Genomic DNA, 144,179 nt, shown 5'->3' on the forward strand with positions numbered 1-144,179 from the left:
TATTATTAAATACACTAGTGTTGTGCCCAATGAAATATCATCGCATGGGTGTTGGCATATTAAGTTATTAAATTAAAATAAATGTGTCAGTTCTGTTTTTGATCCGCACGTGGTCGATTTTTTTTCAAATATCTTTTGAATATATTTGCCTCTTTAAAAATGTTTTTTTTTAGTATAATTTCATTCTAAAAGCTATTTCAAAGTACTGCTGGGCTCGTCACTGTAATAATTTCTTTGGTACTCAATATTTTACATATTAAACTATATAACGCTAGAAAAATTAGCCGTGGGTTGCCAGGGGTTTCCAAGTTTAGAGCGTTTGAAACTTTGAAGTTAAAAATAGTTTTAAATGTAAAGTTTTTTCTTTTTGATGATTTTTCTTTTCTTTTTGTTTTAGGCACATCTAGTGCTTCAGGCGCTAAAGTAGTGACTCGAAAATATCTGTATTACCAGATACAAATGCAAAATTTACCAACTCTCAGTGAAAAACTGAATTATTATGAGAATCATCTCTTGAACCGTTATGGAAATAACGAAAATGCTAAAAAGTGTTTGAAACGAAGATTTTCTAATGTGAAATCTCAAATAAAACAAAGATGGTTGAAAGCTAACAAGCACGAAGATGATTTCTTAAAACATAACAAATCGTGGTTAGAAGTAACGTTTGAAATTCCTATGCAACCACCTTCTCCACAAGGTCGACCACCTAAACCTTTTGGAGAATTAAGTGAGCGAAGTAAGAGAAGGAAAACTGAAGAAGTCCGTGCCACTTTAAATGACGAAGTCATTGTTCACGCTGCAAAATTGGTTTTGCAAACTAGTGGACGCAGAGACGCCTCGAAAGTTCTAAAGAACATCACGAATTCACCAACACGAGCTAGTAAATATATAAGAGCCTATGCCAAAGTGAATGAAAATGACGGAATACATCAATTGACGGCTCAACAAGCACTCCAGATGTTCGTAGAAGCAGATCTTACCAGAGGGCAGTATGAAATAATAAGAGCAACAAACCCAAAACTTTACCCGTGCTACGATCTTTTGTTAAACGCAAAACGAGAATGCTACCCGCCAAAAGAATCCCTAAGGATTACGGCTACCTGCGCAGAGAGCAACATTCAATGCTTAATGGACTTGACAGTATCGCGATTGTCAATATTCTTAGAAGAGGTGCTAATTACACTGAGCGAAGAAGAAAGGAAATCCCTAACTATAATATGTAAATGGGGTTGTGACGGCTCGCAACAATCAAAGTTTAAACAATGTTTTGAGAATGAGACTGACTCTGATGGAAACATTTTTATGAGTTCTTTTGTACCTTTGCGTATTGTTTTTGGTAATAAAGGCAATAAAACAGTTTGGCAAAATCCAACACCTTCATCTTCGCGATTTTGTCGTCCTATCCGATTTCGGTATTTGAAAGAAACTACAGATGTAACGAAAGAAGAGATCAGTTATGTACAAGAGTCTGTAAAGTCGCTGAAGAACACCAATGTCACATTACAGGACAAGGAATTTATATTTGGGCACAAACTAAAAATGACAATGGTGGATGGAAAGGTGTGTAATGCTGCCACAGACACAAAATCAACCTCCCAGTGCTACATCTGTGGGGCTACATCAAACAGTTTCAACGATTTGAGCAATAAAAATGATGTTAGCCCTCAAGCTCTTGAATTTGGTTTGTCTGTATTACACGCCAGAATTCGGCTATTTGAAAGTGTAATCCACCTAGCGTATAAATTGCCTGTTAAAAAATACAGAGAGAGGAAAACTGAAGAAGAAAAGGCCTTGGAAGCAAAAAGGAAATCAGAAATCCAAGAGAGGTTTCGCAATGAAACTGGACTTTTAATTGATATGCCAAAAGCCAACTTTGGCAATACAAATGATGGAAATACAAGCAGGAGATTCTTCGAACAGCCTGAACTAGCTTCAGAGATTACAGGAATAAGCTTGGAGTTGATTAAACGATTCAAAGTAATTTTAGAGACAATTTCCAGTGGTCATGAAATTAACGTAGAAAAATATGACCAATATGCGTTTGACACTGCGAAATTGTACGTGGAGCTATATGGATGGCATCCAATGACTCCCACTTTGCATAAAATACTGATGCATGGAGGACAAATAATACGGAATTCATTGCTTCCTATTGGCCAACTCTCAGAAGAGGCAGCAGAAGCCCGGAATAAACATTTTCGGACATATCGGCTGAACTTTGCCAGAAAGTTTTCTAGAGAGGAATGTAATTTAGATATATACAATAGACTCTTATTGAGTTCCGATCCCCTCATCAGCAGCATGCGACAAATAAAGAAACCGTCACGCAGAGCTTTTATGCAAGAGACCATAGAACTTTTGATGCCGGCTGAACCAAACACTGAGCCAATGGAGTGCTCTGAAGATGAAAATAATATATATATATATATATATATAATAATACATAATAATACATTTAATAATATAATAATACATAATATATAATAATACATTTACTGCTATAACATGCAAAATGTATTACTTTGTGTTTATTACCTTTGTATTTTAAATTTTGTTTTTGTACTTGTCCTATAAGTTGCTCATTTTCAGTAGATATGCTATGTAATGTGTAGGTATAGATGAAATAAAGATTTGTTTTTATAGAAATGACATTTTTTTTAATATTTCTTGTATTTGGAACCAAAATAAGTCAAAAAATGTTTTTGGCCGCCTAAATCGTCGATATCTACGTATGTGCATCGTAAAATTCATTTTTAAATTTTGAAATGGAGTCTTCTTTGTTTGCTATATTATAGCAAAAGTTTGGTCGAAGTCACTCATTTTTCACGACTCCGACTCCGGCCAAAACAGCGCGACTCCACGACTCCGACTCCGACTCCACAGCCCTGGTAAAATCTCATAAATTGTACAAATATAATATCAGAAAAAAAATGATTTTAAAATAACTCACTTTCGTATATTACTTTATTCGATCGAGAACAATTGAAGCGATAAATTCGGATCCGCGATATTTTATTATTGCTCGATATATATGTACATATTTATAAGTCAATTTATTAGGATGGAAGTTAAATTTTGCACTAGAAAGACCGTGAAACGTTTTTTATCAATATAAACTTTTGATATAAAAGTTTGCATAAAATTGAAAAAAAAGTAAAAGAAAAACTATGAAAAGCATTCAATTACAATATAAGTATAAGTATAATTCACGCTTTAATTATCATTGCACTATTAGGATTTGTAGTTTGAGGACACTATTGTCTGCAGAATTGAATTTTACATGACCAAATTTTAAATTTAAGTAACTTTTACAGAAATTCAACAATAACTGTGTACTACTTATAAATATATTGTGCATAGTACATAAACTATCGAACGATATATTATTGTGTAATCATCCATTTTTCAGTTTGATATTAAAAACTGGGATATGGATTTTGACGAAATTTCTCATAAAAAATCCATAGGAATGGGTCAATATTTGGAAAACACTCAATTGGGTGCTACAATTTCAAATTTAACCCTTTAAAATAACAAAAAAATAATTACAAAATAACAACTAATCAGAAAAATATTCAAATCTTTTCAAACCATGATGAAAAAATTTTCAAACCACGATGAAACTCAAAATTACCACTACGAAAGGGAAACAAAGGACTCTAGCATGCATTAGAAATTGACATTTGAACATAAAAAATAAATAATTTTTGTTTTCTTTGACATAAGAAATTTAAATTAATGTCATTTGTGAATAGCGGCCTTTGATCGGCGTATTTTTTAGTAATAAGTAGGGCATGTTTTTAAAAAGGTTTAAACTCTTAAAGTAAATTCAGTTTTTGTTTTCAAATATTATTATTCAAATAATATTATTATTTATTATTATTGGACTTATTTACTATTATTTACTTATTATAATTATTATTATTATTATTTATTATTATTATTATTTATTATCAGTAATATTTATATATTTACTTGTGTATTTATTTATTTATTTTTTGTTTACTGTTTTTCAATACTTTTTTTACTATCTATATATTATTTATATGGGCGTTGGGGATTGCACTATTCTCCTCATCGTCTGGAATAAAAGCTATTATTATTATTATTATTATTATTAAATACAACAAAAAATATAATTTTTTCCTATTTGACGAATTCTTAAAAACTTATTGTACCTCTATTTTTTTCGTTGATACAGATGGTTTTATTTGTTTTTATTTGATTGAATACGTATTAAAAAAAAAAACAAAAAAAAAAGTAATTGACTAACATACCACTTTTAACTTGGACATTATTAGCAATTAACTGTGAAATTTCGATATTTTTAAAAAAAATCTTTAAAAATTAAATTGAAAAAAAACATTAGACTTTATATTGAGGTATGGTGGCTCAAAATGTTCTAAACGATATGAGCTATCAACCCTTTAAGGCTTTAAGGAGAGCTTTTCTTATTTCCAAAATTGGTCTCCTCCCTAAAAAAAGTTCAGATTTATTGTATTCCCAGGACCCGAGTTAGTTTTCAACGGTCCTGCCTACTGAACATATATTTACTGATTAAATCTAGCAAAAATTCAAACCGAATAAACACAATAGTCAGGATTCGCAGAAAGCCTCTTTCACGCTTCGAGCTTATCGAGCAACAACGTGCGAGGGGAAACTTTCGATTCGAATACGTTGCGGTTCCAGGGGATTAGAACTTGCAACCAAAAATGCATATACATATGTAGTTGCAGTGCACAACCGAATGCAAATATTTGCAGCAGAGCTCGTCGTTCGACTAAAAACAATACGTTTGTGGGATTCGTTGCGCCAGCAGCTTGCAGAAACCGAAACGCAATCTAGCAAACCGCAACGGGGCGGCTTGCACCTGGCAAAATCCCGCCCATCGTGTACAAACACATGTATGTATATAATATATCTGGATACAGTGGCAGCGATGGTGGTCGTTGTGCAAACATTGGCGTTTGTTACGCAACACATCGGCAAATAGTCATCATGTACCTGAAAGACTTAACAAGCCGATGCGGTGTCGTTGTCAAGGGAGATATAGTGCGTGTACTTTAATTTAGTTTAGTGATCTGCGATTTCAAGTAATACAGCATCTTTATATTAAACTTAAATGTAAATGTCAGTGTTTATAAAGACATGAAAATTAAAACAGGCGAACAAGCGCGTCAATTCCTGAGGTGACCAATGCAGGCACTGACCGCACCTAGTGCCGATTACCCCGATAAAGTAGTTAATTCATTAAGCCGTAGTCGCTAGCGTGTGTTAATTCTTAAACATTACATATATTCTTGTTAATGAAACTTTTCGGCTAGATCTATGAATCCCATTAAATAACCTCTGTAAAAAAAGTCTTACTTCAAAAAGTTTGAAAATGTTGTACGAGTATCCAGTATGTAGATTCCGAAATGGAAATGTGAATCAAACATAACTAATATAAAACATACTAACATTAAATCTTTAAATATTTTATGATTTCCCATCGTTTTCCGGGTGGATGAGAGTTGGAATTTTTTTTCCAAAGGGCTCCAATTCTTTTAAAAGCTCTTTACTACGCTTTATTACACTTTATTAATCAACAGGCCGAGAATTTATCTAGGAAAATTAAATAAATAAATTACTATTATAAAATATTTTCATTGCTATAGAAGGCTGTAGAGTGGATTCAAAATCTACCAACTCCCACTTTATTTCATGATTCGATTCCAACTCCGATCTGATTTTAGTAAGAACAAATTTTCTTGCCAACGTAACAAAATAATAACAGCGATTTCCAAAATATCAAAAAATTAAAGGATTAAAAAATTGACATGTAACCCAATTTATTAAATTATTAGTAATTAAATAAAAAAAAGTACATCCATAGTGTTTGTGTGTGTAGTAATTTCATACAGAAACAAATCAATTTAATAAAAAAACGTATGTGATGGAGGGAACAATCGATTTTGGTCATCAAAATATGTAAGTGCAGTTTAACGATTTTATTTATAACGAGCATTATTTAAATTCCTTTGTAAGGAAATTATAAAATTTTATCAATTTTAATAATTAATTAATTTATTTATTAATGGATTTACTTCAATAAAATTTGAGACTATTTGACGCATACTGTAATACTATTAATTGTAGAAAATAATAAAAAAAGAGCCGACTTCTACTGCGACCCCGCTTGAAATGTTTCGACTCCACAGCCATGGAATTATCTATGATGATATACGTACATATAGTAAATAATTATTTATATTTAGGTCAAATAATTGACATGTCTGGTAGTAAAAATGAAGAGATAAAGAGACGTATGAAATTAGGGTGGAGTGCATTTGGACGGATGAATGCTGTTTTTAAATCAAAAATGCCACTCTGCCTGAAGAAAAGGATCTTTGATCAATGCGTTTTGCCAGTGATGACGTATGGATGTGAAACTTGGACACTGAACGCCAAGATGCAAAATAAAATCCAATGCACTCAAAGAAGTATGGAACGCTGTATGCTTGGCATAACGAGGAAAGACAGGAAGCGGAACACGTGGGTGAGAAATATGACAAGGGTAGTGGACATAGTGGATAGAGTGAAGAGATTGAAATGGCAATGGGCGGGTCACGTAGCTAGGAGGATGGACGAAAGGTGGACAAAAGAAGTGCTTGAATGGTACCCGAGAGAAGGCAAAAGAGTAAAAGGAAGACCGCAAGGAAGATGGGTGAACGAAATTAGGAAAATGTGCGGAATGAGATGGATGAGTGTTGCGCAAAACAGAGACGAGTGGAAGCGTGTTGGAGAGGCCTTCATCCAGCAGTGGATGGCGAATGGCTGTAAATGATGATGATGATGTGATAAGGTCTTGAGAAAAAAATACGGCAAAATATAAGTGACAATTGCTAATTTTGTTTGATTAACTACTAATATACCATTGACACTTTTTACAATTTTTTTTTAATTATTTTTCAACATCAATTTTGCGAGAAATAAATCGACAGCAAAAATATTTAAATTGAGTTTCAAAGAATATGTATGTACATATTTACTTTCGAAATGAATTATTAAGTCTTACAAATTCTTTTTCTCTGTGAAGAAGACGCTTCCTTTTATTATAGCGTCGATCTTTTTACTTCGTTCGTTAAAACTTTATCGTGAACTTTGATTAGTTGGACTGTTACTTTTATACTGGTATCTAATTAAAATTTTGCAAGTACTTTCATTATATTTCTTTGTCTCGAGATAAATACGTCGAATATTTCCATTTGCTTATATAAAATTTCACTAGACATTCGAGCATCCATCAGTGCTTTAAAGCGACAGAATCGTTAAACATATAAGACGTGAAGCATTCCATTGAGATGCAGATTCATTCTTTTACGTCATGCATTTTTAACACCGCACATTATTCATCCCCGTTCGCATAGTGCAACGTCTCAGGCATTATTTTTCAAACCACGTTATGATTTGTCTCCGTCTAGTGAGTTAATCTTTTTCTCAATTTAATTTCCGTGAATGCTATTTCCAAATAAAATACAAACGATTTTCCACACATATGTACATATGTATGTACGTGCATGTGGGGAAAATCGACGTAGCTTTTGAACGTTTCGCGTTTGTTTAACCTCGTTCTGCTGACTGGTGCTCTCTATCTCCGTTCGCTTCCAAATGAGTAGGATTGAGAAGAAGCAGGGGGAGATTGAATTGAATCTATGATGGAAGAAACAATCGAATTCTGTTACGATGCTAGTTTTGTTTTCTTTTAAAAAAAATGGACTTGATTTTATTGGTGAACGTACAGAGCAATGTATTTTATTGGATACGATTTCAATCACGCAGATGTTCTTTTTGTATTATATATTCTGATATATGTAGTATTTTCTTATCAAATGACATAAAAGTCCCGGGGGACACCTAATCAGAATGCAAAGCTCACCTTCGACCCTCTCAAATGCAGAGAAAAGCTGCAGTGATTCACGACCGTTAGAGCGAGCTCTGGAGAGTAGCTCAAAGCTCAATTTTCCTGAAAAGCTTCAAAGTGTAATGTTTAGAAGGAGAAGTTCCAATTTAAATTTCTTTTTACGCAATTTTTCATTCACGTGGATCGCGTGTTTAATTGAAAGCTCGCAAGGCGTTCGGCCGTACTGGGAAAAGCGCTCTTTCAGCCAACGGATGTTTGCCACTACCCTTTTCAGCGTATTTTTCTCACTTATTTCCATTTCCTGTAGGTCTCTTGGACCGTGAAAGAGATTTTTGCCTCACTTCCAAGGCGAAGACCAGCCGCGCGGCTGTATAATATGAAAACATCCCCCAGGAAACCTTACTCTGCGCTTGGTCTAACTCGGAGTACGCATTTCGCATACGTTATTTTATACACATAATAGGTATATGTACATACATATATGTAAACAGAAAGAAAAACTCACGGCTTACTCGATAAATACAATATATGTATTTATTTATATCTACTTTTATGTAGCAGGCCATAGAAAAAAATTATATACATAAATCAAATAAAACGCGTAAATGAGGTGTAATTTCTCTTTTTTTTATATTATAAAATAAATATTAAATATATAAAATATAAAAGATATTCACAATAACTGTTTGATTAGACAATACCTATACAATATTTGATTATTATATGTACATGTGGGTTTGGTGCATCCGCTCTAAAATCGCCAGATTAACAGAATGGCAGCTTTAAACGTAATTCTCGTTTTCTCGAATGATAGATTGCACATCAGATGACGAGTAACCTTTCGATGTGCACAGATGCTATTATTAAAATTGAGTTGGATCTTTCTGGCGAGTATAATAAGGCAAGATTCGGAACTTATCGAATCTTGCCTTATTAAACTGGCCTGAAAGATCCAACTCAATTTTAATAATTACCATTTTAATAATTGTATCTGTGCACATCGAAAAGTTACCCGTCATCTGATCTGCAATCTATCATTCGAGAAGATGAGAATTGGATTTAAAGCAGCCGTCCGTTAATCTGTCGTTCAATTTGTCTGGTGATTTTAGAGCGGATGCACTGCATCCGTACATGTATAGTAAAATTTGATTTAATGAGATTCACTACAGCTAAAAGATTCATGAATTGAAATACCATAGATTCATTTATGTTAAAAAAATATATTAGTGTCCGGATGAAATGATTTTCTCCATGTAGTTTTCAATGAGTAGATTAAAAAAATAAAGTAAATGTGAAAATCGAATCTAGGATATTTCCTTGCATGACCATTTTATTGCAGGAACAACTCACCGACGAATTTCATGCAAACATTTTTTATCCACCATATTGATCTTTAGTTTTTATGTTGACTGTACTTTTTGAAATGTATGTATGTATATATATTGAAACAGTTATTCAAATACAATGTAGCAATATTTTTTAGAATCATAAATATGTTAATACATTTAGTTGAAAACCTTCTAACTTTATTTTATCAACAAAATAAATTATACATACATTTTGTTCGAAAAATTGAATTGCCGTATAATATAATTAAAAAAAAATAGTTGCATGAAATTTTTCAGCGAGTAGATGGTCGTGCGATGAAATGTCCTACGTATAGAATATATTTTCTCCTTAATTTTTTTTTTAAGTTTCTTAGGGAAGCTTTATGGAAAACTAAAAGACATCAAATAACCATACAAATGAGTAAACTATATATCAAGGAGAAAGAATGATAAAAGAAAATTTAGAAATAGATCTTCATAAATTGCTATATGTATGTATGTACTAAGGATTCTAATACCGATACTGCTGAATACTTTTTGCCCAAATTTCGATCCTTGGTACTACCGGTAGTACAAAATAGACTACCAGTAGTACCGAAATGTACTACTGGTAGTGTATCATTTCAATTTTATGCTGGTTGATTTTTTTTTTAATTTATAATTTAGTCATTGTTTTGAATTGGCTGTATGCGATTGATCGAAGAATGAATCAATACTTTTTCATCCTTTATAACGAGTCATCCTTATTGATCTGATATTCAAAAGAGTCGCTATGAGTATCATAAATTTCGAATAAAAAATAATGTACGTATGTTGAAAATATCGTACTTGGATATAAATTTTATTGTATAATATTTATTGTTTCCGATACTACCGATAGAAAGAAAGGTCTTTTTTTGTAATCTTTAATGTATAAATGATTTGTAACGTCGGGTTTATTCAAATACATAAATATATTAAACTGATTTAATTTTTTAGAGCGTAAAAAATCAAAATTAGAATTGAATTTATTGCAAAGTACTCTCAATTCAAAGCAGGCTGTTTTATGAAATCGCGTTTGTATAAAATTTTACTGAATTAAATCAGAAAACAAGCTAAAATTTCAACGTACATATGTATATTATATAATCTATTTTTGATTAAATCATATATTATTATTATTATTAATATTATTATTATTATGGTTTATCCATGGAATGCTGATATTGATCGATTTTCAGACAACTTTTTAGGATTGACTCTCTTCGTAAATTGATGTTCTTTCTATTGGACTCTTTTTGTTATCCTTATCTTAAATTATCCTTCATACTTTGTACGAAAATCATTTTGCATAGATAACCTGAAATTTATTACACCGTGATGGATTGTGCATGTGTGTAAAATTCACACGTACCTACTTTCTATCTAGTCATTTATTTATCATGCATTTTACACGTCGTAAAGTGGGTTAGTTATGCAAATTTGTCGCATGCACTTTCCACGAAAAGCACCCACTTAAATAAGGTTTCTGAATAGAGAGGCCGCATTGCAGATAAGAAGTGTTATTCGAACAAGATTTATGGACGACGTTTCGCAGTAGACAAAAGGTATTCCATACTACATATTATATAATACATTCATGAGGAAAAGGAGACCCCATAGTTTTGAACCCCTCCAACAAAGAACTACCTCCTATCTTAACATCTTTATTGCCGTACATAAACGTAATTAAATTTTATATAAAGGAAAATAATTTGTATGCATTTTTTTTATTATTTCTGGTATGTTTCGTTCAACAGGTTGTCTTTAAATCGTCTCTGCGGACATTAATCTTCCTCGGGATGAAGCTTACTAGATGTGTTCGATCGTTAGAACCGATGCCACATATCAAATGGCGATTTCGATGGTGTTCAATTAACCCTAGTGATATCCATAGCCATGAATTCCGCAGATTCTAAGCATAAGTGATTCTTGGTACACTAACAGTATATATATGTATGTATGTATATAACAATAACGGAAGCGATATCGTTCTCGATATAATCAGAGTAGTACTTGGTAAACGATTCAATTACCACGCGATACCTTACTAATATATAGCTGCTTAATCTAATAGCTGAATAGATGTAATTTTTTAATGGATGACGCGCAGATCCGATACCCAAGAGGCTTCTCCTTGAGAGTATAATTATAATTCCGCCGCTGAAACAATGCGATCTTATCGATGGGAAATTCAATTATCGTCTCCAAAGTAGAATCTCGCGAAATAAAGTATAAAAAAGAGGGTCCAAACTTGAAATGGAAGAAGGGCGGACTTTGGGAAAAATCAAACTGCAGTTTAATTAAAGTTAAATTGTAGGTGGGCAAAACGGAAGCTCCTTTGCAGGAGACAAAAAATAAAATGGCGCTCGAGAGAATCTTGAGGGCTCTTAGGCGAGTTTCAAAGACCCATTTCCAGTTTTTTTTAACGCGCTTTAAATGTTAATTCGATTTTTTTTATCGCAACTCCAGATCTCATATTATTGTTATTAAGGCGAGATTTCAACACGATGGTGATTATTATCCGCGTTAGAGAAAATTGCCAACGAGTGGCGAGCGCGAAAAATTTCTATAATTAACGTCGATTTTCCATATAATCGATTCGACGCGCCCCAATCTTTAGAATCTTTAATTATAATTGCGATTTTTATAAATATGGAAATAATTGGCACAATCATTTTTCATCGAAAAATGAAAAATTGTATTGCATTGAGCAATTGAAACGCTTAAAAAAAATTACATACTAATTATATGTATATATTTATCAGAATTTTAAAGTTTCTTAATTGGCATATATATTAAATTACTTTATATTTAGGATGTGAGGTATTCAATATCAATTATTCACGATCTATGGCATAATATTTAATGCATGCGAAGCATAGGTGTTTTTATATAGGTACATATATCATACAATATATGTACATATAACGGTAAAGATAATTAAATGGCAATTGCGGGTCACGTGGTTAGAAGAATGGACGATAGATGGACGCAATTAGTGCTCGAATGATACCCGAGATAATGTTGCCAAGGTGCAAGGAAGGCTGCAGGGGAGATGGGGGATGAAATCAGAAAAATATATGGATGAAAAATATATACATAGTACATATGTAAAAAATACATATGTAAATTTTTGACTCGTTTTTGTCATTTATGTATTCATGTGCATATGTGCATATGTATGTAGCTTAAAATGTGCTATTATCTGAGTAAAATTTCACCAGGTTTTTTCTCATTATGCGCATCGCTCGTTCGAATGAACCAAATCGGAAAAATATATTACGAGTAATATCCCACAATGTTATATATTTAATATGAAGTGGATCGATTTCATTTTTGTGCGACCCGATCGCCTTCAATCATTATACCTCGTTATGTTTGAGGATATTGTTGACCATCCTCATATAGACACATGAGATGAGGTCCGTAATAGGCTATTACACCGGTGGATCACGAAGATAAAATATTTAAAAAAAAAGAAAAAATATATATCGAATCTGTCATGCTTGAGTGTGTGTATGTATGTATTTATATAGATACATATGTACGTCTTCGATGATTATCTGGTTCGAAATAATTGTTCTACGACATTTTCACGGATTCTTGTCAGACAATTTATTCTTCCGACGAGAAGAATCAATGTTAATATTGACCGAAACTCGTGGCAAAATTTCCCATTAAATTTAATGGGAGATTTTGCGGCGCGATTTTAATTCTATAGCGGAATTTAATTTAGCCGTATTTAAAGGTGACCTATGCTTTATTTTCTCTAGACAGTATTGACGTCAAAACTTAGTTACTATAGGGAATATTGTTGACTGGCGTGAGCTTCGGCATAAAATTAAGCTAATTGTTTTTGTTAAGCCTCTCCTCTCGAATAGTTTTGTAGATACTCGTAGTTGTGATTAATCCAGACTCCGTTTGAAGTTTTAGTTTGACAAATTTCATCCATAAAACAATGTTTAAAGCACTAGCTGTGGAATGTATTTTTGACTAAATCAGTTGTAAATATTAACTTCAATCAATAAAACCTTATTATTAAAAAACTTTTTTTTTTCACTACAGTTTTTTAAATTAATAGGTACTAAAAATACTTTAATACTCATAAAAGAGGGTTATTAAGAATTACTGATTTGGACATTGGAATAGGATCCTTCTTAATAAATAAGGACTTTCAATTATATAATTCAAAATATTAAATAAATAAAGTAAATCATACAGAACACACTCTATTATCCGTGCTGATATTGGGGAGGAAGGGCACGGATAATCCGAATAATCAAATTTTGACTTGGTTTCGAATATAATATCATATTTACAACACAAATTTTTGTTTCATCATTTTAATACTCATTATTTATTAAGAAAAACGCTCATAGTTAAGCAGATAAGTGGCCGTTAATAGTTAGTGCTAGTGTTGTACCGTTTTATAACTAATTTAACCACTGGTATCTTCTTCACTTGTAGTGTCACTCTCATTTTCTTCCTATTGAGAAACAAAAGAAAAGATATCTGCATCATCCATGCATTTAAAACCTGGATCGCTTAAATGATGATTGAGCCATTCCTCGATGTTTGTCTTATCCACGTTTTCAAAACATTTAAAATTTTCCAATAATCCACATATTTCAGATACATATATCATTTGCTTTATTCTCTTCAGAATCCACTAAATCTGTTTCCATGTCAGGAAGAATCTTTCTCCATGATCAAACAAGTGTTACTGGTTTTACTTTTGACCAAGATTGTATTATTTCGTTTATAGCATCTAATATCGTCATTTTTTTCCAGAAATTGATCAGGCTGTCAACTTACTCAACAAGAGTTTTTAGAAGACTTTGACGATAAAGACGTTTTATTGATGATATAACACCTTGGTCCATGGGCTGAATCAAAGATGTCACATTAGGGAGCAAAAATTTTGTAACCATAAGTCCGTCGTTTTTTTTCAATATGCTTTCGTTTGGATGCGAAGGCGCATTATCTAATAACAATACTGCTTTCTATGACAATCTCTTATGTTGCACCTCTGAAACCTATTTGTTTTTGAACCAATCTTCAAAAATCTCCTTGTCCCTTTCTGACTATAATAATCGACGGAAAGATTTTTCATTTCAGTTCCCTTAAAAGATCATTTCATGAGTTCATGATGCGTTTCCGCAACACATGACAGGTATCCTTTCTTTGGACGATTTATGTCCAGGAGCGGACTTTTCGCTCATTGAATTTTCTCTCATCGCGTTTTTGTCGGCAAGCACTTTCATTAAAGGCCCGTTTCATCTGCATTATAGATTTAATCGGGTTACAAATTTTCTCTTTGCAAATATTCTCGAAATTTTGTTTATATATAGTTTTACCATATTAAAACAATTAAATATAAATATTAAATTAAGTATATTTAAAAGGTATTTAAAAAATAAAATTGAACATAGAACCGACACATTTCTTTTTATTTATTTATTTATTTATTTACATATATACCAGGAAGGCCTTACCGGTAAATCCCAATGCGCCTTCCTGACCAATAACAAATACAAATGCAGCATTTTTATTACAAGTCGTTGAATTGCGAGACACTGAAAAACTTGCAAATTAACGAGACATCTATGAATTGTACATACATTTTATTGTACATCAATCAAACTTCAAATAGTGGTGACATAGTAGGTAGGAAGGATTTTTAGCCAATTTTTTTTCCGGGAACCGTTTCAACAATGAAATCAGAGAAAATTAGCAAACTTTGATAGAAAACGATCAACCCGGAGTCACAATTCCAGGTCTGACCAACAGCATACTCTGAAAAATTCATTTTCATTCAGGGATTGAACCTGGCACCTTCTTGACGCTAAGCAGAAGCTTAACGACCGAGCAATGCTGCTGGCTTTTAATTTTTTATTATTTAATAACTTAATATGCTAACACCCATGCGATGATATTTCATCGGGTACAATACGTATTATATATATGTAGGTATATTCACTTATCTGAGATGAGCATTATTGAAATTCGAGTAGTTTAGTACTTGGCAGTGGTTGTAAATTTCACAAACGAAGTGACTACGAACAAAAGCTCGTTTTGTATACACATACATACATATTATAGATATTTGTAGTACGCAGCGGAACATTTTTCAGCGAACAACGCGACACATCCTTTGTGTACTCTACACGTGTTAGTCAAAGGGGAAATTGTTCAGACAAAATTTTCCACCACCGAAGGGTGTATATAACGCACATACACACACACACACACATACTTTTGATGTATGTGGGTCAAATAGGTAAACATCCCGCATGCCTTCGGTCTATTGTTCTTGTCAGAGTGCAAGCTTTTAAAGGGTTTTCAAACGGCGCGCACTCTCAAAAGCAAATAAAAACCTATTTCGTACCAAGCAGTTTCCACGTTTGTCTGTCGGCGTGGAAAAAGTAGGGGTTTTCCGTGGACGGCGTCGAAAAATATATTTACCGTCGGGGTATAAATATCTATTGACGAAATTGAGTTTGAAAAAATAAAGGTTCATAGTACGACGCCACTCATTTGTTATAGAGCTTATAAAAACTTAACCGATTTAATGCCGTCTAAAGCCAGAACAGAGCCATAAAGAAAATAAAGTACAGTTAAAAAAGGTCTCGACCGAAATTAATGATCTAAAAGATAAGGAAATTCAATGCTGTGGGATCGACATTGGAAAAAGTAGTTAAAGCTCAACAAGACGCTTTTTCTTATAAAACCTTTTATACTGATATACATACATATATATAATCAACATTGTATACTTTACACCAGATTTCAATTAAATATACCCATTTATTATCAATTCAAATAGTATTAAATCCAAGGTGTTTTAATTATTTTTGAAATTGCATTTAAATGTTTTAAATATAATATTTTATGGCTCAATCTGGCTATTGTAAAACAAAAGCGTATTGTAAAACTTCTAACTTGAATTTGACACATTTATTTCATTAAAACTTTGAAAACTTTTAATGCATATAATACTTCAGTTAAGTTTTACTAAACATTTATAATAAGATAATAAAAAACCAAATTAAAGTGGACTATTTCTATTAGACTATTACAAAAAATATCTATTACATAAAAATGTACATTCACACTATAATATAAGTATGTATGGAACGCTATCTGCTCGGCATAACAAGGAGATATAGAATACGGAATAAGGCGCAGACACACTGAATCGTACGGCACGGCATATTTAGGCTAATTGCAGTGATGGGAGTATCCTAATATCATTGTTAATTCGTAAAATCTTATTATTTCAAGAAGTTTTTCGTACATTTCTTTAAATTTAATTTTCTATTTCTCAGAAAATTTGATGATTCGATGAATTCGATAATGTCTCTATGATTGTACTGTTCGACAAATGACGACTTTTTTTGTGGTTCAGATACAATATATGACTTTTCTTATAGATCTATGTCCAGTAAACACGAATCTGGTAATAAAAAATGTTGATTGGCTCAAGATTCGGAGATACATATATGTGTTTTTTAAATCGCGCGATTTTTCTATATCTTGGTGTTGTTCGGTAGATGTCTCAAAATCCGTCAATTTTCTGTTAAAAACGAATATTGGAATCTATAGTCGGGTATTTTATCTTTCATTTGTAGTACTTTTCAGCTTTCAAATCTCTCTGAGTAGTCGTCTCAGATTTTGACCAGACTCAGACATCGACCGAACAACACGAAGATATATATGTAGAAAAATCGCGCGATTTAAAAAACACATATTGTACATATCTCCGAATCTCGAGCCAATCAACATTTTTTTATTACCAGATTCGTGCTTACTGGACATAGATCTATAAGAAAAGTCATATCTCGTCTCTGAACCATTTTTCGTGTTGAACAGTGTAATTATGTATTTATATATATAATTTAGTGTTTCTTGATATGTATAAATACATTCGTCACTTCGGAGCGATCTTTAAGACGAGTGTACATGATTGAATAAATCTACATACAATGTATATAAAATTGAATGTCTTTGTTTGTTTGTTTGTTTGTTTGTCTGTCTGTATAGGCTCCTAAACAACTCAACCGATTACGATGGAACTTTCAGAATTTATTGTATGCGTGTCCGGGAAGCTTATTGTGAAAAAAAAAACCTTTTAATAATAATATTCGTAATTACGATTTTACCGACGCGAAAGTTTGAAGCGCCATTGTGTAGTCAAGCAAATTTGTTCGTTGTTAACCACGTTTCCAGATGGTTTTTGACGACACGACTTTGAAGAGTTGAACTCTAACCACTTGAAACGGGAACGGGAACGGGAATTCAACGGGAACGAAAATGCAACGGGAACGCGAACGGGAACGGGAACGGGAATTGCATGCGTTATTGTGGCATTGCAACGCATGCAGGGTTAAACTTGTAAATAAATAAAAAAAATCGTAACATCACATACAATAGAAATTCTAGCGAAACTGCCACGTTTCTTTATAAGTGAGCTGATGAGCAATAAATATACATATGTAATATGTAATTACACAATGTTACGTATAATCAAACATTATTAAAGCGTTTTCAATATGATTATTATTATTATATAAATTTGATCACAAATCAAAATCGAGCTTTGCCAGGCAATAATTCCGCGAATTGTTTTTCACCAAGCAAGCGCACACACAAACTCTCCACAAATACAAATACGATGTGATTAAAATTGAAACATGCGATAAATTACGAATAGCGAGCTCGAATTAACAGCTAAACACGGTTTCAATTAATAAAACAATACGAAGTGTGTGTGCCTTGCGCCCAAATTACCGGAGCGGTTTGTAATAACATCAACACGAGGCGAGCGATAACGCGAGATTAAGATTAATGTTTGGCTACGAATCAAAGAACAACACGACCCACTATTAATTATTCATGTTCGGTGAGCGATTTTGCGGAAGCACTTTTCACGAACGAAGAAAATACGGAAACGGAAGTCGAACGATTAACTCGAGGAAAACGCTGCGAGCTTCGAAAGCTTCATATTTTATGGAATGATGTCTGTTATTTTTAAATTATTCCACTTATACATACACGGTCCATTTTCAACAACAAAATATATCTAAATTTTGTTTTAACTAACGACCTACAATGTTTGCGATCAATTTGTAGTTATTTAAAACAATTATCCAGTTTGTTTTATACGTAAACCTCATCATCCATTATATTAATGCGTGCCAACCTGATCATTCATACATGCTTTTTTATTAATAGTTCCTACACTCGGTCCCTCTTGAAATTTTTCATCTTTCAAGCTTTCATAATATCTCATCTTTCACCCTTTACATTGTTTCGTCTTTCTTTCATCGTAATAATCATCTTCGTCGTCGTCTTCTTCGTCTTCGTCGTACTCGTCGTCCTTGTTGTCCTCATCATTTTATTTGTCGTTTTCTTCTTATTCATCATCTTTTTCATCGTCTTTATGTTTTCTTCATTATCTTCATCGTCTTCGTCTTCGTAGAACTCCTCGCCCTCGTTTTTTTCATCACCTTCTTCATCGCCCTGTTTTTTATCGTCTTCTTCAATTCATCATATATTTAATTCATCATATGTTATAGCCAGCAGCATAACTCGGTCGGTAAGCTTCTGCTTAGCGTCAAGAAGGTGCCAGGTTCAATCCCTGAATGAAAATGAATTTTCCAGAGTATGCTGTTGGTCAGACCTGGATTTGTGACTCCAGGTTGATCGTTTCCTATCTGATTTCATTGTTGAAACGGTTCCCGGAAAAAAAATTGGCTAAAAATCCTTCCTCCCTACTATGTCACCACTATTTGAAGTTTGATTGATGTACAATAAATTTTATGTACAATTCATAGATGTCTCGTTAATTTGCGAGTTTTTCAGTGTCTCGCAATTCAACGACTTATAATAAAAATTCTGCATTTGTATTTGTAATTGGCCAGAAAGGCGCATTAGGATTTACCTGTAAGACCTTCCTGGTATATATGTAAATAAATAATTACATAAATACATATTTCATCGTCTTCTTTGTTTTCTTCACCGTCTTCACTGTCTTCATTGTCTTCATCTTCTTCACCATCCTCATCGTCTTTGATGTTTTCATCGTCTTCTTCATCTTCATTGTCTACATCTTTGATTATGTTATTTTACAAATATTTAATTATAAAAGTCGGAGGGTTTTATTAATAAATACTTCTAATATGGTTATTAAAATTTTCATTCGTACATTGTACACGTGTACACGTACACGTACATTGTACACGTGCATTCGGCATTAAATCACCATTTATTTATGTGTAATTACAGAATTGAACTTCATATGCCTAAATACCAACCGACTGTTGAAATAAATTAATCATTTAATTACAGTTACTAACCATTCAAATATTGATGAATCAATTTGCATACATATGCATGTATGTAAAAAAGCTCTATAGATGGTTTGTCTACTAACCGCAATTTACCTTTTGGGTAACATGTACATATGTATACTCATATTTCATTTAATTTGCTTTACAAAAGAATGTCTGATTGCGACTTTATTTAAAATTAAACTTTCGATGAAATAAAAGTGACTGATGAATTAGTGCGTTGTTTGATCTTAGAAATTTCTTATTCAGTTTAAATATTATATTATATTATGTATATCTGCAGATATGTATGTAGGTACATTCGACTGATTGGAGTTTATGTATAGGTCAATCCGAAAGTGTCCAAAAATAAACCCAAACCCACGTGATATGTATAAACCATGTATATACGTATGTACAATGTAGATTAAATCTTATCGCTCTGTTATGAGAGAGGGGTTGCTTTTAGATGCATCACATTGTATTCTATAGAAGTGTGGGCCGTTCTACTCAAATCTTACACGGATCTTTTGTGAAATTGTGAGCAAAACTTTGACGTGAATTTCGACTCAAGTGAATTACCATGGTATTAGATTATATAGGTAGATCAACGGTTGCCAAAGTTTACATGATAATTCACTCTATCTCCCTTTCTCTCTGTCTGTGAGTTTCCTTCGCGGAAACGACGAGCCCTTCATTACAATTTAAACGAAAGATCAAATTCAATTCCAAAAGGGGGTCTATTAGCTTTGTCTTGAGAATTTATGAAGTCGACGAAATTCGAGAAGTACGCTTTTCTTTTTTAAACTACCATTTTCAGTGTTTAAAGACAACCTCCCTCTTTTTATTACTCAACGTCTTGAATCTCTTCTGGAAAGGTATGTTTATATTATGTATATATAATACGACAAAATACGAGTGTATGTAAATTCACCGGGACATTTGGTCTGTAATATAAATTTATTATCAACGACACGTTGTAGCACTTTACGTTGAAGAAACCTACTTTCAAGCCAAGCTCCAATATTACATACATATACATACGTAATATGTATATGTATGTACATAATTACATAAACAGATTTAATCTTAATACATAGAAAATCGATACATATGTACATATATATAAAAGTAACGAGAACATTCTGATATTTCAAAATACATATTCATGTATTCAGATAAAAACAACATTAATCTTGTAAGTAAATGTGTCGTATAAGTACCTGCTATAAATAAATAAGCTGTCGCTTTGAGCATAAATTTGCATTTTTTATTGCCTTAAATTTCCATATTTTAACTACTTATAAACCTCAATTCGGCAAACAAACGTTTTTACATATCGTTTAGCAAATCTCTGGAATGAATCTTGACTTTTCACTCTTTTTTTTCCCTCATTCCAGTCTAATGATATTTTAAGCATACTGAACGATTTTAAAGCATGCACGTAATAGCAAAAGATTTTCGTATATTATACATACATTGTATATGTCGTAAATGCCACATACACATATGTACGTATGTATGGATGTACATATGTATGTATAACCAAAACTCAGTATATTTTTTGAAATTCATTGCTATCTTTCAACTCTTGAACAATGATTACTTTCTTCTTCAATTCTAATTTATCCACAGGAAGAAATCAGAAACCATCATACCAAAGTCATACTATATAATATATGTATATCGTCATAATCTCGAACGACTTGCGTGAATCTTCCAATCGAATTCCAATCTTCATCTACTCAGTTTTACCACATCTTATTGGTGCCAAACTATTTAAAAATTCCCGAATTTTAATTTCAAAATAATTGATTCGCCTGACGTGGATCATCTGAATGACTGTCTTCAAAATAGCAGTTTATGTCAATGGGTAGAGTGTGCTACTCTGACTGAGATGTCCGAATCCAAACTCCATATTATACCTCAATCCAAAATATATATGTATCAACGACAACTTCAGTAATAATTCTGATCTTCATAAATTTGTTTGATTTCATTTTTGAAATGGTTCTTCACAAATTGATTCACTCGCCTAACCTGGGTAATGATTTATACTATTATTATTCTGAAAAATACAATAAAAAAAACGATTACTTACAGAACTTACATAAGTTATTGTGGCAAAAATTACTTTGTAGCATGATCTTGTATATTATAGTTGACTTTTATAATTTGCAAATTGCCTACTTATTTCTACCCGACCCTATGTACATATAAATCTATGTTTTATTTAATGTCCAAGTGTTCATTTAGTTCATTCATGGACATTGCTAATTTGTTCATACATGAACTATTAGTTTTAGATTAAGTGCTAACAGTCAAATTTTATCTTCAAATAGACTCATCAGGTGTCGCATGAAACTTTAAGCTGTCAAAACATTTAAGCTGTCAAAATATTTGAGATCAAAACGTCAAAAATGTCAAAATTCTGTGGAAAAACCACATTGCAACGTTGCTATAATTTCCGTTTCCACTAAAATATTGGAAACTAGGGAGGTCATACACACTGTCATGTTCCAAAACGCAGTTTATATATTTTTTAAATTACTTGGTTTCACAAACCAAGATTTCATTATTATCATAAAAACGTTACATTTATGTTATTAGTAGATATATTCGAAAACTGCAGATTTAATCATGGAACGATGATGAATTTAAAATTAGATACGTAGAACTTTGTTTCACTAATTAACTTTGGTTCACTTTGTTCTGCTGCTGTGCTGACCGTCACTTTCGGGGTCGATATTAATGACTACCACTATCGGAATCTCGATAGTGATGACTGCCACTCTCGGAGTCAATGGTGATGGCTAACTTATGTGATCAAATCGTGATCTACATAAATGATTTTTATCTTTTGGGTTGGGCAAAGTCCGGCATTATTGGGTTGGGCAAAGTACGGCACTTCTGTCTTATCTGACTATCCCTTTACAGGAATTTTAATGGACTTATTACTCACGTATACGAATGTGAGAAAGTGAATTCAATTATTGTGGGAACTACATTGATAAGCGAGGTAAATAACAATACATAAAGGATGGAACAAACGTTTTACAAGATTTGGTCAGATTATTCATGGTCAGATTGGTTCATGCGTGAACAAACCAGTATTTTAATTTTATTTTATTTTATTTTTTACATACATATTTTTACATACATATATACAAATATACCAGGAAGGCTTAACAGGTAAACCCCAAATGCGCCTTCCTGGTCCACATAATTATTACATAGATACATGTAAATCTAAACAATATCTGACATCTATGGTCAGATATTACAAACATCGTATTAATACGATAAATAACGATGAATAACTTTCATGTAACAATACGAATTTTATATTCGATAAACAACCACAGAGACATCTATGGTGAGCAATATGGCGAAACCGAAGATATAACAATAACTAAAGATTCGCAACAGAAAATTGGGAAGGAAACGCCAATTTTACAGGAATCGTTTCAATGAAAATCAGAAAAATTGGAAAATTCTGATAAGAAACGATCGACCTTGACAAACCAAGGTCTGGCCAATAGCGAGACTTAGCGGGAATCAAACTCGTAACATCAAGTACGAGATAATTCATCATTCACCACTAGACCACGCTACTGGTATGTTCATGAATGATCGAAATGTACACTTGGACTGTAAGCATAGAATATAACTGATTTCTAGAGGGATACACATCATCTATGTATGGAGATCGCTCCCATATTCTCATGAAGTTAGGAATATCGCAAGCAATAAATCAAGCCGTGCGTTACATCAGCCTCCTTCACACACATATATACATACACACATGTACGCTTAAGATCCTCGAACCGTTTATTTGTCGATCGATTTGCAAGAAGTCCTTAACCGTATCGCCATCCGATATGCATTACGCGGTCCCTCGGCCCGTGGAGCTGAGATCCCCGGGGCGCCGTTGCCGAACAATAAGCCGTTTCTTACGTAGGACGGGGGGTTGGGGGAGGCTGGTGTGGTCCCAGTGGGGTGACCATGTACAGTCTGCAATAAAATCGTCCCGCATTAAAGATTATTCCACATCCCATTGAGTCTAATAAAAAGGTGGGTTGGGGATATCCACGGCCGAAACGTGCCCGGGCCCGTTTCCAAATCGTGATTGCGTCTTATCGGAGCCCACTCACCCACCCACTGCCTCCCCCACCGTCACTTGATATATCGTTATTGAATCCGTAGGATAGGCGAGCGCTCCGAATTGGTCGCGCATTATAGGCGCTGTTTAATAAATTTCGATACCGAGTCGGTACGAGTGGTATTTGTCGAAAATGTGCTGTATATGAGGTTTTATTGATGTGTTAGGGGTGGGTTTTTTACTAGGTTGTTTTTGCGGGGGTGTGCTGGCGCGATTTCGATTTATGACATGTAATAGTCAAATACATCTGTGTATTTACTTACTCATTAAAAGCCGGTCACCATTCACAATTGGATGAAAGATATTCCATGACGCATCCATTTGTCTCTGTCCTGAATAGCATTCGTCCACCTAATCCAATGAATTTTGCTTACTTGATCCACCTACCTCACATATCTACATACTTTTGGGTATATATCGAGTATACTTCTGCTGTCCATATTTCGTCCATTCTCTCAGCCACATATGTAGGTACATAATCCACCGCCAATGCGTTCATTTATATGTAGTTCATTCGTACATGCGTTCAATTATAAAACTATTTACAACGAGTTTACTTTTTAAGTTTTTAGATTAATTCCGATCTAATAAATGTATGTGTGTCAACTTAAATTAACTTGTTTGAAAAAATACTCTTCAAACTTCTAAAGTCATCAAATTATAGCGTACTTGTATAGCTTAAGCCTTCAAAAAACTTTTAATATAAAATTACATTAAAATAAATATAGCTATTCTCGCAAAGATGCATAATAAATATGATAATAGTACAAACATATGTAAAACGTTAAGAATTTATTTATATGACTAAATATAAAAGCTTAGGTGTACATATTATACTAAATTTAAATCATATCCATACTCCTTAAGCTTTTATATACGTTTTGTATAATATTTTTAATATTTTATTTAAGTGTCCTCTATTCATACAAACTATCGAAAAAAACACACAATACATTTTATAATTCATTTAATGATAGTAAAACTGCTTTCCACTAAAAGCTTTGGATAAATAATAAGTATTTTATAACATTAAACAAAAAAAGAAAATTTATCATGTTTCATAAGTAGAGACACGTATTTTAAGCATCTATTTTTGTCAATTGTAGCATATTCATTTCGGATTTTAGCGTTTTAGATCATTAAAAATGTTTAATTCTGGCATCTATTTTTATTAGACTTAAATTACAAATAATGCGCAATTTCGATTTATTTTTACAAAATTTAAATGCACATACCTACATACATACATACAATTTAAAAATTACACAATAATTAAATAATAGAAAATTGCAAAAATGTTTTGTAATTGAAATATAGGATGAAAAATAAATAAATACAAAAAACATGAATTAAAATTTATTAAAACTAAACATGGAGCATGTATCCACAGTTTCTTATTTAAGATTTGTGCGACTCTTCATATTAAATTTTCGTTGCCATCAATAATAATGTTATACTTTTCTAATAGGATCCTTATAATAGGATCTTTATAATAGGATCCTTTTATAATAGGATCCTTCTATATTATTATACTTAATTATCGTTTAAAAAATAGTCTCATATCCTTCCAAACGATATTTTTTTTCATAAAAACCGAAATGTTGAATTTCGAGCCTGCCACATATGGATTGAATTGTTCACCCAATCTTTGGAAGTATAAATTTTGTGATTTTAGCATATATTCGCCAATATTTGCGATTTTAGCATACATACATATATTGGCATATTTTATGAATTTCGTTCTCATATTTTATATGAGCATTTATTAGAATCAGCAAAATGCTAAAAACACGTGTCTCTACTCACAAGCAAAGTTAAACAAACATATTTTAAAATGTTATTAAACAATTTATTCTTTCCTAAATTCGTACGAACATATGTATGTACCTATATGCGAAAATTTAATAAACTTTGAAAAACAATTTTCAACCAAGGCTGTTTTAATTATTATGCTCTATTAAATTTCATGTAAAGCATAAGAAAAACTCATCGTTGCGTGATATGCGTATAATACATCGTCGGTACAAAATTCTGTTTATTTGTTTGTTTGAAATGTATGCAAAAAACAAAGTACATACGAGGCTGACGCATTATTTATTTTCCTATTCAAATTCGATTCACATTTGCATGTTTTTGTGACGCTCAGAACGTTACCGAAGTACATTCACTTTGTAGGCACACTCACCGTTGAGTGTTCAAACGCTATCAAAAGCTGCAAGGAAACGCTGAAAGCTTTTGTGAAAATTACATTTAAACCGGTTCACGTGGTTTGCGATAGTTCTGATTCCACAGCCCGGTTAAAATTATATCAAAAGGTTTCACTTTCGAGTTCGCAAACGGACTAATTTGTCGGAAAAACCACGCATCGCCACGCCTCGTTGCTTCGGAATCACTCTCGTATGTATTTTCATACTTTGGGCCAATTTGTACTTCTTTGAAAGTTCGCATTTCGCCGCACAGAAGATAAAGCCTTAAAATAAACCGCCACACAGACAGACGAGATATTCTCCCTCGGCCGTATTAAATCTCCCTTTAAAAGAGGAAAGATTCACAAAACGGTCCGCGTAGAGAGCGGGTGGCCATTAAAGATATTACCATTTTTGCTAGGCGAAAGCAAAACTTTTCTGCGAATGATTTCAATTATGCTTTCTTTTTTGTTTTTCATTTCGGGGAAACTTTTCCCGACGCCCATTCCCACTTCGTCTCCCATTCTCTCCAGAGACAAGATACACTGTGCGGTCTGGACAAATAGAGAAAGTGCTGAGGGTGTTTATTGGGTCCGAAAATTACACGTTACCAAGCTGTGCCGTGGAATACAGCAGTTTGGCGTCTGGACGTCTGGCATTTTAACCTTTAACGCTCTTAATGAAAATGAAGTCAGTTATTATAATGAGTCTGGGTAAGGCGTGGAGCTGTGGACCCAATTTCCCTGGGACCGGTGCTCGGAAAACCCCATACTATGGGCCAACACTAACCATAATTGATACGAGCAAAACGAGACTATTCATCAGACGAGAAGGAAATTGCACAAAGTGGCCAATTCGCACTGATGATACGTTTTCGCTCCATTTCTATATGTAATGAAAATCAAAATTTAATCACTTACGTATTCGTAAGATAATTGCCATTATAAGCAAGCTTATTGTTGCAGAAATGTCATAACGAACAATTCTTCCTCCAAGTGTTGTGATCTTGAATGTTGAGTGCTGTTTCGTTAGTTTTCTATGAAAAAATAAATCATCTGGCATTAAAAGTATTATAATTTATTGAAAACATTCAATGCTATGTTAAAAAGCCATCCCGAATCAAACCGAAATCCAAAAATGTTTATTTAAAACTTTGGGTCGCCTATATATCATACCTTCCTTCCGCGAGCCAAAGTTTTAACTAATATATTTAATTACATCCATCCTCTAGTATATGTACATATTATATCTTTATATCCTTTACGTTAATCATCTAGTATACATACATATTATTTTTGACTCATATAAAGAAATTTCTCTAAAATTATCGTTTAATATAATAATAATAGTAATGAATAATATAATAATTTCTTTATATGAATCGAAAATAATATGTATACATAATGATTACAATTATGTATAAACAAACCCCGGTCATTGACCTCGCAACCTTCAATATTATAAATTACATATACATACAGTCCCTGACCAGAATATTACGCCACCCCTCTCGAGATGCGTTTGTCGACGTCGTACTGTTGACGTAGATATTTCACGTTTTCGTCCTTTAATTGTTGTTGAATATTTTTTTTTGTAATAAATCGATTCTTGGGAACAAGCCTGGCGATTTTTCGATCCACACGAGGGCCAAATTTTTTTTTAGTACCACTATTAGCTCGCCGATTGAGTGTCGGATCGCAATCAGCCTTCAGATTTTGTTTTATTTTTCTAATAGACGCCCTACTAACACCCTCCATTGTCACGATTTTGTTTTGAGAAAACTTTCCTGTATTTAATAATGATGTAATGTTTGCAATTTTTTCTTTAGAAAGATCTGATTTTCTACCCATCTAAAAAAATCCAATAAAAGTTTTACAAGCAATTTAAATCACAAAACAAAGTAAAATTTCGAGATATTAAATACCAACTTACCTTAGAAATATGATAAAGTTGCAGTAAAAGAGAAAAAAACACAGTGCTTTTAACAAAATAATGAATGATTTTAACGGAAACGCACGTCAATATTGAACAAAATTCAGACGCAAACCGATTTCAAACATCTTTTTTGTGTTTTTGAAGACCTTTTGAGGGATAATCCACCGATATTTTTTTGCTAGTGAATAGAGTTGCATTTAAGGATAAGATCACAAAAAAAATGAGGCCAAAAGTTCCCATAATGAGTTATTTACGACCGTGACAAATTTACCCAAACGCATCTCGAGAGGGGTGGCGTAATATTCTGGTCAGGGACTGTATATGTAGATCGCAATTTTATAATTCATTAAATTTAGAACGCTTCCTTTGTCAGTCCGAATCGCAATCGTTAAAATATAGTTAATTTTAATTAAAAAATATATATTTAATTGTTCAAAACCTCGCTAAATAAAATAATTATTACGTATTTTTATATGGCGAGAAGGAAACAATTTAAATTAATGTTAAAAAAAAGGCCAATTGAAAATTTGACGTTGGCTTCGTCGCTAACTCTCTGAACTCAGGTATACCTATAAGAGGATATTTGTGTTCGCGCGAGGGTACGCGGGTTCGATTCCGAATGAATTTATTCAAAATTTAGCCTTTTTATCAATTTATTATTATTTTCGGCTAGCGTTAGGACACACACACATAGTATAGCTTCTTTATATATGTACATATATATATAATTATTATATATATTGTTTTAATATTTTTTTTATATTTATTTTTTTAAAAAAACTCAATTTACCAAAGAAAGGCTAATTTTTATAGTATATTTTATACTGAAAAATAATTAATAAGTTTGTGTTTTGTCATTTTCATTCATAAAATACAATATTAGGATCATTCGTGTGATTTAAAGCGATTCAAAATGGAACGAGACGATATTGAAAAAGCTGGACACTCGTATGCGAAGTCCTCTAATGAATTTCAAAGTGATCGAACATAATTGAAAGCTCTTCCCGCTCGGTACACGGGGAAGACGGGAAGCAATCCATTAGACTGGAAACGTGTTTAAAATCGATTTTATTCGTTTTATAGCTTTAATTTCCTACACTTAACGTTTGGAATTCACACACACACACACACACACAGACACCTACTCAAAAGCGTGCCACCTGCAACAGGGATAACCGTATTACCGTTAAATTTACATCATTTTCCACTCTCGTCACCTGACGACGCCTAAACAGCCAGAACAGGTTGACTTAATTACTTTACCCTCGTTATACAAAATTCAAAACATAATTTTTCACGGAAATTCGACCTTTTTGAGCGCGGCAGAAATAAAATTTTAATATAAGTAATAAAAAATATACATATGTAAGCCTCAATATAACACGTCGGAGAAATCGTAGCAAGTTTACCCGTGATTAGATTAGCGTAAATATATTGAGTCATGAGTTAATAATTAATTACGACTTCTAGCCAGTTTCTCGTAACGCAAATCCTTCTCCACCTATTATAAAGTCATATAGTCGTGGAAAAGCAAACTAATACAACTTAGTCGAGAGCCAAGGGGCGCGTACAACTGTTGTACAATAGACTTGTGCTTTAACGACAATATCCAAAAGTTTCTTGCTCGGTTGCAAGTCCGTTCGTTCGTCTCCAACGACCCTGGAATAATCGGGCACATATACATACACAAAGTCTTTGTTTTATTTCTTACGACTCGTCTTTGTATTAATCCTCATAACAAAAGTACGTTAATTACGCTCGGCCATTATGTGAAGACGCTCTCTCATCCCTTTGCTTGTTTTTCCTCATCCCCTCGGTTTCCTACCCTTTTGAAGTCTGAATCTCTGTGGCTGCGACTTTCCACTGAAACTTTTCCTGGGCGTGATTATAATTTCGGTTCAAAATGCTCTCGTCCGAATACGGTCTTCTTCGTGCACTGATTGCTGAATTCATAAAAATATTATTCGACTTTGTATCCAGTTTCCCACCTGTCGTAAATTCGGCTTTGATCTCTACGAACGGGCTGTGGGCAAAAAGCTTCGAGTACTTCCTTATCCTGCGTCCGAGACGTGAACGTCCGGAATTGTAAATGAATTTAAATATTTTAAACACTTTTCTGCCTCCCTGTAGACACCGGTCGCATACAAACGTACTCCTTAAGGAATGGAAATCGTCAGAATTTTTCTGACTGGGATTTTTACTTAAAAAGTAAGCTTTTACTCGTTTCCACTATATATATGTGTGAGAAAATTGGATTTCAATTTTATATGAACTGCGAACTTGTACACCTTTGTGACAATATTAACACCCAGATACTTCAATTGCTTAATATATTCAAAATGTTTTATAAAAATTTGTATATACAATGTTCATATTCATTACATTATATCCAACATCAAGGTAACGGAAAATATGATTTGACCTTAACCTTTCGAAAAAGCAATTACCTCTTAAAAGTAATTATTATCTCAGGTTCTTAAAATCTTGTGTTTAAAAAGATTTTTTTAGCATAATTATTTTATTTTATGCTTTTTAGAGTTCCAGAATTTTTGTGTTTTAATTTGGAGCAGTCTAATTCTTCAATGTAGAGTTCATTTAGTAATTTCACCTTGTTAATATCACCGTCTTTTTTCTATATACATATATATATATATATATATATTTATATATATATATATATATATATATATATATATATATATATATATATATATATATATATATATATATATATATATATATATATATATATATATATATATATATATATATATATATATATATATATATATATATATATATATATATATATATATATATATATATATATATTATTGTTGACACTCTCATTCCTGAGGAAATTATTAGTTTTCCAATGAGGACTATGAACCCTCCAGAACATCTTTCTCCAATACTTTCTGCGCTAAGTGAAATTTACGTAGAGGTTAGGATTTGGACAAAACACTACAATAGTTGGGTCACGAATTTCACCAATATATTACTCTATCTCATATATGTATTAGTAAATTGCAAACTTATGTGAGAAAGCTTGTTATATTAAGTTGAGATGAGTAAATGAGAGTGAAAATGTAACTGTTTATCATGTGATTTAAATGAAGGGGCGGTAGAAAGACTTGTTTGGATAGATAGCTGTCATTGCTTCTGTCTGTCACAAGATTCCGATGTCATTTCTAATGAGTTCGTTGATGATTAAACTCCTCTAGCTAGGATTGTAAATAGGTTTTTGAGCTCTTTTTCCTATAATGCTTTAGATTAACATTAGAATAATATAATACTGTGATTAATAACCAAATTAAATTAAATTGTAAAATAGAAAATGATCAGTAGATCAGTAGCTATTAAAATAGATATAAGATGTATTGTGAACATAATTTCGTAATAATAAAAAGCATTAAAAAAAAAAAAAAAAAAAAAAAAAACTCCTCTAGCTTTAGGTCGGAGACTTCCCTCAATGTTAGCTAACCCCCTGTATGTCCTTTTGATATCAAATCGACCTGATGAGTGGATGTGGTCCATAATTAGATTACAATTTTTTGACGGGCAGGAATATCACTGAACTAACAGAGTGAAGCTGATAAAATTCTTGTAAAAATTAGAGCAGCAGGATATTGAAAATAAGCCTCTGTATCATGTATCATCTCTATTATTCATGAAACAACTAGTATAAATTGTATATTGGCATAAAATATATTTTGTTTACATAACTCTGATTTTATTAAAATATTTTTTCAATTTGATGTGAAATCTGGTAGGATAATATTAAATTTCGAAAAAATAAAGTATGCAAAATCTGTAAAGCGTTCTCAATTGGAAGGTATGCAAATTGGCTTATTTTTTTAACCGCATATGTGCTATCGTTGTGCTGTATTTAATTATCCATTGAAAAATCGTTAACGATTCTCGTAATCGAAAACGATTTTGCGGAAAATTTCAAACGGGATAAGCTTTCTCGCATCACCATCTATCCTTATTATGTTTGCGTGATTTTATAAAAAAAATAAAAACATGTAAACGTGATCAGATATCGATGCTAGAATCAAATTTTCACACAATCGCATTGTATTATACATATAATCTATATATTGATACTTCGTATAATATATGTATAGATAATTTAAATATACAAGGAAAAGGTTGAAGTCTCCTCTGAAAAAATCTCATATCTATTATTTAGTAACTAAGTTTGTATTATTTTATTTTTTATCGAGAAGCGTAGGAATGTCTTTATCCCCACCAAAAATCGAAGTCGAAGGTCACCTCATCTGCAAAACAATTTTCGGAAATTTCTAAGATACCGATACTAACTTATTTTTACAATGTGGTTAGCTTAGAGACATAGCCTTACTTACCTCATACATATGTATATATATGTAAAAATTTAAAATCTACTCATTCCACATTTTCCAAATCTATACAGAAATATTTAAGAAGAATCTCGTGCTTTTTTATTTAAAAAGTAAATTTTTTCGCCGGAATGGGAACGAAATTTGAAGGCGGAATTTCGCATTGTAAATTCAAAATGTTGTAAATTTCTCGAAAAGCACAATGAAAGTCGCCCGTGGAAAAGCTAATAATATTCAGCGTGCGGATTTACGGGGACATGGGCAAGTTTATGAAAACCGAGGGTAACCCAACCCAAATAATATACGACCCGAACGAATTTCATTCTTTCTTCGACATCGACACGTATCCTCGGGAAAGCATTACCATTAAAGGGTTCGCCTTATCCAGAATTAATTTTCGGTCAAAAAGACTAATCTCATATCACAGAAGACCCACTCGAACGGATCAAAGTGGATCGATATCGTTAATTAACGGCCTAGGAACATTTCATTGTATATGTATAATATTTGGATAAAACTCGCCTAGGTAATTATTATATTTCGTTTTCTCTCATAATTTCGGAAGTTTATTTTGAGAGAATACTTCGCAGTTAAATTAATGAAGGTCATTATTTTGTTAATCAAAATATAGCGCTTTCAAAAATGGGGAACGTAATTCAATCGTCGTTTTCGCTGTATTCTTGCTAAATTCTGTTGGGAATAAGCGTTTGCAGTTTCATTTTTAATTATGTCGATATGCATGTATGTATGTATGTCCATATAGACACAATAGATCATTTAAGTTTTACAAATATTTCAGTAAACGTATTATTTTATTATAAAAAAGAAATATTAATTAAAACTAACCCATTTTCAACATAATATGAATGATGATGTTATACATACATATATATGTACATATGTACATACATTATCTATACTTATATATTTTTATTGTTTAGTTTTATATCGATATAAATCAATTACTTAGGTTGATCTTGACATTTTACTTGATAGTAAATTATATTTCCGTTTTCATATTTATTTAATAATCAACAAGGCATATAGGAATTTGGGTCTCACTTTTACATAGACTACCAAAGCACTTTAAATCCTATAGCACTGTTGCTTTGCTTTTCAATACATATGTAAGAAGTCGTCTGAAACTGTCTAGTACTGTTTAGAATCCATTCTATCGAGTGTATATGTATTATATATTAATTTTCTAGAACAAATAACTAAAAAAATCCATTTCTAATATAATGCAATTCCAGATTTCTTGTTTCCTTACAATCTAGGAATAAATTTTTTCATTTATTTTTTTGTTTAAGTTAAGCTTTTGAATTATACGATTCATTTTATCCAATGTCCAATCAGATCTCTCCGTAATACTTCATTGTTTCACATTAATCCGTGCTCTACCAACTACATATTCCCGTAATTACTTTTTATATAGAACTGGTACTTTTCTTTAAAATATTCCCTCTCATCCGTTTCATCGTACTTTTTTGCTATTTCTAATTTTCCATTATTTGGTATTCTTAGTATAAAATATATCTACCACTATTCAATGCTTTCCTTCTTTGTTTTTGTTTTATTTCATTGCTTTAATTTATTTTTAAGAACTTTTTTGGAATCAATGTTATGTTATGTAAGTGCTTTCTGTTTAATAAAAAAATAAAAATAAAAAAACAATGTTTACTAGAATTATAGTTTTAAAGTGCATTTTTAGTTTTTTGACTATTCAAAGGAAAATTATACATATAATATATGTATAATGTAAGTACTTGTATACATATATATGTACATACATACATAATTAATGCGTCATAATCAAATAATTATATAAAAAAGTAACCCAAATCCTTGTTTTCAAATAACATATCTATATTTCAAAATTATTTTTAATATTATGCCCAAATCCAAAAAAAGCCACATATTACATAATCTAATCTATAATTTTGAAACAGACTGTGTAAGTTTGTAAGTATTGTTGGTTGGTAATCGAAAACAAATCAGTTTATATAATGATTCGATGTATATTTTTTTTCGATTCAAATAAATTTAATAAAAAAATAAATGAATATTTCCTATTAGATTCGCCATGTTTAAGCTGTTTATATTACAAATACTGAGTGAAGCCGGGTAAAACTAGTTCAATATATTAAAAAAAATACTATTTTCAAAACGAAGAATATTAAAAAAAAAAACGTTTTACTTAAAAATAGTAGAATAAGATACATTTATTGCATGTTATATTACTCACAGTTGCTATTAAAAAAAGCCTTGTTTTGAAATGAGCTTTGTAAGCATTTGCAATTTTAATCCTTTCTTTCTTATTGAAGGATGTTTACCATGACTTTAAAGGCCCTTTATTTATTCTAAGAGATAGACTTTCAAAATCTAAATGAACGATTAGCTGAACGTTTATAGTTAGGTATTAATATATGTACATATGTACATACATATATACATACGCTAATCATCAATTGATATGTAGTTGCAATCAATTGATGATTGTTCGAGTTATTTATTTACCGGAAAATATAAAATTACAGCAGGTGGACGAAATATTTATGCCAGGGTGCTGCGGCGTGGGGAACTTAAGAAAACGACCGGATCAAAGGCAGGGCAAGGAAAGGGGTTTCGATCCAATTTACGGCAATTCTCTTGGTATTTGCGTTCGCAAACCAACCCTTCGCCACTGGCAAACCCCGTGATTTAATTCACCCACCTTTAAGGTAAACGGAACTCCTCCTTAGAATGCCGCTTTGTAAACTATTAGCGACGACGGGCGAGCAAACAACACTTACTCTATCTCTTTACGCGCCGAATTTTCCACTTGTGAGTGTCCGACGCTTTTCCGAGATATCGCGCCCATATCATAAATGCACACATACATACATTCGCATTCACAATGCAAATTCGTGCAGTGGCGTCCCCAGAACAAATGGTAATTCGGCGTGTCGGGATTCTGGCGCAGCTTCCTCTCTATCTCCCCGTCGCTAGCTCTCCTACTATTCATACTGCCGGCTGGAGCATTTGCATTACGGATTAATGGCCGGTCGAAAATGTTCCACACTGGATTATTGTTACAAATTAATTGCGCTCAAACATGAGCCGGCAATGGGCTCACTTCTCACGGCCGCTTTTGATGTACCGCTGATGTTTGGCTGAAATCACAATGTTAAAATCACTCCATACTACACAAAAATTTGTCTTTGATAAATTGTAATTTATACATGCCTCTTTTACGTTTCACTTACGATTACAATTCAGGAAAAAGTTTGCCTCTTATCCGATCGTTTTCATACTTTGCCATATTGCTCATTTTGGTCATCAATATAAGTAAATGGATCCTCTGCCACATTACGATGGTGCAAAATATCATGTAAGACGCGTTTGAAATTTGAATTTCTGAAGACTGCCCGACATTTATCCAGTTTTTAGTTTTAAACAAAGATGGCGGTAGTAAAATTAAATTATTTGTATTTTTATTCAAAATAATAATTTTATATACATATTATAGAAGAGGGATGTTTTTAAAAAACTTTTTTTTATAATATAATTATAATTGTACTTAGTATAAATTGTTTTAGGCATATCGATCATTTTAAACTTCCAGTGAAGAAATATAAATTAAATTTAAAATGTTAAAGATATGGCAACTAATACATACATATATGAGCCGCTGTGTTATATTTTATATTTGATATTTATCTGCTTTTATTAATTGCTATTGTTTTTTATGATTATGTATAAACTAGTGAATAGCCCGATGAAATATCATCGAATGGGTATAAAATTATTATATACTCGTATAAAACTAAAAAAAAATCCGGAACCGGAACCGTTATTTTCGTAGACTCTCATAGATAGTTTTCAATTCTTTATTTGTAATAATTTTCAATTCTTAAAGTTAACGTTTACAAAATTTTAATTAAAGTTAACAAAATTTAATATTTTCCGATTATACACAAACGGTCATTGACCTCGTAACGTTGAATATTATTATTACACATAACAAATTACGTGCATATACATATGATGTGTATCTACAGCACGTATTCTGGGCGAGGATATGGCGTTTGGTGCGGGCTCGTGAGAACATTTCGTTTGAATCGGAGGGTCCGAGGTTCGATTCCCGGCGCCCGCGGTGAATGAAATCAATTTTTTTCTCGAATATCGTCAAAATATAAATAATTTAAATAAATTTAAATTTAAATTTAGATAAAAATAAATATATAAAAAAATGGTTCAAAACCTCGCTAAATGAAATTATTAAAATTACGTATTTTTATATATGGCGAGAAGGAATATTTCAATTAATGTTTAAAAAAAAAAGGCGAAATGAAGAATTGGATTTGGCGTGATGTACGTGGCCATTAGCTCAATTTATACCTATATTCAGGTTATTTGGGGTGATCGGTTTGAGTCACGACAAAGTCGTCTCGTCGAAAAATGAATTTATCGATTTTTATCGATTCATTCATTATTTTCGGCGAGAGTTAGGACACACACACACACACACACACACAGATTACCGTTTTTATATATATAATGTATTTTTGTCTGTGTATATACATACATACAATGTTTATATTTATTTTTCTTTTATTTGACATTCCCTTCTTTGTTGTTTTTTTATTATTATTTGTAATTATTATTATTATCCGCTATTATATAGCTTATTATTTTTATGATTGTGTTAAATGTGTTGTATATATGTATATGTTTTGTTTTTGTCATGAATAATTTCTTTAGTTATTATTTTGTTTATTTTCTGTTGCATTTTTGACCATTGCGGCCAGTGGCGCATTAGGAATTCTTGTAATGCTACAATGGTCCAAACTTTAAATAAATAAATAAATAATTGGGAGTGACATAAGTCCACTTTTTTTCGTTTCGAGAAATATTATATCTCGCTAACAATTAAATATAATAATATAATATAACAATATTTTAAAACACTGGTGGCCTGTTTACTTTTATTCTGTTTATTTTATACGTTTATTCTGCTTTTCTAATATTCTGGACATATCGAATTCAAATAAGTGATAAAAATTTGCGAATTAAGTCAGACTGAAATAGTATGTTTGGATCTGAAAATTGGGCGTCCCCCATTTTCAAATATAACGGTTCATGTGTAGCAACATATTACGTATTGAGGTCTGTTTATAATATCCAAATCGACATAATATTGCACAGCACTATACGGAAAAGACGAGTTTTGTTCATGCTATACAGCACGGCTTGTTTTCACCACGTTTTTGCTTGTTTTGAACGAGTGCAGAGCAAAATCGGCTTTTATTTACATACATTACAGAGTGCGACAATATGGCGCAATATTTTTTGTGTTTTACTGTCGAGTCAATATTGTCACAATATGATATTTTTGAAAATATTTATATGCATACAAATGTATGACATCACTTTCTTTAGTAGCTACTCTGACGTTACATGCGTGAAAATTTCAACAGTAACCAAAGAAAACTGGTTCATATGGATACTTTTCGGTGAAATTTACTGCTATATAAAGGCTTATTCATACTATCCAGCAGTTCACGGCTACAGAACGGCACAGCAGTTCACGTAAATGACAGTTTCTATCCGTGCTATCCAGCACCTCACGGTTTAGGCACGTTTTAGCCGAGTGAAAGGTAAAATAGGCTTAAATGTACATTCCAGAGCGTGACGATACGGCGCAAAATTGCTTGCGTCGTATCTTAGAGTCAATATTGTTTCAATATGTATAACTTTTCTGAAAATATTCATATGCACATGGCAATACTTGTTGGTATACGGGTGCATTCGGGTTGTACTATGACGGGTTGTGCTTGATATGTTTCGGTGACATATAATATGAATATACCGTGTCAATTGCTGCTGTTTTGATACATCACATACACATTACGAAACATATGAAATTTAATTATAAATATCAAGTAAAACGATGGACTACTATTACTGTATTACTTTTCAAAAAGAATGCATCTTAATAATACCTATGTATAATACTATTCTATAAACGGTTTATTTTCCTATTATGTTGTACATTAGAATAATATAATACTATGATTACTAAACAAATTAAATTAAATTGTAAAATAGAAAATGATCGGTAGATCAGTAGCTATTAAAATAGATATATGTAAGGTCTATTGTGAACATAATTTCGTAATAATAAAAAGCATTTAGAAATCAAAAAATCAAAATAAACGTTTTGTCGTTCAAATTACGGCAATATTTACAATGCTATTATTTTATATACATACATAGCTTAGTATTCTATTTGTTATATTATGTCTGTATGTAATTGATCTGAGAAGATCTCTCAATGTTGATTTTCCAATAAGTTTAAAGTTTATATTTGCTTTGATGAGAAAACTTTCACATGAAATAACCTACCCAAATACACCATTATACATATACATTTATATGTATATATATATATATATATATATATATATATATATATATATATATATATATATATATATATATATATATATATATATATATATATATATATATATATATATATATATATATATATATATATATATCGTGTTTTGGTTCAACTCGTACTGTTTATAGTTTGACTTATTTACCGGACCTTTAAGTTTCTCAGCGATATAAATTAGTTAGAATATAATAAACATAATAGTGTCCATGTGTTTAAAATACATGTGTGTTGGGTTATGAATTATGGACCGAATTCGGAACGAACGTGAATCACTAGCTAAGCCATCCTTCTTAGCATTAAAACTTTCATCAAACCTACCCCTAAAATGGCTCGTATCGAAACGTCAACATCGTTAAATTGGCTTCAAACTCGGATACTAGCATCCCCCGGACGAGGGGTTTGTAGTGTGAGGACAGAGGGGTTGCTTTGTGTCTGAGGCCGCGACAACTGGTAGGTCACATGAAAGGCTGAGATTTTAATTATGATTGCTTCAGGCTGAGCCCCATCGCCCCACGCAGAAAACTCCAACTCATAATTTTCCCATCTAGAGTTGCCGAAATAAAGACAAAGGGCCGCCGCTGACATAAAGGGAAGATGGATTACGTTCGTCTGTATGCTCAAACACAGCACGAAACTTTAATATAAGACGAATCGCATCGCCTCGCACACGATTCAGTGTCAAGGCGAACGCACGAAAAATTTCACTTTGGATTAATTTTCGCCATAGGGCCAAACAATCTGCTAAGGGCAAACAAAAGAACTCTTTTCTGGGTGCGCATGAGTACAAGTAGGTGTTAATTTTCACGCCTAGTAATTATTCATAATTTCTTTCTTGTGAATTGAGTCGCCCGGTTCCAATTCCAATAAATTCACAATATATAATTTAAGAAAATTTGCATGATGAGCTACCGCAACTTATGTGTGTTTTCTTACAGAGAAGTAAACACTATACATATGTATATTGATAATTGTTTTGACGGATCCAATAAATCGGTATCCTCCCAATTAATCCAATAAATTAATTCACGGACGGATCCAATAAATTAGTTGAATCTTATAAAAATATTCTACCCACATAATGTATGTCTCGAAAATTTGCTGTGTATTAAAAATGTATTGATTCTCCATAGAGGTTTCTGTTGTATTCTACCGGTCTCCGTGACGAGCCAGAATGTTAAATTACAGAAAACACAAATATCGGAAGGCAAAGATCGAAAATCGAAAGATTTTAAGTCGAAAGATCAAAAAAAAAGGGTGCATGGTAAACGGTACATACTCACTTAATTTGCGCGAGCAGGATACAACAGGAACAAGAAGAATAGGCTTTTCCTCCCGTATTCTGCGCGCGCACATTAATACGGGAGGAAAAGCCTGTTCCTCTTGTTCCTGTTGTACCCTGCTCGCACAAATTAAGTGAGTATCTACGTGAGTATGTACCATTTACCATGCACCCTTTTTTTTGATCTTTCGACTTAAGATCTTTCAATTTTCGATATTTGCCTTCCGATATTTGTGTTTTCTGTAATTTAACATTCTGGCTCGTCATGTAGACCCATTTGTATCTTTTAAAATTTCCCACGTAATTTATTACAAGTGTTTAAAAGCAATAAAAACACAATATCTTCTAGATTTTGAGCTAGAAACTTCGTCAAACTTAGTAAAGATTGATTATTGTTCTGGTAACTGAAAAACGAAAACAAACCACTATTCTAGCTCTTTTCAACGATTTAAGTTTTATCACAATTTAAGGGATATGTTTATCACTATAATCCAAATTGTAGCGATTTTAAAAGTGTCTAAACGTAGAATTACAGTGCCTTATGTGAATCGAGTCATGTTTGAATTATGCCTACTTACATATACATATGTATGTAGGTACGAGTATGTAGTATGAAAAATATGTTTCAATGTATTTCAAAATAATTTTATACCTTATTTTAGTATAATTCATTTAAATAATATTTGGTGAACATTGTTAGACAAACACGCCTTGTGGAGAAAAATCGTGTTTTCCAAAAAATCATACTTATTCACACGCATTCAAATTTTATTTCAATAGTATTTATATAAGACAAACTATAAATCTCGATTCCTGTGAATTTGTATTTAGTCCGATTAGGTCAATTGTGGCCCTTTTGACATGTTGAACTTAAAATCACATAAAACGATGCGAACTATCTGTTCAAAAATTGGTGACAATTATTATGACAGAACGTCAAAACAGATGACGATCTGTCATAATAATTTATGACGGGAATCTGACCTATAGAAACAATTAATTTCGAGAAACATTTGGCGTTCGAAAAATACAATTGTTATACCTATTTTGTCTTTTTTCTAAAGGTGGACACCTTTCATTGACCGCTACTGTATAATACCTACATATGTTCCAATTCATTTGGACTCAAAATGGACAAAATTCGTAATTGGCAAACGTATAAAAACTGAATCGCACAATTGACCTAATTGAAAATGTATATTTAACAAGCTAATGATCAAACAATTACCGCACGCTCGCTACGACGCAACGCCTGTGAAAAACAAACATAACGCGTGAGCAAATTTGTTTTTATATTAACGGGAAAATGTTCAAAACTACTGACGCTATAATTTGCACGCTCGTCTTGTTCGCGTTTCACAATTTTGGCACATAAATTTTAAAGCGCTTTGTAGAGTGAAAATTTAAGTCAAAGTGCTATCCTTTAATGGCGAATCGAGATCAGAACTGTTCAGAAACAGTTAGTAAGGATTATTTAGTTTGCTGGAAGCTTTTCGCGCTGGAAGACGTCTCATAGCCAATTTTGAGACTTTGACTGGAATATAAATCCAATTCAGTTGAAACTTAAGTACTAAATTATATGAAATAATGTGTATTAATGCATAGAGACAATGCTATTATTCAAATACATATGAATGTATGTAGGTATTATTACCATACAACACGAAATATTTACATTTAACATTGAACGAACTCTGATCAATACCAGTAAGGTACTTAGTGAGCATTTAGTGCCGGTCTAGTTAATGTGTAAATAATACTAATGCTCTCCACGGTACAACACTTCATAGTTTTAATGTGTTACATAAATTGGAGCGCATGTACGTACACGTGTGAATATGCAAATGTGAATCTGGCACCATTCGTTTGAATATTTCATAATAAAACCAAACATGAAATGTTGCTTTTGGATATTGAACGTATCCACTTTTCATCGTTTGAGATAATGCAAAGTTTATTTGAAACTACGAATATCCCTAATCTTTAGAACGATTTTTTTTTATTAATTTATATAATATATGTTGACTTTTGCGACCATTTCATACAAGAATAAGCACTAAATCACCTTTTCTGAAATTCAGTATTATAAATCAATTTAATTTATGTACATCTGGCATCATCATTGACAACAATGAAACGTTCCTTTGATGGATGAATACCTCTCAAACATGTGCCGGTACATATGCTTTATAAATCCATTTGACTGAACAAGCTCATGCATTTGAGGCCCACCCTGCTTGTTTCATTATATGCATTTTGTTGGATACCATTTGTAGCATAATGTAGAGATTAGGTGATTGGTGCTCGTCGACCACAAGTTCACTATTGCTAATCACCTGATCTCGCGTTCGCGCCAAAAAGGCCTCGACGTATGAACAAGCTGTATACAACAGCCAATAAGGTCTCGCGACCCATCGACCAATGACCTCTCTGTGCTTAGAGTACACACTAGGTATAAATACTACGTGGTTTTGGTTCGCGCTTCATTCGGAGCTGACAAGCCGACGGATCAAGAACAATAAACTACTCCTAACTCTACTGCTGTGTCTTTCACTTCGATATTGGCAACCCCTCAACACGTCCACGCTACAATACCATTTTGTATACGTTTCTTTTGACCACAGGTCCCATAGTATGTAGATTGCCTCAAACTGACACTTATGGCCAAACATATGTACATATGTATATTTATGTATATATGTATTATATAAAAATTAAACAGTGATGATAAATAGAGAGTAGGTTTCCAATTTTGCGACGAACCATTTCAACAATTAAATCAGACAAATCGGCAAACTCTGATAGGAAAAGATCGATTTGGAATCACAAATATCCAAATCTGACCAGCAACACCGCAAAAATGCTTCGTATCATACAGCGTATGATCATTTTCAATCGAGATTTAACCATTTTAGTACTGTTATATCCATCTTTTATGCTTTTCTATATTTTTATTTTGCTATATGTATCTATGTTTATATGTATCTGGTACTAAATATACACTTGCTATACTGTGCTAAGTAAATTTACTAACCACTATGCCGGACTCTAGACGTTCAGTTATAATTGTTTGTTTTAAATAGAAATACATTAAATAGAAATTGGCACTAACAACTATTTTGTCATCTTTTAAATATCGAACAATATAAAATAAGTGCGTAAAATTACGGCTGAAACAGAACCGCCATTCTATATAAGGGGCTTTCTACGAAAATAATTATTTCTGTTGATACTCAATGTTTTTATTTCGTAATGGCATAATTAGAATAGAATCAGGTTTTAATGAGGAATACATAAAGCCAGCAGTTTGGCTTAATGGTAGCGTGTATGTTTAGCACCATGTGATCAGTGGGTTTGGTCCGCCAAACTGCTGGTTAGATTTGGGGATATTTGTGACTCCAAATCGATCGTTTCTTATCAGAATTTTATCTGATCATGGTTAAAACGGTTCCTCAAATTGGCAAAAAAATCCTTTCTCGTTGTCACAAATCTTCTGTATTTATTGTGTGTATAATTTGTAAAAATTATGTACAAAATCTAAAATCCATAGATGTATCAATGGATTAATTGTTATTTCATGTTCTTCAGCTTCTGGAAATACAGTGATTTATGTAATAATAAAAAGTTGCTGCGTTGTTTATAGTTAATTGTCCAGGAAGACGCATTGGGGTCTATGTGAAAAATAAAATAAAAATAAAATAAAATATGAAAACCCCTGCATTCAGTATATTTGGAGAAATAAAATAAAATATATGTCCTGGTCATCCGCTATCCACCACAGTGCGGTGAGTTTTAATCTCGATACTGAATAAACACACAACATCTAAGTTTTACATCCAAGAGTCAATCCTGAAAAAATCGCTAGATTATTTGTTTTAAGACTTTCAACCAGATTTTTTAGGGGAGTACATCTGTTCTTCTTCTGTGGGTCATATTTAACCTTGAACATTTAGAAAAGGCATAAAAATTTCTGCAAACTCTTTTAGAGCACACGTTCGAAGTTTTACTGTGAATTTCGACACATTTGCCGGAAAATACGCGCTCGGAGGAAAAAAATGTACGCAATATAAGAGGGTGACGATGTCGATAAATTGCCTACGATTGCTTCCTTCCTTTTGCGTTTATTATTCATGTTTTGTACGTACGGATTTTTGTTCAATCTCCATTGGACTTTTCCATAAATCAAGCGTAATGGCCGACGTTGCTCAAATGTCAAATTCGTACAATTGCGCTTCGCTCTTTTTTATGAACGCGGCGAGTGGAGCAAAGAGCCGGTTAATCTGTATTTGAACTATTGAATATTTTATTATTTGACCCCCGGGTGATATGTGCCACGAACCAAGATATCTCTACTATGTGTATTTATTGATCAAATACACGGGATTTCCGGATCAATCGCTCCCCGTTCACGCTGTTTAATTAAGGCTTAACGATACTCGTAACGAGAGGGGAAATATATGCGTATAATCGAATCAAGGCACAGCTTGAATTCATAGTGAATAAACCGTCAATTATATCAATTATCCACTATATATTACACTTAATACATTAGATCATTTTACACTTCATGAGGACTATTTGAATATGTCTAGGAAATGTAATATAAAATATTAATACTTACAGACGATTATTTGGGCAAGCTTAAAATGTAAAGGAAACAAACTAAAACATTGATGGAAACTTCTTGAAATAAATATAAGCATCTTTTTATTAGTTTCACTATATTATTAATGAAATCATTAAAAATTACATCAGAACCTGTCAGAGCAACGTGATTACAGCTAGATATCAATCCAATCGTATTTTTCTACCACCCCTGCTTTTTTACCTTATGTAAATGTAAAGAGACAATTATTTATATCCTTTTGTACTAACCTCTATACTGGAGAAATATGGACTAAATAAAATCAGGAGACAATGAAGAGGATAAAGGTAGAGTACGAGGGATTGCAGCGCATCGCAGATATTTGTAGAAGGGCACGTGCCTCACTTTGAGGCCATTCTCAGGATGAAAGTGCCCTCCCTACGTCGTCGTGTATTTGTATCTTCAAATTATTCCGCTCATCACTGTACACTGGTCGCCATACATTGACTTTCAATTGATTAATTAATTATCATTTTTATTATTATTATTATTTATGAATTAATATAATTATTATATCTATTAATTAATATAATAGCACACTCGTCGCTTTGGAGCAATCTGTTAGACGAGTGTGCTTGAATAATTGATTTTTGTTAAAATAAAATAAAATTAAATTAAAAAAAAAAATTATCATTATATTATATTTATTTATTTTATGATTCATTTATATTGCCTATATATTGGATGCGGTGCATCCGCTCTAAAATCGCCGGACAAATTGAACGACAGATTAACGAACGGCTGCTTTAAATGCAATTCTCATCTTCTCGAATGATAGATTGCACATCAGATGACGGGTAACCTTTCGATGTGCGCAGATGCAATTATTAAAATGGTAATTATTAAAATTGAGTTGGATCTTTCAGGCGAGTTTAATAAGGGAAGATTCGATAAGTTCTGAATCTTGCCTTATTAAACTCGTCAGAAAGATCCAACTCAATTTTAATAATTGCATCTGTGCACATCGAAAGGTTACTCGTCATCTGATGTGCAATCTATCATTCGAGAAAACGAGAATTACGTTTAAAGCTGCCGTTCTGTTAATCTGGCGATTTTAGAGCGGATGCACCAAACCCTATTATTACCCTACAAACCCTATTATTTATACATATAAATACATATATGGACGATAGAGATTGCACCATTCTCCTAATCATCTGGTAACATAAAAAGTTATTATTATATTAAATTATTATTATTAGAAACTAAATATTACAATCTTTCACACTTTATCTTATACATTTTTAATTAACTAATAAAAATAAATGAAGTTAAAATGTTAATATACGTGGGGTATCTGTTTTTGGCTTATGGCCAAATATCGCTTGTAAAAAAGTTTTAAGTTATTCTGCCTGGTATATGGTGCCCGGTGATGAAGTTGAAAAAATCGATGTTATAATAATTATTTTATGTGGAACGATAGCCCTCGAACTTTAATAAAAATAAACATACATATGTACATTCACGTTCAAATTTACTGGTTATGAAAGCATTTTCGATACAAATTGAGCGCAAATATAGGGAAACTTACACAAGACAAAAGTTCTACTTCCGGCTGTCGGATTTTGTTCGAAATTTTTTTAATAAAATAAAAATAATTTAAAATGTAACTTATTGAAATATTGTTTTAAAAAAAATACTACTTCCGGCTTACGAATTCTGACCAACCTTATCAGCTCTAAGTTAGTACATAATTAATACAAATATAAATTTTCAACTTGATACGATCAGGGGTATGGAAATAATCGTGGTCACAACATTTTTATTTAATTTATTTATTTATAATTTTGGACCATTGTGGCATTGCAGGAAGAACCTAATGCGCCACAATGGCCTACATTTGAAAAAGAAAAGAAAAAAAATAAAGTAAAATACATAATATAAAAAAAAACAAAAGCAGAAAAACATGATAAAAAGAATAATACATGAAAAATATAGAGTGAAAAAAAGAAATAGTTATAGGCGTTTAAGCAATTAAGGCTAGATGACGGCGAAAACGGAGACAAACAATCACCAAGAAAACGCCGAAGCGATCGCAGTAGCCGAACAATGCGACCAAACATTTTGGGCAATTTAGGCACTTATTCGTGGGAGAATTTTCAAATGCGTCTAATACGATATTTTTTCACCATCGTAATGGCGGAGGATACATTTACTTATATTGATGACCAAAATGAGCAATATGGCAAAGTATGAAGACGATAGGATAAGAGGCAAAATTTTTTCAGAACTGTAATCGTAAGTGAAACATAAAAGAGATTTGTAAAAATGAACAAAAGCGAATGATACATAAAAAATGAACATGAAGTTTTTGGTTTTTCTAAGAGGAACAAAATCCCACTTTATAAAATTTAGTCATTTTTTTTTATTTTCATCACATTGATTCATGAATTAGCGGAAGAGCACACATGTCGCTAACAGCCGCCTTTTCTCACGTAAACATTACTATTTTACATACAAGGTTTCACACTTTCCAATATGAATTTTTAATTATCTTATTAATTATTTTAAATTGATTTTGTTTTGTTTATGTCCGTAAAAAAATCATTTAAAATTTGACTGAAAATATGGAAATCCAACTATTCAAGTGGGCGAAAAATACCAAACCCACTTGTGCGCGAATTTATGATCCTCAATGCATGATTGAATAGTCGAAAGGGCGTTTATTGTATGAATTATTCACTCGTCGGTGTATCTGTGTGTATTCATAGTACAATCCGCGACGAGTACGGCCCTGTCGGCCCTTCGTTCGATTCGTTCACATCGATTCGAGCAGATATTATAGATATACACTCAGCGGGCACACATTCAAAACCAATTTCCATATTTCGAAGTATTATTGTCCCGATACGATCCCTTTTTATGGATACCATCAATTCCGTTTCCATACACGTACGTACATACGTAGGCATATATCGGTAAGTATACCTAAATACATACGCAGTGGCGCGCGGATGGCTAAAGCACGTCCGCGCATTGGCGCCATAATTGACATCCTGTAGCCCCCCCCCCCCCCCCCAACCTGACGCTGTAATAAAATTGAAACGTTCTCGCATCATTTGCCTCTGAAATTTTATTGTTTCACATTTTTTTGTTCCCGCCTTTTGTTCGACAAAACCTCCCCGGCCGCATGAATATTTCGACGCGAATCATTTCGCGCGAACAATGAAAAATTCGCGTTAAAATATTTATACAAGGCTATTGAATGCTACCACGGAAGCAACTATGTGTGGATACATACGAGTATATCCTATAAAATTCCACATGTAATAATTAACGAATTTGTAAATAAAGTTTTTTTATTCGAACATCGAATGATTTTGCATTTGAATCCCATTTTTATTTATTTAAAACTTAATGTGAATATTTAATTACTAACGATCGTAGGAATCATGTTTGCGTTGAGAGTGCTTTGCCTTTGATACCCAATGTATTCAAATCTGAGACTATATGTATGTTTATATATGGGTTTGGTGCAAACGATCGAAAAGCGCCAGACAGATTGAACCACAGATTAACTGGGTGGCTGCTTTAAACGCAATTCTCGACTTCACGAATGAAAAATTGCACATCAGATGACGAGTAACCTTTCAATTCACACATGCAATTATTAAAATCGTAATTATTAAAATTGAGTTGGATCTTTCTGGCGAGTTTTTAATAATTTAATAAGGGAAAATTCGGAACTAAAGTATCAGAAGCACAGAACGTATAAAGGGTAGGTATGTCGGGACTTCGTGTAGATTTCGCTTAGTGTAAGTGCGAGCAGTGCGCACGCATGTGCAAGGTACACGTGTCGTTAATCTGTGGTTCAGTCTGTCTGGCGCTTTTCGATTGTTTGCACCGCATCGTTATATATATATATATATATATATATATATATATATATATATATATATATATATATATATATATATATATATATATATATATATATATATATATATATATATATATATATATATATATATATATATATGTGTATATACATATAGCCAGCACTATGGCTTAGTGGTAGCGTATATGCTAAGCACCAAGTGATCAGTGGGTTCGATCCGCTATACTGCTGGTTAGATTTGGGGGTATTTTTGTAACTCCAAATCAATCGTTTCTTATCAGAGTTTGTCAATTTTATCTGATCATTGTTGAAACGGTTCCTCAAAATTGACAAAAAAATCATCTTTCCTGTTGTCACAAATCTTCTGTATTTATTGTATGTCCAATTTGTAAAAATTGTGTACAAATCTAAAATCCATATATATCTCAATAGATCAATTCTGTAATTAATTAATTAATTAATTGTTATTACGTGTTCTTCAGCTTCTGGAAATACAGTGATTTATGTTATAATAAAATGCTGCATTGTTTGTAATTAATTGTCCAGGAAGGCGCATTGGGGTCTTCCAGTCAAGCCTTCCTGGTATATATCTATGTAAAAAAATAAAATAAAATACAGTATCTTACAAGTGTCAATACCTAAAATTCTAATTAAAGTGATGGAAAATGCATTTGAATGAGCCTGACAAGTTGAAGTAAAAAATGCTGACAATTTCATGGCTATTTGTTCTATTAAACAATTAATGAATAAGTAATTAGTCAAGAAACGTATAATTGAACTCTTTATAAAGAAAAGGTATAATTTAGCTAAATATGATGGCTTAATCTTTTGCATGTATCCATATGCTTTGACGACTGAGCTATAATAAGTTTACATATTTTTCAATATAACCTGGTTGATTTAAAGAGGGTATCAAATATCATTGATTGATTTATTTAACTTTGTGGAAAATATACATACATATTGATAAATAAAACATTGCTTTATGTATACGAAATTCAGGCCTCGAATTTTTTACTTATATACGTATATACATATGTAGTAGCAATAGATGAAGTTTTGAGTTCATGCGAAAATTCGAACTCAATATTTTGACTGATTCGAACTCAGAATCGATTACTGATCATGTTTTCATGATCTAGAAAAATGTGTGTATGTCTGTGTATTTTGGGGATTTTTTGAACACCTTTAGTCTTATCGAACTGAAACATAGTATCGGTTACTGAAATTTTCATCTATACGACGTAAATTTTTTTCAAAATTTTAAGTTGACCGGAAATGATACCTCCCCGTATAGGTGTCCTCTTTATTTTAAAATTCAATCGATCACTGATCACGTTATCATAATCTAGTTTTATATTGATATTACAAATTCACAAAGACATTGACAGCCTTGCAAATATTCCATCGATGACTTAACAATATTATTAAATGATTTAAAAATGAAAATGTTTTTCAAATTAATTGTTATACGAAAAAACAAATGAAAATGCTTAATAAACAAATGAGAATTTTCGTCACAATTTTCCGAGACAAATTAAAGCACTTCACAGTTGATTTTATACCATTTTTACCGCAAATTTAGCACACTGTTTATATATTAAATTTTGCGAAACATACGCCATTCAAATAACGAACGACAAAAACGTTGACTTATTAGTTTCTAGGTAACCAAAGCAACTACATAATAAATATTCAAATAAATATAGGATTATAAATGGATTACAATATACTGCAACATTTTCATATTTATTCATTCTTTTGCGCAAACATGAAAACTTATATGAAAGTAAATTTATATTATATTAAGATAAATAAAATCTCAAGACGTCATATTTTGATACTTCGAATATAAAGTAAATATAACTTTGTAGACTTTGTATTTGTATTTGTAAATATAACTTTGTATATATTTGTATTTGATATACAATATTTACTAGATAAAGATAATTAAAACAACGAGGTTTATTTGATATGATTTGTATATAAAATCTTTGTTACACACAATCTGATATCAATATCCATTTACCAATAACATTTACATATATACATATATTTGTATGTCTTTATTATCAATTTTAAGCTCTTGTCTTTGGTAGTGGGTATTATGTGTTTATAAACAACAATTTCACTGTAACATATACAATACATGTACTTAAACATATACAGTTGATTGTTATTTGACAGAAATTAATCCATATATGTAGGCATTGATGATCAATTTCTTAAATTCTAAAACATTTCTTTTGGGTTTTATTTTACATCTGAATTAATATTGTATTTATGTAAAACATGCGATTTTTCTGTGGTGTATAATAATTGATATAACTGTCTGGAATTTGTGTTATCGTGGTGTGATTCCAATTCGCCAATATAATAAGTCACTGTCAACATCCCAAAGCCGGGATCGGAAAAGCGCTTTTTTCCGCTCTCGGATTGCGTCTGCCACCCATATGTCGCGTCCTGGAAAAAAGCTAATTCGGTCATTCGGATTATCCAAAGGAGTCCAAAAATCCTTTTGTGTAACGAAATTCGTGTGTGAAAATTCTTTAAATCGTCCTGAATTCTGTCGACGAACGCGTAGGCTGTGTGGAATATCCAACGGTTTTTCGACACGTTTCCCGAAAATCCTATTGAAAATTTGTTGTGTGAAATTGTGTAATTCCAAAATAACGTTCAATTTAAAAGTTTGAAATAAAAAAAAAAAACAACAACTTTTCCATCAGTACAATTTCATTTATTTGGTCAGATATATTTTGATACGTTACATATATTTTCAACATTGGTATACAAATTTTGTATCGTTTAAATCGATCTTTTTGCTAATTTTTTCATTTTTAAAATTTTCTTTCTTTCGTTTACCATCTTTAGAAAGAATCGTCTTTAACGTACATGATACACATACGAATATAAATTAAACACATTTTAATTTTAATAATGATAACAAACAATCGTAAATATTTATCACATAAATGAAACAAAACCTTAATAAGTGTTACGCAATACATATTTATTTGGAAACGATCATTTTATGGTTACATAATTTTTTTAGAAAGATTTAAAGTAGAAAAAATGTTAGGATTTTATTCATAATATTTTAGCTAACATTATAAAACGGTTCAATTTCATTACGAAGATATATTATAATTAAAAATTATTACATCATTACATGTTTGAGCCCTCAGTCAAATATTCGTTTAACATTTTCCTATTTGAAACATATTATATTAATTCATTCCGGAAACAATATTGTTTTAATTTTAATTTAGATTAAAGCTTCCCTGTAAAGGTGCGTTTATATTATCCAGTACTACACGTCGGCACAGCACTGCACGCAAAAGAATTCTCCTATTCATACTATACAGCACCGCCCGTTTTCGGCACGTTAATAGTTGCTTTGGTCGAGTGCAAAGCAAAATTAGCTTACATATACATACATTACAAAACGCGAAGATATGGTGCAATATTGCTTGCATCGTATCATTGCCTCAATACAGTCACAGTATGACGTTTCTGAAACTATTCACATACACTTTCATTAGTATACGGGTGCATTCGCCACTATGACGCTCTGATTCTGCTTGATACGGTTCGGTGACATGTACTGCTGTATAATATGAATAGATCGTGTCGGTTGCTGCTGTTTTCATACGTCACATACATTTTACGAAACATATAAAATATATAATGTACCAATTAATATTTTCCATACTACTGTTTACGTACAGTTGCCGGTTTTTGCATATACATATGTATACTGGTATAAACGAACCTTGAAAAGTAAATATTGAAAAAAAATAACAATCCAGGAAAATGACAGAAAGAATATATTCAAACATACATATTTAGATTTATTACCATTATATTTACATTTGAAAGAATACACACAAAGAATTACATCCGTACAATTTTGCTATATATTATTTATATTATTATATTTAATGATTTATAATCATTAACTATTTACGTGAATTATATATTTACAAATTTTATTACGTGGCTTTAGTTCAAGGTCTTTTATTCGAAATGAATTTTTTTTTAAATTTAATTTATAATTATCTATTTTTTTTTTTGACGAATCCCATTAATCTTTACATTTATATGAACGACTATAATTAATTAATTAAATATATACAATAGTCAAATTAGGACGACCCTGAACTTTCACCGAATAATGAAACATGAAATGAAAAAAAATCGCCTTTCGTATACTGCGTATCTCTACAGTTAGAATTAAAACAATGAAACGAGAGAATGTAAAAAATGAGTGTACGTAATTAATGTTCATGTAAAAATGGCAAAACCTTTTACAAGAATGTGTGTATTTCATTATATATAATCATGTGACTTACGACAAATTATATTACACGTGAAAGGTTCTCCGTCATTATATTTTTATATATTATATATGTATGTATGTAGTTCGCTTATCATTTCCCCCTCTTTTAATATTCGATATAGTAGATTACGCAGTTTACGAATTAACTCTGCGATATGTTGTAAATGTTACATTAGCCGAAGTCTTTTATTACAGAGCTCGAGCTGAAATTATTCCGAAACCGAAACGTTACATGTGTAATTTGAGTCAAAGTACGACACGAAAAATGACCCATATTTCGTTTCAGAAACGTGACAATTTTCACAATATCGCTCATTCGTCGTTTTTATATAATGATCGATGACAAATCATATTCAACGTTAATCTACTTATTTTCTCTTATATTTAACTCCAATAATTTACACAATATATATTTATGTACATACAATAAATTCAAAAGCAATTCCTTCAAAATGTGTCATTTCGAGTACACGTGGAAATTAAAGTGATCGCAATTCACTCGTGCAGACATTGTATTAAATTATATCTTAGAACTACAGATCCATGTTATTCGTGAGTTGATATGAAAAAAGAGATTAAAACGTACTTGCTGAATGTTTTAATATCTCTCCATCTCTACATGTATGTAATATATTTTTCGTTTGCTTTATCATATACTCGCGTTTGTAAATATGTAAACGTTCTGACGTATATTTTATCTGAAGTGAAACATGTATGTTTCAAATGAAAAAGCTAGAAAATGTCCAATCGTTCTGTATACGACTTGGCATGAGATGAATTTGTGCAATGCGCAATATTTAATGTCACGTCAATGTTAACGTTTCTATACAGTATGCGAAAATATTTTGGCAATGTTATACAAAGTGGGTCATAAGTGGCAAATTCTACATATTTTTTATGCAATTTTCTACATTTTTTTTTAAATAGATTACAGAAACTGGAGAGGTTCATCTGAATGAACGTAAAGATCTCTTTTTGCAAATGCTCTTGGTATAAACAAAATATGAATTTAAAACCTTAAATGTTGAAGAATAGAAAGCAAGAGATTAATCTCAAGTTACGTAGATGTATCAACTTGTTTCTGTTTGAAAGTGCACGATCCGTCAACAAGGATTAAATAATTCAATCATTAGATAGATGACTATTATATGAGATGTGAAAATAAATGTTGCATACTGTATATGTAACATACTCTATAATATATTAAATAAGTATGGCTCTTTCTGTATTATATTATATATATCAGGGAAATATTTGGTTAAATTTTACACAGTATAATTCATGTTTCTCATTTGTCACATGTGTAATAACATGGCTCAAAGTAAAACGAAAATTTCAACATTGGTAGTAAATGAAGTCTCTTCTAAACTGAAATCTCTTGTATCTGCACTCTCTTTTTGGCAGGCCGCAGGCTGCCACCCTCTTCGATCCCTTTCTATAATGGAAAGGCACAAATTTTAACAAGTCCTAAGTAAATAGTACAAAAGGCTTATTTAAAATAAAATCTCATCACACGAAGACCATTAAGAACAATACTAACGAGTATGTCTACAATTGTGTGTATGTATTATATATGTATATATATAAAGCACTCACCATATTGTCGAGGCAATAAATCTGTTGGAGACAGTAAAGTAAAATTCTGCCACGTTGAAATTTTAATTGAATGAATTTAATAGCTAAATTTGCGTCGCCCGCGTTTGACGCAAATCGACAAACGAACGTTTGTTTTCCGTTGAAGAAAATTAGCTTCGAAAGGAATTTTTTTTTAATTTTCCGAACAGTAGGGAGGGTCGTCCTTTTGAAAAGAGAAATTGAATCAATTACCAGCGGTTGAACGCCTCGGTTCTGAGCCGAAAACTCCCAAAGACGGAAAAAAACACATTTAAAACGACCTCCCGCAACGTTTCAAATTAATATTCCGAAACAAACGTCGATCGATATATATAAATAAATACACAATAATAATTTGTTTCATAAGCTGACCTGATTATGCAGAGCGCTCTTGTGCGGTCTGTAGGATGGAGGATGTTCGTGTAGAGTCGTTTGTAACTCCTGGCCCTCGTCTTCCAACTGCTGGCCCTTTTCAAGACCTGTAAATAAACGTCTTCCTTAATTTAACTTTCCAGGATTATTATTCCGTTATTCAACGTATATACTATTGACATTGAAGCGTATTATTTACCGTCGGATATTGACTGCGCAGAGTCGTCCCTTCTTTTCTTCGGCTCCCTTTTCTTTCCTCTTCCTCTCTGATAGTATATCCCGGCAAATATGACCATATTCAACACTACAAGGAAGCATCCAATCCCGACAGTGACTCCCAAGGCAGCTGTGTAGCTAAATTTTAACACATTTAATCATTATTAGTTCATGATTACACTTGAAAAAAAAATAAAAAAAACAATTTATTATGTAGAAACTTAGAATGAATGATCAACTTGTATGGAAGTGTTTAAGAAATATGAATGCAGTGCTTGAATGAATGAATGCCGTTTTGAAAATATTTGAAAATATTTGCCTTAGTATATTAATGTATGTTTTGTATCAGTATATATTTCCAATGCCTTATTATGAGAACAAAATACTATGATATATGACCAGATTAGTTGACATGGTGGAATAAGTGAAGAGTACATGTATGGCTAGAAGAAAGTATGAAACATATGTAAATCATAAAAGTTATTAGATGGTACACAAAACGATGTATAAAATCTATAATAAGAAGAGATAGGAAACGAAACACAATATAACATAATATCACTAGAGAAATTGACATAGTATAGCAAGTGAAGATTAGACTTGTAGCTAGAAGAAGAGATGAAATAGATGTACATATATAAGAAAAGTGATCAAATGGTACACAAAAATGTATGTAAAAGATTTGTAATGAGAAAAGATATAAAACAAAACATTATTTGATATATGTGTAATATGTATGACTAGAGTAGTTAAAATGTTGAAGAAAGTGAATTGACATGTAGCTGGAATTGGGGATGAAATATAAATAAGAAAATCGATCAAATGGTGCACAAAAGAATGTAAAAAACTTATAATGACAAGAGATAAGAAACAAAACACTATATGAAAAACGACTGGAGTAATTGACATTGTGAAGCAAGTGAAGATTAGACATGTAGCTAGAAGACGGGATGAAATATAAATAAGAAAGGTGATCAAATGGTACACAAAATAATGTAAAAGACTTCCAATGAGAAGAGATATGAGACAAAACGCTATTTGATGTATGTATGTATGTATGACTAGAGTAGTTGAAATGTTGGAGCAAGTGAAAAGTAGACATGTGGCTAGAAGAAGGGATGCAATATAAATAAGAAAAGTAATCAAATGGTACACAAAAAGATGTTAAATAGTGTAAAGAAGTGCGGTAAGAAAATGTGTGGAGATAAGAGGATGGATACTTTTTTCCGAACAGAGAATATTTGTTCTTTTTTTTTCAAATGAGTTTGATCTTTTGATCTTCCAACAATGAATGAAGAACGACTACAAAATTGATGATATATATACATATGTACATAGTTATAGGTAATTAAATCCAAACACAAAACGTTGAATCCATATTTTATCAGCAATTAACAATTAAATTTATTTCATGACTTCTAATGTAAATATATCAGTAATAATCAGTCCGTTCTTGAGCCAAATTTTGTATATAATATATAGAAACTACCATTAAATTTTAATATATTACACATTTTATTTTAGATTAGGAAGATCTATATCAGTTGAACGAATTTTACTGAAGGCGGACATATCTAAACCAGTTGGAGATAATAAATCGTAAAACTATGTAACTTCCACTTGTTCCACCAATGTTTGCGTGTTGTAAACGTGACTTTTTACTATTATAACTGCAAAATATCAACTATCGTACATTTACAGCTCTACTCGAGCGTTTCGTTTTTATTTATAAAACAGCTGCACGACACTTTTTCTAATAAAATATAGAAATTATTGCCATGTCATTTCGTGTGCGCGCTCCTTTTTTTCACATTTCCCGGTAGTAAATACAAGCTTTGAATAACTGGAATAAAGCATGAGCTAATTATTTGCAATCACGCACGCTGTATGGAGTAGGTATGTAAGTATTCCATACAATCGCGTGATGAATGGAACTCGTATGCTACAATCTTATACCATACATATATACATATGTATGTATATGAAAATTTCCCCATGATTTTTTTTACCATTGAGTATATGTATGTATGTATTTCTAACGCTTATTTCATATTTTCCGAATACACAACAATATACGCAGAATCGTGTAATTAACAAAATCTAATTTTAAAATAAGCGCACGCGAATCTAAAAAAATCCCGAAATCATTAAAAACGTATAAAGAAAAATGTTTATATTGAATATTGAATACGAATCGACTCGTTATACGGGAGAAAATACATTAATTCAGAGCGTTGTTTGTAAACGATATTCAATGGCAATGCCTACACATGTCTATCTATGAATGTATGCTTAAATACACATTTTAAAAATATATTTTTAACGTTAAGAAATATGTAATTATTTTGAAAATGTTCTATTTTTCTTGCAAAATACATTTACAATACCATCGAAAACAAGGCGAATTTTTTATTATTAAATTAATTAAAGCCGATAATTAAACGGTCACTAACATCAAACGTGAACGTTCCAAATTAAAAAATCGTAATTTAGTCATTCCAATTATTACGATTAAATCCGAATCCGAACAAAAGATCGCTTCAGCAATATTAAGTTAATTAATTTTTAAATTTAATTTTTTTTTTTGAAGATTTAATTTCGCTCCAGATAAAACAACACAACAAAATATCGCAACACGTCCTATTACATATTGTTACACTTTGTCTTGTACGTATGTTTGAAAACGTATTACTTAACAGTATTTTTAAACCTCGTGATTTTAAAAGTATTGTTGCGTAGTGGTGGGTGGAGGATCCAAGTAAAAGGCCAACAGTCGTATCACAGCATTTATTGATGATTCAGGAGATATACGTACTGCCAGTGCTCAGTCCAGAATGACCTGATATCGCCTACGTACCGCCTTATAAGGGGTAGATCTCTCAGGACGTCTAATCTGTTTACCTACTGTATAGTCACGTATTCGGATATGTATTCCCACGGTATGAGAAGTGCAATCCTTATTGTCGCTAATCCTTAAAACCACTTACCCCGGTCACACGGTCTCTCAGGACGCTACCCGGTCTAATCCGTTCGCAATTACTCGGCGGCTCTGTTTAGTATACGTTACAGTATTATTTTCAACCAAAAGTGGCATCGAAATAATGCTGTTATTGTCTTTTTCAAAGATTTCTTTTTTAAAATATATTCAACCATGGTGTCATTACGAATTGCCCATGAGCGACACCTAACGCATTAAACTTGTACATATTTAAATTTATAGGTTATAAATTTGAAATCGTATTCAAATAGTAATGACATAATGTGTAGGATAGTTTTTACCAATTTTATTAGCAGCCGTTTCAACAATGAAATCACTAATATCCCAAGTTTGACCAGCAAGCAGTACTACAGAAATATTTCGGTATATATTATTTTTCAATCGAGGTCAATCCAAGGCTTACTGCTGGCTTATATATAAAGTAATATATAATAATAATAACCAGCAAATATAACTTAGTGGTTAGCTTATAACGCTAGCAATTGAGGGATAACTAGTTCGAGCCCTGATCCAGCTTTGCTGGCCAGACCTTGAATACATTTGACTCCAGGTCAGAGTTTCCCAATTTATCCAATTTCGTTGTTGAGACGGTTCTTACCGTCATTACCATTACTTAAATTTAATTTCAAATTTATAATAATATTAAAAATTTATATTTAGTACATATGTATATATGTATATACAAAATTGGCTATAATGTGTCGCTTTGGGGTAATTCCGTAATGACATCATGGTAAAAATGTATTTTTTTTTTCAGAAACAATCTTTTACTACACATTATATATGTAATAAAAATATTTTTTACGAAAATGAACGTTTTATCTACATACATACATACTAAACATTGATAAAAATCTCCCCTCATAGCGTGAAAGATAGTTTAATTATTGCCTGTTTCCACGCAATGCCAATAAAAGCCAGTGTCAGTTTAAAAAAAATACACAAACTATATATCATATAAGTTTTTATTGCCTATTACAGAGATGGCGAACCTTTTAGGGTCCGCGTGCCAAAAATTCTCAAATATTATTTCTCAATTGTGTGGCGTGCCCAAGCAGTAAAACAAAAACTAACAAAATAAAAAATGATTTTTTTTTCTGAATTTTATTTACAAGCTAAAAATTACAATAGAGCTTCTTAAAAATAAAGTCATAATCAATAAAAATACACATCAGCTATTTATCAATGAGATTTTTGCTGTTGTACTTTCGATTCCAAATTCTTAATATCTCGTTCATATTTCGTCACTTTTAGTAATAATACACACGACCAACTGGATTCATGAGTCATTCTATTTCTTAAACTACATTTTATAAAATTTATTTCTGAAAATAATGACTCGCAAGCATATGTGTAGAGGAGAAAATTGATAATATTGCCCTCACTAGTTTTTTTAAAATTGCTAAAGATTTCTGGAATTTTTATTAATTATGTTCGTTAATCGATCACTTTCAATTATTTCCAAATCAACAAATTTTTGTTTCCATATCGAACTAGGTTGGAATTCGATTAATTGCGTTTCAATGTCTTCCAGATTTAACCACTCGAAAATCTACAAATTGAGGTCATCTGCTGATATTGTATCTGGATATAAAATAAATTTTGATGTCTTTTCAAACCTCCTGATTTGTTTGAATCTTGAAGAAAGCTCATTGATTATCGATTGAATAACTACAGAAAATTCTTGTGTTAATTTGATTGATCTGGCTTTTCTTCTGCAAAAACATTTGATAATAAATAAAACGGAATAAATTAATAGTTCACGGATTATTAAATCAAAATTATAATTTTTAAAACTTAAAAATTTAAAAAAATTTCTTGAACTTGGAAATCGTTCGCGTGCCATTCAAATTCTCAAACGTGCCACCTTGGGCACGCGTGCTCTAGGTTCGCCATCCCTAGCCTATTAGGTTTGAAATGAAGCAGACTTTGCCATTTCAAAAATGTATACTATTTTCAACGCTATGAAGTTGTCTTTGGGAAGGTTGCTAACTCCAGTAGTTTTCCGTCACTTTTTATGCATAAATAATAGAAAGTGAGAATGCATTTGGATTTAAGCAGATATATATATATATATATATATATATATATATATATATATATATATATATATATATATATATGTATATGATTTTCGGTGGCCTAATTTCAGATGAAATCATCCCTTCAACCATTGCCAGATAAATCCAGAAACTATCAATCTGGATTTATATTCATTCGAACCTTTCTAGGAACCCACAATCATCCAGAAAGTTGGTTATAATTTTAGATACGATAAGTTATATATTATAAATAGCAAATATTCGTTTTTTTTCATCTCGTGTCGAGTTTTAGTTTGACATCCACTTCTCGAAATTATATTAAGACAACTATCCAAACACACACACACACACACACATGTACATACATATGTATATACACACGCACACAATCCATTGGAATTCGAGCCTTTCAACGTACTCACCCCTTTTTGCGTCTCGGTAACGTTCGCAAGGTAACATTATGTCAAGCGAAAAAAGGGCAGAGCCGGTTCATCGATTCGGGAGGGTTTAAAAAAAAGAAAAACTCCGGGCAACGCCAGGATAAAGGCGAATAGGCCGAGTACGTGCGCCGCATATTATTATCAAATTAGGGCGTTCGGAAAGGGAGTTCTGGAAGAGAGGCTGATGGGGCTGGGCGGCAGGGATGAGGTGGAGCCATGCGAGTGCTTTTTATTATACGACAAACACAAAAAAGGGGGTTGGGGGGCGCATTTTCCGATGGGAACCAGTTCGCACCTGCGACGTCTCCTAATGGCGCTTTTGAAAAATACACACCTAAGAGTGTATTCCCATACAAGTCAATTTTAATGTCGAATTATTCGGCATTGAGCTCCAAAGACGCGCCCTGGGGCGAGAGCTTTCCCTGTTCACTTATCTTTGAGCGAACGGTGGTTATTAAATGTATGCGCATATATGTGTATATAGGTATATATATATATATTTATATGAATACCGGAAGTAAATAAAAAGGACCTTAGTGCCAAAAAATTCAAAATCGGCTTTATACCAAAAATACGTTTTAAAATATGGTCCAAGTTCCCAAATTCATTTTTTAATAGTGTATATCAATAGTAAGTTTTTATTGCTCATACAAATGTTGTACAATGCGTTGACAAAAACTGATGTAACTCAAAATCTTAAAAAGGTTAGTATTTACCAGGGTTTTTATTTTAAAATTTTTAGTTTACTAGTTATATAACCGGGGTACAACTTTTAAATCAGCTGATAACTAATAACTAAAAATAAAACTATCACTGTTTGATCTGTGTACATATATTAAGCCTGTATTGGTTAGAAAGTTTGTTTTGATTTGAGGTTATGGGTTAAACGTCATTCTGTCAGATTCACTGAACAGTGTTGCCACCCTGCATAAAGGCCTGTGTGGCAGCATCCAAGACCGTTGGCTCAGCAATCCTCCACAAAACTATAAATATTTATATATTAGAGATAATGAGAACCTATAAAGCAAATTTTATAAAATTTAGAGTGAAAAAAGAAAAAGTTATAGGCGTTTAAATAATTAAAATTTGACAGCGAGATGGCAGGGCGAAAAGTAATGAAACTACTGATGTGAATGATGAATGTGACAGATAAACGTCACCGTGTAATACAATGCAGTATTTTCAAACGTGTCTAATACGATATTGTTTCACCATCGTAATTGCGGATGATATCTTAACTTATATTGATGACCAAAATGAGCAATATGGCAAAGTATTAAAACGATCGGATAAGAGATAGGGGATATAAAAAATTGCCGCTTACACGAAAACCATGTGAAACGTATAAGAGGTTAGTAATAAAAAATGGCACTTGGATCCTTTTTATTTCCGATATTCATTTCATTCATTTTCAATTCACAGCTCATTGCCAGACAAAAATCATTCTTACATGCCAACTAATTTCACCTAATTTTTCGTACATAGCATTCTGTAACACTGCATTCAATAATAAAAAGATGCTTTGTCTCTTTCGCTTGCATGTGCGTTATTATGGGAACGCGCCAACTCACGGTAACAGACCTGTAATATAGTGGTAGACCCGATGAAAATTTCAAAAACAAATCTGAAGCTGGAAAAGTAAACAGTTTTCTCGCAACTTAATTTAATATTCATTCATGAATAATGCATTCGTATAGGGTATTGACTTTCGATGGGTGAAATACTAATCTACAAATATAAAACGATATGTCCTCGTGCTATTTCGCAAGTGCAATTAGTCCAGGCTCGATATTTGCCCGCAACTAAACCGATTGCCAAGAACCCCTCGCGATTGTTCAAGAAATCAGATTGTATTTAAGTCTGGCGGCCAAACAAACGATGTTTACAATTAATTTGGATACGCTAAATACATTCCGAATGATAACTGCGTAACAATCCATACCCGGGAGGCCCTGCGAAAGGACGAAATACAACTGTGATAATATTTGTTGCCTGCGAGAAGTAGCCCTCTCTCCCCCCTTTGCCTCTTATTCTTTGCCCAAATATTTACTACGGCCGTAATAACAACTCTCGACGAGATTATTATCTCAGCTCGAAATCGAGGCTGCAAAACCGGGAGGGGGGTGTGGGGAACCCCCGGAGAGAGGGGCATATTAAGAATTCAATTTCCAATTTGCGAAAGGATAATAATTTGAGACTGTAAACGGGAAATTCAACTACACACAATTAATAAGAGGGTCGACTTTACCGCTTAACTACGCGCGATATTCGCCATTTTGTATAGAAATTTACTAGGGTTGAAGGGCTAAAGCTTAGTTTACCAAATCGAAAGGAGGGAGTGGATTAAAATCGATTATCCAACTTGAAATAATGTTATTGGTACTCACGTAAAATAATATCATCACGAACTAAAACGTTGTTAATGATATATTCAAAAAAATTCATACAGTCTTGTAATATAATTATTCAGACCGAAATTACATAGTCAATATTTGAACTGTCACATAAATATTACATTTCCACTTGTTACGAAAAAATATATGATAATTTTATACTAAAAACGGAATAATGATATGCTTTCGCTAAGGAAAAAAACACAATTTCCTTTACTTTAATTTGGAGCGGCGGAAAATTTTCACACGCAAGTTGTTTAAAAATGTCAAAACCACGCATTTTATGGCAAAATATTATATACGTTATGTGCTCGTAAAATTTTATCCCTTTTCTTGAAAATTTGGCTGTATTCAAAATGAGAAGAAAATAAACTCAAAAAATGTTCCGTCCACATATTTCATTTTTCTTTGTTGTATAGCATCCGGTCGAGCTTAAGGTATTTTAATATTACGTATGCGTATGAGCGTATCAGATACCATGTATATATGCTTCCATAACTTTCTAACGAAAATATTTTACATTATTTAATATAAATACCGAGTCAAAGAACGTTACAATGGAACAAAAGGTACACAGACTATGATAAAAACGAAACGGTCATCTTTTACTATCATAAAATGTGCTATCATTAACTATCAGTATTATAATAAATTTCAATAAAAATCCAGAGGAAGATTATATATATTCAGGAAAAATTGTTAACACGTCTCGAAGTATAGAAAAATAAATAAGGATATGAAGTGCATCTGGATGAGCAATTTCTGTATTTAAATCATGGGAATAGGCTAGTCGCTTAAAATCTTTTACCTAATATGTAAAAATATCAACAATTCAATTACAATAAATTCAAAAATCGTTAACCATATTGATTTGTTCACTCGGATTAATAAAGTTCAGAATCCAGAATCAGCCCTACCTGAGGTAGTGATAGTGGTAGTAGATTGTTATGGTATGGTCCGTGACGTGGTTTGCTTGCACGGACTCGCCGTCTCAATTCTGTTCCCTTTGCAGTACTAGTAAATTTTTATGTATAGGCGTTCCGTCAAATAAATCTCTTCCAGCATTTGTGGAATTTTCACTAATAATATTTTGATATGGCTATCAAACATTATTCTGATTTTTTTTGTTAAAATAACACAAATCGATACAGAAATACTCGAGTAAAAATATGGCAAGGGACTCGGTTAGGGCAACGATTCCCTCAACGAATCAGTGTGGGGCGCGCGGAAACAAATAACAAGGGCTTGGAATGTTGCATTCTCGATCGATTGTTCGACAAATCGTCTAGAAGATCAAGTCTTGTAGACAAATAAGACGTTATAAAGAAATATAGGCTTCTTAAGATATTGCTGTTTAGCACAAAAATGAAAAATTATACTCACCACTTATTATTATAATTCAAAAATTAAAATATTTTTTTCCGTCCATATCTAGTCACCTGTTTTTAAAGTCACGGCACGCCACTGGTACATATGTATGTACAATCGATGCGGTGCAAACGATTGAAAAGCGCCAGACAGACTGAACCACAGATTACCGACACGTGTTCCTTATGCGTGCGCACTGCTCGCACTTACACTAAGCGAAATCTACCCGAAGTCCCGACATACCTACCCTGTATACGTTCTGTGCTTCTGATACTTTAGTTCCGAATTTTTCCTTATTAAATTATTAAATACTCGCCAGAAAGATCCAACTCAATTTTAATAATTACCATTTTAATAATTGCATCTGTGCACATCGAAAGGTTACTCGTCATCTGATGTGCAATTTTTCATTCGTGAAGTCGAGAATTGCGTTTAAAGCAGCCATCCAGTTAATCTGTGGTTCAATCTGTCTGGCGCTTTTCGATCGTTTGCACCAAACCCATGTACAATCTGGGTCTACTTCACGGGCCAGAACGGAAAAGCCTGTTCCTCTTGTTTCTATTGTATCCTGCTCGCGCAAATTAAGTGAGTATGTACCGTTTACCACGCACCCTTTTTTTTTTTGATCTTTCGACTTAAGATCTTTCGATTTTCGATCTTTGCCTTTCGATATTTGCGTTTTCGGTAATTTCACATTCCGGCCCGTCACGGAGACCGGTAAAATATATATTAAAATTTATTCCACTGTTAAAATAAACACCCGACCTCAAAATCAAATCAAAAAGCAGTGTAGACCGAGTCTAAAAATACATATGTACATACATATATCCATGAAGCAATCGAGCCACCTACACTTTGGGGATCACCAAAGAGCGAGAGAGGGTTGAGTGAACGCGCTTTTAATCGAGATTCGCGCTGGGTTCGTTTATTTTTATGGGCTAATAAGATTAGTTACCTGTAAAAATGCTTATTCTCCAGCCTCTGAAGCAGGTCCCTCTCCTCTTCCGGCGGAAGTGCCGTTTCCCCATCGTCCTCATCCTCCCCCTCCCCCAGTTCCTCCACGTTCGGCTCGCATTCCGTGGGGTCGTTTCGACCCCCTGACAGACCCATCACTGCCCTCGTGTACATCAGCGTGTAAGACTCGGGCCTCACGGGACCTACGAAACAAAGGACCCAAATTACAAAGAGGACCCTCGATGGAACCATCGACACTACAATATTTAAACGAGAAGGTGGATAGATCTTTGACCTCACATATGTACATATATACATACATACATACATACACACACACGCATACTCTCCTCCCAATTCAAACAAACCGCTTTTCTACGAACCAATCCATGCCTCTTGAAATTGCATGGCACATAAGTAGCTCGTTTAGGGTTACTTCATATCGTCTTTAATTATATATTATACATACATACACACAGTCTAAATTTGATTACAACATATTGTGAGAAATTGAGTAATTATATGTATATGTATATACATATATAAGTATGTATATCTGAGCAGAATAGTCTGATTACATCAAATTTACGATTCAGTTACAGCTACATATTATATTATTAATGCCTTATGGATAAAGACATACAAGAATTTGAAATCCAAATATGTATAATATATACATAACAAAAGATCAGATGTAATTCTTAAAATAAAATCATAATTTTGTCACATAAAATACATTCTGACCTGTTTCATATGCATATGTTGCATTTATAATTATTATTTTGATACAGAAAAAGCTGCTTTTCATGTTTTAAACATTTTTTTAATACGTTGATACAAAATTTTAATCGATTTTACATTTAATTATAATACTAATTGATATAACCAAAATTGATAAACGCTCTAGAGATTGTATCAAAATGAAAAGTTACAAAATTAAATTAAGAACAACAATAAATAGCAAATATTACGGCTAAAACTCTCCACTGCCGAGATATATAAATTAATTCAATAACTTTTTACTTTAATGAAAATTTAATTGAAAACAAAATTCTACCCCATTTTTTTTATTTTTGAAATAATAATAAACAGAATTATATATATATATATATATATATATATATATATATATATATATATATATATATATATATATATATATCATCATCATCATCATCATCATTTACAGCCATTCGCCATCCACTGCTGGATGAAGGCCTCTCCAACACGCTTCCACTCGTCTCTGTTTTGCGCAACACTCATCCATCTCATTCCGCACATTTTCCTAATTTCGTTCACCCATCTTCCTTGCGGTCTTCCTTTTACTCTTTTGCCTTCTCTCGGGTACCATTCAAGCACTTCTTTTGTCCACCTTTCGTCCATCCTCCTAGCTACGTGACCCGCCCATTGCCATTTCAATCTCTTCACTCTATCCACTATGTCCACTACCCTTGTCATATTTCTCACCCACGTGTTCCGCTTCCTGTCTTTCCTCGTTATGCCAAGCATACAGCGTTCCATACTTCTTTGAGTGCATTGGATTTTATTTTGCATCTTGGCGTTCAGTGTCCAAGTTTCACATCCATACGTCATCACTGGCAAAACGCATTGATCAAAGATCCTTTTCTTCAGGCAGAGTGGCATTTTTGATTTAAAAACAGCATTCATCCGTCCAAATGCACTCCACCCTAATTTCATACGTCTCTTTATCTCTTCATTTTTACTACCAGACATGTCAATTATTTGACCTAAATATAAATAATTATTTACTACTTCTACTGGTTTATCATCTAAGGGGATGCTATCAGGCATGCAATAACTATTGAACATTAGTTTAGTCTTATCTACGTTAATTTTTAATCCTACTTTTCTACTTTCCCTGTCCAGCTGTGTTAGTCTGATAAGTAGGTCAGCTGAATCACGAGCTACTAAAACTATATCGTCTATATATATATATATATATATATATATATATATATATATATATATATATATATATATATATATATATATATATATATATATATATATATATATTATTATATAGTATATATATATATATATATATATATATATATATATATATATATATATATATATATATATATATATATATATATATATATATATATATATATATATATATATACTATATAATAATTGTGTTTATAAGATAAAATAACGTATTTATCAGAAGAATAAAATTAATGATTTAATTTTTATTGAAAATATTGCGTATTTAAAACAACATTGCCTACATAATTATGTAAGTTGATATAACATATGTACATATAATACGTATAAGCCTTTTCATTTTAAAGGCCCTTTGATGTGCTTTGTCACTAATTGCTTAAATTATTCTACAGAAATTCATGGTATTACACAATTATATTGAAATAACTACCGGGAATCGACGTTAATCCATAATCCATTGAATTGAACTCACCCGTATAGAAATGAGGATCTCTTTCTCGGAAGTGATGATGGCGCATAGAAACGTCCGTAGCACCCGGTTGATGAAGTTGTGGAATCAAATTCAGCCATAAAGCCATCTTATGTCCTCTGTAATGACTCTTCATCTTCGGTTTGGCGGCTATTGAACACAATAAATCGAAATGTTCAATGGGCAATTTCATTTACATGTTAAATTGGACGACAGGTGAAATATTAGGATTTTTCGAGTCGTTATCGCAGACCGAAGCTTACGCCCCCATTGTTGATAACTAGGAAAAGATTTAATAGCTCGTCTCCATCGTCAGAAGTATAAGGAATTTGAACAAAAGCAATAAGATAAATCAAGCGCTTATAATTAATCGCCATTGTACGGCAGATCTGTTCGCGTTCTGCCCATTTCCTCGGCCTTTGTGTTTGCATCAATTTATGTTTTTTAATCGTTGTAAATTCTCCCCGTTGCGATTTGCGAAAAATACAGTTCGCAACGAGAACATTTAAGCTATAAACAATAAATAATTTCCCTTTTAATCAATGTAAATTTTCCACTTTCCCTCTGAATAACAATGAGATTTACAAAAGGCACTTCTGTAGAAACAAAGAAATGTTTCGATTCATTTACACAACAATAAAAATGTAACTTTTTTTTGTTTGAGGCTCGTTAATTTTAAATAAAATACACATTATATCAAAACACTCAATCAAAATCTGCACTACTTACTACTCGAATGCAATGTTAAAAGTGGGTCTATGTGACGAAACAGAATGTTAAATGACAGAAAACGCAAATATCGGAAGGCAAAGATCGAAAATCGAAAGATCTTAAGTCGAAAGATCAAAAAAAAATGGTGCATGGTAAACGGTACATACTCACGTACATACTCACTTAATTTGCGCGAGCAGGATACAACAGGAACAAGAGGACATGCTCTTCCTCCCGTATTCTGCACGCGCACATTAATACGGGAGGAAAAGCCTGTTCCTCTTGTTCCTGTTGTATCCTGCTGGCGCAAATTAAGTGAGTATGTACGTGAGTATGTAACGTTTACCATGCACCATTTTTTTTTGAACTTTCGACTTAAGATCTTTCGATTTTCGATCTTTGCCTTCCGATATTTGCGTTTTCTGTCATTTAACATTCTGTCTCGTCACGGACACCGATATTGAGTGAATGAAATTTATGGAGTTCAATACTATCAAAAATTTTATGATCTTGATGTTTTTGAATTTTATGATCTTGGTGTTTTTGAATTTTATGATTATGATGTACCTACATATTGTCAGTATAGAAGATGTAAAATAACAAAAAATAAGGTGGCAATATTTTTACACAGTTTATATTGTACCCAAAATCCATCCATATGTATTTTTACTGCCTCCAAGTCAAGACATTTTATACATAAAAGCTAAGAAATCGCTCGAACAAGCATTTCCGCCATTAGTAATTGATTGTTCAGAATGAGCAACGTTACACGCTCGAGAGATTTCCGATCGTTCACAACTATACGAATGAGATTGTTGACAATTTTCTCGATACCGAATCTACAAACAAAAAAAAACGTGTGTATGTAAACTAGCAAAAGTTATCGTCATATGAAAGACGCTGACATTGGCGCCAATTTTTCGCCACCTAAATCGCCATAAAGAAGATGAAGAAACGAACATCGCAATGAGGGCAAGCACCTTAGAATGCAGAGGCTCGAATTCATAAATCAAGATGGGGCCTGAAAACATCGACAGGTGAGGCTGAGCCAACTGAACCGAACAGATTTATGGTCTGTGTAACGGCCGCGTTTACATTTTCGCGGGGTGGGTTTCGAAACCGTAAACTTTTGTCAAGTTTCACTGGGGAATTCGCAAACGATGGAAGGGGAGAGAGAAAAAGTCAAGAGAGCCAAATACGACAAATACACTGAGAAAAAAAGGTTGAGATTCACGCTCAAATGGACAGAATTGAAACAGAGACGAAGGAATGGAGCGCGCAAGTAAATATTTACCCGAATCAAACGAGAACAAAAGATTTTATTATTTTAACTCAACGCTTCGGGCAGTTTCAAAACACTTTTATATTCTACTTACAAATTTTGATTGATTTTATTCATTTTATATGTAGAAAATCAAAATTTTAATTAAAAAACTATACTTTTACATAAGCGATATACTCCAAAAGTCACTAAACAAACGTATTACTTCGAATATTTATTATTATACTCATAAAAAGATTCATTTAGGTACAAATACATTTATTCATATAAGAGTATTTAATTTTAAAATAAAAATGATTTATTCCACGTCTACTATGAGGCATATTTTGAATGCAAATAATCCTTTTGTCAGACATATGTACATATATGCTTTTCCATCATACCTACGTACATATATATACATATGTACATATATTCAAAGTCAATATTGCAAATTTGAAACACAAAATTCATATTGTTATAAAGAATGCTTTTATATTTATTTAAAATAAATTTATATTTTACCATAGTGCCATAACTGGATGCTTCGAAGTGAAACATATCATTTTAAACTCGTATTTATTTATGTAGATTTATACATAGATTATAAATTTGAAATTATATTCAAATTTAGTACTCTGAATATTCAAATAGATACTATGTATTAATACGATTTTTTTTTAATTTCAATCTACAGTACATTTAATTCTATTTGATATCTTGATTCTATGCATAATATATTGGGATTATATTAAAATTTAACTATTCAAATATTCGAGCAATTGGTAGTAGCCCTTGTGGTAACAAATAGTAGGTAGTTTGGTTACCAATTTGACAAGGAACCGTTCCAAAAATGGAGTTAGATAAATTGGTAAAGAAAATATTGCAAATTTTAAACACAATCTTTCACTGTTGATATTTTTTTTAATACTCAAATATATAAATTGTACTAGTACGAAGTAAGCAGACCGTCCAAAAAGACAACAATATATATTTCAATTAGAATTTTCGTACATTTTCTTCGTAATATTGTGCGACTCTTTATCTTAATACTGGGATCATACCATTACAGTCGTGCGTTTTGTCTGCGTGTTATATACATAATTAGATTAAGTATAAAATTAATTTTAAATGAAGCAACCGTACATATAATTTGAAAAGGGAATTGAATTAACAATACGAATGAATACTTATTATTTTAAAATATGTACGTCACATATATTTTTTTACTTTTTTATTTTAACAAGTATTGTGCGAGTTAACTTGAAACATGTTTTACATTGTAAAACAGTCCATTAGAACATGTGTCGCACACTAAACTTTCAATATTGCGGAAAAATTTTTCGCATTTTCCAGGAATATTACCCAGAGTTGGTCGGTACGGGGAGAATGTTTCAAGTCAAAGCCAAGATTTTATTAAAACTTTGGATGGACGAATTGAAAATGAAAAATGGCTTCGCTATGGAAAACCACATTCCCGTCCGACACGCCGTAAAGGCTTATTGAATTAGGCGGACCGCGCATTTTTCTTATCTCCATTGCTTGTATTTGGTTAAAAGTTTGTTTTTTGTTAAACTTCTTCGGGCCATCAAAATGCAGAAAATCCGTAAGCTATTTTTCATACTTTTTACGACGTGGCGCTCGTATATGCAGAACATACTCTTATGCGCAAAAGTACATCGTTAACTCGAAATTTTTGATGAGAACCACCTTAATTAGCAGTCGTTAAAACTTATGCAATAAAATACATCAAGAATATGCGACGAATGTTTGTAGAACGCTTGACATTTCAGCTCACGCAAGCACGAGATGATTTGAAAGCTTCATTAAAAATCACATTTGAAAATAAGTAATATGTGTTTCTTGTTAACTTTTGCTTGGTGAGCAGGACAAATAAATTCAATTCGAGACAGTCGCTTATCTGCCGTGATCTCGTGGTCACCAGCTTCAATTTATGTGCTATTTGAGGCATAGAGAAAATCCGTATTTCTGTATACAGAAGGTAATTTTTAATTGGCTGCGCAAGAGTATCTTTCGGGCAGAATAAACTACTATATACATATGTACAATTCAAAAAAATTAACTTAATATAGATAATAATGTCTATTACTTATACAATTCAAAAAAACCGTCAACGTTTTTCAAAATTTCAACTATATTTTTCAAGTTACATATATAATACTGAAACTGTCAATTTTTTCACTAAAACTTTTTGGTTTTTCAGAACATATAATTAACAAAGTCGAGAATTGGTTAAAAAGTGATTTTCCTTTGCATATAATGTTGCTAAAATTGTATTAATATATTCATTTTCAAAGGCTTTAGTCCCCTCATGCTCCACTTTTATGTAAGTTAAAGAGTCACGAACCACCCCTGTATTAGACATGTATGCAGTTTGCAAAAAGTGGTGCATTTAGTTTTTGACCACTTTTCAATTGCTTACCAAGATATTGTTAACAATATAGTTATGCCTGAATCTTAAATCACACATGTAGGTACATACATATTTATGTACAAATCAATCGAATGTTATATTTGTCGAACTTTATAGAAAATTCATATTGTTATAAAGAATGCTTTTATATTTATTTTAAAATAAATTTATATTTTACCATAGTGCCATAACTGGTTGCCTAAAAGTGACAGATATAGTTTTAAACTCGTATTTACGTATGTAGATTTATACATAGATTATAAATTTAAAATTATATTCAAATTTAGTATTCTGAATATTCGAATACTAATAATACGATTTTTTTTTATTTCAATCTCCTCTCTTCAATCTACAGTACATTTATTTCTATATTTTGTATAAATATTAGATTAGGATTATATTAAAATTTTAATAATATTTTGACCTTTCTAAAACTTTAAGCATAATATATTGGGATTATATAAAAATTTAACTATTCAAATATTTGACCAATTGGTAGCCCTTACCGTAACAAATAGTAGGTATTTTCGTTACCAATTTGATTAGGAACCGTTCCAAAAATGGGGTTACATAAATTGGTAAACTATGATAGTAAACGATCGACTTGGAGTCAAAGAAAATCCAATTCTGACCAGCAGTACTGCAAAAATACTATTTAACTAAATTAATTATTTTCAATCAAGGTTAAACCAGGCTCAAACTCGGGACCTATTATTGGTTAGCATAACGAAACTACCGATCTATACTGCTTGATAAAACTATAAAAAAACATTCCTCAATTATTCACGTTTTGATTTTTCAAAATCAACAAATGTAATATTAGAAATATCGTATTTTACAATGGCAATAAAATACGCACATTATTTCTATGACAAAATCACCTTATGAAATATATATGGACATATAAATGTGTATATAAACATTAAATAATACGGAAAGTTCGCTGGTGTGTTACTGTATATAAATAATATAGCATAAAATCAATAATTTAATAATTCGCTTCATCAAACCGGTACAACCGTAGATACATCTCAATATTCCCAAACGCTACAAATTCGATTCGAATTCATACCGTTTTGTACAAAATAAACAACTCTCTGCGTTCGATCATAAAATATTCAAATTAATTCATATTCGACTTGTTTCAAAATCGATGGCGAAAAGTTAGTTACCTAGGGATAAGTACTGTTGTGAAGCGATATCGTAGGGCGCCCAAGTGATGTCCTTATAACGAGCCCTTTCCCTGCCATAGTCAGTGTACTGGGGTGGGGCTGGATCACCCCTTCTGCCGTTTGGATCTCCTATCTTCACAAAGTTCACCACCATGGTGAGCAACGCCTCAGATATGGCCGCATCTTGCCTGGTGAAGTTGGCCGGGAAGTATGGCAATCCTCCAACTAGGGGAAACCCCAAAATGTAACCCACCGGCTCCCCTCTGACACTGCCCAACCTCTATCAAAGAATTCAAAACATGTCAAATTCCATTCTTAAGAATATTTAATCGATTTTGTTAGAACATACCTGAGGATAGTCACTCTCCTTCGTCTGGTAAGCAAAGTGGAAGAAATAAGTAGTGGCACCTCTTCTAGCGTGGAGGTGAGCCACCTTGAGCAACGGTGCGGCCGTATGACCGTCGCTCAAAGCTTCCATAGTGGAATCTCTGATATTTATAGGATGCTGTATCGGCTTATCCCAGTCGGTGTACTCGTTCCGTATGGCCGCGTATATTTCGTTCAAATGATACACGTAAGCGTTCCGCACAAAAGTCCTCAACACTCTGTTTCTGTAGTCCTCCTCGAAACCGTATTGAATATCGGTGGCACTAAAGTCGTAATAACTCTCAGTGGTGGCAACACCTAACATTATATCACATGTGACGAAGTTATCTCCGGTCGATTCCATTAAGGGGAGTGGTTCTGCAAGTCCAGGCTCGATGGGGTTGTGTGGTCCCCACAGCGACATGAACTTGGCCGCCTCTATCCGCACGTCCAGAATCGCTTCCAGGGGCTTTCCCTTCAGACAAGGCGCCAAGTCTTCGTCGTCGTCGGCCAGATCACAGTTTAATTGCTCGGCAACTGCTGATCTCAAATTGTCGGGGTCGTGGACCAAAGCCCATGGACTTAGCGCGCCGCCGCTCAATAGAACCAAACGGTGGAACAGACCTGTATCGACAAATACACGTTAATTCTACGTGAATTATAAATCTATCAAATTCAATATTAGCAATCATTTGATAATACTGAAAATGTCAACAATAAAATAAAAATTTACATTTCAATCGAATATTGTTAATGCGCTATTGAAGAGTCTTGGTGATTACAGCAATATATCTATACCCTTCAGGTATAAACACATCTTATCTAAGCACAATTTGCTTTAGATCTTTGAAGATTTTTCAGTCAAAAATAATATACATATATGTGCCCATAATTACAAAAGTGGTCCAAGTCACGAAAAAAAGTATTTTTTAATCAATTACATATTAGAATATAACCGATATTAAACAATAAAATCGATTTTTTTTTTTACGTATTTATGTAAAATTATATGAACAATTATAAAATAAACTTTTAACTATAGAAAATGTGTTCTTAAATGAAAAAAAAATTAAATTTACACCACAAACTATTTTAATCGATGAAAATGCAATTGGCCAGGAAGGCACATTCGGTTTTCCAGTAAGGCTTTCCTGGTACATATGTTTAAATTAAATTAAACCAAATAAAATAAAATAAATTATCGGAACGTGTTGACGCCGTGAAAATTGACGAACTAATATGTATGTAATAGACTTTATTTTTTTTCATCCCTTCCTCCATTTTTTTTTTCATCTTGATTTTAATGACTACCAATGAAAAATGCGCACGGTAAAAAGGGTGCATTATAAGATGTCCTCGCGGTAATAAAGTCGCACGGTAAGTCGGATTCGGTAAGATGTTCGGACATGACGTCAGTTATATGAATTTGACGATTTTTTTTAAATAACCATTGATAGAATACAATACAAATACGTTGACTATTCATAACTAAAAAGTCCAAATGTGATTACATCAAATTGTAGTATTGCGACTAATTTCTACAACATACATATTACGAATCGAAAAATTTTCTTGAAATTTCAAAGCCGCACAATTTTTCGGGTCGGTGACTTATCTAAAAAGTATTTCAAATTAACATCAGAATTACGCATACCTTTAGCTTCGGTCGTGAAAAGTAGAAGATTGGCAAGCGCTGCTCCAACACCGTGTCCCAAAAGCGTGAGACGTGAAGGGTCCCCACCGAAAGACTGCAGATTATGTCTTGCCCATCTTAGGGCACAAGCCAAGTCACGTAAAGCTAAATTCCCACCGGTACTTCCAGGACGATTACTCGGTCTGGTTTTCAGGAAACCTTCAACAAAGAAAAAAAGTAGCACTTTGTATTAAGACTATATAAATATAAAATAATTCAATATTGTATATGGTAGACATTCCGTTGCAAGTGAAAGATAAAAAAATAATAATAATTCAGTGTTGGATTTCTCGAGAAATATATTTATATATCGTCAAGAGTGGGAGGCAGGGTGGTACTTTGAGTTTCGTTGAAAGCACCTTCACTCTCTGTACCTATGTATATACCACGAATAGTTTCGTTATCTTATTCACTTAAGTGAGGCCGCCATAAAAGGCATACAAACAGCCTGGCCGACCCTTATAAATCACAGGTGGGGCCTCCAACGGTCACCTCACACCTCAGAGAGGACTCTCGTGGGTATATGGGAGATGGGAGAGGCGGTTGAGGGGGATAGAAGTGTGCAGGTGAATCTCAACGACCGCAAAGCCACCTAGGAAAAATCTAAAAGATACGTAACGTCCAACGCCTGTGACAGTCTCCAATTGAAGGCGGAATAATAGATGAAGTTCAAGTAGCGCTCGCTTGCATAGGAATTTATACCAAATTACAGGACATTCCGATACAAAACTTACTTTGTCTCAATACAAAAGCAAAACTGACCCTTCAATGAGAAATAATATATTTATCAACGTTCGAGTCATTCACGGCCGAATTTGGATCAATTTGTACATAGTTCAACTCGGTTTTCGGTACGGGTTACGAAACTACCCTTGGATTACTTTAAGGGTTCACTTGATATATAATGCGGGTCAAAGCGTATTGAGCGGAAACTCTTTAGATAAAAAAAAATCACTTGTTTTTCACTTCGACCCATATATTCTCGTCAGATCAGACAGTAACGGACGCATTGAGTATATAAATATACAATATAATAAACGTCAGATTTGAAGAGCTTTTAAAGACCTTGCGTGACGTCCGCTTAGCTTGAATATTTAATTGGATACCTATTATTTTTTTGTTTGTGTTTTTGATATGCATTCTACGGAATTCAATTAAGTATCACAAATTTGGTATTTTAAATTAATAATAAAAATCAACTGTGCATTTTTGCGAAATGCATTTTTCATTACACATACTGCATAAAATGGGGAAATGAGAAGGAAAAGAAGAAATATGAGACGATGAGATGCCTTCCCCATTATCTTAATTTTGTTTTGTCTAATGTTCAGCATTGCAGTTTCGTGACGGTCTCGTCGTCATTCACTATTCCGTATATCAAAAACCTCTCTCATATTTTCTTCATTTGACAAATTGGAAATTTGAATATTTTATTTATCAAAAAAACCATTTAAAAAATAACTGAAAAATAAACGCTAAATAAATTTAAAGTGTGGAAAGCTCTATTTTCAGCATAACGATTTTCAATATTGATTCTTAGACTCGTTTGTAAACTGTGAGTTTATATGGAGCTAAGATTTGTATGGTTATATTGAATTGCTTCCTTTTTTCGATTTTCTTTTATTTTTTTTTACCATTTAAATGTATTTTTTTTACAAAAATAATTCTCGTATTAATCGTCATCACAATTGAATCGAATCTCTGTATGTATGTATATTATATGCGTTTGAAAATTATTTACAATTTTTTTTTATTTTTTATTTTAATGGCTCACATATAGAATAAAAATATGAAAATAAAGCTGTAGTGAAACAAAAAAGATAAACAAATATAAAAGAAAATATTTAGATTCCAAATTAAGTGAGCCCCACATGGTGTGTATAGGAAATAAATAATTGTACCAAAATCCGAATTCAGCTAAACAACATCCTTTATATCATAGCATTGTATATATACATACATATATACATATGTGGCGATATACGAAAGAGCGGAAAGAAAACGATCATTAAGCGGCGAGTGCGAGACTTCACTCACGACATCCCCTCACATATCGGTGCAAATTTGTCCAATAAACACGCGCGTAAAGGACATTCGATGGCCAAAGGATACGCACTATTTGCGGTCGATAAAAAGGATATCTTCTCCGGTCCTCGGAAGACGGATCGCGATGACAACGGGTCCGGAAAATTGTGGGGCGTTTATCACGCGGTTTTCGCCGTTATTACGACCTCCCAATAATAACCGCCAACAAAAGGGTCCAATATCGATCACAATAACTCGCCCTTCCTAACCTATGTATATCCATAAACCGGGATAATGTCGACCTATTTCAAACCGGTCGAAATCTTAAGCTGTCACCGTGTGATGTCAGGGGGTGCCTACCAATTTTCGTCTACCTGTCAATCTTGTAAATTAACTATTGAACTAAATTTTGCAGTTACTTCTCACCAAACTCCACGTTATGTACATGTACATGTACGTTGGTAAAATAATTAGTAATTCTTACTACATAGTTGTTATTATGATAATAAGGCTTTTATGACCAATTGCAATAGTACAGTCAGTGAACTTACATATATACTTGTTCTATACTATTTTTGTGGAGAATAAGAAAAATTCGTTTATTTTATCGAGGTAAGCAAGTTATCAATAGAATTTGTGAAGAATAGTCGAAATATGATTTTTCTAAGTGGAATTTTATTTAATTCTCATATAAAGACAATTTAATATATTATACCTATTAGTTCAATTCAGATTCGTGTTAATACGAGTAACTAATAGTAAGAGATGTTAACTCGCAATTTTACCGATTTAAAATTCAACACACTTCCAATTAACCCTTTTAAACGAAAACAAAAAATAATGTGGCTAGAACACTATCTTATTAAACATGTTTCAACAGAAAATACTCAATATAAAATAGTATTAACAGTGGAAAAAAATCCCAAGTGAAAATACGTAATTTCGACTTTTGATTTGAACTGGACGACTACTTAGAGAGATTTGAAAGCTGAAAAGTACTACAAATGAAAGATAAAATACCTGACTATAGATTCCAATATTCATTTTGAACAGGAATATTGGAATCTATAGTCAGATTCCAGATTATTAGATTATTACCAGATTCGTGTTTACTGGGCATAGATCTATAAGAAAAGTCATATCTCGTCTCTGAACCATTTTTCGTGTGGAACAGTGTAATTACTTAAGACTATTTATTGCCCTTTTCACCCATATCATATTTATAAAGAATTTAAGAATACTTCAAAATTCATTTCATACAAATAATCCTCAAATTTACCAGAAGTGCAACATCTCAAAGAAGTACATACATAGTCTTCCGTAGTAAAATCAAAAAAGCACATATAATCTGGAACATTCATTGCTCAAATTTTTATTTACAAATATATAAATTGAGGTGATATTTAACTATGTACTTATAAAACGAATCTCACTTGCAAATATTTCAATTTACGATTTGTTTATTAAAATTTTAATGTTTATTTTGTTGTAACGACACAAATTATTCTGTTTGCTCAGATCAAAAATAATTCTTAAAATTTACATGAAATAAAATATGGCCTGTATTTATCGTACGTAGACTCTTGCCAAATGGAAAATTGTCCGAATTTATCATTAACATTTGATATTTTTGATAAATTTACACATTTAAAAATTTCATTCGCCCAAATGTCCTCTCGGCCAATGAACAATTATTTGTAGCATTTTCAAATTAGCGAAAATCGAGATTCAGAATAGCTTGAATTTTTGACATGGTTGCCAATTTGTAGGAACCGTTTCAATGAAATCAGATAAATTGGCAAACTCCGATAGGAAAAGATTGATCTGAAATTCAAGGTCTGGCTACCAGCATACATGATAGAACCCGTGACTACACAATTGAAAGCATTAAATGGCAACCATTGATCTATGCTGTTGATAGATCAATGGTTGCCATTTATCGCAACAAATTAGAAACAAATTATTACCAACAAATTAGCAACCAGTAGCGTGGTCTAGTGGTGAATGTTGAATTATCTCGTACTTGATGTCTCGCTATTAGCCAGACCTTGGTTTGTCAAGGTTGATCGTTTCTTATCAGAATTTGCCAATTTTTCTGATTTTCATTGAAACGATTCCTGTAAAATTGGAGTTTCCTTCCCAATTTTCTGTTGCGAACCTTTAGTTATTGTTATATCTTAGGTTTCGCCATATTGCTCACCATAGATGTCTCTGTGGTTGTTTATCGAATATAAAATTCGTATTGTTACATGAAAGTTATTTATCGTATTAATACGATGTTGGTAATATCTGACCATAGATGTCAGATATTGTTTAAATTTACATGTATCTTTGTAATAATTATGTGGACCAGGAAGGCGCATTTGGGGTTTTACCTGTTAAGCCTTCCTGGTATATTTGTATATATGTATGTAAAAATATGTATGTAAAATAATAATAATAATAATAATATGTATATTTTTTTACGAATTCCTCATGATACACATCGTCTTCTCCAGCTCTGGCCGTTTCCTAATTCCAAAATTTTCTGCCTTTTGATGAACCCTAATATTTACAAACACATGTATGTATATGTATATATACGAGTATGTATGTATGTACATACATATGTATATATATATTTATGATTTACGCGTCGGTTTATTTTAGAAGTGTCCGCTGGATAACGGCGGCCGCCTCTACTGGACAAGATTGATAATGAAGCTGTGCGGGTTGAGCAGCCCGAAAATATTTCATTCCGGAAATAGGTAGGGGCTGAGGGGGTGGTCGTTGGTGGCCGCCGGTAAAAAATGAGTCCCCCGTGACCTCATACCACCAGCCTTTCCCAAGACCGGATATCCAGTCAGACCCTGTATTCCTCCAAGAACAATGAAAGGAAGAGCTACGCGTGGCGTGTGTCATGCGAGCGAATCGTACAGCCTCCCCGTTTGAATGGGTCACGCGAGACTAATCTCGCCTAATCACAGTCAGCGAGCACTACTTACACTTACACTACATATATGTACATACATATGTATGCTTGGGCTTATAAAACATTACGGACAATATCTACAATATTATAAGATAACATTGTCGCTAGGTTTCTGTGGGGGTTTTGAAGTCAAAATGTAATATAATGGCAGAATTATCAATACTCCTTTTTACATGTGTGTGTGTATAATATTATATATGTAGGTGAAATGGTTCATATTGATTTTTTTAAAAATTTCATAGTGAAAATTTTATATTCTAACTAACTGAATCCAGCATGCGTTGCAATTCAAGAAGAAGGTATACAATTCCCGAAGAAGGCATGCAATTCCCGTTCCCGTTCCCGTTGGGTTGTATGAAGAATGCTGTTTGTAGAATTAAATAAGAATTTCAAATCAATATATACATATTTTCTCTATATATGTGTAGGATATTAATATAAATGATTATAATTATGTATAATGATGTGGCACATGCCGAACAGTTGGTATATACACATAGCCAGCAGTTTGGCTTAGTGGTAGCGTATATATTTAGCACCATTGAGGTCAAAGGTTCGAGTCCTCGCCACTGCTGGTTAGATTTGGGGGTTTTGTGACTCCAAATTGATCGTTTCTCTATCAGAGTTTGCCAATTTTATCTGATCATTGCTGAAACGGTTCCTGAAAATTGGTATTAGATCTAATCCTGCTGTCACAAAATCTGCCTGTGTATAATTTGTAATAATTATACACAGTAATCTGAAATCTATAGATATCTCTATAGACATCTCTATAATTTCGTATTTATAATATGTATAAAAAATTGTATACAAAAGAAATCTAAAAATAATCCATAGATGTCTCTATGATTATTATTTCTGATTAATTGTTATATGCTATATATTCTGATTGTATATGTATGTATTACTGTATTTCTGATTTCTGATTGTTTATGTATTCTGTATTTCGTTAACGTACACCCGTCGCATTGGAGCAAATCTGTAATGGCGAGTGTATATTGATTTGTAACAATAAAATAAAATAAAATATGTATTAATGTTAAGGTTGGTACTCCCGAACCTTGTCCGGCGACAGCAATCGCATGTGACGTTAGACCGGATGCATACGCGCATCGAGTATTGTTCTCAAATAAACGTATAAGATTGAATTGAGATCGCTTTTACTTGTCTCTCTCTCCTGCAATCCTCCCTACTACCCAGCGGACTTCCTATATATGTATAGATGTCTCTATGATTATTGTTTCTGATTAATTGTTATATAATTAATTGTTATATGCTATATATTCTGATTGTATATGTATTATTGTATTTCTGATTTCTGATTGTTTATGTATTCTGTATTTCGTTATCGTATACCCGTCGCATTGGAGCGATCTGTAATGACGAGTGTATATTGATTGTAACAATAAAAATAAAATAAATAAAACATATAAAATTGAATTAAACCACTCAACCGATTACGATGAAACTTTCAGGATTTGTTGTATGCATGTCAGGGAAGCTTACTGTGAAAAAAAACCTTTTTATAATAATATTCGTAATTACGATTTTACCGACGCGAAAGTTTGAAGCGCCATTATGTAGTCAAGGAAATGAATTCGTTGGTAACCACGTTACCAGTTAGTATATGACGACACGGCGTTGAAGATACGTTAGTTTAGCTTCAACCATCACTTGAATGTGATAATGTCAATGTTTATCTTAAAGTGATTTGTTTTTTTGTACCTAATCGATTTTATGATTCTTGTATTTATTCAAAATTAGATCAATGCGCGCTATATACATTTATGAAGTGCACTAGTAGTTAGGTGAATACATTTGCGAAATGTACTAGTGGTTAGTGATTTATGAAGTGTACCAGTGGCGTGTACTAGTAGTTAACATATTATACTTTCGATCAGAGTGGTCACGGATTCGATTCCCACTAGAGTACCGCTGCTGACCAGACCATGGTTTGTGACTCCAGTTCGATCGTTTCTTATCAGAGTTTACTAATTTTTCTGATTTTCATTGAAACGATTCCTTTAAAAATTGGCATCTCCTTCCCTATCTCTCTCGCTAATCTCAAGTTATTCAGCATCTTGAGGTTCGCTAATTTGATTATGAAATGCTGCAAAAATTTCTCCATATATGTACATATGTCACTGTGGATGTTTGTATAAATTCACACTGTATAAAATAACTAAAAACATACATATATTGATTGTATTGTATCTTTATATAATAAGTACACGCGTCCTTTGGAGCGAACTGTAAAGGCGAGTTCTATGAAATAAAAATAAAAATAAAAATACTAAAATTTAAAACGAATCATTAGATAAAACGAGCGACATTGCCAATCGCCCAAAAGTTCAATTAACCATACATACCAGCAGCATGGCTTAATGCTAGCCTGTATGTTAAGCACTAAGTGAACAGTGGGTTCGATCCGCCATACTGCTGTTTAGATTTGGGGGTATTTGTGACTCCAAATCGATCGTTTCTTATCACAGTATGTCAATTTTATCTGATTATTGTTGAAACGGTTCCTCAAAATTGGCAAAAAATCATCTTTCCTGTTGTCACAACAAATCTGCTGTATTTATTGTGTGTATAATTTGTAAAAATTATGTACAAAATCTAAATCCATAGATGTCTCAATGGATTAATTCTGTAATAAATTAATTAATAATTGTTATTTCGTGTTCTTGTTCATGCTTCTGGAAATACAGTGATTTATGTAATAATAAAATGCTGCATTGTATGTAATTAATTGTCCAGGAAGGCGCATTTGGGTCTTCCTGTCAAGCCTTCCTGGTATATATATCTATGTAAAAATAAAAAAAATAAAACGATTCGTACGCGATATTCACATTAGAGGTTTACGTATTAAAATTGATCGGATGTGGGGGACGCAGGCCTACCGGTTCGATTGCCTTAATCGGATATTGTTATTAAAACGGGAAAACTGTCCAACTCGGAACGGACGAGCGAATCCCCGGGGATGGATCTCATCTCAACCCCCAGACCCACCCCCACCGCGAACCGACTAGCAAGAAAATTAAAAAGCTCCCGCGACTTCCGCCCGGCCAGAGGACGGATGCAAGGGGGAGGATGGGAGGGCCACGGGTACGAACAGAGTGGAAAATAATCTCATTAAACCGAAGCTCGGTGGTTTTTGCGTGCTTTTGTTTATTCGTTTTTATTTTTATTTTTATTTTGCAGCCGCTGGCGCTCTTTGTTTTCGGCGATTTCATTCATAGGACGCTCGCGGCTAATTCCTTTAGCTTTCCGCGACGCGCACCACCGGTCAAGCGGATGCGAATCAACGTCTATATAAATATTATTTAATATGTAATTAGACTATTTACTATTGAGTAGAAGCTGTGCTAGCATCTGTGTCTCTCTGTCAGGTCGATGTCTGCTCTAATTTATAATTAAAATTTATGTTTAGTGCTTGTTCAAATTCATTATGTACAATGGGGGTAAAACCGTACGAATATGTACGAGCCTTTGTTTGCTTGACAACGTGTATTATTTAACATCTAAACAAACTAGAAAATGAATTAATAAAACGCTATGTTAATTAATTCATTTAATATTATTGTACAAAATAGAAAAGCCATGAATTTCAAATTATGAACGTATGTAGCCCTAACGATTGTTTTCATTCTAATAATAATATTACTGAAATAATCATATTACATCTTTATTATGTGTGCTTAAATTTAATATATAAAACCCCTAAAGGGAAGTTAATAACACTGTTCGACACGAAAAATGGTTCAGAGACGAGATATAACTTTTCTTATAGATCTATCTCCAGTAAACACGAAACTGCTAATAAAAAATACCGGACTAAAGATTCCAATATTCATTTTGAACAGGAAATTGACAGATTTTGAGACATCGACCGAATAACACCAAGATATAGAAAAATCGTGCGATTTAAAAAACACATATGTACTTACATATATCCGAATCTCAAGTCAATCAACATTTTTTAATACCAGATTCGTGTTCACTGGGCATAGATCTATAAGAAAAGTCATATCTCGACTCTGAACCAAAAAAAAGTCATTTGTCGAACAGTGTAATTAGTATGAACCAAAAATCAGAATTATTTATTAAAATATCATTATATTTCGATCGAATTCTTATGTTCCATGTGATCCAATTTTCAACATAGTCTTGATATCAGTAATGAAACGTGTGTGGTTTTTTTGGTTTAGAAAATAGCGCTGAGCATCAAAAAACTACATTTATGTAGTTCCAAGAGCGAATGTTTATCAATTTTTACTAAATTTGATCCACTAAATTCGAATGTGATTTACGATTTACATGAAGGTTTAAATAAATGCGCAATATTTACAGTTGTTTTAGCTCTTACGGTGTATTAACTCAAAATCTAGTATAGCTGTGCAAAAAGTAAATATTGAAATCCACAAGCAGGTGTTTTTTTTCTATTGTTTGTGGTTTTTTGTTGCTGCAAAATCCTTATAATTATTTATCTCGCTAATTTTAAAGTCAAAAATATTTGTTTTCCGTGATATTGTGCGTTTATTTCACCAGTTTTCATTTCACCACATTTATAAGAAATTGTTTTCTTTTTATTTTTCTCTATCTTGAATTTGAGCGTTATAGTAAAAATATAATAGGAATATTTTCAACAATGTTGATTTGAATGCATTTCAAGTGAAATGAAATTGAAAAATTTCGAAAAAGCTTCAAATTCAATCAAAAATCATTTTAGTCTGAAAAATTTACCATAAAAAATTGTACATACATACATGATTTTTATTATATTAACTTATTTTAAATCTCGAATATCCCTAAAAATGTACATATGTGTATGAATTTTAGAATATTTGATTCTATGTAAATATTTTAAATTATTGGAATGGAATAAATCAATGTAAAATATATAATAAGCCAAATACATTCAAATTCTGCTATAATAATTACTAAATGACCAGTTGGTAATTTTTCCAATTTCAATACAATGAATTTTCAGCGTAACGTAAAAATTTTAAGGGATCCCTTATTAATTGATTTTTTATCAATTTTATTTTAAGCTTTCCAATTAATCAAATGAAATTTTATAAATGATAAGTTCTTGATTTTTTATTATTAATTAAAATCAATAATTTCGATATACATACATATAATATTATATATGTAATATGAATTACGTTAAAATTTAAAAATATATTTGTATACATATGTATGTACATGTGCATGAAAGTCACATATCAATACTGCATATTTTATACATATTATCTATCTATGTATATAAAAACGCAAAAATCTAACGTATTGTGATTTAAGACGGAATTTCCAATACGAAAAGGTCATCGCTAAAATTTTGAAAGGAATTTTCCGAATATTTTTTCCCGAATGGCGAAAAAAACGGCCGTCGAAATATTTTGTAAAGCAATTTCTTCAAGTACATAGCTTCAAAAAATATCACAATAAAACATATTGTACAATACGAGCCTTTAGATACAACCACACCATCAAAACGTCGCAATAATATAATAAAAGACACAAAACATTTACCTAGTAATCCCAACCTGAAGTTCAACGTCAACACTATGACATGACCATGTGCAGCCAAAACGGATCCATCATACGGATTACCGGAGCCCCACTCGTACGAATCACCATGAATCCACACCAAAACCGCATACGGGGCTTCAACTCCTCTATTACCTGCAAAACAACAAAACACCACAATCAATTTAACATGCTTTAAAAAGCACTCGAATACAGATTCAATCCCCCGTAAATTTTGATTCGACACGGTCGACTCGTTTTTCGGACTTATACTCTGAATACGCCCAGGGGGAGGTTACGGCCTTAAATAAGTGAGACTGTAACCCCCATAGCCGGGGTATATCCGAGTGTGTTTATGGGAAAAGTAGATAGTAGATACACCCGTGTGGTGAGAAGTCTACATTTTTTACAAGCCGAGATATAAACCCAACAGCGCTCTCGAGAATCCGAGTCGTCGCAAATGTTATATAGTCTTGTTCGTACGGCCCTTCTGGACCCGATTGTTCATTTAACGACAGGAAAAAAATACCTTTCGCCTAACAAAATATAAGATGGATTGATCGTATATTCGTTTTTAATCAAACGCCTGTAAAATTTTAATTAAAAAATAAATTCGTTGCGTGTTTATTTTATCGGCCGTGCAAAATTGGGTTATTTACGTTCGTTCGCTCCTCGTAGGCGACTCGAATTTTCAATATCATTAACTAGGGTTTTATTCACCTATTCAGTGATTCATCTCACGCAGTCTATCCTTATAAATATTTTCTTTCTCGGCTCGTAATGAAGTACTAAAAATTCTATTATGATTCTGTGTAAAAAATATGTAGTATAGTAGTATAAGTAAGTACGTGCGTTTTTATTTTTCTTCTTTCACTTCCCGGCGATCAATCAAGAAGAAGATCTCTTTGTTTGACTCATTGATAAGAAGATAAAAGAAAAAGAAAACACTTGGACTGAAAATATAAAAAAATCCTCTTGGATTCATTAATTAATACGTAGATAGTTTCAAATGAAAAAAATGATAACTAAGAAAAATGTCCTTAGTTTCGATTAGCGTACTGCCTTTTCTAATCAAATAAGTTTATACTTTATCTATGTATGTAAGTAGTAACGATAGATGAAGTTTTGTGATCATGCGAAATTTCAAACTCGAGATTTTGACTGATTCGAACTCGGAATCGATCACTGATAATGTTTTCATGATCTAGATAAAATGTGTGTGTGTATATGTGTGTATTTTTGGGATTTTTTTACCTATATGTATCACTTTTTCATAGCCGAATTTTAAAATTTGATTAGCATTGTAAATATTTAACGCGGACGTACCATTTCCTGTCCCAAAGTGAGGTTCGAGTACTCTCGCGGGTAACCGTGACCTTTTCCATAATGGGAAATTTCCAACCTATTCAAAAATTAAAATCACACCACTTCCAAACATTCAAGATAATAATTTAATAACACTGGAAGCACAGTGTGATGGAAAATATTATTTCTCGTCTTGGGATAATTCCCGTCAAACTTTACGCACATCTTAACACATATCGTAGTCCCTAAAATGGATAATATTTTTCTTAAATTACTACTAGTATAATAGAATTTTTACCAATAGTAAAGAAATTTTTTGAATAATCTTACTAATTGTGAAATTCAATACTTATATTTAATTATTTAATTTCTCTGTTTTTCCTATGTCAATTTCCATATTGTATTTTTTTCAACCAGTGGAATTCTTTAATTGGTCTTTTGAAATGTAATTTATTATATGTCTGTTTTGATTTAAGACTGTTGGTTTTCTTTATAAATAAAAATAAAACAAGAACCATCGGTTACAACCATTTTTCATTTTAATAGTGTGTATTTTTTATTTCACTATACATAACTTTGGGACTTTTGAGTCGATCGTTTCCTTTTTAAATTTTCCAATTTATCCGATTTTCATTGAAACGGTTCCTGCAATTTATCATCCCTGTCCAATATCTCTCGCAAAATTCGAGCTGTTCAGCATCTCAATTTTTCACTGATTTTCGCTGAATTTCTCTAAAGATATCTCTGTGGATGTTGATTGTATTTGCCTTATACATTTAATGCTTCAAAGTTTGACCATAGATTTCGTGTTTAATATAGAAATATATAATAATTTTGTATTTAAAACTGATATTCCTTGATCTGTATAGTACACATGTCGCATTGAAGCGATCTGTCAGACGAGTATGCATGATTAATTGAATAAATAAAATATTAACTCGTCTTAACTTAAATTAAGTGAGGCAGTCGATATATTTAATAGAATAAAATTAACCAACAAGTCGATATCTGAAGGGATATTTGACACTTAAGCTTAATTATTGCAATTAGGGCGCAATTATCAATAATAGCAAAGAGCACAAAGAACTATGCAAATATACACTATTATACCCTCTCTCGTGTATATACATGTATTATATAAAATTATATACATACATATATTATATGTGGGTCTACGTGACGAGACAGAATGTCAAATAACAGAAAACACAAATATCGGAAGGCAAAGATCGAAAATCGAAAGATCTTAAGTCGAAAGATCAAAAAAACATGGTGCATGGTAAACGGTACATACTCACTTAATTTGCGCGAGCAGGATATAGCAAGCCTGTTCCTCTTGTTCCTGTTGTATACTGCTCGCGCAAATTAAGTGAGTATGTACCGTTTACCATGCACCATTTTTTTTTGATCTTTCGACTTAAGATCTTTCGATTTTTGATCTTTGCCTTCCGATATTTGCGTTTTCTGTAATTTAACATTCTGTCTCGTCACGGAGACCGATTATATGTGTATTTGTGTATTATATACAAATTATATTAACGATTGAAATTTACTAATATTCAAGCAGCTCAGTAAAATAAATACAAACACACTACTGCTTCGAAAGTTCGACAATGTAAAAACAAACCGATAATTTCATACATAATGTGATACGATTAGATCCTGCAAGCATAATAGCTTCATCGCACAAACACACACAGCCCACGAAAGTAGCAGATTACAAGTTAAGCCATAAATCTCCAACACCTGTTCGTTCCAAAGCACTGCCAGAACTATGGCCGCACAACTCGGATGACTTTTGGCTCTTCGACCACATTTGCTTAAACGCGACACTGGCTTTTTTATTTCTAGGCGAACTCTCACAGGGATATGGGGGATGGTGTATTTGAGAGCAATTTCAAAGAGCAGACACCTACCTCCTGCACGTTTGGCGAGTGCACACGTTCGAACCACCTGAACTATTTACGGCAAGGGTGTGGGATGGTGTTATGGGGGAGTCGATCTCCACGGCGAAGTTAGGTCGAGTTTTCCGGGATCTCGGCAAAACTCCTAGGTGTCGTAAATCGTTCTCGCGGCCGACTTAACGTACGTTTGAATATTCCCTCTTTGCATGCAAACCCTGCAAATCTACTGTACCTCTGTGCCTTGGCGGAAATTTCCCGAGCACTGTAGACGTGACCCCAATATGCACTCCAGAGGTCCTGTCTGATGCTACGTGGAAAATTCACGCCGGGTTTTAAATTGAAATTAACGAAAACGTGACACTCTCTAAGCGCACTCTTTTTCTAATCGCAAAATGATTTGCCTTACTATTTTTGTTATTTTATATTTTAAATATTAGTAATACAATGATTTCGTATAGTCACTTTGATCATTTAAATATATGTATGTGGTGAATACATAATGAGAAGAGTATTCGACGGATGGGAAGGTGGAATAACAATACGTTATAAATAATTACCTTAATTTGAAGAGGTTTCTAACTAACAGGGATAACAGGTACAGTTAGAACCCTTTCAAAATAAGGTAACAACTAGGCGTCAGAAAGATTTGCTGATGACGGGTTTGGTGCATCCGCTCTAAAATCGCCAGATTAACAGAACGGCAGCTTTAAACGTAATTCTCGTTTTCTCGAATGATAGATTGCACAACAGATGATGACTAACCTTTCGATGTGTACAGATGAAATTATTAAAATTGATTTGAATCTTTCTGGTGAGTTTAATAAGGCAAGATTTTATTTATTTATTTGGAAAATTTACAGTTTATTAAGTTACATAGATTGATAGTAAAAAAACATAATTATGTTAAGTAAACCATTAATAATTTTCACATATAAGTAAAAAAAAGAAAAGCTCAAACATTTAAAATAAGAAACAAAAATGATAATAGAGTAAGATAGTTAGAGAAAACAAAAAGAAAAAAATAGAAATAACAGTATAATAAAAATATCCAAATAATAAGAATAATAATATGATAAAAATTATGAAATAATAAAAATAATAACAAAAAGACAAAATAAATACATCAAAATAAAAATTCATAATCACAATCGTAAATTTTCAATAAAATTAATCATCGAAAAACAAATTTGCAATAATCACTCTAGCTTGTATAGCATTAATATTAAATAAGTCAAACATAGAAATTGTTAAAATTCGGAACCTCTTCGAATCTTGCCTTATTAAACTCGCCTGAAAGATCCAACTCAATTTTAATAATTGCATCTGTGCACATCAAAAAGTAACCCGTCATCTGATGTGCAATGTATCATTCGAGAAGCTGAGAATTGCATTTAAAGCAGCCGTCCGTTAATCTGTCGTTCAATTTGTCTGGCGATTTTAGAGCGGATGCACCGCATCCGCTGATGACACGACGTTTATGGCCAGCAATGAGTATAAAATAGCTTAATTACTTCGTAAAATAGAGATAGAGTAGACACCTGGGTCTAGAGATAAAAAAAAAATCCTATCCGTTTTACAAATTTGAGACTCCAACATAAAATCTAACGTTCTAAAAGACTGACGATTCAACGACTTTGTCTACCTACTAGGCGCGTTGACGTCAAGTCAAGAGGATGCCAATTGAAAATCCATAGAGGAGTAGGAATGGCAAAAATGGCAATTGTCAGTCTGGTAAGAAATGGAAGAACCGCTATATTATGAGTAGAACGAAAATCCATCTGGTGCGAGCTCTGGTGTTCCCCATTTCATTGTATAGAGTCGAGACATGAAAACTGAAAAATAGAGAAAGGGGGATTCTAGATGCATTCGAAATATGATGTTGGAGACGGATACTGAACATCCCATTGACAGCAAGACGCAAAACATCGCCATCGACAAAAAGCTGGCAGTCTCAGATAGACTCTCTATAGCATGTTGGAAAATGGTTCTGTCCTACGATAGCCATATGGTCAGGAAGAATGTGGAGAGTCTGAATAGGCTGGTAGGTACCAAAACGCTGGAAGGAAGACGAGTCTCCCAAGAGATAGTCTGACCAAATCAAATAACTGGCGGGATCGTCCCTTAGTGCTTCCTTCAACTTGGCACAGAACCAGAAGGAGTGTAGCCGGAACGTCCATCAAGATGATATCAATTAATGACGACGCTCAGCATTGATCAAACGAGGAAGAAGATATGGTCACTTAAAATATGTATGTACATATTTACAGTTTGAATTTTTGTTTTCCGACAGTTAATTTTCTTATGTATATAATAATATACTATAAACTATAATAAGATACCCAAATAATATCCCAACAATTCTTGTATATTTATAATAATATACTATAAACTATAATAAGATACCCAAAGAATCTCCCAACAATTCTTGTATATTCAAAATAATGACGGAAACATGAAAAAATTATGATTTTCTAAAACAACCGCTTCTGCATGCAAATAAATGGCTGTTGAATTTCTAGCAAAGCAGTGACTTTAAATTCAAATTAATCAGCAAAACTCTACATAATAGACCCAATTAAACTGAAATAGGTACTAAGTTAATAAAAAAAGTATAGGTAAAAATTACTTTATCTATGTATGTATGTACGTAATAACAATAGATGAAGTTTGTTTTATTGAATTATGTATTTATAGGGAATTTGTATAAGAACTGTTCATACACTATCTTCTTAAGTCGATTTTTTATAATACATATATGTACGTAAATAAATAATCTATTTTATTCATTCAATGCTTCTTGATATAAATTCAACTAACTGTGTACACATACATATGTTCAAATGCGTGATTATAACGGTACATACATATGTACAGATATGGTATTTCTAGGATTATTAATCTGTATTTGTACAATAAATCACACACGTCAATTTAAATTTATGAGTTGTTATAAAAATCATTGTATCCCATTTGAAATTTCGTTGCCATTTAGTGCTGTTGAAAAATCAAAAAAATCACTAAAAATATAATATTACAACAATTAATTTGTATTCCAGGTGAAAGAATTCTCTATGCTCTGTATACATAAATGGTATAAAAGCCAATAGTTTCTGCAGAACGCTAATTCTGTTTCTTAGAAAAGTACATTCAATATAATTATTCGTTTAATAAGGTTATATATAATATAATATCAAAACAATGTATTTAAATACAAAGATACGTACATACATGTATATATAGATGAGAAAATTGTATTTACTAATACACAATTTAGCGCAATTAAATTCTAAAATTGAACTAAAAATTGACATACGAATAATCCTCGAAGAAAATATCACAGAATGATACCATGTATAAATATAAAACTTAATTAAGCGTAAAACAGCAGCAAAAGAAATTACCGTCCGTATCCTTACTGTAATTTATTTCGCCGGTTGTCAGTCTTTTTTCTTTATTAAAACGTCCTAAACAAACACTATATTTTATTGCTTACTTCAAATCAAGATTGATACTCGACGTGTGCAAGTGATTAAGTAAACGGAAGCGCGCGGGGTGAGCGCGGAAAATATTTTTCACGAGTTTTCCTCGCGCGATGACGCACATTTGTGTTATTTTTCATTTTTATTTTATCTCCCCGAGAGCGCTTACAACCGACTCTCACAATACACTAAAGGAAACATTATTCTCAGATGTGAACTTTGTATGTGTATTCAACAGAATTCTTTGTATTTTTAGGCACCCAAAAAAAAAAAAACAACAACTTTCGTGTATTCTCCAAAAGCATGAAGAATGCTACCTCGCTTCAGAGACATTTTTATCGTGGCAACTAATTCTTCTTCTTCCTTGTTTGCACAATGCTAAGCTTCGTGGTCATTTATATCATCTGGGATCTAGTGGATGATTCACCTCCACTCCTCTCGGTCCTCTCGTATGATGAAAGAAGCATTTAGGACGATCCTGTAAGTTCTTTAACTTGATTTGACCATCTTATCCTTTCACTCACCTTCCATCTAGTGACTATGAAATTCTCTACATTCTCCTCATCCTTCCTCACAATATGGCCAAAGTATTAAGTAATCATTTTTCTACATGTTGTAGAGAGTCTTTCTGAAACTGCCAACTCTTTATGCATCTTCGTGCAACATTCGCCTCCAGCACCACATTTCAAAGGCATCAAACATATCAGCTTCTCTCTTTCTTATCTTCCATGTTTCAACTTCATACAATGTAACTAATTAAATAACTTAATACATGCATAATACAGCCAAATAACATTTTATATATTTAAAAATACACATATCGATAGGAAAGCTCTAAATATCGATCCCTATTGATTACAAAGCTTTGCTAAAGTTCAAAACATTTGAAAAATCAACTAATTAATTTTCCTACACTTCTTCCATTTGACTAATAATATGGGCAATTCCTATGAGTCGATGGTTTTTGGTATGAAAATTGCAGAAATGATTAATTTTATACTTAAATAAAATGATCTTAGCAACATTCAGTAGTGATAGGTGTGCAATTATATTAATGCACTGCATAATATATAATATCTTCATATGCAATGCGCATGTGCATAATTCATATGTATTATTCACATTTTACAGTGCTCACACATACGTTCCCATTCATATGTAGCTTTTACACTTTATAACGGTGTATGAAAATGGAACACGTGGACTTAGAAGTATGTCAAAAGTGGTTGATGTAATGGTGAGGTCACTTAGCTATAAGAAAGGACGATAAATTTATTTATTTATTTAATATCAAAATGCTAATTAAAACATACAACCAATAACAAATTAAAATTAAAAACTATAATACATCGTAAATATATGTATATTTTAAGTATTACAATTACATCTTCCACGGGGGTATCCATTAGCACCCTTCAAGAAGGCACTAATGTTATTAGCACCTCGAATGTTTTCAGGAATAGCATTATAGATTTTAACACCCCCTGTGGAGAACACCTCCCGCAGTTCTTAATTTCTTTACTCTACCCATAAGTAATTTATTCCCATTTCTAGTTTTATGACCATGAATATCTCTATTTCTAACTATGTAATTATAAAAATATCTAGGTAATAGATTACTATCAAGCTTAAATACAAATTTTAAAGTGCTTGATTTAAGACTATTTTTAATATCCAACCATAGATGGATGAAACAAGGGCTCGAATGGTTCCCGAGAGAATGTAAAAGATGCAAAAATCAGCTGATAACTAAAAATAAAACTATCACTGTTTGATCTGTGTACATATATTAAGCTTGTATTGGTTAGAAAGTTTGTTTTGGAGTAGTAAACAATGAAATTTGAGGTTATGAGTTGCTGCCAGAAATATGTATACTCATTTATGCAGGGAACCTTACAGTTTAGAATAGTTTATTAATACTAAGATTGCTTTAATGATTTGCTTTAAGAATAGTTTATCAATGTATGATTGTCCATAAATGTGTTTATGTATTTACAGAAATGAACTTTTCAATCATCAGATGAATTAAATCAGCTGATAACTAAAAATAAAACTATCACTGTTTAATCTGTGTACATATATTAAGCTTGTATTGGTTAGAAAGTTTGTTTTGGAGAAATTTGATATTATGGGTAGCTGTTGAACTAATTGTATGTGATGTATGTATGTAAGCTTATTGTAAATCATATTAACAATTAGATACAACATAACTTCTTATTGAATACTTATCTTGCAGATAACACTCAGTGAAGAGATGTACTTTTAGCAGTGAAATGTCAGATCTGACATATTTGGCCAAAAATCAATATATATCGTGTATTACCTTACAAGAAGCTACACGCCAAATTTGAAATTTATATATACATATGAGAGTTCAAACTATAAATATTTATATATTAGAAACTATAGAGCAAATTTTATAAAATATAGAGTGAATTATAGGCGTTTAAACAATTAAAATCTGATATGGCCATTTCATGGCGAACAGGTTAGAATACAATATAACGCGGTTGACGTCGGCGTTGTAGACGTCAGGCATCTCGATGAGCTTGAAATTTGAAACCCGTTGTATACGATATTTTATCTCCAACGTAATAGCAGACGATACATTAACGTATATTGATGACCAAAATGAGCAATATGGCAAAGTATGAAAACGATCGGATAAGAGATAAGAGATATAAAAAATGACTTCTTAAACGAAAACCATGTGAACTGTATAAGAGGTATGTAAAAAAGGCCGCAATGGAGATGGGCGGATGAAGTCAGAAAAATGTGTGGGATGAGATGGATGATAGTTTCCCGAAACAGAGACGAAGCACGTTGGAGAGCATCACCCAGCAATGAATAGTGAATGGCTGTGAATTATGATGACGTTGATGATGATTACCGAAAGCTATACTGTACATATAAATACAAACAGATGTGGTATAATATACTCTAGGTAGTTTTCTAAAAATATGTATCAGTCGCATATTACATTCTATCAAACCGGAATGAAAAGTTGTCCGACTTCCAATTCGATCATCGAACAATAACAAGCTCGGGATGGATTCGTAGGCATCATCCCTTGTTCCATGGTAGAAATACCCAGGGGTGTATCAACGGGTGATTGTATTGCATACGTAATAAGTCGACGATACGAACAGCAAGGGCTTTCCCCAACGTCCTTCGGCGTTGGAGATTATGCGTTGCATAATATTATCAACTCGTCAAGCTCCAGTAAGGATTAACAATCGAAGTCTCGGTGTACCAAATATATAACAATTTTACCTGTATATATAAATACATATGTATAATGTTTATACCTGTGTTGGTTGATACCCGACTCGCTGTTGTCGTCTTTGTCGACATCGCGGTTAATTAGAACGTCATTCAAAATTTCAATATTGGAAGAATAATCGGCTGTTACTATACAAATATATACAATACATGTAATATTATAATTTGGAATACATGTTTGTATATAATATAAAGTAATTATTTAAAAGCAAATTGTACAAGGTATTTATTTTAAGTATTATTTGTATGTTACATATGTATGTACGTATGTACATATGTATGTATGTCTGAACATATTAATTCGCATTCATCAAACTATTAAATTAGCTGTTCATCCAATGTGAATTTTCATATGCTTAATATTTTAGTTTATTACTCGGTTTAATTAATATTTTCATATAATTTCCATTGCTTTGAATGAATAATGTATACATATATGTAATTAATATTCATTTGAGACATCCTTTCAACAATCCGAGCTTTATTCAAAATTTCTTCTACAGATATGTAAGCTCTTATAATATACATATGTATATCACACTAAAACTATGCAGTAGTTTAAAATTCAACACGTTGAAAGTTTGTTTGTTTAAGAATTTTTTGGACGAAAAACAAACAGAATCTTCTCGGAATTTTGAACGAAATTTTCAAGTTTTCACAGTAAGTTTTCAAGTATAATCTTTTTATATAACGCGATACATACCACTTCCAGGCACGTAGATGTTGAGATAGAGGCAATCCTCGCTCTGGTTCATGAGTAACGGCGCCATTTTTCTCAGATGCTGATATCTCCCCAAGGGCATCTTCGTCAAAGCATAAGACCTGCACAAATAAATCATAACTTGCACATTATTCTGGATATATTAAACCTGATCATTAATTTCGAGCGTTGATGGTGTGAAGATTTTTATTCTATATAATGCAAAATGGGTTCATAGAATTTTCCGAAGATTTTCCCGGTGCGTAGATTGTGCATACGCGCAAAAGAAACGGAAGTTAAGTTTTCCAAGCAAAAAGTTTCGTTGAAAAAGCTTTCGCACTGGATGAAGTATGAAAAAGCCTCATTCGGTTGATTCAACAGTGAAAATAATCAGCCATTTTCTTGAAATCGAATCGACTTTTCCAACTCACAAGTAAAAGTTCTTTATATATAGCTTTATACTTCAAACAATATAATTTATCTATACAAGCGCTAAATTGATTAAATTTAAGCTTGAAGATAACAACGGAGGAAAAATGTTTCTAAATGATAACTAAAATATTCAAGCAATGTATTATTTATTCATCAACCATTAACCGAGGAAAATCTAGATTTATCCCTTTTATATTCAAACAATACTTAAAGATTTAAATCAATCAAAGTAAAATATTTTGCAAAATGAAATTCAATATAGTCAAATCTACTACCGCTGCTACATTTTGAGGCCATAAACCTATGAATATATTTAAGCTTCGTAATAATTTGCAAAACAATACAGAGGCAAAGCTCTATAATAACATCTTTCGACGAATGAACATAATCATCATACATGCATACTTGACTTACACTGAAATTATACCCTATGAAGCATTTAATACGCTTCTGATCGGATATACAATATTGCATTCTAAGCGAGTAATTCTATTCTCTTCAGAATTATTATGACTAATAGATGGATGTATAATATAATATGCCGCAACCCATGCAAGTGCTTACTGATTCGATCTTACATATTGTAATAATCACGTTGTAAGTACCGAAAGTAAATGAAAGGTCTGTAAGCATTTCGAGCGAATTTTAGCAAAGACACTTCTCTACAGTTAGAAATAACAACGAAGCGTTTTCCGATCGTAATAATATTTATTCAAGAGTGAGGTCGCTTCGACCCTTTGTCGATCAAATAAAAAGCAGACAGACGGAGCTTAATTGAAAATGTTAAGCTCGGACCTTTCCGCGTTTTTATCGGAATATTCGATATTCGGATTTCACCGCAATTTACATTCCCTTACGAAAGATAAACACGCCTTTGAAAAAAGAAAACTTTCATTCCTCGCATAGCGAACGTAAGCGAATTTTCAACGATTTTTTCCTTCAACAAATTCTATTTCAGAATACTAACTGATATATTATATTATACATACATAGATAAGTAGGTAAATGATTTAAAAAAAAAAAAAAAATATTCCTATGATGTATTAATTTTATATTTCACAATAATTAGATTAACTTATCGCGGTTTTGATTTTACCAGGCTTGAATTAGCCAAAGTTCTTATAAATTAATCAATTCTTAATAAGCAATAAGCAATCTAATCCCCCTACTGAAGTGTCAATGCTTACTTTATGCCGATGATCTTAAGGTTTTCCATCCTATCAATAGTGAGTCGGATTGCTTAAAATTACAATCCGACATTGATATAATATCTGAATGGTGTAATGTAAACCTTATGCATCTCAATATTTCTAAATGCTTCTCAATGACACTTTCCAGAAATCGTAACCTAATTGACTTTACTTACAATATTAATAACGTAGATCTTACAGCAAAAAATTGTGCCAGAGACTTAGGTATACTTATAGATTCCAAACTATCATTTAATGAACATATTAATCATATTGTTACTAAATCTTATAAACTATTGGGATTTATTTGCCGAGTTGCGAAGCCCTTTAAGAATCCCCATACTCTGATTCTACTCTATTACAGTTTAGTTCGTAGTAATATGGAGTATGCCTCAATCATATGGTCTCCCTTTTACCAAACTCACATTGAGCACTTAGAAACAATCCAGAAGCGTTTTTTGCGCCATTTATCCTATAAGACTGGTCTTAAAAAACTGTTACCATCTTATAATGACAGACTTTCTTTTTTCCATATTGCAAGTTTGTCTCAGCGTAGAAGGGTTTCTGATTTGTTAATTTTATATAAGATTGCTAATGGTATTCTTGACACGTCTGTTTTAAGCGAGATTAATTTTAACGTTAATGCCCGATTCACCAGATGCACAAATCTTTTTTATCCACCTATTTGTCAAAGCAACACCTCTTTCAATAGTGCAATCGTTCGTATATGCCGTATTTACGATAGCTTAGATGATTGTCCTGACCTCTTTAGAGACTCTTTTAGTATTTTTAGGACAAAGGTGAAGAAAATAATATGTGGTTGATTTGCTTCTTCACCCTTATAGTCTTTATTTTTCTTTTTTACTTTATCTGTTTCTTTTCTTTTTTTAAAAAATTTTGATGTTTTTGTAATTTTACTTTTTTATATCACCATGTGGTGCTCACTGTAAATGGAATATTTTATTTTTATTTATGTTTATTATTATTTTTTGTCTCATTATACAACTTTCTTTTTATATTTTATTCTGTATGTGTGCCTATTTAAATAAAATAAAAATAAAATAAAATAAATCAAAATTGGCAAACAAGAGATTTTCGACTACACGCATGTAAAGGTACATACAAATATTTTTCATGTTTAAATTTAAATCAAAATAAACGAAAATTCTTATAAAAATCCATTGCAGTAATTTTGTATTTAGTATTATAAAATTTGAATACTAAATACAAATTGCACATATATGAACCGTTATATTTGAAAGTGGCGGAATCCAATTTTCAATTCCAAAAAAACTATTTCTGTTTGACTTAATTAAAAAAATGGTTTTCACCTATTTTAATTCGACATGTTCAGAATCTCAGAAAAACAAAATAAACGTATTACACTTAACCAGTATTTTTAAATATTGTTAAACTCAAAACATTATATTTAATGTATTGTAAAATATTTCTCGAAGTGAAGAAAAGTGGACAATAAGTTCAAATATGACGGCTCATATATGCAGATAGCTTAATTTTGATGAAAGTTTTTTGTCTTTTCAACAGATATGTATAATATATGTAATACATGTGTATAAAGAGGTCTGCTCATAAATATAAAGAAGACAAAATTTATGATAGTAGATAGAATGCAAACCGGTGCGGTGCAAGCGCTCGACAATCACCAGACAGACTGAACGACAGATAAACTGGATGGCAGCTTTAAACGCAATTCTCGTCTTCTCGAATGATATATTGCACATCAGATGACGAGTAACTTTTCGATGTGCACAGATGCAATTATCAAAATGGTGATTATTAAAATTGAGTTGGATCTTTCTGGCGAGTTTAATAAGGCAAGATTCGATAAGTTTACCGAGGAATGTTTTCTTTTTATTATTTAAAATCTAATAGAGAAAAAATAACATCTCTTTTATTTTGACATTTCCCAATTCAATAAAAAAGTGATTAAAACAAATTACTATGTCTATTTTAATTAGACGATATTTAAAGTCTTCTTCCTTTCAGAAGGAAATGCAAATTAAAATTAAAAATAGCTTCAAGACTTGCCCCTCTCTCTTATAATGCCTTCAAATGATTCCATTAAAATAAGAAAAACATTTTAAAACCTAAGAAGAAAATCGTTTTAGATAGATATTAGCGACTTAACAAGCAATTGAAACAAAACCAAAACGATTTATGAACTGACTTTTTTGGACACTAATAAAAACAATAATTATCGTCATTGAAACTCTCCGACAGCTAGCTTTTTTTGTACAATCACGTTCTGTGAAATTTTCAGTTCGATTCTTTCGGGCTTGGTTCCTTTTCCACCATTGATAGTTGGCATACTTTTCGCAATGTCCGACGATTTGGAAAATGCCCCGTGACCGCGCTTCCGAGAAACACATCACCGAACAAACGTGTAAGACATTCCCGGGGAAAAGCGGGAAAACTAACCGAGACGCTCCAGGCCAAAACTCACCCCTTCCTTCCCTTCTCTCCAACCTCGCGAAGCACGGTAGGAACAAAGAATAGCAGGCAAACTTTCCACAAACGACTTTTGATACTGTACCCAGATTAAGTTCGGCGTGTCCCGGGCTCAAACCCAAGCAAGGTATACGCCGACCCAAATTTAATTTAGCACAAAAAATACGTGTTTTATGTGTTTTTTTTTTCACTTGGAACAGTGTGCATGTAAATGAAAAACACTAAATACACATCGTATAGTGTATTACAATACAAATTTTCAATTAAACGATATTATAATATACAAAAAATAATTAAAAATCACAAAACATAAAACTTAACCCACCCATATAAGCATATGATAATGCGAAAATTTTCTTTATTAAATTTTGGTGAAATATATTATTTCTGTAAATTAAGTAAAATATTTTTTTCAATTAAAATACGTATTTTATTTCAAATGCTTCATATATATTTTTTTAATTTCGCTCCGTGTTCTTTAAATTAATATGCATCGATTCTTTAAATTAATATTATTTAGTCTTATTTTATTTATAATATTTTGCATAAGCTAAAAGGAGCCGCCGTTATAATTGGTTTTCGAGGATTATCTCCAGGCTAAGTGCTGTCGGCTAACAATGGAGACCCCCGAATGGACTTAGTGGTCGGTAACGACATCCCGTCGCTTCCCGCTAGAGTTCTCAGAACTAACAGCGCGAGACCGTAGGACTGCATATCTGGTACGTGACTATAACAATTTAGCTAGCAGCATAGCTCGATCGTTAAGCTTCTGCTTAGCGTCGAGAGGCGCCGGCTTCGATCCCAGGGCCGAGCCTCGAGTGAAAATGAATTTTTCAGAGTATGCTGTTGGTCAGACCTGGATTTGTGACTTCAGGTTGATCGTTTCCTATCAGAGTTTGCCAATTTTCTCTGATTTTATTGTTGAAACGGTTCCCGGAAAAAAATGGCTAAAATCCTCCCTATACAATAATGTCACCTATAATTTGTGATTGATTAATGTGCAATAAATAAGTTTGTGTACAATTTGATAGATGTCTCATTGATTTTGCGAGTTTTTCAGTGTCTCAATTCAGTGACTTATATAAAAAGAAATGCTGCATTGTAATTGTAATTTTTAATTGGCCAGGAAGGCGCATTGGGGTTTACCTGTAAGGCCTTCCTGGTATATATGTAAAAAATAAAATAAAATAAAAAAAGTAAACAAACGCGTTGAGGAAGATGCAGTGAGTGACCTGCCCTTTATAAGCATGTACTTAGGCTATTTGAAGGCATTCTAGACAAAGCACTGGCAGTGCGTGGATCTCCTTAATCACCCAATAAATGCCATGAAGCGACTTCGGCCTTTCATTTGGATCCTCCACCCACCCCTACGCAACAATATTATGTAGCCTTATTTTCTTAAGCCTTATTGTGCTAAAAATAAGCTAGCCACTGTGCTGGACGCCAAGTATTAAATTAAATTGTGTGTTGTAAGTTAAATCAAAATCTGTGAGGTTATTTATTGTAGTTAGCTGCAAAATTATTTTATTGTTTATTAAGCGTCGAATTACATAAAATAAGTTCAAGAAATGAAAAATAATAGCTTTAGCTGAGCCGTCATTCCAAGGTGGATATCATTCTCACATTGGCTGTTGAGCACGGCGTACTGAATTCCCCATCTCTCTCGCATCTACGAGACACGTGTACAAGGGTCTATCGAACAACGTTTTTTTTATTTCATAATTACATAATTTGAAGTTTTAATAATGAATACAAAAAATATAAAGACCCTACATTCAGTATATTCGGAGAAATAAAATTAAATTTAAGTCCTGACGCTCACTATCCATCACAGTGCGGCAAGTGTTAATGAAACTTTTTAACAGTAGGTTTTCTTTCATGTGAGTCCAATTTGTAATTATTACAGGTAAGCATAAGCACTTGAGTATATCAAACTCATCAGGAAAAATTTTACTTGAAATGTTTGTTTTTGAAATGAAATATGTTTCAATTTACAAACGACAAAAGTTTCCTTTTATTTTTCATCACACGCGAAGGATTTTCCGCGTACTTACTTTTATAACGTGAACGTAAAATTGTTGACGTGCATTTTTATTACTTTTCCGAAGGTCGCTTCTAACTTGAGATATAAAACGTGAAATTATATTTCATTTTCAGTAAGAACATTCGCATTACGTCGGTGTTCATCTCAAAGTATCTATAAGTACATACATACGTATGTACTTTGGCATATATTGAAACTTTTTCGATGAAAATTTTTAATACGCGAATGAATTTAGCAATTTATACATCAGTTAAAAACGTCAAAATTATATTGCGAAGAGAAGTTCTATTTTCCGGTTCATTGAATATTTATAATTGTAAGTCAACAAAATCATGAGACGTTGGATGGCAAACACGCCATTTTCCCCCCCTCACTCTGAGGAAAAGAAATTGTCCCGAAAATCGTTTTTCCGCGATTTTGCTGCCAGACGGTGGCATTCGCATAAATGCCAATCACAAAAAAAATTGCGATCGCATTTATTGGGTTTTCCTTCCGATCGCTAATAACTTCTTTTCTTTTGCCCGCTTTTAAAATAAAAGATGCCACTGTGACAGTGGACGCTGGCACGAGATTGGGTCGGAGGGGAGGTTGATTTTTCCGAGGAAAAATGTAATAAGTCCCCATCCCGAAGCGACCGGGCTTTCTCTGGACAGCTTATTGATGAGATATTTCACCAAGTTCAGAATTATAATAAGGCTTAAGACGAATCCCAGCTCTCCACCCCCACCCAATCTTCATCCTAGCATGCCTCACCAAAATACGTCCCTTTGAAAATATAATGCCATTATGAAAATTTCCTTATTATGATCTCATTATAGGCTGCCGCGATCGGAAAATACTTAAGGAATCATCATCTGGAGATATAATAAAATTAAAGGTCTATAAAGACAATTTGATTGAATGCGCACATTCTTAATTCATTCACTTCATACATATTTTCAACATCAAATCCATTTCAAAATTTAATATTTGAATAATACATTTTCAATTTCAAATAAAGTTGGGATCATAACATTATACCCACTATAATTAAATCAATTTTTTTATAAAGAATGTGCCTTTTTACTTTATCTATGTACGTAGTAACAATAGATGAAATTTGTGATCATGTGTTAATTCAAACGCAGAATCGATCACTAATCACGTTTTCATGTGTTCTTTTCGCGAGAAAATTCAAGTATAATCCTTACTATAATCCTATTAATGTGATAAAAATAAAAAAAATCGCTAAATTTAATAAACCGAAATTGGGATTTTTTCCTTTTAAAAAGGCAAAAATATTGTGACCACACCCCTGAACGTATCAAGTTGAAAACTTATATTTGTATTCTTTATGTATGTACTATCTTATAATTGATAAGGTTTTGGTCAGAATGCGTAAGCCGGAAGTAGTAATTTATTTTAAAACAGTATTTCATTATTTTATTTTGACCTTTTAAATTATTTTCATGTTCTTGATATTTAATGTGTATAATATTTATAGTGATTTTAAGCAATAAAAAAAATTTGAACAAGATGCGACAACCGGAAGTAGAACTTTTGTCTTGTGTAAGTTTCACTACATTTGCGCTCAATTTATATCTATAATTCTCTCATAGCCGGTATGAGTGAGCGTGTATGTATATTTAGTTATCGAATTTTGTGTTTTATCCTTCTTTTTAACCTCAAATCCATAAATGAAGTCGTGGGTCGGTCACATCCAAATTTTTATATAAATAAATGAATTTAAATATCCATTCAACATTATGTACGAGTAAAGCTCTCATATCAATGTTACTTGTCGTATCGAATGTAAATACATACATGTAATGTCAAACATGTTCGATAAACAAAACTCCAAGAGTCTGAACCGCGTAATAACTAGATTATCCTCGACGAAAAGGTCGAGAATATCCTTTGAACACTTGACATTTCAAATAAATATCCACACAATAGTTAAGGGTGGGATACTAACAATGTCGCTCGGGGGTATTTGATACCCCATCATGTAGAAAAGTGGTCAGAGATCATCTTCAGATTCGTTTTGTGTGACAATTTTCAAAGGAAACCCATTCGCTATGTACATACATTGTAAATGTATGTATTTGAACAACTTTCGCAATGTAGAACATACTTGTTAGAGACGTCCGGATATCTCTGAGGACAGACTGGTCCAAAAGAGTCAGCCAGGCGAGTTCCCATCCAAGGCGAAGCCGGTCTCGGAGGCTGCAATCGTTCAGCAAATCCGTACGGCACACCAAGAAACGCTTCAACTGGCTCCAGATGACGAGAATGAGGCTCCAAAATTATCCCTCGTATAGCACCTGAAACACAAATCATATTAATTTAAAAAGTTAGCGTTTTCGCCGGACGAGAGATGGAGAAAAAACGGCAGAACAAATGATTTTTTAAGCCTCCCCACCAAACCCTGAGCAATTTTTCAAACGAGGTCACTGAAATTTACTTTGGACGTGGGGGTGGACATATTGAAAAAATACGACCGGGACCTTTCTCAAATTGATGGACACCTTGAGCTATTAAGGAAAACCCTAAGGACCTCATTAAAGTTAGTCACTTTCGAGTGGCCATTACTGACGTTGAATCTTTCGTGCTTCTCCGGAAAAAAGAGAGCGAAAAAACGACCATCGATAAAACATCAATACGTATAAAATAACTTCAGCTTTTGTAAATTTGTCATAACTAAAGCTTACCGACAATGTGGTAATAAGATACTATATTAAATTATCAATAACTAAATATTATTAACGGACAGAATATTTATCGATTGTTCAATGCTTTAATATTTAACATATGAATTTTTGCTATTACGCAAAATAAGATGATTTTGTACAGCCGAAAATAGGCGATTTTTTAATTTTATACATATAGTAGAAGTTTTGATGGGAAATGTATCGATAAATCGATTGATTAAATTCATGTATTTAATGTGCAACTGACCATTTAATCTACAAGTTATAAACCAGTGTTTTAAGATATATAAAACTGAGAACTGATATAAGTAAATCCTCCCCTAAAATATGATTTTTGTCAGATTTAGCTATGAGAAGAGGACATGGTCTTCAGTAGTTCACTTTTGATGGAATTTCGTGCAGAGAGCATTGAATTTATTGTTAGATCATTTTTAAAATTTCCTTATTACTGTATCAAAAATTAATCTTAGCAAATGGAATTCTTAATAAAATTATTTGTAAATAAATATAAATGATTTTCTCATTGTTATCTATTTTAGAAAAGTAAGTTCTTATTAGAAATGATTTAAATTAAACTTTTCTTTTCAGCAGTTGTACATAGATATAACAATAACAATCTACTTACATACATATACATACATATATTGTATTATAGATACATGACTTAGAAACTTTTATAAAATACATAAATTAAAATGTCTTGATTTTTAATCGATAGAAATTCAATTAGTTACAAAATACGTGACTGAAGTTGGCAAAAAGAAATGTTTTTGCGTAAATATAATAGCTTATAATCATATTTATATTATACATAGATCAAAGTTGAATTTAATAAGATGAAAAATCGTGAAAATTTGAATAAAATATTTATTTATACTTTATGCATTATGTATTGACGGAGCAAACAAATTACTTACGGGCAAGAGTGGGCTTTTCAGAGTTAATTTTCCCTCTTTTTCGTGTCGGTGTGATCGAAAAAGGACCCTTGTCGATTTGTTTGCAAGCAAGCACAACAAGAACAACAATGGGGATGAAGAGAGAGGATCTTGAATAAATCACGCGCCTTCCTTTGCCCGGAGAAACCCTTCGATTTCATTTACAACTAAAAGCACGTCGACATTATTCGCGATGAATTTTTCCTTTGTTGTTTTTCCCCCGTATCGAATTTTCAATCGTTAGAAATCTTCGCGCAGCGGCCGCCACCAACGGCAAAATAAAGTAGAAAAAGATGATTCGCATAACATTCCACGGCTTTTTATACATGTATACACGTTTTTCTCATTATTTATTAAAGACAACAACGACCACCCCTTGACCCAAGCTCGTGCTTCAATCGGCAGCCCATCCGACCCCCGCCAGGAGGATCTTTGAAATATGAACACCATTACCAGCTCTGTTGTTTATTTATTTTTGTGTTCCCGAGACTTTTTCTTATCGCTTTACAGCATTTTTTCTAGTAATAATGTTAATGTTCTGTGTAATAATTCACATAATAATCGCATCGAGCTGAGACGCCATTCGTATTACCGTAATTTAATTTGTAATATAATACCCAACTTGTATATATGATATTACGTTGAATATGTACATACATATATCACTGCATACTATTCCGCAAAGAACTGGAAAAATATAAACTTTTTTTTTTGATAATGCGCCGTTCTAAGACGACGTGGAAAAGTTACGCTAAGTAAGTTTTGCATAAAATATGCGACAAAAGTTTTATGTAACTCGCACAAAACTTGAATACAAAACCCGACCAATATTAAAAATTTCACGAAATATAAAATTTGATAACATTCTATGTATATAAATTCAATTCTAATACTTCACATTAAAACAATACTCAAAAATTACAGACAAACCATTTTATCAAATTAAGGTTCGTTTATACAGCTATATACACAGCTCAATCCGGCAATTACATATACATATCTATACTATAGAACACATTAGTATTGTAACGTGGGAACATGGAAGAGAGTACCCACTGTCTAAGTGCATTCTTGGGTGAACAATAGAAACCCCGGACTAGGCTAATGGGACTCGGTAAGTGAGTTCTCATAGAACGGGGCAAGTGCGGGTAGACCTCATGTCTACACAATAGACAGGCCAACGGATCGGGAATGCTATGCTGGGCAACTTGTCCTTTATAAGTTCAGACGGCAAACGGTAGTTCAAGTATTCTGGAGCGAGCGATGATCTTATGTTCCGTAATATGTACGTGACGTATCGAAACAGCAGCAACCGACACAATCTATTCATACTATTCAACATGTCACCGAAACGTATCAAGCAGAACCGGTTTTCTGTGGCTATTTTAGAAATAATAATGCATGACGTGATGTCATAGTAGCAAGTGCATCCGCATAATCGAAAGTGATAACGTGTGCATATGAATATTTTCAGAAACGTCATATTGTGACAATATTGACTTGACGATGCGACGCAAGCAATATTGTGCCTTATCGTCACGTTCCGTAATGTATATGTAATCCGATTTCTCTACTAATCCAAAAAAATTATGAACGTGCACAAAACGAACGGTTCTGTATAGTATGAACAGAACTAGCCTTTTCCATGCAGTGTTGTGGTGTACTGTGCCTATCTGTCCAATGCTGGATAATATAAACGGATTTGTATTTGTAATGGTAGTTGCAACACTACAAAATATCACTGTAAATCTCTCTCTTCAATAAAACTTACAGTGATTTTTAATAAACTCATTGATTCTTAATAAATTTATTATTTTGTTTCTTTTCTGTTATATTTTTGACCATTGTGGCGCATTAAAAATACCTATAATGCCACAATGGACCAAACTTTAAAAAATAAATAAAATAATCTTTGGTGTTTTCCAATAAATCAAATGCCAATGCGTTTGTTCCGAACTAAACACTCGCCACACAGTGTTGGATAGTGAGTGGCCAGGTCTTTTATTTTATTTTATTTCTCCACATATACCGAACGCAGAATCTTCATATTTTATCAATTCCTCATCAAAACCCCTACAATTCGAATTATGTCATTACGGAATAAAAACGTAGATTGATATCAACAAAAATAATTATTTTCGTGGGAAACCCCTTGTACACGTGCCTCACAGATGCGAAAGAAAGGAAAACCAGTACGCGCTGCGCTCAATGGTGAGCATGAGAATGATATCCGCCTTGGAATAACGGCATTTTTTTCATTTCTTGCGCTTATTTTATATTATTCGACGTCTAATACATCATTAAATGATTTTTATTGCTAATTATAACAAATAGCCTCGCAGATTTTGCATTGCTCTAACTTAAAACACATTTTTTGACTAGATACTTGACATCCTTTTGATGTATCTTTGATGGATTTTGACATCATTTTGATGGATTTTGACGGATCTTTTTACCACAGTAAGGCAATTGTCAAAAACGTTTGATGAATCTACTTCACAGTATATTTTAAATTAAATATTATACAGTAATATAATATATGTAAGTAATAAGCAATTTAAAATAAAAAAAACAAATATGATTGAAATACAATGCTGATCTGATAAGCTCATGTAGAACGTATCGTGAATTATTTTTTGATTTTTAAATGCATTTTATTATTACGAAATTATGTTCACAATACATCTTATATATATTTTAATAACTACTGATCTACTGATCATTTTCTATTTTACAATTTAATTTAATTTGATTAGTAATCATATTATTATATTATTCTAATGTTAATCTACAGCATAATAGGAAAATGAGCTCAAAAACCTATTTACAATCCTTATAAATGTTCATAATACATCTAATACATAATATTAATTAAATACTCCCTAAAGGCGATGACCTAAAGCAGATTGTGTTTAGGTAATCTGTGTTTATACCTGAAGGGTATAGACATTTTGTTGTAATCACCGAGACTCTTCACAAGTGTGTTAGTATGGTTATTAGTGATTCTGTCATAGAATCTACTGGTTAGTTTGTTGGTAATGTCTGTAACAAACGGAATATTATATATGGCATGCAGTTTTTTCAAGTTAGTATAGATGGGTGTATTATAAATTATTTTTAGGGATTTATTTTGTATTACTTGGAGCTTGGAAAGGTTAGTATTCCTTATGATTATGCTTTACATTGTATAGGTACAATAAGGCAGATCTTGAATATTGACTTAAAGCACCGTAATTATGATAGAGCTTGCTCAGAAAGTGTGTTGAAGCTGTACACACATATAAATTATGTACGAGTGCTGTGTAGGGGGAGTTGGGGGTGGTTTTAAAAGGGGTCTTGGCCCCTTATCGTGGGTTTGCACGAGCGCCTGAGATTAGCGCCAGCAGCTTAAAGCTCGCGAGCTTTTGATAAGGAAATAACCCGCTCGGTCCGCTCGCATCAATCGACATTATCCCAGACATTTACATGCCAAAAGATTACGCACATATCTGATACTCGCATCGGGAAAAAACATCGTAGATTTTTCACGTAGAACGATCTAATTTTTCCACCCACTCACGACCTTAGCGATGAAGGATAAAGACGTCCTTACGCGCCGATGGAAAACATATGCTGGAAAAAAAGCGCAATTTATTTTCATGTCAGTTCGTTTGAAAAATACGTTCAATTTAAACGTCGCGAATGCCTAATGAAACCACTTTAGCCGTATCTCAACTATTCATAGTAGCTTAAGAAATAATACTAACGCATAATTCCGACTTAATTAATCAACATTGATATGTATATTTCAATAAATTAGGACCAGCGTTTCTAATCTCCCACTATCCAGCTATTCTTAATTATAACAAATTGAACACTCTGATATTTAACTAGTAATAAATAAATATTTACATAAAAGTCTGGTAACTTATTATAAAAACTGTCAAAATTTGCTTAATAAGATTAACAATTTGCGATTAGACTGGTAAGCCAACATTTGGCCATAATTCAATAAGAGCCGCTATATAAACCAAACCCGCAGTACGAGAGTTGATCAGTTAATTCAGTCAGTATTTCCAATTCAATCAGTATATATATGTACATACATATACAGAGTGCTATGAAGCTAAATGCAAAGCCTTAAAAGGTTGATAGCTCATATCATTTAGAACATTTTGAGCCACACATACCTCAGTCCGAAGTGTTCATTTTAAAAGATTTTCAGTAAAAACACCAAAATCTCACAGTTAATTGCTAATACTGCCCAATTTAAAAGTCGAATATAAGTCAATTATTATTTTTTTGTTTTCCTAATGTTTATTCAATGAAATAAAAACAAACACAACTATTTATGTAAATAGATAAAAATATTAGAGGCACAATAAGATTTCAAAAATTTGTCAAGTAGAAAAAAACTGATATTTTTTTGTATTTAAAAAAATAGCCAAATTTTTGAAAACATGTCTAATTATTTCCCTTTCTTTTAAGATATCGCTTATGCATATGTCTTGCCAATTATCAGAATTAGGGTGTAAAAACCTAATTGAGAGCGTGCGCCGAACAAAGGCTTATGTGAAATAAAACACAAATTTTGTTAAAATTATTTATTGTTTATCTTCAAATGCCAATTTTTAATGCATGCAAGAGTCCTTTGTCTCACTTTCATGGTGGTAATTTTGAGTGTCATCTCTTCATGGTTTGAAAAGATTTTTATATTTATATAATTAACTGTTATTATTAATAATAAGTGATATCTTTCAACATCACCAACCAATATAAAATAATTGTGACAACATCGAAACTAGAAACCCATCACGTATGTACATACATATACGAATCCGAAACCGATTTGCAATGAGCATAAAACCAAACGTTCACTATTCATCTGAAGATATCGTTCGCCTGTGTATTTTTTTTCACCCTAACAGATCTAATCTCCCGAATATGTTTGACGAAATAGCGTCACCCTTTCTGACCCCTTTTTATGTGAAATTTATCTGATGGAGCGTGAAAACGCGAAAAAGAACGGGTGACAAATGACACATATTATACGATAAAGAAAGCAAACTCCCCCAAACACGTATGGGGGAAATTCAGCGAAATAAACTTCGACACACTAGGCACACCTATTATATTTACAGATAGTGCCTACAAACTATCCGGGATAAATCTACAGATCCGATGATCATATGACATTTTGATTTCACCTACTAAAGCACAGGGTGACACGAAAACAATTGTATGATTAATTACTTGAAAATAAATACTTTTATTGAATAGGAAATATTTTCACCAGCCAAATAAAAGCAAACAGCATAGTATGTATAGCTTTTGCTATAAAGGTATTTTTTTAAACCATTCATAAGAACCTTCCAAGCATTAAGAACATCAATACTTTGTCGAATGTACAATATATGTACGTAGTACGTAATTTTCCTTCGAACAATCTCTAGACTTTTCAATTTCTGAATATAAAATTGAAATACTGAATTATTATAGTTTGCTTCCTGCAGCATACGATACAGCTATGAATATGAATACCCATTGTACAAAATTTCATTTAAATTTTGTAAGAAATGTATCCACAACATATCATGCCTCGTTTCGCAGACAATTTTTATAATACGATTTCTTTCAATGTTACTATTTGAAAGAAAAAATTCGTCATTACAAGCTTTTCATTAGCTTCACTCTGTAAGTTCAGCAACATTCCTGCCCGTCGGAAAATTGTGATCTGATCTTGAACCACTTTCACTCTTCAGATCGATTTGATATCTTACAGACATACAAGGGTTAGCTAACATTGAAGTAAGTTAATGAAACCGTCATGAAGCCAGAGGAGTTTAATCATTAACGCACTCATTAAAAATTACATCGGAATCTTGTGTCGAATTGAAGCGATGACAGCTAGCTATCCAAACACGTTTGTCTGACGCCCCTTTACAACTCACAGGCTAAACAGTTAAACAGTTATAACAAATACTTTTTTCACTTTCATTTACTCATCTCATATAAACTTAATATCACAAGCCTTTATATGATACTTTCTCACATTTTCAATTCCCTAATATATTTAATAAAGTAATATATGTACATATATAGGTGAAATTTGTGGCCCAAATATTGAAGTGTTTTGGTCTATTTCATATAATTTAAATATTATGTCTATTTTTATCAGCATAATCTTTGGACTTTGAGTATTAATAATTATAACTCAGATCATCAATTTTTGAATTCTGAGTGTCTTGATGGATTCAAACTGGATAAAGTTTCGTACAAATCGTTTGAAAAATATTCTACAACTTATTTACATATTTGAAACATTATCTCAAAAAATTTCCCAGCATACGAATTCTTCTTAAATAAAAATTATAAGATCATCTACCTCAAACTATAAAGTGGTTCAAAGATAACATCCAAATAGAAATTCTATGAATTTCAAAAATTTTTATAAGAAAGTGATAAACAATGTTCAAAAACGTGATGAGCTAAACTGGGTGACATTTCAAAAAGTTACACCATACTATTTTATATAGGATGGGGGGAAAAATCTAGAAAGTGAATTCTTCTTCTTCTTCCTCGTTTTCTCAATTGTGTTAATTCTGTCATTGATTTCATCTAGAATTCGGTGGATGACTCACATCCACTCTTTCCAGTCCTGTGCCAAGTTGAAAGCAGTGCTTAGGACGAAGGATCGTACTAAGTACTGCTTTCAGGATTGATTACATGATTAAGTTATTTAGCTTGATTTGACCATCTTATCTTTTCTAGCATTACTGCAGCATTCTGGTGACTACCAAATTCTTTATACTTTCCTCATCCTTCCTAGCAATATAGCCAAAGTATGAAATAATCCTTTGTCTACATGTTGTGGAGAGTCTTTCTAAAACTACCAGCTCTTTATTCTACCAGGATGTTCGTTCGAATTCTCCTCCAGCACCATATTTCTCTCTTTCTTCATTTTCCATGTCTCGAATCTATACAATGTAACTAAATAAATAACTTTATATATGCAGTTAGATATAAAACCTTAGACAGCTAAGGTTTTATATATTTGAAAATTCAAAGTTCAAAGATATATATTTCGATAAGAAGGCTCTAAATCTCGATCCCTATTGATTGAAAAGCTTTGCTATGGCTCAAAATATGCTATTTCTATTTGAGAGTCTCTCCGAAACTGCCAGTTTTTACATACCTCCTTTATGTTTTTTGAGAATGGAGATTCTCGTGTGTCTCGCAGTTCACGGAATGTGCAGCATCCGCTTTCAACAATACATTTCTAACATGTCAATTTCTCTATTTTTAATCGTCCATGTATCAACTCTAGAGAGAGAGATAGTACTTTTCAAATTAGTAGCCGTCCAGTTGCTTTCAATCCACCCTGTTCAAACGTCATTTTGAATCAAACGTTAAATTCCATACGTACATCAGCAATGGCAGCCATAATCAAATGTTGTTGATAACGAACCGTCGAATCGCGATTCGTTCGTCCGATCCGACCGGACGCTAATCAATGAAATATACATGTCCGTATATCCACGTTGTATATAATCAGTCGTGATTGTATCGACGGGAACGACAAGTGATATCCGGTCGATTGGCGTCCTTGCGTTAATTGCGCGAATTTTCCCCTCCCGCCGTTCTACTCTCGTGTCCGGAAAATTCTATCCGTTTGCGCAAAGGTTTATATTGCGAATTGGAATTGGATTCAATCGCACGCATAAATTAAATTAATGTTTCGAATTTATCGAACAGTCGTAAGCGTCGTCATTCGGGCGATGATGCTGAACGGAAATTGGAGTGCAGCGAGCGATTGTAATATAAATATCAATTTAGTAATTACAACGCATTAAATCTCGAATGACCGTGCTATTTCGAACTTACGGGCAATCGTATTAAATTTACTGCTGTTTTCTGTTATTTTTATATCTCAATATAAATATGTATATTGAGCTGTTTAGAAAAATATAATATAAATATGTATATTGAGCTTTTTAGAAAAATATCAAATTAGCCAGCAGTTTGGCTTAGTGGTAGCGTATATATTTAGCATCACTGAGGTCAAAGGTTCGTGTCCTCGCTACTGCTGGTTAGATTTAGGTGTTTTGTGACTCCAAATCGATCGTTTCTCTATCAAATTTTGCCAATTTTATCTGATCATTGCTGAAACGGTTCCTGAAAATTGGTATCAGATCTAATCCTGTTGTCACAAAATCTGCCTGTGCATAATTTGTAATAATTATACACAGTAATCTGAAATCTATAGATATCTCTATAGACATCTCTATAATTTCGTATTTATTATATGTATAAAAATTGTATACAAAAAAAAATCTAAAAATAATCCATTGATGTCTCTATGATTATTATTTCTGATTAATTGTTATATGCTATATATTCTGGTTGTATATGTATTACTGTATTTCTGATTTCTGATTGTTTATGTATTCTGTATTTCGTTAACCTACACCCGTCGCATTGGAGCAAATCTGTAATGGCGAGTGTATATTGATTTGTAACAATAAAATAAAAATAAAATATAAAATAATTCTGAATTGTTGTTACCGAAATCCGAATATATCAAAGCACTTTGCCTAAATAAAAAAATCTTCGATCTATGTGTGTTTCCATGATGACATATGGTTGTGAATCTTGGCGGTTTGCTACAAATGGTTGCAAACCACGCGGCTGCATGCTCATTTCAGCATGTACAAAAAACGAAATATTCTTGGGGTTGCGCAGATGACATTTCGATGGACATTGATGATAGGCGATTTGGATCTTTCTGGCAAGTTTAAAATGACAAAAACCGAGACAAAAATGTGAATTGAGCATGCGGCCGCGTGGTTTGCAACCATTTGTAGCGGAGCGGAATCTTACATTAAACTCCAAAAGTCAAATGCGCTCAAAGAAGTATGGAACGCTGTATACTTGGCATGATGAAGAGAGAAGAAATGGAATAAATGGGTGAGGAGTATGGCAAAGGTAGTGCATATAGTGGAAAAAGTGAATATATAACATTTAAATGGCAATGAGCGGGTCGTGTAGCTAGAAGAATAAACGAAAGGTGGACAAAAAAATTGCTAGAATGGTACCCAAGAGAATATGGATAGGAATGCCGCAAGAACGATGGTTAGATGAAATTATAAAAATTTGGGGGGATGGAAAACAGAGAAACAGCAAAACAGAGACTAATAGAATGTTGGAGAGATCTTCATCCAGCAGTGGATAGAAATGGATGTTAGTGATGATGATGATACATAAATAAATATATATGTGGAAGCTAGTTACCTAACTCTACCACCTATGACTCCTGACAACAAGATCCTACATACGTACTATATGTATGTATGTATATTAAAACCGGCTAAATAATTTTTAAAAAGTTAATTATTAAGTTTTTAGATTTCATTTGAGTAAAATTTAAAATAATTATATATAATACTCTTGCAACATCCACGGCTATATAAACTTCTCTCTGAAAGTTGTTTCCTTTGTTCATGTATGCGATTTAAATACGAGCAAAATTTTTTATTAAAAATTGTCTACCAAAATAAATGAGAATTAAAATAATGGATTTATACAAATTAGATTTTAGATTTTTTTTATTATATACTATGATTGCAACTAGTCTGATTCAATGTTTAATTAAATAGATGAAAAAAATTGCAAGTATTTTTCACCGGTCTCCGTGACGAGCCGGAATGTTAAATTACCGAAAACGCAAATATCGGAAGGCAAAGATCGAAAATCGAAAGATCTTAAATCGACAGATCAAAAAAATGGGTGCATGTTAAACGGTACATACTCATTTAATTTGCACGAGCAGGATACAACAGGAACAAGTGGAACAGGTTTCCGATATATGCGTTTTCGATAATTTAATATTCCGGCTCGTCACGTAGACCCATTTTTCACACCGGGGAAATATCGATAGTAAATTCAATCAAATATACATACATTAAATAAAAACTCATTTTCATCAAAGAACCTTATACAAAAAATATATATGTCTTACATATATACACACCTAAAAGTGCCAATCCGCCCGGGAAGATAAACGTCAAAAAACTTTTATATTGAAAATGTTCTCAGTTTGAATTTTCACTTGAGTTTTCAAGTGTGCGTGAGCCTTTCCTCAGGGCATTTCCGAAACTCTAGATTGCCCCCTCTACTTCGGAAAACCGTATTATTAAACGTTCAGCGGTGATATCCCAGTAAGTATGTCCTTTTTCGATCGAAACTTTTCAGTTTTAAAACCACCCTCATCCGAAACCCACCCCTCTAGCGCGTATGTGACAGTAATTCTAATAAAATAAAATTAATCACCTATTTGCCATTTTGAACGCCACTTGATTGTATCTACGTGTTATTTGAATTGATAATTTAATTTCATTTGAATTAATAAATTCATCCTATTAACGCTTGGATTGCACGAAACATGAATTAATATCAACATAATTTAACATTTCATAAAGGATAGTAAAATCTCATTTGCTATATGACAAAACATTATATTTGCACAAAGCTAGTAAAGAGAGGTTAATTAATAAACCTCGTGATCTATATTTTCTATACACCTATTATTTTATCTTATATAATATTATATATTATATAAGATAATATTATACAGAACCAAACTCATATTCTATTACATACATATATTTAAACTTGACACTGATTGACATGGGTCATGCAAAAATGTTCCTTTATTTTTTGGCAAGAACGAATAAGCATTATCTTATTATATCTCATTAACTATTAAATCACTATTATACTCTCACATAAACTTCATTTATTTTTAATATACATAGATGAAGTATTCTGAATTAATACTATAAAATGTATATATGTACATACATATTATTTTTTATATTTAATGAAAATAGTAAAAAACGCAATGCAAAAAGTCTCCGCCAATGAATTGCAAACAGAATAACTAAAGTTGCATGTATTGTAAATCATGAAGTAAGCCTTTCAGAATTCATTCATTGACATTTTAAGTATCTAAACAGCATAAAACGGTTCCAACTAAACACCCTTCGAATAAAACGCCGTAAATAATCAGACGGTTAACGACCGCAAAGCGTTAAATTAACGATTCACGATGATTCGACGTGACGCGAACGTTGCATTTATGACTCCTAGTGCTTTAACGACATATTTATTCACATTAAAATGTTCCCATCCGTTGAACTAAATTGAAATTTCATCCTCTATGGACGACATTTAAATGTAAAGCTTTTTATTACAGTTAAAATATATTCTAGAAATGATAAACGTACGCTCTTATAACATGCTTATAAATTAATAAAAATCGCCTTAAACAAAAAACATAAATTATAAATTTTCCTCATGAATTGTAAGGAAAAAAACGATCATTCTCAAGAAATCTGGAATTGCAATAGGAATGGATTTTAATTATTTATACGTTCTAAATTATTAACATAGTATAATCTATAGAAAGGATTGCAAACAGTACTAGCATATTTCAGATGACATGCTACAAATGAATTGAAAAGCAAGGCTACAGTGAGATTTAATGGGCTTGGATAGTCTAAAAATGAAACCCAAATTCCCATATGCCTTACTTATTATTTACGTATTATGTTCTTCAATCATATTTAATTTGTCCCGGTATATTATATTAATTTTAAGTATTAAAAATTCTATACATCGCCTTTTTTCTTTATAATATATTATATTTACATACATTTTAGGCTCTTTTTTCTATTAAGCTGTACATTAATATTAAAACGAAATAATAATGTAGGTACTTACTAGCAAAAAAATAAAATTGTAAAATAGAAAATTACCAATAGATCAGCAGCTATCAAAATAGATATAAGATTGATTGTGAACATAATTTGGAAATAATATAAAAGTGCATATACATACAGTCGTGGACAAATGTATTTGAAAAGGATTGTGCCTGCATCGTAACTTACTACGAATTAATACTAAATTGTCCATTTTACGGAAATTGGTGGTACGACGTTTCCATTTCTGGTATTTTTTTATTAAAATATGCAAAAATCACGGGAATCGAGTGAAGGGAACAGGGTTCAAATTATTTTAATACATTTTCAAGAATCGGGATAGATAAAAAATTCTAAACAGCTTAAATTATCGCAAAATGTGGTCCAAACAACAATAAAAGAATGCCGTAAGATTGGTTGTATAAAAAATTGATACAAAACGGGAAGAATAAAAAAGAGACCACTGTCATGATCTCATTTTAATTAGCGAATTGACCTTCTTAGCTAACTGGTTGAGTGAAAAGAGTATTAAATTTTAAAAAAATTTCACCAACCATAAGCAGATATCTGGTGAAAGCTCAGATTATTACATTTTCAAGGCAACTGCACTATATCAGATTGATAGTTCCCAAACAGTCAGCCTACACACTCTGCACTTTCAAAAATATTCCCTACACATCGTATGTATGTACATATGTATTTTTTGGCAAAAATTGAATTACAAAATTCCATGCGTTAAATACATTTTACGCTTAGATATATAAGAACTAAAACTACATAAAAAAATGTAAATATGTATGTATCAAATTGAAAAAAAGTCAAAACATGTATAAAACGATTGCTAAACAATATTATTCATATAATATTCAGTAAACTGAAAAAAAAATTGTACGCCAACGTTCATCTCAGATTTTTCCCCGATATTGTTTTGTATATGTATTTCAAATCAATTCGATCCATCGAATACACAAGAAAATAATACACAGACTGTAAGTTCATAAATAAATACAATTTTGTTATTATAATAAAATATTCCCTCACATTCTCGAAAATATGTAATATTAAACATATAAAGAAAAATATCGACGGGAAAAAAAATAACTGAATATTTATTATGTGTATCGACGAAAAATGTCAAATATCTTAACGTTCCCATCAAATACACATTCTGAAGCATCACTCGAGTGTTTTTAGCACCACTCGCGTCTGACAGCGAACTTGAAAGCTTTTCACACACTTTTCGCACACACGGCTCTCCCCAACACAATGACCCTACAAAAATATTCTAACAACATACATACATATGTACATATATTTATATATATACGGAGAAGAGGTGTGCGCGTATCTATTCCGTCGTCTTGATATGTAACCGTTTTGTAATATATTCTTCACTACGACAGACCGGATTCGAGTATCGCTTTTCCACATTATTGCACGAAAATGTACGCACGTACGAACACGTACATTTCCAACGACAAGTGGCGCGTTAAGTTAAATCATTCGTTAACGATGTCTACCTATTCTTGCGAATACTTGGACGAGCTTTCTACATTGGCTTTCGGCTTTATTTTGATCGAAACCCCAATAATCAAAATAAAGCGATACAACAGAAACACTAATGAACAACATTCGATACAACTTAATCCAGCACTTTACTGAATTAACTCAAATACATATACGTGACACCGAATCGTTTTAAAATGGTATTTCATGACTCATACCAAACATGTTATAAGAGTTACCAATAGCAAAAATTTATTTATTTTATCGAGGTAAGCCAGTTATCAATAGAATTTTCATTATTAATCCACAAGAATAGTCAAAATATGATTTTTCTAAGTGGAATTTTATTTAATTCTCATATAAAGACAATTTAATATATTATCACTATTAATTCAATTCATATTAGTGTAAATACGAGGAAATAATAGTAAGAGTTTTTAGCTCGAAATTTTATCGATTTAAAATTCAGCACAATTCTAATTAATCCTTTAAAACGAAAAAAAAATAGTGTGGCCAGAACACTATCCTAATAAATATGTTTCAATAAAAAATACTCGATATAAAATAGTATTTAACAGTGGGAAAAAATCCCAAGTGAAAATACATACTTTAGACTTTTGATTTGAACTGGACGACTACTAAGAGAGATTTGAAAGCTAAAAAGTATTACAAATGAAATATAAAATACCCGACTATAGGTTCCAATATTCATTTTGAACAGGAAATTTGACAGATTTTGAGACCTCGACCGAACAACACCAAGATATAGAAAAATCGCGCAATTTAAAAAACACATATATCTCCGAATCTCGAGCCAATCAATATTTTTTACTATCAGATTCGTGTTACTGCGCATAGAAAAGTCATATCTCGTCTCTGAACCATTTTTCGTGTCGAACAGTGTTTTATATTAATAACGATCTCAACTTTTACCAAACATATTATAAGAGTTTAACGATACTGAAGATTAAGTAAATTAAGTAGACCGGTTGGTCGCAAACTAATTGGAAATACTATGTTGTGTCTTCGTGGAATGGAAATATTGGCACAAAACAAACTAAAATGGGGAAGATTCTTAAAGAAAATAAAAGCAATTGAGTTGTAAGGCCATTTATCAAATACAGCAGATGTCCACGAGAACATGCAACTCAGATAAACTTACATTAAAAAGCTTCCTGTCCTGAGAAGAAGAGGACTTTTTATACACATGTCGTAAGAAACAAAACATGGGAACAGTTGACGAAATTATTAAGTTCAATAGACATGCATACAACCAAAATCTTAATTAACTATAATATACTTATGTAGATTTGCCGATATCCATTGTTTGTTTTGTAGATTTGATCAATTCAAACAATCATATTTTGTAGTGGTGACGAGCCAGAATGTTAAATTACAGAAAACACAAATATCGGAAGGCAAAGATCGAAAATTGAAAGATCTTAAGTCGAAAGATCAAAAAAAAGGTGCATGGTAAACGGTACATACTCACTTGATTTGCGCTAGCAGGATACAATTAATGTGCGCGCGCAGAATACGGGAGGAAAAGCCTGTTCCTCTTATTCCTGTTGTATCCTGCTCGCGCAAATTAAGTGAGTGCGTACGTGTTTATGTACCGTTTACCATGCACCCTTTTTTTTTGATCTTTCGACTTAAGATCTTTCGATTTTCGATCTTTGCCTTCCGATATTTGTGTTTTATGTAATTTAACATTCTGGCTCGTCACGTAGACCCATTGTAGTGTACATATGTATATTTCAATTATTTTTCAAAACTGCTAGTTATGATAATATATTAGGTAATAGTACTGACCTGATTGTGTGTCGACTATGCGTGAACTGTAACGAGGACCTGCAGTAACTCTTGCCAAAAGGAGCAGCACCAGCAGCAGAGGCCACAGAAGCCTCTCCAGCGGCCCTCCTGCCATGCCGCCATCCTCACGTCTAACGACCCCACCTCACCTGCCCATCTGAAGAAAAAATATAACAAAAAAATTATAAAACATACATCGAAAAATCGAAAAAGAAAAAAAAAGCATATTTATCATAGCACATATTCAGGTTTAGGGATATATTACATATATGTATGTGAGTCGTGCCGCGCTACCGTCGGGGTTCGTATATTGTTGAAACTGACGGAAAAAGGAAAAAGGAAGCGGAAAAAAAAGACGAAGCATATACGAAGGAAATGAGATCTCTTCGTGGAGTATCACGCGGATCATTAAGACAATAGCACGGCTTTGAAAGAAAGGAAAACCTGACAAATGACATGAAAAAAAATCGACGCCACCGTGATACAGACTAGTTGGATGGATCACAAACGAAAAATATCTACATTCTAGGATTTCGTGCGAAAATACGTGGTGATTTTCATTTCGAACGCCAAGCAAAGTCATATGAATATTCTAATAACCATATTCATACGTAATCGCATGCTTATTATTTGATAAAGCAAGTTTGTCATCATTTAAACACATTTTCCGCATCAAAAATTCAAGGCATTCTGCTTATTTGAAAATTATCATAATACTTTCTCAAAATATTCTCCACCAAACTTTAAACAAACAGCTCTACCTGCTTTTAGTATTTAGTCTTGAAAATTTCAACAATGCCGTGTTGGAATTTAAAATTACCGTGTTGTTTTGCGAATATTTAATAAACTAAAATAAATGTTTTCTATTTTAAGAGAAATTATTTTGAATAAATCTGAGGGAAATTGTTTCTCTTACAGTGATTTTTATCTTATGACGGAATATCTTGCCCCAAAATTCGCACTAAAAATTTTCTCTATATACATTTTTTCATCGAAAAAAGTACCATTTTTTTACCAACAGATTCTTATCTATTCGAAAATTAGTATACCTTTAGATTGACTTTTTTACTCAGAATTATGTCTGAGTAAAAAATAACTACGTTTGTTAAATGTTCTAAAAAATTATTCATAATCGTTTAAATTTCGTTCAATCAATCATGGACACAACTCTTAACAGATTGCTCCAAAGCAACGAGTGTGGTATACATATTAAGAATTATTAATTATATATGTATATACAGATATACACCCATATATTTACATTAAATACGACATCTATAGTCAAACATAGTACAGAAGTAATATACAAGGCAAATACAAACATCTTTCAACAATCACAGAGACATATGTGGACAAATCTGCAGCATTTGATGCTGAAAAACTCGAAATTTTGCGAGAAAATGGGTAAAGGTTGCCAATTTGTTGGAGCTATTCCAATTAAAATCATAAAAATTGGCAAACTCTGATAGAAAACGATCGACCTGCAGTAACATATTCAATGTTTATATGTCGTAAAGATTTGTACTGGTATAATTTTTTTCTGCGTTTTAGATTATAGATCACAATTTCGATGTGCACTGTACCGTATATACCGTTCACTGGATAAAGCATGTAATATATTTGTTTGTATTATACCTACGCAAAGCAAACAGTATACATAATGAGCCTAACCGACATTTTGCTATCGGCATTTCGGCGTCGCATAATTCACGCATTTTCTCCGAACATATTTAATTTACAGGCGCGTTCTCGCCGTTACTACTATCGGCCGCTTTTCCGCGGAAAATATGAGACATTTTTCCGGCGCTCCGGCCCCGTTTCGTCGCGGATGTCCCGAGGCCGACTTTCCCGGCAAAATCGATACGAAACAATTTCCTCGTTCCAGCAATAATAGCGCAGAGTGGTGCTGAAAGTTTTTTTCTCCTCTCGTTTCCTTCGACTTCCACTCCCAATAAGGACACAAAAACAACTTTTATTCCGTCGTAACGGAGCGAGCAGTGCTCCCAGACCGACGTCCTTATGCGATTATGACACTTTAGCAGTTGGATATTAGCCCTAGACGTACTTGGGGGTCTAGTCGACGACGACAAATAACTTTTGCCCAACTTACCGGAACGGCAGGAAGCCTGCTTAATTTATGGCGGTCATTAATCGCAGAGATAAATTTAACGAGTGATTAATTTCGGTGTGTGACCTCAGTTACAGTGCGATTTCTGCGTCACCGAAAAACTTTCGTTCCTGTTGAAGTTTGCGAATCCCAACGACTATCTATGATATTTTCCGGACACGCAGAGCGAAAGGTGCGCTCTCGAGCCGTCGTTTAATGCTTCCGAAATTTTTGGTTTCGGGATTTATTCGCGAAATGGGAAATGAAAACGGGCTGAATTCCTCATTTCACCGACGAAATCACTTTTACTATTATGCGTTAAATTTATGATGAATATTTTTGTCGGGCTCATGCACGGAATGATTCACGACTCGTGCTACATATTTTAAATCACTCCGAGGGAAATTATTTCCAAGAAAAGTTATTACAAATGTACAATGAAAATTTTTATATGCTCAAATTGTAAAATAGGGCAATTTTGAATTTTTGATGTGAGGAAATGTAAGAATGTTGTGAGTATGTAAGATGAATTGAAATGATTGGATATTAGAAATAGTCTTGAATTAAGCACTTTAAAATCTATTTATCAAGATATTTTAATAATTACATAGTCAGCAATAGAGATGTGCATAATCATAAAACTAGAAATTAGAATAAATTAATTACAGGTAGAGTTGAGGAATCAAGAACTGCAGAAGGTGTTTTTCACAGAGGTGTTAAAATATATACCTTTCTGAAGACATTAGGGGTGCTAATAACATTGCTGCCTTCTTGAGGGGTGTTAATGGATATCACTATGGAATTATATAAGTTAGGATGCAATGTTCGATGTATTGTGTTATATTTGTTATTTTGTTACATAACACTGTTCGGCAAATGACGACTTTTTTTTGGTTTAAAGACGAGATATGACTTTTCTTATATGTAGATCTATGCCCAGTGAACACGAATCTGGTAATAAAAAATGTTGATTGGCTCGAGATTCGGAGATATATGTGTTTTTAAATCGCGCGATTTTTCTATATCTTCGTGATGTTCGGTCGATGTCTCAAAATCTGTCAATTTCCTATTGAATATTGGAATCTATAGTCGGGTATTTTATCTTTCATTTGTAGTACTTTTCAACTTTCAAATCTCTCTAAGTAATCGTCCAGTTCAAATCAAAAGTCAAAAGTACGTACATATTTTCACTTGAGATTTTTTCCTACTGTTAATACTATTTTATATTTAGTTTTTTTCTATTGAAACGTGTTTATTGGGATAGTGTTCTGGCCACATTATTTTTTGTTTTCGTTTAAAAGGGTTAATTGGAAGTGTGCTGAATTTTAAATCGGTAAAATTGCGAGCTAAAAGCTCGTACTAGTATTTACTCGTATTTACACGAATCTGAATTGAATTAATAGGGATAACATATTAAATTATCTTTATATGAGAATTAAATAAAATTTCACTTAGAAAAATCATATTTCAACTATTCTTGTGGATTAATAACAAAAATTCTATTGATATATACCGGTATTTTTAAAATATGTTTAAACGCAAAACATTATATTCAATGTTTTGCTAGATATTTCTCAATATGAAGAAAAGTGGACGTATGCCACTTTCAATTATAACGGCTTATTTGTACGATACTTCCTTATATTTTGCATACAAATTCAAATTGCATAACATTCAATTTCAATCTTCAAAACAATTCTTCAACAGCAAAAACTAAGCAAACACACGAGTATAATGGAAATATATTCACCCCTACATACAAATCAATACAGAAAATACATTATTATGTATTGTTATGTACCTCGCTTATCAATGTAGTTCCCACAATAATCGAATTCACTTTCTCACATTCATATACGTGAGTAACAAGTCTATTAAAATTCGTGTAAAGGGATAGTCAGATAAGATAGGAGTGCCAGACTTTGCCCAACCCAAAATATAAAGAAATCATTTATATAGATCGCGATTCGATCACATTAGTCAGTCAGATACCATCCGACTCAACCTGTAAAAGGATAGTCACATAAGATAGGAATGCCGGACTTTGCCCAACCCAAGAGATAAAGAAATCATCTATATACATATAGATCACAATTCGATCACATTAGTCAGTCATCACCATCGACACTCCGAGAGTAGCAGTCAATCATCAGCAAAACAGACCTATGTAAATAGTGCAAGTTAAAGTAAAACAGTTCTACGCACACCACTGTATATGTATGTATATTAAAGTTCAAGTTTTATTATTACGTTATCGAATATATAAATCCCAAGATAAATAAGTGTAACATTTAAAGTTTAAATAAAGAAATCTTGGTTGAGAGTTGACGAAATCGTCATCCTCCTAATCAAGTATTTTTAAAAAGATAATCTTTCATTGAAGGTGACAGTACAATGATGTTCCATTTCATTAAACCCGCATATTACCATTCCACCAGTAATACTTTAAACGCCAACCTGGCATATTATAGTAACATAAAGGTACGTTTCAAAATGCTATCGAATCCCAGTTATTCGTGCAGAAATCTTCAAATATTGACATCGCGTATAGAGTAAATATACACACCCGTTTCCGTCGCCAACGATTTTACACCCTGTGACGTTAAATGAGGCTTAAATCAAAGCTTGATTTAACCTCGAAAATATCGCCCGTACGGAAATATATCACCCATACATTGTAAAAACATCATAATAATATACATACGTATGTATGTTTATCAATATCGATACCTGACGGTAAAAATTTCCCCACACCACGAGTAAGTTTGCTCCGTTGCACTCACACATTCTGGAGTGAGACACTCTCGATGGTGTTTACCAGGGCTGTTGACAAACTTAATGGAGCTCCCATGGTGAACTATTCCCATAGTGAACGACGAATCGAGTGTTTGATAAGTGGTGGTATCTCTACACTCAATGCAATTTCGTTACAATGAATTTCTATACGTTCTTAGGTGGTGAAGAGAATACATAAAGTCCACTTTATATTCTGTATATAAGTATGTTTATATGTATGTATGTTAAAATGATAAGTATAAAAAAGTACATGCAAATTAAAATTCTGACCTGTTATTTTTTTTCAATCCAACAGATTAAAAAATATTTGTTGATTATTTAAACCCATTTATTAAACATGATATCTATGGCAAATGATAAACAGCCACAGAAACATCTATGGACAAATTTTTATAACATTTTCTAACCGGCGAAAATCGAGATTCTGAATAACTCCCATTTTTACGCAAGGCATGGGGCAGGGTTCCCAATGAGTTGAAACAGTTTCAATAAATCATATAAATTGGCAAACTCTGATAGAAAACTTATTTTTTTATACACGTATATGTATATAGTATAGGAAATGATCGACTTTGGAGTCACATATGCAAGGTAAGGACTGCAACACTGGACCAGTGATCAAACCCGTGACCCCTGAGTTGTTAGCACTATACGCTATCCACTGAGCTGAGTTGCTGGTTATTTATTTATACAAGTAATTTATTTATATTATTTTTATTTTTTTATTTATTTGTTTATTTATTTATTTATTTTAAACAACATGACATGTATTTACTGTCAAAATTGTACATATGTAAGTATTATCCAAATACAAACATTACAATCAGCATAGAGACATCTATGGACAAATTTTTATAACATTTTCAAACAAGCGAAATTCGAGATGCTGAATAGCTCAAATTTCAAACTCAGAGAGCCGTTTCTAATGAAATCAGATAAATTGGCAAACTCTGAAAGGAAACGATTGACCTTGGAGTCACATATCCGGGGTCTGGCCAGCATCAAAGCCAGAGATAGCACCCGTGACCACACAATAAATGTGTCTGGTGATAGTATCAATTTACTATAAAGAAAAACTTTAAAATGAAAACAAAACTTCGCAAAAGACTATCCACACTATCGACTGAACTACATACATATAGCTACTGAAGCAACGTAGGTAATTTTTTTTTTTACTATGCAATCAATCAATCTATGTACACTCGTCATTACAGATCGCTCCAATCCGACGAGTGTCCTATATATATCAAGAAACACCAAATTATATACATAATTCAAAATTATACATGACATCTATGGTCAAACATAGCAAAGTGTATTGCAAACATCGTATACAATACGATAAACAAATATTTATACAACAATACGAATTTTTATACAATAATCATCCATAGAGACATTTATGGAGAGAAGTCCGGCGAACCTTGAGATATAACATCATAACTCAAGATTTTGCGAGATAAATGGGGAGGGAAAGCCAATTTTGCAGGAATCGTTTCGATGAAAATCAGAAAAATTGGCAAACTCTGATAGGAAACGACCAACCTGGTCGCAAACCAAGGTCTGGCCAGCAGCAACCAGTGTGACTCGAACTCGTAACCACACTAACCATAGCAAGATATGCTAACCACTAATTCATGCCATTTGTCAGACAATATATGTATATATATACATGTGTATGTACGTAATATATACAAATGGCTAAGGGCGCAAAAAACACAAAATGTTTTTCTCTAAGATAGTTTTGCACATGTCAAAAAAACGCTATCACGCCTGATCTATGTCAGTCCAAAATCACCCCCTGGGTTATTTTCGTTGATATATTTTTCTTGAATTGACAAGGGCTTGACAGCGATCAAACACAGTGATTCTCATATTTGAATAAATGTAGGAGAAACTTGTCGAAATATAATATCGATCGCACGAATTAATATCGTCACGAGAACTTGCATGGCGTACGATTCAGTGTGTTTGCGCCTTGACGTAAATTTCATTGTTTCCCTTATTCAGATGCGTAACATTAAACGCGAATATGAGTATCGCACAACAAAGAGCACACCATACTGGCAAAATCCGGTTCAAAGTGTCAACGAGATCCCGAAAAATCAACATCGCACATCCCCAGACGAATATTACTCCTTACATTTGATACGCCCTCGTGCACCGTCAAAACAGCAACACAACAGACGACACAAAGACAGACCTCGATTACGATGTCGTTTCAGGGTTCAGAGTTCACGGTTTACGGTCCTCGTTTGACACCACTCACACGCCTCACTTTCGTCTGTTTGGCTTTAATTAAAACGGAACACATAAGCGACAACCGGAGGAAAATCTCACGTAATTGTCGTACGAGAATTCCCAACCATCCTGCGGTCATTCGCATACTTGTGGTCGAATGAAAAAAATGTAATTGTTTCGGCTCAAGACAATTTCGTTCGGAACTAAACCTTTCAGCGCTATCAGTGGTGACTACGACTTTTCCCAATTTTCACAGATAAACGCCCTTTTTGTCTCATTCAAGGACTTCTACTAATGGCTCTTCATCTGGATAAATTCTGATAGTGTTAAAATCTTCTTTTCTGAACAAAAATGATTTTTGTTTGTTTTTCCTTTTTTGCAAATTTTTTTAAATATCTAGTTTTCGATTCGAAACTAGCAAATTAAATATACATATGTACCATATAATAGTATTGTAACTTAAGACATGGTACAACATTTTCTGTAATTACTTTTTATTTTCTCTAAGAAAACTCGGGAAATTCGGCTAATCTACATACAATTTCATATGTATTGGATAATTGCATAAGTTCATAAGTAAATGGGCATGAATTTATACAATCATCAAATATGATACATTTCATAATTGAAATCTTAAGTACATTGTCACGATCAATTTGCTACACTAATATCTGTAAACATATATTGAAATACGTGATCAAGATGTATTTTCATTATCTCCCAAAAGGTACTTTGCTTTACATAATACTTAATAATAAATTATCTTTCCGTTTTCATATCAATTTAATAATAAGCAAGGCGTATAGGAATTTGGGTCTTATTTTAGCCCTTTAATTCCATATTACTGTCGCTTAGTTTTCACTTCATTTGTAAGATGTCACCAGGAACTTTCTAATTTCTAATTTCTAACTTTCTAATCTAATTTTTTCTTATTTTGTTTCTAACTTTCTAAATAATCCAAAAATTGTATTTTAATAATATAGTATATATGTATAATAATAACATAAAAAATTCCATTCCTACTGCATTTTCAATTTTTTTCACAATGATCCTTTTGTTTCTTTTCAATTATATAATTAATAATCCTTATGTATATATTAAACAATATCCAATTCCAATGTCCAATGAAATTCCTCCGTATTCCATAAATAAATTATTTCTAAAATATATATATATATATATATATATATATATATATGTACATAGTTATGTATCCAATGTATGTAACAATCCAATATTCCTAACATCCTACCAAATACACGGATTACCTAAACACAATCTGCTTTAGATCATCGACTTTAGATAGTCTTTAATGAATATTATGTATTAGATGTATCATGAGCATTTATAAGAATTGTAAATAGGTTTTTGAGCTATTTTTACTATTATGCTGTACATTAACATTATAATAATATAATACTATAATCACTAACAAAATCAAATTAATATCTTAAAATAGAAAATGATCAGTACATCAGTAGCTATTAAAATAGATATAACATGTATTGTGAACAAAATTTAGTAATAATAAAAAGCATTCAGAAATCAAAAAACATACTACTGAAGCGGCAACGTTTGTACCTGGTTTGGCTTTTAATATCGTCGTTATTAAATTTTAATTTCATTGATGATACCAGCTCATACGCAATAATGCGAAGTGTTGAATGAAAAACATACGCTTCATTATTACGGTTTGCGAGAGCGAAGTGTTTGAAGTGTCGGTGAATGGAACACGTGCCTAGAGAGCGAAAAGGGTCTGAAAATATAATCTTAGATATTTTAGTGGATATCTAAAGGTGTGTAAGAAAATGACTAAAATAAGAATCTCACACGCGTATTTTAAACATGTACATATTCACCAAGTGTGATCAAAAAGTACCGAGAACGCACTCATGAAACATTTGTTTCATGTTCATATGTATATACATATGTTCATATGTATCATTATGCTATAAATTTGCTGTAACTATTGATAAATCCAATATAACGTTTATATAATTAGAGAGCGAATATCTCAATTTCATCTCAAAACTAACATTTACTTGATGAACTGTTGCAACTCTATGCAGCATCCAATAATAACATTACAGAAACAAATCATGCTGCATCGTCAAACTTGCAAACAACTAACAGTTTCAGATATTTCCAATGCAACCAGTGTATACATAATACTCTATACGTAACGTATGCACGTGAGTATATACTATAATCAAACATTAACGTCACGTAACCCTTCATGTAACACTTGAAAACGTAATTCTCAAAGGATCATTGTGTCGGACAAGTTTTATCTCGCTCCACTCGGCTTTTTAATTAGGCAAAGAAACCTTCTCAACTCTCAAAGGATAGCCTACGAAAGTTGAAAGAGTTGGATGATCTATCTGGCACTCAGCAAACGAGCCTTTTCGTTCATCTTGCATACTAATTAGAAGAATAAACGTTAATTCAGCCATTCATTTGAAGCATGTTTGCACGCGTATGCTCATAAAATACTCAGTTTGACTCATAGGTTTCAAAAAATTTAAATTAAAGAAGGCTAAAGAATTCATACTGAGATTGTATTCGCAAACATGGGTTAATCTGTATTTTATTCGCAGTAATTAATTTTATAGTGGAGCAAAAATTATATTTTATAGTAGGACCGGTTACTTATCAGTCCGAAAATTTTTGTCAAAGTCATCTGAAAAATACATATGTATGCGTACTTTTTTTTCTTAATTTTATCGAGATACATAAAGGAGGATATACAAAAGGCATTTTTTGGTTTGTTTGTACACCGTCAGGCTATTGACATTGATTAATTACATTAGTATATATGGATGTATATACAACCAGCAGCACAGATCAATGGTTAGCGTGTAATGCTTTTAATTGTGTAGTCACGGGTTCAATTTCTGGCTGTTCTGCTGGACAGAACTTGGATATGTGACTCCAAAGGTCGATCGTTTCCTATCAAAGTTTCCCAATTTTTCTAATTGCATTGAAACGGTTCCAAAAAATTTACAACCCTCTCTTATTTCTCGCAAAATTCGAGTTTAAAAAATCTCCAATTCGTCGGCTTATAAAATTCTGCAAATTTGTCCATATATGTCCCTATGATTATTCAATTGATGTTATTAATTGGCCCTTAAAAATCTTTACAATACTTACGTAAAATGTTTGACCATAGATGTCGTGTAAAAATAAAATAAATTAGTGTACACCTGTATAAATAAAAATAAATATAATATACAACAAAATACAAATGACCGTAATAAATAAAACTGTCGTTGATTCCAATATGGACGGTTTAGATATTTCTCGGATTCCATCTATGTATCACTATTACAACAATTGGCGCAACAATTTCTAATTACTGCATAGTTTTTTTTCTTCAAAATCAATCGAAATATAAAATTATTTCAAAATAATATCATTATTACTAAATAGTAGACGTGAGAAAATTTGTTTAAGCAACATCTACAATGGACTGGAGACGTGCTAATACTGACGTTTGAGGTACTGCATATCTGGTACGTGACTATAACAATAGGCAAACAAACGCGTCGAGGAAGATGCAGTGAGCGACCTGCCCTTTATAAGCAGGTACTAAGACCATATGAAGGCATTCTGGACGGAGCACTGGCAGTGCGTGGATCTCCTTAATCACCCAATAAATGCTGTGAAGCGACTTTGGCCGATTATTTGGATTCTCCACCTATCCCTACGCAACAATACTACGGAACATGCTTTTCCTCCCGTATTCTGCACGCGCACATTAATACGGGAGGAAAAGCCTGTTCCTCTTGTTCCTGTTGTATCCTGCTCGCGCAAATTAAGTGAGTATATACGTGAGTATGTACCGTTTACCATGCACCATTTTTTTTTTGATCTTTCGACTTAAAATCTTTCGATTTTCGATCTTTGCCTTCCGATATTTGCGTTTTCTGTAATTTAACATTCTGTCTCGTCACGGAGACCAAAAAAGAGTCTAGCATGCTAAAATTGGTCCAGTTTCGGAGGAGAGAACTGGGGAATACGAAACCTCAATTTTGTCGATTTAAAATAGGTATTATCGGGTCGAAGCGCAACTGTCGCATTCACTCAATATACATATATATATATATATATATATATATATATATATATATATATATATATATATATATATATATATATATATATATATATATTGATATATATTGTCGCGTTCACTCAATATATACATTTACTCAATATATACATTCACTCAATATATAAATTCACTCAAAATATACATCGAAGAAAGGAAGGGCAACAAAATTAAGGATTTGGATATCCAGCCCTCTTAACATGTCTTCCAACTAGAGGCATTTCCAAATTCCAAAAATTTCTGTTTTCCCTAATGTACAAGACAATAGTGACAACCTTGTAAAGCTTTTATACTTCCGAACCAAAGCTACATATGTACATGCATAGATCGTTCGTAATTCTACATTTAAACACAATAAGCGAATCTACTTTATGATCGAACACCTGGCATACCTTTCGTTCATACATATGTACATACATACACACACACCTTATAATATATTTAGGTTAATATCGAAAGGAGGGTGTGGAGAAGACGTACTCGCGCGAAAATTTGATACACGACCGTGTCGCACAATTAATATTCGACAAGGTCGTGTTCGGTCAAACACGACGTTTAGCTCGTCGTAAAAGACGGCTCTCTAATTCTGTAGGCGCCTCACGTCTCGCGCACATTTTCCGAGATGAAATGATAGAGAGCACGACAGAGTGTGAGAGAGTAGAGAGAGAGGCTGTGCCATCGAAGTTGGCCTCATCAAAGCACGCGGCACGTGTCGCCCGCAACGGGAATTTGCATTTCGCAATATTAAACACGGGGAAAATCTTCGTGGAAAGGACGCCGAATCAAAAACGAGAGGAATGGGCGACGACGAGTCGTCCCATAGAAACAAAATTCGGGTTGGGGCTTCGCTGGATAAGAAAGAAAGAGAGAGATAGGGAGAGAACGGACCGGGCGAGTACGAAAAGAAAAATTCGCCAGGCTGTGTGACACTTGGAAATGTCTCAGACCGAATTGCTTTTATATTGGAAAAACTGGGGGAAAAACATCCCCGCGTATAATTCGAACGGGGAGACAATGCGGGGCCGCTCTCGCGTGTCATCGGAAATTTAGTGTGGGTGGTTTTTTTTTTTTATTATTATTATTCTACATTTGATAAATATGAATACTACCGAGAAAATATTTGGTTCTCATTTCTCTCGCGTATAAATCTTACGTATTGAATACGATGGAAAAATATACATATACGGTAAACAAACGTGCGTGCAAATTCGTGCGACGCAATTTTGAAGTACGTATATACCAACATACAAAACTGCGTACGATACGTATTATAATGGATTCACCACGCTTCTAGATAAAATGAAAAATTCTGACAAAATAGCACAAAAATACTCCTTTATGTCTACACGAGTATTTACATATGTATATATATATTTACAAATAAAAAACAAATTGAAAAATTTTCAATGTATCAATTTAGATGAAATTTCTACCGTGTATGCTCTGTAAATATAATATAAAAGGACGATCAGGAAAATTGAATATCCCATTCAAAACGACATGTCATTGCTTAAAAATAAAATTTTCGTATTTTAAATAAACATTGTGGTAACTATATTTTTGGTCTACTATTATATTCAGTTAGTTAAAAACTTTTAAATGAAATGTTCAGTTATTACATTCGAATTTGGTCGATTAATTTCTATAAATACTGTTATTAGAATCATATATAAATCCATTATTTAAAAGTGGTAAATTGCTCGCGTGTTTTCTGCTTCAAAATAACACTTCATCATGCGTAATAGCGCAATATATTTTATATGCAGGACTCAAAACGGGACGCTCTACAAAAAAATTGTCATCAAATAAGTGTGTCCAAATTTTATAATTTTTCCCTCAAATAACCATTAATATTGTCAAGGAATACAATACAATACAATTCTTGTAAACAAGGGTAAAAGAAAGAAGCTAAAAAATAAACTATATATGTAATACTAGACGGTCATGCGCCGCAATGCTGATTTTTTCTGAAAGGTAAAATTAACAAATAAAATAGCTACAAAGTTTCCAAAAATGCATTATAGGTTTCTTTTAACTGAAATATTTATGTGCAACTGAAAATTTTGATTTCTTTCATTTTCATTTCTTTTATTATTAAATAATATAATTTTTAACAGAACTTTCATTCCTTTAAAAGAAGAAAATTAAACAACATGAAAAATTAACTATAATATAATATTGTATTTGCAGTTGTATAAAAATAATGATGATGAAAATAAAAGCACAAAGCGAGCTTTTTTCAGAAACATGTAACAAAATATGTATTTAAATGTTACGTTATAGTTTACATCGTGCAATGTAATACTTTAATTTTAGAATTATTTTACAAACTTTCAAATTTCAATTTACTTTTGAACCCATCTTGTTTTGAAGATACATATAATATGTATTATTGTTTGATATGATTGATTGAGTAATTTGACTATTTCGAATCATTCAAACAATAATTCCAGAAACCGTCAAAACATATTAAGTTATCTAATACATATGTATGTACATAGATATGGTTCCATGACACTTACCCCCTGGACAAATACCCCCCGGACACATACCCCCGGTCAAAAACCCCCTGAACATTAACCTCTCGTGCAACCCCCCCCCCCCTCTCCCCCCCCCCCCCCCGTCAAGGATAAAAATATTTTATAAAAATTGACAGTATCTTTAATAAAAATTCAGTATCAATGCTAATTTATTTCATCCAGAAATTACAGATATTAATAATAATACAGATATTAATAATAATCAGATCCTTTATAAATAATCAATAATAAAAAATCAGTAATCAATAAAAATAATTGAAAACAAAATTAAATATTGTACATATATGTATATAAAATGAAAATCAATATGCTCTACCACACTCAATGTATTCTTATTTATTACTTTACTTTATTATTAATTATTAATTATTTATTACTATGTATTTTTAAACAATTTTTATACATGGCGGGGATTATTTGCATGGGGGCTAATGTCCAGGGAGTTTTTGGCCGGTAGTATGTGTCCGGGGGGTACGTATCCAGGGGGTACATATCCGGATACCCATAGATATATGATACTTCGAACTCAAATCATAATTACATATGTACGACAGCAATACATACATTATATCAATATCTTCCCAAATAATTCATAAAAAACGACGCGAATTTCAATAAAATTAAAAAAAAAATTGAGTAAAAAGATGCTGAATTTGAAATGTTGAATATCAAATTTGAAAATGAAGTAAAATTCCACTGAACGTGTAAAAATATTTATATACATAGTTCGAAAATGTACATACATAAAAACACAAGTATGTAATACGTATCTCAACATAACTGAACTAGTATTCATGGTAAGAATAATTAAATAATAAAAAAATAACATTTAAATTCACAAAATAAATACCCGGAATCAAGCGTCCATATTATTGGTATTCCGAGTGAGACTCGAACGTAATATATAAACCGTGAGAAAAATTAAACCTATAGACCTTTGTGAGCAGAAATGGACTGGCAGATCAAAAGCGAACGGGTCTCTAGCAGGCTTCCTTCATTAAACGTTACGGGACTACCATTCGATTACTTCCGTGATTTTTCCCGGAAGCGAGAGTGCCTCGAATACGTGAGCGAAATGCGAGAAATATTCCCGGGATTTTCGACGCGTCGAGTTTTGCCGCGAATGAAGATGGATACGCGGCCTCTCGTAATGACCCCTTCCACCGAATGTACATACACGTATGAATGTATGTACATACACGTATGAACGAATATATATTTTTGAGCAATTTCCCACCCTGTCCCCGACGATAAATTACACGGGGCCGCTGAATTAGGGTGTCGCGAAAAAGTAGGTGTCCGCCGCGGAAAAACTGTGCACAATTTTCCGTGCTTCCGCTCCAGCCAACGGCAGCCAAAAACTGAAGCCAAATTTTCACCAATCGAGAAAATTACGTTGCGTTATAAAATCGCGAGGAAAAGTTGAAAAATTTGGTGAGAGCGTGAATAATGGATTAAATTTGAGGTTGTAATAGATGTGAACGAAATTTGGGTCGCATTCAAATTACATACATATTCAAACAATGCTATGTTTTTCAAACAGAATTATGTGTATAAAATCATATAATTAAAATCGATATCAATAAAGCTAAACTACCAGTATTTTTTTCAGTTGTATAAAAACAAAATATATATATAAACAGATATAATACTAATTTCAGCCATCTGAAATGAATTTTAATTTGGTGTAATTAATAAAATAAATCAAATGCTAAAAATTAGTGTTAAGACTTAAAATTAAGAGTAATTGTAGGTCAAATTTGTTCTTGGCCCGTGGGTGACCTCTATAGACGTCACACGTAATATGCTTGTAGCGTGAATGGCGTGATTCATTATTTAAAAAAATACTTCAGGTGTCAATGGACATATTTGGTCACTTGCATAAATATAACAATATTTATATTTATGGTCGAAAACTCGATTTACTAAATCACTAAAAGTTGCCGCGGGCAAAGATCTAAACGATTTTCACACGGTATGAAAACGACCTGAGAGTAGCTTAGTTAAAAATAAATGTACATATTATGTATATGTATATTAGAAATTATTTTAAATAATTCTATATAATTACACAAATTATTTTAATGGGAATACTATATTAAGCTGATATCTCTAGTCCGAATTGAACATCTCCTGTTAGAGTTTGTCATTTTATCCAAACGAATTGTTGTAACAGATTCAATAAAATTGCCATCCTCTCCCTCCCCCCTACAGCCCTCTATTTTCAAAAATTCATTGCAAATTCATGAATTTTTTATTTTAAATTAATTGACCTGTCTATAATGTCCCATATTTTTTGAAGTATGCCGTCATGATACATACGTATTTTACGTTCCAGGGATTGTTTTCACTTATTGGGATGATGACGATGCTTTCAACATCCGTATCAATATTTTGGCCCGAACGCTGAATACTTGGCATAACGAGGAAAGACAGGAAGCGGAACACGTATGTGAGACTTATGACAAGGGTAGTGGATAAAGTAAAGAGATTGAAATGGCAATGAGTGGGCCACGTGGATAGATGAATGGACGAAAGGTGGACAAAAAAAAGTGCTAGAATAGTACCCGAGAAAATGCAAAAGGGTAAATGGAAGACCCCAGGGAAGATAGTTAGACGAAATTGGGAAAATTTGTGGGGTGATAGTTGCACAAAACAGATACATATGAACGTGTGGAAGCGTGTTGGAGAGGCTTTCATCCAGCAATGGACGATGAGCGGCTGTAGATGATGATGTATATATATATATATATATATATATATATATATATATATATATATATATATATATATATATATATACATATATATATATATCGACATTTCGTAATTTAGAATACTTCGTGCTTTCACAAACTTAAATTAAATTAAAAAATTTCATTACCAACGGGCAAGCAAAGTAAACTGGTGCCGAATATGAATGTCGAGCATCAAACCGGCAAAATTAAACACGGAATCATATTAGAGCTCACTTCGAGCAAATTAGAGGGCGTGTTCGGCGAATTATGTAACATTGCTTAAGGAGGAGTGGAAAGCTTCGAAACGGAGAGCTTATTTTACATACATGAAGTTGTTGAAAGCACACACGTTTCCAGTTAATAAGCACCGCCCCTCGTACTCTCGTTACTGCAAAAATGACATACCTCCAACAAAACAAACTATTTCATCCGCGGATACTTTTGCCAACTACGCTTCTCGAACTATGTGAACTTTGAGACACTTCCAACCCTGATGAAAACTCGAAACCCCCTTTTTACGTGTACAACCCCCTACCCTGACGACACGCTTCCAAACAGACACGTTGATGAAATACGATCGCTATATAACACTAGTGTTGTGCCCGTTGATTTCATCGGGTGGTTTCAGAAAGGAATTGGTACACGAATTAAAATAAAGTTACATGTTATATATTATATAAATATAATGTAAGGTAATTTTTGGGCACGCGCACGTATTAATAGTAAAATGTTGAGTGGCCGCATTACAAGCTTGCCAATGCAACCCGTTCACCCATTACAAATGATGAATGAATGTGTGTGTGTGTGTGTGTGTGTGTGTGTGTGTGTATGTGTGTGTGTGTGAGTTTGTGTGTGTGTGTGTGAGAGTGTGTGTGAGTGTGTGTGTGCACCCGTTCCAAATCAGGTGCTCAATATCAGGAGCACATGTCAGACGGTCCACACCCCCCGACTTCCCCACTACCCCGCTTCCCCGCGTCTCCTCGATCACTTTTCTCTGATTGGCTGTGTGTCCACGGTCTGGCACAAACACACATATTCACACATATCGCGTCACCAGCAGCATATCTCGGTCGTTAAGCTTCTGCATAGCACCGAGAGACACCGGATTCGATCCCATAAGCTGACCTCAATTGAAAAAAAAATTATAATAGAGTTTTATAATTTTATATAAAAAAAGAGTATATCTGTAGTGCTGCTGGTCAGACTTGGATATTTTTCTGATTTCATTGTTGAAACGGTTCCCGATTAAATTGGCTAAAAACCTTTCTACCTACTATGTACCAACTATTTGAGTATGATTAATGTATAATAAAATTTACATATGTACAATTCATAAATTTCTCCTTAATTACGATTTTTAAGTGTCTCGTAATTCATTGACTTGGAATACTGCATTGTTTGTAATTGGTCATTGGGGTTTACCTGTAAGGCCTTCCTGGTATATATGTAAATATATATATATATATATATATATATATATATATATATATATATATATATATATATATATATATATATATATATATATATATATATATATACGAGTATATAAGGCAACATTTGCAAAATAATAATACACTTACATATGTAATATAACAGTTGTCAAGCACTGTTATATAAAGATCGAATACGAGTTTATATTAATTTGTGCTGTGCGAAATTTCATTCCGGCATTATACGGGAAAAATATGATATACATAGGTACAAGGTTCTTTCATTAAGTTCTCTCATAAAAAGTATCGTCTGTATGATGACGTGTTGACATATATTTTTCAGCGAGGAATGAATTTCAATTTTTTTTACATAAATGTTTTTCGGCTTGCCGAGTCGGAAAAGCTTCGCAAAGTGAGTGGTTGGGGAAAAAAATCCGGACGACGACTGTAAGTGAAACGGATGAAAGTTTTCCGGTAGCCGTTACACAAAAACAACTGGGGACGTTTGCACAAACTTTGGTCGAGAGTTGTGTTTGTTCAGCACTGGTCCATTTGCGCCAACTCTGCATCTTTTGTACGTACAAAAAGCCTCTCTGTGACTGTGTTTGTCACGTTTAATTTAGACCCTTAATGACCAAAACCGCAGCGGATGCATCCGCAGAATGTCTGGACCCTGGTTAAGTTGGAACAAAGACACACACACACACACACAGTGATTACGTAAGGAAAAGCAGAACTTTTGCTTGATTTTCACGTGTAATTATTAGGCAACACGGCTATTTTGTAATTAAAATACTCTCCAGCTTCTCTTTTCAAACGTCTCTTATTTAACTAGAATTTATTTAATAATTTAGTGTAACCTTTTTAGGCAGGCACTCAAAATACAACCTTTTTCAAATATACTATGCAATAAAATAAAAAGGTCATATTTTATTTAGAAGAAAATATACTCAAGTGTAGATAATGTGATTATATTATATGTACATACGTATGTATATAAAAACGTATTGAGTTATTAAAAAAATATTAAATAAATTCCGAAAAAATGGTAGATTCAATATCTTCAAAATACAAACCTCATATCATTCATTTTTTTTTTTTTTTTTTAATACATTTGTACTACTTTTTTAAATTCAAAAATTCGACAGAGTATATTTTATTTGAGCAAAATTTACTACATTGAAAATTTATATCTAAATTAATAAACAAATAAAACTTACTATATTTATATGCATCGCATTACTTACATCTGAATTTATAATTAACTCTTTGCCTACGGTAACTTTCACGGTACTTGTAAATCGCGAATTTGTAAATCGAGTTATCATTGAGTTATCAATTTATTTTTTTAATAACTACTTGATAACGATTTAGTCAACTCCGAACCAAGATTTCTTTATTTAAAATTAAAAAATGTTACAATTATTTATTTTGAAATTTATATATTCGGAAACGTGATAATAGAACGTGAACTTTAATATAAACGAGACGCGTTGAACTATTTCACTAATTAATTTTGGGTCACTATTTAACTTTGGTTCACTATTTCTGCTACTGCTGGTGTATTATCGATGGTATCGACTGAATAACTTACCTTTGGCACGGTTTATATACATACATGATAAAATGATGTCAGTGTTTATCTTATAGTGATTAAGATTTCATTATCTCTCTTCCCCGTGAAGGATTTTATTTGAAAAATGATCAAGGCGCGCTATAACGGAATGGGATACATAACAGTAAGATTTATTCAAATGACCAAATATTTCAATTGACACCTAAAGTTTTTTTTTTAATACATAGTGAATAACGCCTGCATTCTCACTACTGGCATTCACTATTAGCATCCGCGGGCAAAGGGTTAAAATAAAATCGAAAGATTTTCATTATGAAATAACGTGAACTTATTGTTCATACTGTAGATTTAATGCTGCCCTATAAAGGTTTGTTTATACCAACTGCACGTAAACAGCAATACGTTAAATATTTTTTTATTTTTTTACATATTTTCCACAGTGACATTACAGAATACTCTAACGTGTCACTGTTACCAGACATATAAGCAAACAAATACTATATATAAGAATTAACGAGGCAACTATATAATAGATAATAAATCTTCGAAATCATATTCATATTCAAATAGTGGCGACATAGTGAGTGTAATGGTTTTTTTTTGCCAATTTGATGGAGGAACCGAGATATTTGGAAAACTCTGATAGCAAACGATCGACTTGGAGTCACATATATCCAAGGCTGACCAGCAGTATTAAATATGAGCATGGGATCGAAACCGACAACCTCTCCGCACTTAACATAAACACAACCACCGAGCCAAGCTGCGGGCTTAATATAGTATGCATGTATAGTATATACATATATAGTATGGATAGTATTTTCCATGCAGTGTTGTTTCGAACTGATAACGTGCAGTGCTGGATAATATAAACGGACCTAAAGACATGTCGATACAGGTGGAAGATTTTCAATACATATTATAAATAAATTTCCTTTGTCATGTGATTGTTGGTACAAAGTGTGAATTTATATTACACTACACAAAGAAAAAGAAAATTCTTTTAATACACTTATTCAGTGGTAAATTTTGCGGAAATATACGTTGCTTGCGTGTAAACTTGTAAATACGAAGCGTGAAAAAATAGTATCCTTTCACTCAACAACAACAACGTACGAGAAAAAAAAACAAGAAAACAACCAAATCTCAGGGAAATGTATGAGGCTTCTGGCGTTGACAGTGGAAAAACACAAGTCTTTCCAAACTAATAGGAAAACTTCCTTTCGTATGCAGAAGCAACGACCGTATCACGGAAACACAATTTGATCACGAAATTATCCTGAATAAATGTATGTTTATATAAAATTATACAAATATGATACATTTTTTCCCATTTGGATACGTATCGTGTTTCTCGCTTGAGCTATTCGTACGTGAGGGCGAATAATAATGTATCCGTTGTATACATAATACGTATAATAACAACACAATATTATTGTGTTCGATTTAATTAACACCTCAATCTCATCTTACTATATATATACATACATATATACATTGAATACACATATGTATATAGCCGTAACACACATTAGATAAACAAAATACCATAAATCGTATACAAAAACAATACCAATAAAATCAAAGCTCTTCATATGCAACTCATTAATTCATCAAAGGCTGCTTTAATAAACACACACAACTATACATATACATATGTACATATGAGCCGCTATATTTTAAAGTGTCAAAAGTCCACTTTTCATCATTTCGAGGAATATTTCACAAAACATTAAATATAATGATATATAACAATATTTAAAAAATAGTGGTGGCCCGTAATACGTTTATACGGCTTTTCCGAAACTCTTGACATATCGAATAAAAATAATTGATAACAATTTGTGAATTCAATTAAACAGAAAAAGTGCTTTTGGAACTGAAAATTGGACTTCCGCCACATTCGAATATATATTGGCTAATATACATATACACATATAACCACATATATACATATTAAACACATCAAAAGTCTTTTATAGAATAATTGTGTGGTCTAGGCGATAGTTGCCGTGTATGTAGACTTTCAAATTGTTGCATTTAAAAGTTTTGCCCTCAGAAGTGGAAAACTTCTGACCCCGAAGGCACTCGTGCAGTTAAGTTGTGCACTGGGGAAAATTTGTCGTACAAAATTTACCATTCAACTAACCGAAACATTTAATTGAAAACCAGCAAAAGTACAATACGCTACGACTGAGCCCCAATTTATAATGCAACGTTTCATATTTTTTTATAATTTATACAATTTATGTACCTACATACATATGTACATATATGTATAATGCAATGTATTTTATTTTTGTCATTTCTAATTTCTATAGTTATTATTTTGTTTCTTTACTATTATATTTTTGACCATTGTGGCGCTTTAGGAATTCCTGTAATGCTACGATGGTATAAATAAGATGTCATCAAATATTCTCGAAAAAAAAACCATACATACGGGCGCAATACGCACATTTAATAAACTTGAAAGTCACGAAAAAAAATCCCACAATATAATTATCATGAAATAATTAATTTAAAACCATAAAAAGCCATGATTCTAAATACAAAAAATCCAAAATTTTACTATAAGAAATCTAGTCAATATTTTTAAACATACATACATATATACATGTTTTTTATTTCGATTTGATGACATATCTCATATGTATATCATATTCCAAGCTCCAAATAATTCAAAATAAATCCCTAAAAATAATTTATAATACACCCATATATACTAACTTGAAGAAACTGCATGTCATAAATAATATTCCGTTTGTTACAGACATTACTAACAAACTAACCAGTAGATTCTATGACAGAATCACTAATAACCATACCAACACACTTGTTAAGAGTCTCGGTGATTACAACAAAATGTCTATACCCTTCAGGTATAAACACAGATTACCTAAACACAATCTGCTTTAGGTCATCGACTTTAGAGAGTCTTTAATTAATATTATGTATTAGATGTATTATGAGCATTTATAAGAATTGTAAATAGGTTTTTGAGCTCTTTTTCTTATTACGCTGTACATTAACATTAGAATAATATAATACTATGATTACTAACCAAATAAAATATTATATCGCAGTTTGCACTTTGGCACATTTTGCATCTTATTATCAAAAAATCTTTATAAATTTACTCAATATATTATTTATTTATATAGGGTATACCGATTTTTATTAAAACAATATCTATTGTCAACATATTATTCAAGGCCACTTACAAATATCGATAACCAAACATAACAATAATCAAAAATAACAATCATCATGGATCAATTTTTGTAGCATTTATTTATCTAAATCAGCGAAAATTCGAGTTGCTGAATAATAATTGCGAGAGAGATGGGACTGGGAGGCCAAGTTG

The 144,179-nt window shown here is 32.5% G+C and overlaps 1 protein-coding gene across 1 annotated transcript; it reads right to left on the reverse strand.

Annotated features, from left to right (window-relative positions):
* Positions 1-18,540: 18,540 nt before the first annotated feature.
* Positions 18,541-104,890, reverse strand: LOC143921633 (neuroligin-1-like). The gene is made up of 13 exons (XM_077444986.1): positions 104,703-104,890; positions 96,458-96,576; positions 85,788-85,940; positions 75,215-75,412; positions 73,544-74,184; positions 73,195-73,474; positions 67,620-67,766; positions 65,175-65,376; positions 54,962-55,116; positions 54,763-54,869; positions 35,325-35,382; positions 19,244-19,363; positions 18,541-18,788 (listed from the first exon to the last, which is right to left on the reverse strand). The coding sequence occupies exons 1-13, from the start codon at positions 104,768-104,770 to the stop codon at positions 18,541-18,543; spliced, it is 2,496 nt and encodes an 831-aa protein (XP_077301112.1). The 5' UTR covers positions 104,771-104,890.
* Between the last annotated feature and the right edge of the window lie 39,289 nt (positions 104,891-144,179).

Source organism: Arctopsyche grandis, chromosome 13, assembly GCF_051622035.1.
Source record: "Arctopsyche grandis isolate Sample6627 chromosome 13, ASM5162203v2, whole genome shotgun sequence".
NCBI classification, from domain to species: domain Eukaryota; kingdom Metazoa; phylum Arthropoda; class Insecta; order Trichoptera; family Hydropsychidae; genus Arctopsyche; species Arctopsyche grandis.

Coding starts and splice junctions, on each gene's coding strand:
- LOC143921633 (XM_077444986.1), bottom strand. CDS start 104,770: ATGGGAACTCGCCTGGCTGACTCTTTTGGACCAGTCTGTCCTCAGAGA. Junction 65,377..67,619: donor AGATCCTCATTTCTATACGG/GTGAGTTCAATT, acceptor TTTGTTTCGTAG/GTCCCGTGAGGCCCGAGTCT. Junction 18,789..19,243: donor CAAAGAAGACGATGAAATAT/GTATTTATGTAA, acceptor GAATTGAAGAAG/ACGATAAAAAACAGGGCGAT.